This window comes from Pongo pygmaeus, chromosome 10 (assembly GCF_028885625.2).
Source record: "Pongo pygmaeus isolate AG05252 chromosome 10, NHGRI_mPonPyg2-v2.0_pri, whole genome shotgun sequence".
NCBI classification, from domain to species: Eukaryota; Metazoa; Chordata; class Mammalia; order Primates; family Hominidae; genus Pongo; species Pongo pygmaeus.
Window position 1 is genome coordinate 87,900,941 of NC_072383.2, and position 144,179 is coordinate 88,045,119.

The 144,179-nt window shown below is 36.8% G+C and overlaps 1 protein-coding gene and 1 long non-coding RNA gene across 7 annotated transcripts; one reads left to right on the forward strand and one right to left on the reverse strand.

Moving 5' to 3' along the window:
- Positions 1-5,923: 5,923 nt before the first annotated feature.
- ATP2B1 (ATPase plasma membrane Ca2+ transporting 1) lies at positions 5,924-93,734 on the reverse strand. 6 transcript variants are annotated; one of them, XM_054444727.2, is made up of 22 exons: positions 93,713-93,731; positions 73,242-73,670; positions 60,212-60,409; positions 53,012-53,266; positions 52,777-52,902; positions 48,492-48,632; positions 45,681-45,719; positions 44,354-44,515; positions 42,095-42,309; positions 39,457-39,699; positions 37,901-38,142; positions 34,713-34,950; positions 29,076-29,255; positions 28,304-28,391; positions 27,821-27,927; positions 22,058-22,249; positions 21,615-21,828; positions 20,946-21,157; positions 19,221-19,328; positions 16,984-17,166; positions 16,525-16,611; positions 5,924-9,166 (listed from the first exon to the last, which is right to left on the reverse strand). In XM_054444727.2, exons 2-22 carry the CDS (start codon positions 73,447-73,449, stop codon positions 8,855-8,857), a joined length of 3,750 nt encoding a protein of 1,249 aa, XP_054300702.1. In that variant the 5' UTR covers positions 73,450-73,670; positions 93,713-93,731; the 3' UTR covers positions 5,924-8,854. The 6 variants fall into 6 exon arrangements, with proteins under 6 accessions (XP_054300702.1, XP_063502618.1, XP_063502619.1 ...); XM_063646548.1 differs by having other exon boundaries at positions 16,460-16,611; XM_063646549.1 differs by lacking the exon at positions 19,221-19,328 and having other exon boundaries at positions 16,458-16,611; positions 93,713-93,734.
- Positions 93,735-135,323: 41,589 nt separating this feature from the next.
- LOC129010479 (uncharacterized) lies at positions 135,324-143,885 on the forward strand. The gene is made up of 3 exons (XR_008493007.2): positions 135,324-135,627; positions 138,128-138,211; positions 139,609-143,885. It is a non-coding gene; the product is annotated as an uncharacterized LOC129010479 (long non-coding RNA).
- Positions 143,886-144,179: the final 294 nt, after the last annotated feature.

Genomic DNA, 144,179 nt, shown 5'->3' on the forward strand with positions numbered 1-144,179 from the left:
CTATAATCCTAGCACTTTGGAAGGCCAAGGTGGGTGGATCACGAGGTCAGGAGATCGAGACCATTCTGGCTAACACGGTGAAACCCCGTCTCTAGTAAAAATACAAAAAATTACCCGGGTGTGGTGGCAGGAGCCTGTAGTCCCAGCTACTCAGGAAGCTGAGGCAGGAGAATGGCGTGAACCCGGGAGGCGGAGCTTGCAGTGAGCCAAGATCGTGCCACTGCACTCCAGCCTGGGTGACAGAGTGAGACTCCGTCTCAAAAAAAAAAAAAAAAAAAAAAAGAAAGAAATCCTTTTATTTTGCTTTCATAAGACAAACTAGTTTATTTTAAATTTGTTCATAATTTGTTTTTTCTAAAAAAATGAGATAAAGACGTTTTCAACCTGGTATAAGTAAACTTCCACCAAAAGTTCAGGTTTTTAATAACAGTAAATGAAAACAAAAACAAAAAAACAAAAAAACTAAGCTTGGCTGGGCATAGCAGCTCACTTGTAATCCCAGACTTCAGAAGGCTGAGATGAGAGGATTGTTTGAGGCCAGGAGTTTGAGAACAGCCTAGGCAACATAGTGAGACTCCCTCTCTACAAAAAGTTAAAAAAAAAAAAAGGCTGGGTGTGGTGGCATGCACCTGTAGTCCTACCTACTCAGGAGGCTGAGGCAGGAGGATCACATGAGCTTAGAAGTTCGAGGCAGCAGTGAGCTAGGACTGTAACCTGTCTCTAAAAAGAAGAACAAAAACCTAAGTTTAATATACTCACCTGTATACTTTCTCTTTTATGCTCATTAACTTCTTGCATTTCATTATTGTGGTTCTCAATGCTTCCCTCTGTTTTACTCAGTAGTTCCCAAAGTGTGGCTGCATATTAGAATCATTTGGGAATTAAATTTTAAGTGTCAGTGCTCCCTCAAGCCACATCATAAACTACAATGCCTGAGCTGGGAGCCTGGCACCAGTATGTTTTAAAGTTCTCCCAAGTGATGCCAATGTACAGCAAAGTTTGGGAAGTAATGATCTATCCCATGGTTTATTATGGGAATAAAGATATGACTGGGAACAGAAAGAGCAATTAAAACTTGGTAATGGTCTCAAACCATCAGAGCAGCTCTAGTGTTCAGCTAAATGATAAATAATAAAAAACTGTGTGACTGGATCACTAGCACCCTCATTTATTTACCACCCAGAGGAAAGCAAGCTGCTTCTTTTTAGAAGGGAAAATTGACTAAAAACAGAAAAAATGGAAATGGATGCAAACACTATTATTCTAATGAGATGAATCTCCTGGATAACCTTCATAATGCATGGGTATTTATGACCCAGTTGGGACTTAAGGGTCTTTTTCAACTCTGAAATTTTTTATTTAAGCCAAATTTCTTAGAGGAGGCAGGAACAGTTCTTCACAGGTTTCAGTTGCTCAGTCAATAGGCTTACCTTATACTGTGCTTTATAATTGTTAAAAGCACTTTCACATTTTCAAGTTCATCTGAACTTCTAAAGCAGGGCAGAAATCGCAATACTCATATTCCTGTTGAGGAAACTGAGGGCTCAAGATATTAGAAGTTGGTATAAGAGTTGGAACCATTTAGAACCCAGTCCTGGTGAACTGCTAGGAAAAAATACTGCCTCTTCACACACCTCAGAGATTCACTCTTTGAGCCTCAACACCCTCTCCCAGAGGTGATTTTCCTTTGGGGGGGGTGGGGAAAAGCACCTTCTTTTACACATCTGTTGTGTTGAGGAAGGAGAGGCAGGGTGGTGCAAGCATTGTGAAGAGATACAAGTACAAAAGGGGCCTCGAGGAATTTACAGGGGCAGGAAAAACATGTGAACATATAATGTGCTCATAGCAATGGAAAAAGAGAGGGAAGTGACAACTATGTGAGATTAGAGTTGTTAAGGAGCAAATGAAGAGCCATTCATAGCTTCTTGGAGGTATTTGCTCGAGTTGGCCACCTCGCTCCTGCTGTGACTGACCTACATGGTTTTGCTTTCTTTAGGTTATGTTACCTTGGTATCTAAACCTGAGCCACCTTCAACTTCATACCTGCTTTCAGTTTTAGTGTATCTGTCTTGCTGGCGAGCAAAATGTATACTCACATCCTGGTTTTCCTCACTGATGCTCAAACTAGCTTTTGTCTCTTATTCTTTTCAGGAACATTCCTCATTGCATTTATTCCAAACCTTCCCATGTCCCTCAAGGCCAGGATTCAGGACTCTAGAATGCACCTTTTCCATTCTGTTAACCAAACCTACAGTTTTTCCACATTTCAGCAGACATCTGCCTCCTCTTGTCATTTTGTTTCTGACTTTAGGTCCCAAAGAGCAGGATTTTACATCTATATTAAACTATTGTTTTAGTCATCTCATCACATATCAGTTTGACTCCTGATTTTGTCATCTAGTTTACTCTCAACTCTTCCCAGCTTAATGCTGCCCAAGACAGTGACAAGCTTTCCTTCTACTTCCTTATTGAAACAACTGTTTCACAGAAAATCTGAAAGACATGAACAAGATCTGCAAACAATGCTTTGAAACCACTACCAGACTGATATTTAATCCAATCATTCTGCCAATTAAGAGGTCACCTAATTAAATGTTCTTGCATTCTACACATAAGTAGCTAACAAATCCAAAAGTAGATGATGCCTTGAAATGCCATCAACTAGGTTTCCTGTTTTGCTACAAATATTTCATCTATGCTTTCAAGTACTCTTTCTTTTCTATTCTCTCTACTTTTGCTGTTATTATCCTAGTCTATTCCCTCTGTACCCCAGGCCTGTACAACTCAATGTTTTAACTGTTCTGATTACATCTCTACCCTCAGTCTCTTGAATCACCAATCCATCCAACACACCCAAAACCTTCCCAAATCACCACTTTGCCCACCTCCCCTCCATGACAATGTTTTAAGATACTTTTTCTTAACAAAGATATTTTAAGATTATAAAAATCGGCACCTAATTTTTACAGACCAAGGGGAACCATTTACAAAGCAAATAACATTAATATAAAATGGTATCAAGACAATAGTTTAAAAATGGCAACAACTTTCTTATTTTAAAAACGGATCATTTAAAATCCAATGTGCAATAGGACTAAATATTACAGCATTAAGCATTTTCATTGGCCGGGCGCGGTGGCTCACGCCTGTAATCCCAGTATTTTGGGAGGCCGAGGTGGGCGGAGAGGTCAGGAGATCGAGACCATTCTGGCCAACATGGTGAAACCCTGTCTCTACTAAAATACAAAAAATTAGCCGGGCATGGTGGTGTGCACCTGTAGTCCCAGCTACTTGGGAAACTGAGGTAGGGGAATCACTTGAACCCAGGAGGAGGAGATTGCAGTGAGCTGAGATCACGCCACCACACTCCAGCCTGGTGACAGTGAGACACCATCTCAAAAAAAAAATTTTCATCAAGGAAAATACTGTTTAAGGACAAAATAATTCTTCACAAAATAAAAAGTTAATTGAAAGTAAAACACCCTATTCTTTAGTCTCACAAGCTTCAAAACCAAAAAATGCACAGATGCAGAGTGTCTCCCTAATATTGTATTTATTTTCATTCCAAACTCTCTAGGAAACAAAGCAACAGGTTAAATTATTGGGCCATCTATAAGACTTTGAATAAACACACCCATCTTAAAAGCACTAAATAATGAAATTCTCTATTCAAAATATGCTATTAAAAGCACCATTCTACCGAGTTTATCCTTGACTCTTTGGCTAGAGGAGGTCTGATCATGAGGAAAGCTTGGATTATACATCTTAATAGGTGATTCTGCCTCAGTCTTTTGAGCTATCCCAGGAAGGCTGTGAAGATTCTTGATCCTCTCAGAAGCATGTGATACCAGAGAAGTGCAATAATGGAAACGCTTAAGTTAATCAGAAATTTTTAACTGTTCAAAAATTTGGGCCCTGATTCAGGTTAACAAGATGCTAGTCAGGCAGAGATTTTTAACTGTTCATATTTGGGCCCTGATTCAGGTTAACAAGATGCTACTCCTGCAGTAAAGACCAGTGGCTACTGGTTTGGCCTCTTGAAATGGTCTGCCTCAAGTGTGAATCCCAGCTCTACTACCTAGCCATGTGACCTAGAGCAAGTTACCTGAACTCTTTAAGCCTATTTCCCTGCTGTAAAATGGCAGAATGTTTACCAGGTTGCTTACATAATGCATGTAAAGTGCTTAGTATATACCCAGTACTCCGTAAATACTAATTTATGTTGTGACATGTCCCTTTTAATAATAGCTAACGAAAGTATCAGTGCTTATAATTAATGATCTGAAAACGTTATTTGGAAAAAATGAATCCTTAATCCTAGGGATTCCCTGCACTGAACCCAAACCCAGACTATGTGTTACTGATTTGGGAACCTGTTTTCCTAGGATGTAGTGGTGGTTAAGGAAGTTGTGCCGGAGACTGATTATGTATAAGCACATACGTACATTTTCTTAACTTTGATTCCCTACTTTGGAACAATTATTATACTGTTCAACAACAATACCTTGAACTAACAGAATACAGATTTAACATGTCTAATACTTTAGTAGGAAAAATGTTAAACAGTTCTTAGATGTAAAGCATAAAAGCAAACTCAATGGTGAGTTTAAGGGGTAAAGCTATCAATTGGTTGAAAAAGAAACTATTTGCATAAAGGCAATTTCCTTTTTTTCTCTGAGACAGGGTCTCACTCTTTCCCAGGCTAGAGTGCAGTGGTGTGATCACAGCTCACTGAAGCCTTGAACTCGGGTTCAAGAGATCCTCTCACCTCAGCCACTCTGGTATCTACGACTACCTGCAGGTACCACCACTAGATAATTTTTTATTTTTATTTTTGTTGAGATGGGGATCTAGCTTTGTTGCTCAGGATGGTCTCAAATGATTGTCCAGCCTTGGCCTCCCCAAGTGCTGGGATTACAGGCATGAGCAACAATGCCTGGTCTGGTAATTTCCTTTGTGACACATACTGATGAGAAAAGTACAGTAACACAACTATCAACTTCCTGACCACATGTAACAGTCTTTATGGTATAAAAACACTTATTCTAAAAGAAAGATTATTTCTCAGATTTTTAGTGAGGTGGTATAATTATGCTATTAAGAATATCTTTTATTTTGGTCTACAAATGAGTGTTAACAGACTAATTAAAAAAGATAAAAGTTGATGGGGGTTTGAGCATAAGAGTCTTAGAGTAGCACAGGTTAAAGAAAGAAGGCAGCTGCAATAAGACACAATCTTAAAGGCGTGGAGAAGGAACAATGTCAACATGCAAAGGCTTAAAACTCCCCTTTCTTTCTCAGCTAATTTTTACAAAGAGAACTTAATTCAAAATTCAATTCTAATACATAATATATATATAAAACCTAATCTGACAAAATGGAAAATATCTTTCATGTCACAAATATGGTACTTAAGTATACTCAATAATTTACTAGTGATTTATACTAACTGAAAAATATGGTATTCATCATCATTTAAAGTTTACTCAGTATTTCAACAAAGTTGCTAGTTTATATTAATAACTTATTATAAAAAACAACTATGGGTAATTTTATTAATTTTTACCATAGAGTTCAGATAACTGGTATTGACAAGTATGGATAATGAAATAAAATTAAGCTCTAACAGCTAATGTGAAAAACTAATCTGTACTAAAACCAGCAGATTACATTCCCATAGATTGCAGAAATGATCTATTGTGCTATAAGGGTTGAGGACAGTGGGTTGGAGAGTAGGGACAATGTACCCACTCTCATCTTAGAGGCAAGACCATGCATATTATTAGAAGAGTGATTCACTGTAACACAACCATAACATTTCAAGTACATTATAGAATTTTCAATTAGATTTCTAAAATTTCAAGTAGAAAAAATTCCAAAATATTTTCAAATCAATATCAATATCCAGAAAGTTCAGTCCCCATTCAGAAACAGATAAACAGTATATTTATTAAATGAGTTAAGACAAATAAACTTTACAAATAGACAAATAATAAAAGGCTCAGTGGCTAAAATAGATGGTAAGCATCATTGAAAGAAATCAACACCATCACGGTATCTCAGTTGGCTTACACGTGTAAAAAGAAATTTTCAAAGAGCAATTTCACAGAAATGAAGCCAGTTTTTTTCTTATAAACAAATCACCAATTCTTGGTTCAAAACTGACATCTGTTATGAAAATTACCATATCACATATTTGTAAGATGACAAGGAGTAACTCATCTTCAAAGTGCAAGTAAGTCTATTTACAACCACAAAAAAGGCAATGATGAGGAGAAAAGGATTTTTAAAAAATATACAAAGATTAAAAACATTTGGGATGCAAAATTAAACAATTTTTTGGTTAGAGGATAAAAGAGAAAAAGTGATTGAATTACAGATTTCAGCTATACATACTATATAATGGGATCCAAGATCTTTAACAGCTTGCTTGCATTTTTTTCTACTTACATAATGCTCTGGAAATTTCTGGTAGAAATTACAGTGTCTCAAAGAGAGAAATACACACTAAGCATGTCTTGCTACTACTTCATGGATGTCATAAGACCCGTTTATGGATTAGAGTTGGTGTAGAAAGCCATTGCCTTGAGTTGAAAAATGAATACTGTAAAAGCTCAATACAAATCCTCCAAAGCACATGCACTTCTAAATCTTTTGGTAATTACATTCATATTTAAGCATAACCAAAATAAAAAAGAAAACTGAAAACATGTCCCTTTTCTCTATTCCCTATGCCTTATAGGCTCTCCAGTTGATAGGGTCAATTTTTAGAGTTGAAAGGGTTCTTCAAGATAGTCCACCACCCTTATTTAGGGTAAATGATTTTCCCAAGATCATGCAGCACATTAATGGCAAAACCAAGACTAGAAACCAGGTCTTGACTCCTAGTCTAATATGCTTTCCAGCATATCATGCTACCTCTTTTTTACAGTATGATTCACTATAAATACCTGATGAATAAATGTACAATTAAGAATGCTGACAGAGCCAATGTGTTTCTAAGACCTGCAGAGGATTACTGCAAAGATTTGATGGTGAGAAAAAGATTTCCCCCACCCACCAAAAATATCAAGCACCATCAACTAAATGTTTCTTTGCTTGGTCAGCACTCTCAGTTATAGTAGCAGTCCTCGTAAACTTTATGTCAGCCTGAGGATTGTGTATCTGGTGAAATCTGGGCCCTAACACATGCCCGTTTCTAAACGGTAAAGACAGAGGCAAAAAAGGGAAGAAGGTAGACAAAGGAAAGAAAAAGAGAGCTAAAGAATCCAATTGGCTTAGAGGTGGGCATTCTAGCATATGGTTAATTATTGCATCTAAATATATCATTTTAGAACCTTTTCATGTAATCTCATTTTACCTAATCTGTTATTTGGCCACTTAAGAATTAAAATAAATTTATCAAAGACAATGGTGGTCATTGTTATTATGTTTTTTACCTGTGAGACTATTTTAGAGAAACTAAATTAAATGAAGAGTACGTCAAATGGCAAAATTGTGTTAATTTTCTTAATCTGATTCTATTAAATTACCAGCAAGGAATTAAAGCGGTACTTCATGGGGCTGTTACCATCTTGAAATGTATTCCAATTGTGGTCAAAGAGAACAGACTGATGCACTGTATATGCAGAATTGAGTAAAGAAGCCGAAATGTCTTTTAAAAAAACATTGCCATGAATTTATTTAATAAAAGGGCATATTTATTTATGTTTACAAACAAGTTTCAAAAACAAAAGGAAAACATGTATGCTTCTACTTATTAACCTTTTTCAAAATGCCAACAGCCCTCATGCTGTGTGAAGGTCTCTAAAGATTAGAAAAATCAATACAGTTCACTCACAGTTCACCAAGACATCACTAAACTAACATGTTTAGACAAAAACAAAAAGGACTAAGGTTCTCTTGTAGTTTGATAGTCTGATTTAATTTGATTTGCCTGAAATAACAAAAGCATTTCAAGCATCTTTCATTATGTAGTTGATGTCCTGCATTAAACAATCTACTAAATTCTGAACAAAAGGTTATTAGCAAGTTTTCAAAAATTTTAAAAATTAAACAGTTGCTTCAAAACCATTAAGTAGTAAATGTATTTAAGAAACTAATTAGGACAGATGTCATAACTTCATTAGAACACCACTGCTCATGTTTTTTTGTTTTGTTTTGTTTTTTTCGTTTTTTTAAACAAAGCATTAGTGTTATCTATTTGGCTATTAGTATTAGCAATTTATCTACAATATTTAACAAGGTAAATTGTAGGCAAAAATTTAGTACAGTTTCAATAGAAACACCCCTTTTTTTTTTCCTGAAAATACAGCAGTATTTGAAGGACTAATTTTTCTCTGCATCAGTTATAAGGAAGCTTCCCATCTATGAACAGGAACAAAAAAAGTATCTACAAACCTTGTAAACAGATCTGTATCATTTATAAACATAAATAATCCAAATTATTAACAGCCAACAGCAGAAATTAAACTGTCAATTCAACGATCCAGGGCTCTTTGTCTTGCCCAGTTTTACTCCTCCCTCTCTCCCATCCAGGACTGAGATAAACTAAAGCTCTGCTAATACACTGTTCAGGACCATGCTTGGGTACTACTGATGATCCACGGGTCACTTACGCTGAGTTACTGTTTATCTGTCAGTTCATTTCTCCCACCCCCCAAAAAGCACCCTCAGTCTGGCAGAAAGCTTTGCTTTTTTTTTTTTTAAAAAAATAAATCTACATTCGTACAAGTGTGTCTTCTGTTGAAGTCCAAAGACAAGAATACTAGCTTGTCCATCACAATATGTGAAAAGACCCAGTTTCAATTTGTTTCTTTACAATGCAGCTAGTGTGTTAACATTCAGCTTACAATCAGAGTGATGTTTCCAAACTATGTAGTGGGCTTCCTGGGGATGAAGAGGTAGCAGACTTGTTCATTTCTATTGTAAGGTGAATTCCACTGTCAACAGCATTGTTATTTTTGTTGGGAGAGGGCGGAGGACTGGAGTTACGTTTTGTAGGAGCATCATCTTCAGCATCAGTGTCATCAATAAGGGGGATATGAGGCTCTGAATCTTCTATCCTAAACTCAGGATGTGTCATAAAGTTGTGAATCGAACTTCTTGATTCCGGTTTTTCTAACCCTTCATATAAAGAACTACGAAATGCATTCACCACTCGAATCTGTAAATATCAGAAAACACAGAAATATGTCAGTACACTATTAACGACTTAAAAATGGTTCATTTATGAGTCTGAATCCACAAACAGCTAGGTATGAGTGAATCATATTTGCATGTAATGCAGTGGAACTTGCAATACACTGTAAAAAAATGAATATTTTAGTAAGACACTACAGAACAACAAAACCACATACTCTAAGAATTAAGAGGTAAAGAATTCAAAGTAATATTAAGAAAATCTCATTGTCATTGGCTAAAAATTTAATAGCCATTTTATAGGATTTTTTCCCTAAAAGAACAAATCAAACACAAAACAAAACAAAAACTTAACCATACACAAGCTTAGCTGATTTTTTAAATTAAAAAGAATGTATTTTGAAAACAACTCAAATAAGTTAAACAAAATCAAGCACAAAGGGTTACTATTTATCATGCTAGGAATTAGGGTGTCACCAACCATGAAAAAGCCAAGCAAATATAAGCTGAATGCCACAATGAACTAACATCTACCCCACTACTCCCTTAATTAAAAACAAAGAACAAAACCCAAATAAATGTCTATAAAATGCCATTAAACAGCTATAAATATTTGAGTATATGCCATTTGTCTATTATTTGTCTATAAAGTGTTAGTGTTTTTCTCTGCAACAGATTAAAACTTAAATCAATTACTACAGTTATCTGGAAAGAATAGATCAAAAACAAAAACAAATCCTCTGGGATTCTTCTGTGAAAAATTTCCCAAGAAGACACAAAGTGTTAAAAGTTTTCTAGTATTTTCACCCCTAAACAGATAGCTCAACAATTCAACTTCCTCTCAGTCTGCTGTATAAATGAAAAAGATTAATGGGCAATCAAACTTAAAAACATCAGTGCACACACTGACATTAAGTGCTATTAACTCAAGCGTCATTCAGATTTAGGAAAAAAAAAAGGACAAAATCCAACTAGTTGAGCATTTACTATGTATCAATTCAAATACAGTGTTTGCTTTTGCTTTGATTCTAATAAACCCTGTTTAGTAATAAAGACATCATTTACTCATTGTTAAAAGAAGTAAATAACACTTTGACATTCTAGAAAAAAGATGCGGTCACCAAATTCATCTCGTAAGACGGCAATAATGAATAAATTAATACATTTCTTCAAATGAACATGTGAATGCATTTAAAAAAATGTAATGTAGAGTTTAGGGCCATGCACCCACATCTCACCTTCAAGTTGTCTTTCCTTATTTACCAAGCCCTATTTGTAAGCTGCTTTAGTCCATATTCACTTAGCCCTTTATATAGAGAGTACAGCATAGTCAACTGAGAAATACAAAAGCAAAATGTCTGGGTGTAAATTCCAGCTCTGCCACTTACTACCTGAGGAACCTCGGTCAAACAGGTTTCTTCAACTATAAAATGGGAAATAGCAATGGTACTTGCCTTACGGGGTTGTTGTGGGAGATTAAATTCGTTAGCACACTACAAACTTAAAACAGTGTTAGGTCACAAGTATCGAGGCCACTTTAGTGTGCATATTGAACTTTAATGTGCATATAAATTAGTTGGGGATCTTGTTAAAATGCAGATTCTGATTCAGCAGGGGCCTGAAGTCCTGCATTCTAACAACCTCCAAGGTGATGCTAAAGCTGCTGGTCCATGATCCACACTTGGAGCAGCAAGCATCTATTCTATGTCTTGCAACTTTACCATCTTTTATAATTCTATTCTATTTGATTGCTTGTACTTTAGTTCCTTAATTTGACTGATGAATAGCAGCAAATATTTTTCAACTTCTTTTATTGCTCTTGTTCCTCTTCTCCTTTACTAAGATGTAAAGTGTTCTACATATGGAATGTAAACAATGTTTGCTAAATATAACGTTATAGTAATTCATTCAGTGTTTTATTGTGAAGTCTTAAAATTCACATTTTATACATGTGAACATTCAGCAAGTATCCTGACTGTCCTAATAACAAACTGTAAAGCTTAAAATGCAAAAAGATAACTTCCTAAAAAAACTTTGTTGGTATCAGCAGCCCGTAGGCACGGAGGAGAATACAAATTAGAGGATCAGCCAGCAAACTTGATGGGTGATGAGAACTGTTCAAGACAACCCTGAAGATGTTGCTTATTTGATAAGGTTGCTGGTGCTGCTGCTACTGAAGACAGAACAACAGTTAAGCTTTCTGTGTATGTGTGTGTTTTCCGTCTGTTTTTCTTTGTAATCAGTCTGGGTATAAAAGTGAGCAGTGAAGAATTGGGGGAAATAAATCTACTTTTTAAACATGTTAAATATGGAAAATATCTAGAGCTCAGAAGAAAAGTGTAAACTTAAGTTAGAGATTTGAGAGTTAGTGAAGCTCTAAGAGGGGCAGAGTATAAAGGTGAGGGCAACAAGTATATGTGCACACACATTCACACACATACACCGGTGGCAGGCAAAGTCAGATTAAATCCCTTCTTAGCAAAACTTCAATTCTGCGAAGACTTTTCCTACCTGAAAGAATCTGTTGAACAATATTAGAGAATTTTCTTTTCTAACCACTTCATAAATAATAAAACTGAGTAACAGAGAGGATGGGTGGCTGACTTGTTAAGGAACTCCTAATTAGTGCTAAAGAGTCTTAAAACCTACGTTTCTGGGCTCCCAATTCCAGGTTCCTTGGAAGTCAAGAGAAGACAAAAACATACGAACACTTACTTTATCCCTAACCTCACTTGAATAAAACATTCCATAAGATTAAGGTTAATGCTTCCTTTGTCTGACACATCTATTTAAGCCACATGACTGGTTAGTTTCAGCATGTTACTAGGCCAGCTCAGCAATGCTCGAAAGCAATTCAATTTTCAAAGAACAGTTCTTGAGATACATACAATAAAGCTCAGATTAACCAGGAATCATTGAACCAGAGTTGTTTTACTTTCACTTATAAAGAACATAAGAAAGCACTCTTGATCTAAGGCATGACACTGAGCTGGCTCACACCTGCTCCGATCTTTATTACTTTCTGTATGTAAAATTCTCACAGTACAGTAACTGTGAGGAAAATAATAATTTTGTGCACAATACTTTAGGTAGGAAGGAAACTATATTAATAATAATTCAATTGAAGTAGAAATATAAGTAAACTTAATTACAGGCTTTTGAAAATCCAAGCCTATTTATTTTATCCAGTTTTAAAATTCAATTCCTATTTATTATCTATTTAAACCTACTCTGGAGCATACTTATACCCCTTGAAATTATCAGAATTAAGAAAAATTCAGTAATTCCTTTGTCAAAAATATTCTGTAAAAGTAAACTGTTCAACAGAGGGAAAAAAAAAACCCAAAAATACTACAGGAAGCATATATGGTAAACAAAAAAACTGAAGTGATTATCATAATCATGAATTTTAAGAAACTGAAAATGATTATCAAGGTAAACAATATATGAAATATAACAAATCCATACAAGATCATGTACCTACAAAACCAATTTTTCTAAATACCATCCTAACTTTTGATAGCAGAAAATAACATTGTTTTCTGCCTAAAATGTTGCACAGAAGAGAGAGCTCTAAAATACTAATCACAAGCCAATAAATCTTAACTTCTACAACAAATTGCCCACTTCTGAAATTTGTTTTCATTACTACTTTTTTCTATGTGCACTAACTTAAAGAATTGCAATGGTACAGTAAAAGATACTTTGCAACTAGAAACAAAATTCTAGATTGCTTTCCAAAGTTGGGTACTTGCATATTAAATTTTCTCAAAAGGAGACCCACTTGTGTAATGTTCTTATCTATCTGGAACAGGGGTTAGTGAACTTTTTCTGTGAAGTGCCAGACAGTAAAGTATTTTAGGTTTTGTGAATTATACAGTCTGTCATAATTATACAACTCTGCCCTTATAGTGAAAAATCTGCCACAGGTAATACTTAAATGAATGGGCAATGCTGCATTCCAATAACAACTTATTTCCAAAAATAGACAACAGGCTAGATTTGGCCCATAAGCTGTAGTTTGCTGATCCTTCACCTAGAAAACCAAATTTTCTCTCAATTTCTCATTTCCAGGAATGTGTCTTTATTTATTCAGGAAAAAAAAAATCTACTAATGGTAAAAACTGATGTTAGAATGATATACTTTATAAATAGAAGAAAACTACAGAATGTTTTCTCTAGAGACCTGTAAGAGTGCAGATCTGACTAATAAATGAAGGGAAAAAGGTCTCTTCAGAGGTGTTTGAGTCTAGCATTTGACAAAGTCGAAATGGATTATTTCTTCTAATTTAGCTAAGCAAGGTCACCCAATAAGGGTTAAAGAAATCTGACACCCATGGGTAGTTCTAAAACTATTCCATATTAGGGCAGAAACACAGTGATAAAATGAAATCTTTCATTAAATATATTAACATAATTCTGTATTTTGGCTGATGTTCTGTACCACCTAAGACAATGCTCCACCAACAAGGTTGAAAGACGTTTATGGTAACAGCAACATAATTACTGCAACTCTTGGTGTATAATGACAACTGTATTAACGAGATATGATTTAGTCCCTGGATAACTCCAAGAACATAGGACATAGAATAAAGAAGTAAACATCTCAAACCTTGATAAAGCAACAACTACAAACCTTCCTTTGCCACTCTCTTAAGTGCACCTTTACTTCCCTGAAGTATCTGCTCCCCTAGCCACATGGGCCCAGAAACTCAGAGGTTTCATATGTAACTGTGCATCAGAAAAAAAGAGCCTGGGGTGGAAAAAAAGATGCCCGGGTGCAGAGGTGTGTGCATATATGTGTCTGCCTGCCTGTCTTAAAACAGTTTATGATTGCTTTGATATTTAATATAAAGCTTGGAACACAATCAGACTGAGAAATATAATAAGTATAGTATACCTAAAGCCATCTGATATCCCTCCAAATGAAAAAAACAATTACTTAAAATATTGGTAAATAAAAACGAATAGGATACACATTACCCATGAGATAAACTTGTCAAAAAAGTTTAATATGAAGCTAATCAATAGGAATCAGACAAATCTGGAAGGTAGAACCCTTCATAAGACAATTCACCTGGATTTTTCATAAGTCAATGTCATAAAAAATAAAGGCAGGGAATGAATACAGGTTGGAGACTAGACTCATAACACACATACTGTCAATAATTATTTCTTGGATTAAAAAAGCTATAAAGGAAATTTTGGGGGCAACCAGAGAAATCTGAATACTAACTGTCTGTTAGATAATACGGTATCAATGTTAAATTTCTTGGATAATAAAGTATGATTATATACAGGAATTCTTAGGTGCATGCTGAAGTATTTAGGGATAAAACACCATGGTATCTGCCATTTTCAAACGGCTCAGAAAAAAAGTTATATTAATATACAGATAAAGTAGTGTCATAAAATATTAAGTGGTAAATCCAGGTGAAAGATTTTCATGTATTAATGTTTCAACTTGTCTGCAGGTTTGAATTTTTCAAATTTAAAATTTTGAGGGAAGGGGGTCTATCAGGATAAAGTCTTAGTTTGGCTCCTTCTTGTGGGGTATAAACAGATGCTTACTTTCCATTTCAGCTTCCCTTAGTTTATTACTCTTTCAGTACCAGACTATTATCAATCCCTTAGTTTATTCCTCTTTTAGTACCAGATTATAATCACTGAGGCCTCATTTGGTGAATTCTATCAAGGGTCATCTTGGGAGTCACCTCCTTCAGGCAATTTTTCTTGACTTTCCAGGGTAGGCTAAGGACCCTGTTAAGACAGTTTGTGTTTTACTACCATGTAGAAATTTCCAACTATTTGTTTTTGTCCTTTACTAGGCTGCAGGTTCTGGAGGTTCCAGCATAGTTCTGACATATGGTAGGCCTTCCATAAAGGCTTGTGGAACATTTACCATCTAGGGCTAGGTGGTAAGGAGCTCTAGAGAGAGAGGCATAGTTTGAAATCCATAGATACAGGGAGGAAGAGGCATTTTTATTGTATCAGGCGTAAGGCCAGGCAATTTATGGTTACCATTTTATTCAGGTAGGTAATTTTTAAAAGGAAGAGTTCTAGCTGTCCCTCTATGTAAATTTAATATCTTAATGTTAGAGAGTCACTTGGAACACTTTGCTTTACATCATGCGGCCTCTGCTTATTAGCCATAGAGAAGTTATTTAAACTCTAAGGCAGTTTTCACACCTGTAAAACAGGGACAGTTCTTACTGTGCCTGTTTCACCACATTTTAAAAAATATCAAATGAAAATATACTTAAGTAAATAGGCAACAAACAGGCATTAAGTGGAAAGTCTGCACTGTTTTCTCCCTTAATTCATCCTCTCTGCAGCTTCTCAAGGTTCCTCTAGTCCTTCGCTGGCTGGAGACCAAATGGAAAAGATAGGTCTCTGTCTACTTCAAGGCTAACCTTAGGTATTTCCGTAAATTTTGGGGTTTACATCTTTAATGCCTCCAATATACTGAGAACGCACCATGAATTCTCAGTAAGATTTATAGCTTATAAGGCTTTTAGAAAGTTTGCTATTTACTAAAAACCTGAAAGAAAACGTTATTTTAGTCAATTATTGAAAATTACAACATTTGTTGGTTCAACAATTAATCAATAGTATACTTTTCCTACTTCTGAAACTTAACAGTATGATGCAATTTTTAACTAAATTGACTATACAAATGGAAAAAAAAACCACCCCAAACCATAAATACCACAGAAACTTTTTAAATTTACACAGTGATTTCCCCTGAAACCACCCCACAATCAAGCAAAAAAAAAAAAAAAAAAAAAATTCAAAGCAAGGCAAAGTTCAGGTTAAGAAGGCAAGCAACTGGCTATACATACTGAAAACTTGTCTTCAGGCTACTAACTTACTTTCCAAATTGGACAAAAGTCAAAATGCTAAGTTTATTCTTAGCTTTGAAAATGCAATTTCCTGGTTCTGTTAGATGAGTTTCAAATCACATGCTTTTAGGAAACATGCAATATAAACATGTTTAAAGGCATATACCCAAAAATTTATAGTAGTTTCACAAGTTCTAAGCTACAATTTTATTCCCCATATTAACTATCAGAGTTAGCACAGAGACAAGCTCACAGATTGCATCTAATCTTTGGTTGCAATTGTTCCACCTGTTATCTAGCCCTCTAAGAAATAAAACAACAACGACAACACTTTGAGGTCTCAATCCACTTTACGAAAAGAAAGCTTTATGAAAAAGCCTGAACAATGAATTCAAACATTAAGGAGAAAATGAGAAACGTTAGGTGTGTGAAGTAGGAAATGTTAATTTCATGCACTTAGGAACACACACTCACACCCCACAGTAGTAGAAGCAGTAGAAGAGGAAAACACTACATGTGTAGGGGTAGAAATATTTGTTACATCATGATGCTGGCTGGCGATGGAGGGTTGTCGCCTTAGAGCCCCCTGAATGGAACTTCCACTCTGGAAAGCATTCACTACATCCATCTGCAAGGAATCAGAGATTGTGACAGCTTGCTCAGCAAGAGAGAGAGAGAACAAGAGAAAGGACCATTCCATCTATCAACATATAAAAAGAAAAAGGCACTTTTTACACAGCACATAGGCAAGAATAGCATTTTGAGATGAAGTAGGGGGTGGGGGAGCTAGGAAAAAAGGAGCTTGGGGCATATAGACACATTCTTTCATAATCAGTTAAAAGTCTCACTCATTCCAGGCACCAGTATTACTTTTCAAGAAAATACAATTTGTGGGTTGGGAAGGCTAGAGAGGAAGTTTAAGGAGCACACTCGAACCTCCTCCCCAGGTCAAAAAGCCCTGGCTCCCATCATCTCTCCTACCTCTCTACCAGGCCCATACCTGTGTTTGGATTCTGTTCAGACCTCTAAACCACAAGATTTGGCCACGCCGCAACTCCCTTTCAGCGTGATCAATCTCTTCAACATCCTCTGCTAATTCCTCCTCAGGTATTTCTTCCTTTTGTGTTCCATGACCAGCTTCTTTGAGGAATTTTAAACGGCTAGTTGGAATTGTTGAAATAAGCTACAACACAGGGGAATGAACTTAGAAATAAATCATATCAAGTAAAGGTAAGCTGATCAACTGTAATACTAAAGGTATTAAAAGTGGTGAGAGTATCCGACTATCTTTACCAATGAAGTAATGGGATCCTGTTGATTAGTCTTTCTCTCCCAGAGCAAAATACATTCTTCTCTTAGCTACACAAAAGATTTGAGTTTGAAGGATAAAAAGTTTTCCTAAATGAAAATTAACCTGATTACATTTTTCATATTTTCATCAGGACATTCAAGACAGTACATTGTAAAACCATGCTCTGATATATGTATTTACTTAAAAAGTCCTATTTATTTCGAATACAATGAAAATGGCAGGTGGTCTTACTAGACGCAAAACATGTTTACATTTCATTAATGCTGTCAGAGTTCAATGAGAAGAAAATGTATAAAATTTTTTAAAAAATCATTAAGGTTACATTGAAAATAGTTTTGTTACATTTTTTTTTTAAATGCAACAGTTTAAAATTAGATTAGTACTGATTGATGACGCCAAACGAAAACAGATGTCCTAGAAAACACAAAGGATACAAGAAACACCAATACACATATATTAGCTTATGTGTTAACATCCATTCTCTAAGGCAGCAGTTGGGTTTATCAGGGAGAAACAAGCATGTAGTCAGCTATAGAATTCTGCTTGGAGAACTTCTAGTACACCCACCTCATTTCACCACAGTGAAATAGGCTTCAAGGCACATAAAGTGACTTGTTCATGGAGTGACTAGGAACCTAGGTCTCCCGACCACCAAAGGCAGTGCTTGTTCTACCATGGTACATTTAGTATGGGTCTTACTTAAAAGATGATCTGTATTAATGAGGTACTCAAAATAGATAAGAAAAGAAACCTCAGAATCTAGAAACATAGTTAAGAAAAAGAAGAGATAGAAAGATGTAAAGACTGGGCTAAATTTAAGGAAAACCTGAAAGTCTGGTTTCACTGATTTGCAGAATGACAATAAATTAGCTCATGCAAATTATATGCCATAATATATATTAACCTTCATCTATGAAAATGGTAGTATAGATTTTCTATAACTTAGTTTTATAGTAATGGGCTTAAAATGAACAATGCATAAATCACTGTCACATTTAAAAAATAATGACATGTATTTGCAAGTAAGCTGCCTACAGTAAATATGAGGTGTATCTCTTATTTCAGGCACTTTATTTTATATATACACTGTTAAAGCTATTCAATTCAAATCTAAAACATCATTTTGTGACCCCTTTTTCCAGGTGACATTATTTTTATAAAAACATTCTCTAAGGTCAGTTTTTCCTATGCTGCATACTGGATTAAATTACAGAACAAAATGACAACGGTTTTTTTTTTTTTTTTTTTTTTTTTTTTTTTAGATGAAGTCTCGCTCTTCTCTCCCTGGCTGGAGTGCAATGGCGCGATCTTGGCTCACTGCAACCTCCGCCTCCTGGGTTCAAGCAATTCTCCTGCCTCAGCCTCCCAAGTAGCTGGGATTACAGGCGCCTGCCACCATGCCCAGCTAATTTTTATACTTTTAGTAGAGACGGGGTTTCACCATGTTGGCCAGGCTGGTCTCAAACTCCTTACCTCAGGTGATCCACCCGCCTCGGCCTCCCAAAGTGCTGGGATTACAGGCGTGAGCCACCATACCCGGCCATGTATTTTTTACATTGTTGTAAAAAATTTTTTTCTGAAAATGTAAAAATAGGTTATAGAGTAAAAGATACAGATATTAGCATCCTAACCAGTTATAAATACATCATTTTTAACAACTGCTACAAAACTTCTTCTAAAAAACAAGTTAAAAAAACTACATAAAAAGTTAGGATAGTATTTTATAGTACAGGCATAATCATAATGAACAAGTGACATACTGGAACTAATACAACATTAAAAAAACTTATCTTTGAATGCCCTCTCTTTACTCACCACATTAACGATTTAGAATCAAGTAATGAAACTGTTAAAGAAAATACATACTAGAAATTAAAAAAAAAAAAATCACTTTAGGTTTAAACAAAAACTGATGAAATTTTTACCTGGCCCCAGAGTAATGTTCCCATTCCTAGGAATATTGACCATAGCCACTGTTCTATTGAAAGTTCTGAACAACTGAAAGGTTTTCCACCAAACTGCACAATTATTATCTGGAGGAATAATCAAGAGTAAATTTACTTAAATCTTAAATTTAAAAATTCATATACTTAAAAAAAATCAAATTTATGTCCTCTAAAACAAGATGAACAACCACTATTCTGATGAATTGTATTATATTAGTCACAACTGAAAATAAGACAACTGAAATAGACCTTTCCTCTTTCCCCTCCAGTCCACTTTCCCTCTTAAAAAAAAAAAAAAAAGACAACTGAAATAAAGTAAAATCTCTGCCCAATGTTTTTAATGCATGCGTATTTCATGTTTAAATTACGCTTACTAAAAAGTGAAATTCTTATGACCAAGAATAATAATTTTATACTGTTTCCAATATAACCCCAAGCAACTACATTCCCCTATATTTAGTACAATTCTTCAAATAATTTATGCCTTTCTCAAAATATAGTACTCTTTTGTAGAAAAGACTGTACGTTACTGGAAAAATACGCAATATTAAAAAAATTCCACATAGCTGTTTATTTCTAGTTAACATTTAGACATACTAAGATAAATACAAACAGACTGTAAGAGAAGAAAGGCAACTTGGAAAGTTCTATGAAATATGGGCTAACTCAGGTGAGGTGATCCCAGATTTGCTCTCCTTTATGAAAAGAGTGAGGTCTGATGATGAATATAAATTCATAATACAGTGCTTATGTTTTGCTTCTTATTCTAAAAGGCCTAAAATAGTGTGCACGGAAATATTAAGAATTAACTGGGGTTGGGTGTGGTGACTCATACCTGTAATTCTAGCACTTTTGGAGGCTGAGGTGAGAGGATTGCTTGAGCCCAGGAATTCAAGACCAGCCTAGGCAACACAGCAAGACCCCGTCTTAATTAAAAAATAAATAATTTTTTTTAAAAAGAATCAATTAACAACATTCACCCTCCTGTGAGTCTGACAGGCCTTTGATATGGCAGTTAAGTAGTTCCCAAATATTAAAATCAAAAATAATTTTGGTAGTTAACATTTTAAAACCTTAAAGTTACAATTCCTTTTTTTTTAGCTCTACTTTATTCAAATTCAAGTGATTTTTACTTCTCGGTTCCCCTATTTTTTAAGTTAATTTGTGCACTTGTACAGATAGATTTCCAATTGCTTTCTTAGTAGCCCAATTAGAATACAACTGATTTGACAACCAGATCTGGATTTTAGTAGAGATATAAAACTGAAGTAATTTTCTTTTATAAATCAAGAAAATAATGAGCATGAAAAGAGTTCAATATGTATTTGTACAAGTGATCTTAATTTTTTTTTAAATTTAAACCTGATCTTTTTTTTGGTATAATGTGGGATGTAAAAAGAATACTAAAATGCTGGGAAACAATTAATTGATTGGCTGACTTTGTTTCCTAAGAAATAATATCTTTCACTTTACAGTTGGAAGAAATAAAACTGTTTGTCTAGTTGGTTGTGGCATTTACTTCTAAGAACAGGAGATTCAGTTCCCATATTCTTTAACATATACCTTAAATCACCATGATATTATATATGTCACCAAGGCAATAGTTCCACACATGTTCCACACAAGTGATTGCTAGAACAAGGTGTTTACCTAATGTCTCCCATTTAACAGGCAAATTTGAAACTATCTTTTCCAGTTACCCACCTGTACCACAAAAGTGCCTAAAACAATTGTGCAGAAGATGGCATTGTTAAAGATTCCTTCAAATACATTTCTTTCACCATGAATTTTCCGGGCATTTATTTCGTTGAAAAGTTGCATCAGCACAAAGGTATTAAAAACAATAGTATAATGTTCTGAAGGAGGAGCATGCAAAGGAGCATTTCTTCCACTATCAATGTCAAAAAACTTTTCTCCTGAAAGAATGAAAAATGACTATTTTGTAATTATCATACCAAATAAGATTTCAAGGAGGTATACAAATTAAAACTTAGCTAGACCTTTTATTTGATCTGAAATGGCAGCATGGAAGGAGCTAGAGAAACCTGGGATTATCTAGTACAACTCTTTTGTTTTATAGGCAAGGAAACAGAAGCTCCCAAAACTATGGTGATAATCTCAGGATCACATATCTAAATTAGTGGAGAGCCAGGATAAGACATCAGGACTGTTTATTCTCCTGTTTATTCTACTATCTAGCTTATTGTCTCCCCAAATTTACTAAGCACTCACTGATTAAGAAGAAATTAAAGATAAATGGGAAGTCAGGAATAGAATTTAGGCTCTTGAAAATGTGTAACATTATAACATCTTGAATGATTAGCTTGGAAAAGAAACAATTAACTGAAGCTTTATTAGACACTGAATTCTTACCAGCAAATAAGAGTGTAAAGACTACTACAAGTTGATAGAATGCATGACCCAAAATATTCTTCATCATTGTACGTGAGATGAGAGGCTTATTTCTACCATAAGGTTTCCGAAGCAAGAGAGACTCAGTGGGTGGTTCCGTTGCCAGAGCCAGGGAAGCGAGTGTATCCATTATGAGGTTTACCCACAGCATCTGCACAGCCTTAAGCGGTGAGTCCTAGAAAAGATATGTTTCCTAATAGACATTCACAACTACTCAGGGGCTCAGCAATTCTCAGGAAGCCTTTAGGGTTTAAAAACTTGAGAAACAGAACAGGATTATATTTTTATATTAACTAACCTAAAATATTAAGCTTCAGCTTAAATATTAAGTATTTTTTAAAAGGCATTTAATATACTTTTTAAATTTAAAGTAAACAAGTTTTGATAGACAAGTCATCACCTACTTGAGTAATGCAGGCGCCCGTAAAAGCAACAATCACTGCCACTACATTAACAGTAAGTTGGAACTGAAGGAATTTTGAGATGCTGTCATAGACATTTCGTCCCCACATAACTGCTTTAACAATGCTTGTAAAGTTGTCATCTGTGAGAATAATATCGGATGCTTCTTTAGCTACATCAGTTCCAGCAATACCCTGTTAAAAAAAATTTTGTGAATTAGACTAAATGTTTTAAGTATAACTTTCAAATAGTCAAAAAATACACACTTAATAAACAAAAAGTTTACCATTATACCTAATAAATATTACTTAAATTTACATTAAAAGAAGGTAACAGAGTTATTCCAAGATATTACTAGGAAAGACATTCTGGTTTAGCAGAAATCAAACAAAGAATGAAGTATTAAAAATAAGGTTCAAGTTGGGTTAAAAATGGAGGAATGAACAAAGACATTACCCAAGTTCCTTCCAAAAGCCACACAAAAAGGTATCTATTAATAAAAAGCAAACAAACTCTATGAAGACAGTTAGAGGAAAAGGAGATTCTACCAAAAAAAAAAAAAAAAAACCCACAAAACCTTACAGGCTAGAAAGCAGATAGCCAAATGGTAAGTAACTCAGCAGACACAAGAAAGCTGAATCCTAATCCAAGTGTAGAGAAAGTAGAAGTAGCTCCCCCTTTCCCCCCGACAACAGAACCCCCGTCAGCTCCGGACTTGGCAGATTTACGTGGCACTGGAAGTAGGGGTGAAGCTAGGAATAAAAAAAGGAAGATCTCTTGAAAGTCTACTGAAGACGCATTTAGAAGCTTCAAACTAATAACAATGTCATCAACAGGAGAATGGGGTAATTAATAAATTGTGGATTAATAAAATGAGTGAATTACAACTATATTAACATAAATGATCTCACAAACACAATGCTGAATAAAGAAGATGAACTCAACACATAATGTATGACTCTTCCGTACAAAGTTCAAAAACAGGCAAAAGGAATAATCTTCAGGATACTGGTTATCTTTGCAGATAGACAAGGCAGTAATCAGAAGGGAGTAGGATTCACTAAAAAATTATCAAAAAGCTTATCCTCATGAACCTTGCCACGAGCCGAAAGCGTTCCCCAAATTCATGTGTTGGAAACGTAATCTCCAATCAACCAAGTGCAGACATAGAAACTCAGAGGTGATATCATGATGAAGGCTCTGCCCTCATGTATGGATTAATATCATTATTTTGGGAGTGATTTCATTATCAAGAGTGACATCGTTATAAAGGTGAGTTTGACCCCCTCTTGCTTTTGTGCTCACGTGTGGTGTTCTCATGCCCTTCTCCCATGACATGACACAGCATGAAGGCCCTCACCAGATGCTGGCACCCTGGCTCTTGGATTTACTCACTTCCAGAACCTCAAGTCAAATAAACTTTTATTGTTCATGAATTATTAAGTCTTAGATATTCTGTTATCGCAATACAAAATGGACTAAGACAAACCCTTTCTCAGCAAGCAGATGGAGAAGATGACTCCACCAGATAAGGGAATAAACCAAAGAAGATGATGCCACCGAATTCATGAAGTACAAGATCCAACACAAAGGAGAGATAAAGAAAATCCTCAGGTATGGAGACCAAGAAGACAGCTGTGCAGCAAGGCTAGCAAACAGCGAGTGCAGATTAAAGCACGTTGAAAGATGTTGAGAGACCTATCTCTTAGAAACTAAAACTGGTAAGAGTGCTAAAGGTCTCTGATGTATGCAACAGAGAATTTGGGGATGAATTAGTTAAGTACATAGAAAAACTAAGCCAAAAAAATTCAAACAAACCAAATAAAAATTAAAAGAAAGCAAGTAAAAGACAACAAATTATAGGGAACATAAAAAGCTGTGTAAGGAAGGAAAAGTAATTACAGTAGACCACACAGATCAGGTTGAAACAGCATTTGCAGTCACAGTAAGGACTGAATATTGATCAAATCTAAATTATGATATAACTCTGCTGGCAGATGATGGGATAGGTAGTGAGCATGAAGGTATATGGGGTGAATGTGGTCTATATGCTTGTGAAAGCATTAAGTCTTCATCTTCATTAATGAAAGTCAGTAGTTAAAGCCTTATATTAAAAAAATCAAAAAGCACCAGAATCATGTGATTTAGAGAGATAAAGGTACATAACTAAGGAAAAGCAGCAGCTAAAACAGTTTCCTTTGGGAGCCAAAAATTTGGTATGTGGCAGGGAACTTGCTTTTAAGTCTTATAGAACTACCTGACCTTTTAAATGCTACGCATACATTGTTTTGATAAACACGAAGTTCAGATGAAACCTTTCTCAAAATACTCAATGAAAAAACAATCTTATTTTAGAATCTTAGTCTCCAGCTCCCAATGTGAATATTTTACTTTTAATGTCCCACTTTTTTTTTTTTTTTGAGACAGAGTCTCGCTCTATTGCCCAGGCTGGAGTGCAGTGGCGCGATCTCAGCTCACTGCAAGCTCTGCCTTCTGGGTTCATGCCATTCTCCTGCCTCAGCCTCCGGAGTAGCTGAGATTACAGGCACACATCACCACACCCACTATTTTGTATTTTTAGTAGAGACAGGGTTTTACCATGTTGGCGAGACTGGTCTCGAACTCCTGACCTCAAGAGATCCACCCACCTCGGCCTCCCAAAGTGCTGGGATTACAGGTGTGAGCCACCGTGCCTGGCCAATATCCCATATATTAAACACACTTAAACTCAATGGGATTTCTTGATTCTCATCATACCCATATTATACAAATGCAAATCTCACCATTCCCTTGCTCAAAATCCTTAAAATTTCTAAAAGTAACTCTATGGTGTTAATTGGTATTCAAATAAAAACTAGTTCTATGATGAAACAAGTCTGGAAAACTTTCAATCACAAAAGGTTAAACTGCTTTTTAAAAATTAGCTTCTAGGAGTCATATGATATCACATAGTGAGTCTCTAAACTTACTTCATCAGAAATAGGCTTGGCAAATGTTCATCTACAGGATAAGAGAAAAAATATTCCTTATCATGGCATTCAAGGCCTTTTTAATGTGGCCCCCTGTGAATTCTTCTAGCTTCGTATCTCATTACAGCACCGCAACCTCTTCTAGTTAGATTGAACAACTTGTACATAATTCACTGATGAATGAGGGCCTCTTGGTTCCTCTCCTTCCCTCAGCTGAACTGGCACCTCTTCCAGAAAACCTTTCCCAGTCTCTACAGGCAGAGTCAAGGACTTCTGCCTGAGACACCTGTCACTGTCCTGTGATTATTTCCATGTGCTGTGAATTTTTAGGAGACAGCAACTCTTCACTTCTAATGTTCCTGGACTGGAATACTGGACACAGTCTCAATACTTGGAGTCCCGCATTAATCCAAATAAAGTTTAAAATAAAAGTATTTTAATTACCTTAGGTTATACTACCATAGATGTATCTGATTATTGGATTACACCATGAGATTCAGTCTTTGATGATAGCAGTATCTCCATACATGGTTAACTAATTTTTGGCAAGAATAATATCATGTGACAAGGATTCTCTCCTTTGACCAAAACTTGCTATGTAGATAATTGTTATACTGTATTATTTAGGGAATCATGACAAGAAAAAGTCTGCGCATGTTCACTACAGATGCAACCATCCATATTTTTGTCCCGAATATTTTCGATCCACAGTTGCTTGATTCTGCGGATGCAGAATCCATGGATACAAAGGGTCAAACACACAAGCAGAACACACACTTTATCTATAGATCAACAAATCAAGAAAGTATGCTCTAAAATGCTATATCTGCCTGAAAAACAGGAGATACATTTAGAAAGAAATTATCAACAGCGATTTCTTGTAACTAAAAAAAACCTCTAAGACAATACGTTTGTCTTTAAGTTTTAACTGTACAAATGCAAAACCAAAGTAAATTCAAGCTTAAACAAGAGTAGTTTCAAGTCCAAGCTACCAAGCACTTACAGTTTCTCTCTGTTTTTAAACTAAATTTATTTATTTATTTGAGACAGTCTCGCTCTGTCACCTAGGCTGGAGTGCAGTGGTGCCATCTTGGCTCACTGCAGCCTGCGCCTCCTGGGTTCAAGTGATTCTCATGCCTCAGCCTTCCAAATAGTTGGGATTACAGGCACGACCACCACACCCAGCTAATTTTTGTATTTTTTTTTTTTTTTTCAAGTAGAGATGGGGTTTTGCCATGTTGGCCATGCTGTTCTTGAACACCTGACCTTATGTGATCCGCCCGCCTCAGCCTCCCAAAGTGCTGGGATTACAGGTGTAAGCCATCATGGCCAGCCTGTTTTTGAACTAAATTTAGACTTTTGATGTTATCATTAAAAAAAAAAAAAAAAAAAAAAAGTGGTACAACTGGGCCTAAAACTGTGAAGAGCTTAAAAAACACTAACCAACCAGCCATTGTATTGTGTATTTGTTTGATTATATTTACCTGTATTTATTTAAAGCCCATCGTATCTGTCTTACATTCAAGTTTTGGAAAGAAAGCTTTTTTTATTTTAAAATTCATTTTACATAACTGCCTTTCTGGTCAGCTGTCAGAATGTAAATAGCAATAAGAATCCTGCTAAATGCTCAAGAGCAGCAGTGAGTGATCCTATGTTCCTAAAGGGAATGAGCCTGTTTGCCTAGAGCAAAAGGAAGAGCACTTAATTATTCCATAGACCTCTTCAGCTATGCTTCACATGTCTTCAGAAGCTCCTACCAATGCAGCTGCCAACCATTTAAATTTGGGATGGGGTAGGGCGGGGGATCTTTGGATTCACTGCTTTTGATTGAGGGAAATTTACCCATAGTTTCCTTTCCTCATCTCTCTCACTCCTGTTGAAAGGCTGCCACCATGGTAGATCTTCTAAATTTCCATTTTAGCAGCAAAATATCAGGGGGACAAATTATGCAAATAAACATTTGTACACAAAAACAATCTCTCATCTGAAAACCTTAGGGCCAGATTGTGATTTGGAATTCAGTCTCTCATAGTTTGGAAAGATAATGAGACACATAACCTTATATCTCAATTTTCCCAAAAGAGCTTAGCACCCCATAAAAATCACATTAAAATCTCCACAATGGCTATGAATATTCACACTAAGTAGGACAAATAACAGCCTCACATCAGTTCAGAACAAATTTTGCAATCAAATGAGTCTGCTGCAAAATTTAGGTTAAAAATTTCAGTTTCCTGATAGTTCTAGATTTGAGAATTGTGATTATGAACCAGTATTTTCCAAAAATAAAATGAAACTCAAAGAAAATAAAATACTTAAATTGAGGACTTTGGGGAAAACAAGTAGGTAGGATTTTTTCAATCAAAAAAGATTATATATAAAATGATGGTATTCAATTACTTTTTAAATAACTGAAGAGTAACTGAGTAGATGAATGGAAGAGTTTCAATTATATTTTTAATTTAAATACAAACAAATGTTCTAAGCCTGTGTCCTGCGTAAAAGGGTTATTAAAAGCTTCAGGTAAGTTGACAGACATTAAAAAATTAACAGAATACAAAGCCAACATACAATATTATTAAATTGTTCAAAAGAAACAATCTAGTCAGATTTCATGACATCAAATAAAGCTAATGCATAAACGAATTAGACTTATAAACCAATTTAGGCATATTAATTATCCTTCAAACTAATCTTGAGGGACAGTGTTTAAAATCCATAGTAATTTAGTCAACAAACAAACAAACAAACCAGTCAGTAAATTACATTTGGATATTTGAATGAGTAAATTCTTACCATTGCAAATCCAACATCTGCTTTCTTTAGTGCTGGGCCATCATTTGTACCATCACCAGTCACAGCTACAACCTGGCGTTGGTCTGAGACAGTGCTGTCAATTATACCTTAAATACAAGCAAATATTTGTGTTATAAAAACATTACTCTTTAATAAGATGATTCTGAAGAATATCCTGACTAGTCGGTTTTATAGACTGAAGGTTAAAAATAAATAAACAAACATAAAAATGGAAATTGCTTAGATGTTGGGTGAGAACCTACTTCAGAAACTATGGGTATATTCAGACCAATATCCTGTTTTAAACACTTAAGATAATCACTTAAGAACACAATTTACCTAAGGTATCAAAGGAAATGTATTTAGATTTTATTAAAACAGATGATATCCATGACTCAATCTAATAATCAGTTATTACTATTTTGGGAAGCAGAACACATTTCTGTATTAAGAAATTGTGAAATAACTGAAAAATCTACTTACCTTTAACCAGTGTATGCTTATCAGTAGGAGATGATCTTGCAAGTACTCGAAGCTTTGGCCAAATCTTGTCTATCCTCTCTTGCTCAATCTATAAGTGTTTATCAAAGTTAAAATATGCCCAAACATAGTTTCTTAAATCCTAATGAGCTATCTGGCATATTTATCAGTAGCTCTCAAAGTGTGGTCCACAGAACAATCAGAAACTCCTGGGAACTTGTTAGAAACGTGAATTCTTGGGCATGGACCCAGATATCTTAGCGAACACTGTGGGGCAGGCCCAGCAATCTGTGTTTTAATAATCTTGCTAGGTGACTTTGATGCATACTCAAGTTTAAAAGCCACTGTTTTTTATATATCATTATAAGACCAAATTTAAAAAATCCCCCTACTGCCTATGAAAATAGAACTTCCTTAATTTAGCATAAGAAGTTCAGAGAGTTTGGGGTCCCCTAAAATATGCTCCATATCAGCCTTTCCAACCCATCTCCCATTACTCCCTTATACATACTGTACTTCTGAAATTGGCCTAGATTCACTGCCACTACTTTCATATAGCATTCATAGCAAGAAATGCTTATTCCCTTTAGTACCAATTTATTAACTTCTCTCTTTTATCCCTTAGAACACTAGAATTTTGCTTCCTAAGGTATAGACTGCATTTATTTCATGCATGGTGCCTAACATAGTGCATATTCAATATGTGTTTGTTGAATTAATTTCCTAATATATTAAACATCTGTCAACCAAAAACAAAATAATAATAAATCTTTACCTCTCCTTTTTCATTTCGTATTCTTCTGTTAAAATCTTTACCTTCTAGGCACAGAAAATCTTCCCCAGGATGTAAAATACCACATTTGGTAGCAATGGCCCGAGCAGTATTAATATTATCACCAGTGACCATCCGCACAGTAATTCCAGCCCTCTGACACTTTTTAATTGCATCTGGCACCTGGTTTACATTAAAAAAAAAAAAAAATTACAAAGTTAATTTGGTATTTTTAGAGGGAAAAATATTTCACTGCACACAACTGCATTACTTTATAGTCCCTCAAATGATGACAATGATACAATGACTTAATAATGATTGATTTCATTTCCAATACTCAACATTTCTTGCACTATTTTCAATAATCTCTTTCCAATTCCACTGCCAGACTTAGCTCAGGCTTCGTTTTCAGTTGTCATCTACTAATTTGTTTGCAGTATTTATTTACAGAAGGCTTTTTAAAGCACCCTTTCCCCCAGCAACCATTAAGCAATTCTTTTCTGGTTGGCTTTCTACCCTTCTGGTTTTACTACCCAGATTACACTAGTAAAATGTTGGTATTCTTTCGTTTAGGGTTAAGGGTGGCTCACAATCCATATCTTTTAAGTGTTACCTTACCTACTCCCATACCTTCAATTTCCATCTAATTCCATCATATTCTAATGACTTTAGAATCCACATCCTGCCCCTACCTCACTGTAAGAGGAGTCATAGTTCCACCTGAAAAGTGGGTATCGATTCAGGTGTCTAAAAGTGAAACCATGCTTCCTTTACCTATCTAGCAGAAACCTAAGAGTCACCTGTACCTCTTCTTTCAGCTCTCTTATCCTACATCCTTAGAAGCCAGTTAAGTCCTGTGGATTCTACTTCAAACTTGCCCTGCATCATGTCTCTGTTGCTTGTTGCCCAACCTACTGCAGAGGCTTTTTAATTGGTACCCTGCCTTTAAGTTTGTTCCTCCTTTAAAACATATGATATACTTGATGGTAGAGTTTTTTATTTTATTTTTTAAACAGAAATACACTTTCTTAAAATATATGATGATTCCTCAGCTGTTACACACAAACCACAAAGTTCTCAGTATAACAGAATCACTGTTTGTGCCTGTGCTACTACAGTTCCTTTCACCTAGAAAATCTTTTCCTGCTTTTCTATAACCAGAAAATCCACATGGATCCTACTGGAGCAGGGGTTGCAAATTAAAATGCCTACAGGATCATGGAGGTAACATACATAAAGAAAATATGCTGAAAATGACAAACCCCCGAGACAAATGCCTAATGAAAGAGCTATTTAGCTCTAGCCTATTTCTGCCATGATGGAATGAGAGCCCAATGTTAACAGAACCTGTAACTGCAAAAGAAAGAAACACAGATTTGTGCGTAATCTCTTCATACTTAAATGTTTCTAACTCCCCCTGCCCAACAAAGATAACCTGACTGAAGGCTAACTTTGGACTGCAGCCTAGCTGTTTGTGAAGTCTATCCTAAATCCAGTGTAAATCTAACTTATCTGGAGCTTTCTTGGTCTACCTAGACAAAACTGCACCTTCATCTTATATATATATACCTCTATTACAGGTCATTAAGTCATACTATAGTTATTGTTTACCTGAATCTTCAATGAGCTTCTTGAAGGTAGGACCTTTACCTTATCTTTGCATCACCAATACCTAGTATACCTTTTGTTCATTTAACAAATAAGCACCAGGCATGTAACTGGAGCTAAGTATTTACTGAACTGCTGAATTAAATATCTTTGGGATAATAGCAAGGTACATTTTCTAAGGGGTGTACATTCCAGACAAGGTACTTTTTTTTTTTTAAAGATGGATCTCACTCCATCACCCAGGATAAAGTACAGGGGTACAATGTTGATTCACTGCAAACTCTGCCTCCCAGGCTCAAGTGATCCTCCCACCTCAGCCTCCTGAGTAGCTGGGATCACAGGTACACACCACCATGCACAGCTAATTTTTTGTATTTTTGGTAGAGATGGGGTTTCACCATGTTGCCCAGGCTGGTCTTGAACTCCTGAGCTCAGGCGATCTGTCTGCCTCAGCCTCCCAAAGTAATGGGATTATAGGTATGAGCCACCATGCCCGGCCCAGGGTACCATGTTTTAAAACATGTATGCAATGTAATTAATTGTAATTTAAATACATATTTATCTATAAGTTTTAAGATTTACATCATAAAAGTTATTTCCCTCTACCCAGTCAACTCTTAGTGATTCAAATCATTGGAGGGGAACATCACGTGCATTTACTCAAACTAATATTTAGTGAATGCCAGGCACTGTGCTTAGGTCCTAGTGCCAGAGTGATGAGCAAAAGGACAGGGCCTGCTTAGATTATTTTTTCAAAAAAATCAGTATTTGACACTAAAAACACTTGTCTGTTTTATAAATGTATATATCTCCTGTTATCTCATTTGAGATAAAATCTATCTTAAATTTTTATATCTAAGCAGTCCTTGATTAGGTAGTATCCCAGGATCATCTGGACAGGGAAACAATAAGTAAAAGGGAGAAATTGGTCTCAGGTTAAAACTATGTGGCAAATAATACATAAGGAAGGCACACTAACATTTATTAACTGCCTACTAATCATCAGATGCTTTCAGCTTAAAACTCACAAACTATCTCTACTTTTACATATAAGAAACTAAAGCAAGGCCAAGAACTTATACATATGTAATAAAAACTGGATTTGTTCTAGACATCTAATTATTCAAGAATCCCTCCACCAGAACTGCACTGTACAAAATAAACTCAGAGAAAACTGTTTCATATTACATCGTCTCAATTTAGTATGTAAATACCCATCTCATTTTGTGATACTGAAAAACAAGTGCCATTTACATGCTTTAAAAAAGATAAAACTCTCCATCAACTGCAATGCCAAGAGCATGATAACAGACTGATTTGTCTTCCAAAGAATGAAAGTTGCAGATACCCTGATTTCATGTTAAAGTTTAAACCGTAAGTCAATGTAGAGAACTTTGAAAAGCCAGGCACCGTGGTGCATGCCTGTAATTACAGCTATTCAGGAGGCTGAGGTGGGAGGCTGCTTGAGGCCAGGAGTTTGAGGCTGCAGTGCACCATGATCTCCTGCCTGTGAAAAGCCACTGTGTTCCAGCCTGGGCAACATAGGAAGACTCCTTCCTTAAAAAAAACAAAAACAAGACAAAATAAAAAAACAACCTTTGAATGATTCTCCTGTGACCACATGGCAAACATTACCCACCTGGCTATTTTATAAGCATTTGAAATTACAAAACCCCAAACCAAATTTATCTTAATCTCTCAACAGGCTGCTGTTTCTGGTTCTCTTATTACATTGGTAACCCTCTATCATCCACCAAGTTATACAAGTTACAGACTGGTTCTCTAACTTGTATAGAGATGGTTAGCGACCATCTCCTTTATAAGACTTCTAATTGTGACAACCTCTTAGTCATAAAAGCCTTCTTCCCTAGCTACACACTTTCTCTAAATATCTTTAGTTTCATCAGTGATTTCTTCAGACTAGACCACTTTCAGGCTCTGAGGTCCAAATGCTTGACATACATTTGGATGTCTCAGACACCTCAACAATGTCAAAAACGGTATATCCAAACCCAACATATTACTTCCTACTGGTTCTATCTCCACTTACTTTGAAATCATTCCTTTCTTTCCATCTCCTATGCCACAACTGTGGGCCAAGCCATGATCATCTCTTGCCTGGGATCACTGCAATAATCTCATTAGCTTCCCTGCTTCTACTCTTCTTCATCTCTAATTCCTGTCTTATACGTACCCAAAATAGTATTTTAACAACATAAATCATGTCACTTCCCAGCCTGAATTTCAGAAAATTCAGAGCCCTCATAGCCCAGTAAGGCCAGAGATCATCTCGTCTCCCCTTTCTTCTTTACATTTATAGCCACACTGGCCTCTTTTCCACCTTTAAAATAGCTAAATACTTTTCTCACTTTCACTTGCATTTCTCGTTTTGCTTGGAATGCTCTTCTTGCAGCTATTTACATGGCAGACCCACTATGAACCATCAAATTGCATCTCAAATGCCACATCCTCAGAAATTCTTAACGCAGTCTCTCTCCATTACTTTATTTCATTACACTGTGCATATCTTATATAGCCCTTCTGCACTTGTAATTGTCTTCTTTAATGTCATCCCCCCGATATGCCACCCTGCCACCCAGAATATCTTAAGGCCTGTGAGAACAGGGACCAAGTCTTATTCTTCCCAGAATTCATTTTTCACTTGACACGGTGTCCGTGTATCTATCATTCCACCTACTTAGCTGTCTTCTTCCTCTAGAATATAAATCTCAAGCCTATTCTGGTCACTGCAGTACTTCCAGTTCCTAGAAGAGTGCTACACATTAGGTTTTGAATCAATTAGCTGATAAAGTCACTGAACAAAAGTGGTTTTCTGTTAGTGCTTTTATTTATGTTGCTTCTTTGCTCAGAATATACCTAACTGCTCACTCTCTTTCTTGGTTTAGATAATACTTCCTCCTTCTTTAAGAATCAGATCAGGTAATTAACTTGTAGGAAGTCTTACCTGACCCCTCCAGTGTTCAATATAGCACGGTAGTCTTTTAAGCACATGTGTTTTAGACAAAGCTGGTATTTTAACACACTAGGTCTATGCTCTACACATTCTCAATTTTTAAAAATGTATTTTTAAACATGTCTAACACTCTATACATTCTTGATTTTTAAAAATCTGCCAAATAAGAGTAATAATATGCATACCTCATAAAGGTAGACATTTAAAAAAATTACTTGTAAAACACGTGGCTTAAGTATATGGCACACAGTGAGAACTCAATAAAAAGATGCTATTAGGCTAGGTTGGGAACTCGTGTTCTCTGCTCATATAACACGCTCTGTATATATCCAGCAAGGTACTAACATCCTGGGTTGCAATAATCACGTGTTTGGTTCGTCCCACATAAGACAGTAACTTCTTTGAGGCCGGTGATCAGATCTCAAAACTCTTAAGTCTCTAGTACCTTAGGATAGTGCCTGGCACACAGTAGTTGTTCAACAAACTTAAAAAAGGCGAAAAACCAAATAGCAAAAAAAAATTAAAGAGGGAAATCAGTCCAGAGCTGCACGCCATCCAATATGACAACTACTAGCAAGATATTTTAATTTGAATTAAATAAAATTTTAAAATCCTGTCTTTCAGTTGCACTAGCCACTGAAAACTAGAAGTCAGTAATCACACATAGCTAGTGGCTACTGTACTGAACAATATACAGAACATTCCTATTATCACAGAAAGCTCTACTAGACAATGCTAGTCTAGAGACAGTGAAAACAAATAATGGCACCTATTATTTAATTTAAGATGAATAATAACTGAAAATTCTACCCACTTCAAGGCACTGTGCTAGGTTATGGTGCTATGAACACATAGGATCCCAAAGAGAGGCTGTCTTTAAAAACCATAAAAGCTAGCATATGCACTGTAGGTACCATTATTTCATTTATCTTGGGTTCACACAGGAAAAAAAAAATAACAAACACCAAGAATTTTACTAGAAAACTGGTTACAATTAAGGCCTAGGTCCTCTATAGTTATAAGATTCTGCACATGCAGAACACAGAATGTTTCACCACCTCAGGTCTCACAGGATCTTCAATCCCCACAACAGCAATGCATGTAAGGCCGGTGACAATATCATTTTCATTATCCCACTCTGGTTCTGGTTCTCCTGCTGGAAAATCTCTGAATGCAAGACATATGGTTCTCAAGCCTTCTGATGCCATCGGTTCAATCACAGTTTTTACAATATCATCACGGTCCCTTGGTCTGAACACTTTTGCCTCACCATTAGCACTCAAGATTTTGAAACACCTAAAAGGAAATGTTGAATCCAAACATCAATAATTTAAAAAAATAATGGTTAATGCCATTTAAGTGAACTGGCAGGCCTAGAAATCATGGGGTCTGATATCTGGAATTTAGAGAATTACATATAATTCATTTTTATAGACTTAAATTCACTTTTCACCCTCCCCTTTACAAAACAGAACCAATATGTATGGTTCTCATTTGATAGTTCTGCATTTATCAGTTACTCTAGAACTTCTCTAAACCTTCTCTTTTGGAAATGCAGTGCTTTCAAACTTTCATAAAGAATCCCTGGGTGGCAAAGGAGAATAAACTATATACTTCACCATTTGGTACAGAATCAGACATTAGTTTGAAATAATACCAAAATCACGAATGTTTTCTTCTTTTAAGGTAAAAAGCCAAGTGTAGTCAACCCCTTACCTGAGATGTTGTTTCATCACCTACATTGTTTTAACCATGAAAGAAAAAAAATAACTTATTGTTAAAATAAGCATTCTATCAGAATGAGAGTTAATGCCAAAATAGTTATTTTCAGTGACACTACTACCTCTTCTTTCATTACTTAATGAATAAAAATCATACTATATACCTATTTAAAGTTTGTTTTACATAATGCCTCTCTATACTCCTCTCCCTTGATGATGCCATCTCTTCCTGCTTCTAGGGAGGTAATTCCCAAATCCACATCTTCCGTTTTGTTTTTCAAAGCTTTCCATCACTGCTGAAAAATTCTACCCAGATGTTTTATCAGTACCTAAACCTTAATGGATGAAAGACTGGAAGCTGCCTCTTCACTGCCCATGTAATGTGCATCAACATTACCCTAATCATTTTGATGTAAGTCTAAAATTTCACCTTAATACTTATTTTTCCTGATCATCTCTCTACTATTAGCTCCTAAGTCCTATACATTTCTCCTCTGAACAGCCTCCTCAATGTGTCCACTCCTTTTTATTTCTCCTGCTACTACTTTCTTCTGGTTCTTACTTCAAGCTACAAAGCTACAGCTATTGTAATAGCAATAGCCTTTTAACTGATATCTGTCTCTACTTGTTTTTTTTTTTTTTTTCCTCTAACCCACCTTGTTCCCTGATGCAAGAATTATCTTTAATCACAGCTTTGATGATTCTACTACTTGAAGAAAAAAATACTTCATTTGCGTTACCTGGCTTACTTCAATTTTAACTGCTCAGCCCAACATTTAAAAAGTCTCCACAACAAAATGCAAATATTACTGTGGGAACACTTGCTGTATGTTTACTGTCCACCAGGCTTCATGCTAGACAGTTGGTATGCATTATTTCATTTAAGTGCCACAGAGTTGGTGGTCATCACCCCCTTTCTCAGACGAGGAAAATGGAAGTAAGGGAAGAATCTGCCCCATATCCAGAAGCTAGTTAGTTGCAGAGAAAGAGTCAATGCCTGATCAGTTTTAACTAAAAAAAATTCTCTCCTAAACCATCTATCTACTACCCAGCAAGCCAGGGATGAAACAGATTTCTAACCTTTTCAGTGAAATCAGGTAACTGAGTGTACTGTGGCAAGAGGAAAGCTGTATATGGCCTGTGTGCCACAAAAGTCCATCACTATTCAGCTGAACTATATAACCAGATATTCCCCTCCCCAATATGACCTGCATATTCCCATCTCCCTTCCTCTGCTGTGGTTTCCCCACCTCGAAGTTCTCATTTCATACCAAAATCTATCTTAAATGCCACATCCCTACAGTGTGATCTCTCACCCAAAAACTTTGTGCCAATTTATTATATGCTGCCTTCAGTTATTTATTTATATATTTGTCTCTTAAATTAATTGTAAAGTGTTCATTAATACTGGCTTATAATCCACATGTAAGCAAATTAAAAGTATATTTTAAACATTTACTTTAATATTTTAAATATTATAATTTCAAATGAGTTCCAATTTTCCCAACTTGCTCTTAACCAGTATTTTTTTTTTAACCAGTTCTCTACTTCTTTAATGAAATTAAAGAAACCAAAATAATTTCACCACCTTTAATAACAAATAAACATCAGGGGAATTACATGTGAACATGTAATAACAAAATTAAAGCTACTGGTCTGTAAAAGGACAGTAAGAAAAATTAGTATTCAAAATGACAGGAAATATTTAAATATGACACTGCAGCAGCACAAATATGATAAATCTCATTTTGATATAAATGGGGAATTTCCAAGATCCAGCTTTTATGCTTTGCTATTCTAAAAATTACTTCATAATTCTCTTATCACATTCAGAGTCCAGTAACCACAATGAGCGCTGAAGATCTAAACTTGAGGCCAGGTACGGTGACTCACGTCTGTAATCCCAGCACTTTGGGAGGCCGACACAGGCAGATTACTTGAGGTCAGGAGTTCAAGACCAGCCTGGCCAACATGGTGAAACCCTGACTCTACTAAAAATACAAAAATTAGCCAGGCTTGGTGGCAGGTGCCTGTAATCCCAGTTACTTGGGAGGCTGAGGCAGGAGAATCCCTTGAACCCAGGGGAGGAGGGTGAAGTGAGCTGAGATCGTGCCACTGCACTCCAGCCTGGGTGATACAGGGAAATTCCATCTTAAACAAAAAAAAAAAAGAAAGACATAAACTTGATTTTCTTCCCAGGAGGCTTTTCAAGATTCTACATATTAAATAACAAGTAAATCGACTTCTAAAAATAAACATCAAAGTATACTTCATTAAACATACCAGATTGAATGTAATGGGCTTATTTTCCCTATAGCAAAATACTAAGAAATAAGAGAAGCTAGAGTGTGAAAATGGCAGAATAGCAGGGGCAAATATCTGGATACCATAAAATATGCTAAAAAGCTCTGAGGTCCTATCAAATGCCTGATGTTCACAAAAAGACAACAACAATAACAACACAGTAGATACTCCATAAAGCAACTATAGTGAGCAATTTATTCATCCAAGCATTTTACTCTTACTTTTTCAGAATTATCTCAGATGCACCCTTGCTGAATATTCGATAACTTCCATCTGAATTTTTCAGGACAGTACTCATGGACTTCCTAACAGAATTGAAGGTGTAGACTTTGTACAATGCTTCTTCTGGTATTTCATTTCTAACATCCTGATAATCCCGTTTTAAATCCAAAAGAAGTCCCAACAAGGCACATTCAGTTTTATTACCAACGTGACGAGGTAATCCACCCTCTTTCTCTGGTGGCTATAAGAGAAAAAGGTTTAGTAGCTAGTATCTCATTTCTCTAAGAACATTTAATTTATAATGTAAAACAGAATGCGACATTCTAAAATAAAATTACAGAGCAATTGTCTAATATCAACATTTTAAAGAAGGATATAGAAAAGTAAGGTAGAAAGGAGCCTGGGGTGAGAATGACATGGATTCTAATCTCAGTCCTGCCAGTTACTAGCTACGTGAAATGTGACAATTACCCAACTGCTGTGGTCCTTGGCTTCAGCATCTGTAAAATAGGAGCACTTATGACCCCAAAATTAAGTGATATAAGATGTATAAAGTTTATAGTTGGTTCCTAATACAGAGTGGAACTTAATTTTAATTTCCTTTTCCTGTTTTCACTTAACTTTTATACTAAATCATTCAAAATTAAATCTACTTTACCAATTTTTATGGCTTAAAAGTACAAGCATTAAAATACTGTTCTCTTAAATGCAGTGAGAAGCTTCATTTCCTTCATAGTGCCTTCAGAAATACCACTTTACATAATTATCACAATGGTATTAAGGGCAGATGTGATCATCTTTACTCAGTAATTAAAGAAGGTAGCTCAGACTTTCAGCTAGTAAAAGGCAAAGCTAGATCTAGAACCAAGATCCCATAACTTTCCAATGCAATCATCCAATTCATGTATGTTTTCCCTAATGAACAGCTTGCAATATTATTTTTGTTAATGATTTTCATCCATAAATCACTAGAAGAGATTAAGTAAAACATAACATCGCATGCTTTCTGTTATAAATAAGATTTTTAAAACTTGTAAAGTTCAAAATTTTTTATTATATGGTGGCACAAGTCTAGAATTACTTTACTGCATTAGTTCTAAAAAGGTCTAAGGACCACCTTTTAGGTAGGAACTACTGAGAAACCAAACAGAGCACATGGCAACCATATATAAAACATGTTATTTTAAGTTGAAATCGGCTTCAAAATTTTCTCTAAGTTGAGAGCTAACCTCCTATAGTAACAGTTTGATCTTTCTCAAAAATGAGCTTAAAAGAATTTAAAATTAAATACATGCTCTGGTTATAAGGCTGGAGAGTTTCTGAACACAGGAAATTCAAAATGTAGGAGAAAAATGTAAGCAAATAATGTTTATGTTGATCAGCAGACCTCACTCATAACACAAATTTAAAAACCGTTATATAAATAAATATATGCCTTTTAAAAACTTAACACAGTTCAGTTTACATACAGTAATGATGGATCTGAAGACTTACATATAGTCTGATCATTACAGATTTAAAAATTAATTTTCATAAATTATTTCAAAAACCTTACCAATATTTTTGATGTATAAGCACAATTCACAGAAATTCCTGTTACAAGATAGGACAAAATATTTGGTGGAATAGCTTCTGGTTCAGGAACCTTTTTATAATGTTTTTCATTTATGTAAGCTTGAACGACTGTCATTCTGTTCATTGTCAAAGTTCCTGTTTTATCTGAACAAATAGCTGTAGCATTTCCCATGGTTTCACAAGCATCCAGATGCCTTACTAAGTTATTATCTTTCATCATTTTCTACAGTGACAAAAAAAAAAAAACTAGTTAAGCTGCATATAAAACCAATCACCTCATTACATTAAAATGATTATAAATTGTTTTAAAATTAGAACTAAAACTCCCAGCTTTCTATAAATACAATGTATAAAGTACCAATGTAATACTAAAATTTTTTTTAGCATATTTGACCTATTAAAATAAGCTAAACACAGTACTAGAGCTTTCTGGGGTTTCAATCATTTTATTGCTGCATAACATAACCTAGTGAATCAATTCAGGTGCCTACATCCGTACACAAATAACACTGAATATATGTCTCCAATGGTTTTTGCAAAATGTCCTCACATTACAAGAGCAATGACAATCTGTACTGTTAAGTACAGTGGTACTTATAGTAGTATAAGAGTATATTAAAGGATTAAGCCTCCTTATTAAGTGGAAAACAAAAGATTCTTACATCAGCGCCAAGGAAAAATTAGCCTTTAGCAGCTAAAATAAAGAGCTTGTGGGTATGTAGTTGCTTGATTTTTTTTTATTATTAACTCTGATAAGAGTTAACATATCAAAACTAGAATGAGTCATTTTTTAGCTATTCTATATGCTGGCAGACTTGGCATTTTCATCCTTAGCATCAAACTGTGTCTCACTTCTTTCTCTCATTTACAACAGAAAAGATCATTTCTAAAAAACCAACAGTTTTCACAGCAGTCTCACGGGGCATTTAAGTTAAAATACCTTATAATTAGTTCTCAGCACTTAATGTGGAATGGGTTAAAAACTACATGGAGTTATTTTACAAAGTGTTTTTTGTGATGACTAATATGCAAGACACTTCAAAAAAACTGGTTCCTTGAAAAAATATGTGAAAAACGGATGTGTATTTCCTAAATTACTTGTGATTTACATATTAAAGATTAGAAAAATGAAGTTCTGCAGTAAAGAAACCATGTTCAGTTTTGTGAAACACTAACAGAGAATCCATAAAGACTATACCTCTGTGAAAAGAACAGTAATTGGTAACATTAGAGCTAGATAAACATCTAATAAAGGCTTAAAAAAGTAGTTAACTTGTTCTTCTTAATTTTCTATTCAAAAAACATAAGTCAATCCTACCAGTATCTTTCTAATCAATTGAAAAATTAGTATCATTAATGACTACTCAAAATGAACTAATGACAGTTCGGTAAAATGACTGTCCTATGTGTCCAAAACTTGTATTTACCTCAAATATTTCAAATTACTTTAAAATATCAAAAAAGGACAAATAGATGATTATACTATATCTTATCACTTTGATACATTTACCAATTTATTTTTGAAACGAAAGTTGTTAAATGCCTGAAAAGAAAATAAACTCAAACAGTAAGCATAAAACATTCTTATCAAGACAGGTCTAATAATGAAGAGTGCAAAGGTAGAAATGATGACTAATTAATTAATATTGCTCACTGTCAGCAGTGTTTCTTAAAGAGAACTAGTAATTAACATTTGAAAATTTACAAAAGCAGCAGTCTTCGTTTGGTTATAATTTTACCTGCAAGATCATTTTGAAAAACAGAAAGTTCAAAATTGTCCAAGCTACATCTTTTTTTTTTTTTTTAAGTCCAATCCACCTTTTCCGTAAGATAGAAAATTGATAAAAATAAATTAATAATCTTCAAAAGGATTATTACTTTAAGGTAAACAGCAGTAAGCAAAGCCATCAAAGCTCATTTCTTAGCATTCTACTTGGAAAACAAGAAGGACTGAGCTACTGTAAATCAAGTGGTCAGAGGAAGGTGACATTTGAAGAGACCTGAATAAAGAAAGAGAGCAGGTTACTCAAAGGAAGGAAGAAGTGGGCCCTGAAGTAAGAATACAGTTGAGATGTTTGAAAATCATCAGGAAGGCTGGTGAGGTTGGGCCAAAGGAGAAGGGAATTGAGCACTGAGAGGTAAGCAAAGGCCAGATTGGCAGGGCCCTGCAGGCCATGGTAAGGAGTTTGCATTTTACTCTAATTGTCACGAGAACTGACTGAAAGGTTTTACACATGGAAATCATAATTTTTAACTTTTTTTTAATTTTTAGAAACATTAGCCTAACACGTTCACCTTAATTTTACAGATGGGAAAGAGGAGGTGACGTGACTTGACAATATAACTATCACGTAGAGAAAATCATGCTAGAACTTTGCCCAGCAGAGTCATGCTTAGTACTGTGTCAAGGCTGCCCTATATAGAATGCACAGGTCTCCTACAGAGATATTCAACTGCTGAGAGATACAGGGCATCAATGACAACATTTCTAGAGAAAATAGTGTACATTTATGAAAGTCCTCACTTTCAGAAACAGAAAAGGAGTAACTAGATGGGCATTTTCTATACTAGCTAAGGCTTTAAACATAACAACGTCTACTGAACTATTTTCTACTTACTTTGACTGAATAAGCCAGTGAGATCGTGACTGCAAGTGGAAGACCTTCTGGCACTGCGACCACTAAAACTGTAACTCCAATAATGAAGAACTTCACAAAGTATTGTATATAAATTGGTGTGCACTCAGCAAGCCATGGTCTTTTCTGAACCCAGAAGGTGTCAATGACAAAATATAATACTAGAATGATAACTGTGATGGCAGACATCAACAGACCTTTCAGAATAGAAATGAAAGAAAAATGTGATTATTAAATTTCCAGACACTAACCATTGCCAGATATATATTAAACACTGTAAAGAGTTATAACTTGCTTGATAGTATTGAATTTCTCTGAGAAATTACTTCTTTCTTGCACCTTATAACTTGACATTGTCAGATTTAATTTTTTGCTTCCAAGTACAGTCTTGTCCCCAGGAGAACTGGGAGAAAAACACTTAGGATTCTTTCTTAGACTTAATTATATCTTTGGCCTTGTACTGAAACTAAGACAAAATAATACGCAATGATAAGGAAGTATCCAAAGCTTAGAATAAACTGGTGCTTTACATGTTCAAGAGGCAAGCTCCCTAATGCTTAAAGAGAAACTGGTAAAAATCTGATCAACGGGGAGACCTAGAATTAAATACTCAACCCATGTTTTAAAAAAATAACATTATAATAAATAAAATTATATAACACGAAGTATTATTTCTTCAATTTTTTTGCTCTATCCTTACTGTTTCATTAACTTAGTAAACCAAGAGTTAACCATGTATCTTGTGGGATACTCTGCTCTTTGACATGTGTATTAAAAAATAGGGCAGCTGGCTGGGCGCAGTGGCTCACGCCTGTAATCCCAGCACTTTGGGAAGTCGAGGTGGGTGAATCACTTGAGGTCAGGAATTCGAGACCAGCCAGACAAACATGGTGAAATCCCATCTCTACTAAAAATACAAAAATTAGCTGGGCATGGTGGTGCATGCCTATAATACCAGCCACTCAGGCTGAGGCAGGAGAATCGCCTGAACCCAGGAGGCAGAGGTTGCAGTGAGCCGAGATAACACTACTGCACTCCAGCCTGGGTGACAGAGCAAGACTCTGTCTCCCACCCTCAACACCCCCCACCCAAATAAAAAGAGGCAGCTGGGCGCAGTGGCTCACGCCTGTAATCCCAGCACTTTGGGAAGCTGAGGTGGGAGGATCACCTGAGCCTAGGCATTTGAGACCAGCCTGGCCAACACGGCGAAACCCCGTCTCTACTAAAAATACAAAAATCAGCCGGGTGTAGTGGCGTGCATCTGTAGTCCCAGCTATTTAGGGGGTGGAGGCAGGAGGATAACCTGAGCCTTGGGATGTCGAGGGTTCAGTGAGCTGTGATCATGCCACTGTATTCCAGCCTGGGTGACAGAGTGAGACCCTGTCTCAAAAAAAAAAAAAAAAAAAAAAAAAAAAAAAAGGTATAAGTCCGCATATCTGGTTCTAACATCCCAATCTAATGTCTACTAAGTGGATTTACCACCTAAAATCCACCTTTTCCCCCAACACTACATCAGTCAGCATTACCACTTGGCTGTATATTACAAAGAGCAAATATTTGCTATTAGATAATAAGTGTACTGAGGACAGAAGCAAAAACGTCACTTTTTCCATCATACTCCTAGAGAGCCAGTAAAATGATGCAATTTAAGCAATTTTAATAATATGTGCTTATTTATCCACACAGTGTTCTTCCAAAAAGATGCTAGTGCTGGAGGTCATGCTGTTTCTAACCTCAGAGCTCTGCTTTTTCCCTTAAAGAATGGCTGTATTAACAGGTATTTTCTAGTGATGGCAGTAATACAGTAACTTCAGCCGCGCTACAATGACTCCATTCAGTGCAGAACTTTAACATTAGAGACATAACTAAAAATTCTCATAACCAGTAAAAAGATGAGCAAAATGTGTGATGAAATTTTATTAAAATATAATTAGTTCATCTTTACTGAATAACCTCACAGGTTGCCTTTTCTCCACTTCATGCAGAAATTCAGAGATGAGTGCATAGGCTTGTAACTGGACAGACTTAGGCACTAATCCCAACCCGACCACTTATTAGCAAATTATAAGTACCTATAGTAACTCGAAGGGCCTGGTGCATTGTAGCTAGAAGTGAAAATATTTCAAACTCCCCTTCTATTCACAAAGCAACAATTTCCAGCCTTAGATGTGTCAAAAGACAATTTTTAAGCAGAAAGCATATTTAAAAATAAAACACTTTATTTTCTTCTCTATATCATACCTGCTTTGCCAATCTGAACAGCCAGTTTTGTAAGTTTCCCTTGTAAAACAGATTTTTCCTTTTTTGGCAAATTTGCTTTCTTTTTATCTTTTTCATCACCATCTCCACCTTCTTCACTCTTCAATGGCTGCATTTCCATGGCTGCACCATCCTGGGCTTTTGCTACGTTTAAGAGCAAATAGAACTTCACTATACTTTAAAGGCACATATCACTATTAACATTTTAAAGAAATTTTAAAAATCAGTTTCTTACAGAAACCAGTAAAGGTATAAGCATTCAGCTTTGTGAGTGAGTGAGTGTGTGTGTGTGTGTGTGTGTGTGTGTGTGTGTGTGTGTGTGTGTGTGTGTGTGTGTGTGTGTGTGTGTGTGTGTGTGTGTGTGTGTGTGTGTGTGTCTACACAGAGAAAATATGACAATAGTGACGTTAGGTTGTGAAACTTTGTACCATATTTGAAAATGTTGTGCTAGGTAATGAGGATGAGGCATACAGGGTCCTTAAACTGAGAACTAAAGAATACTAAATTTCTTTTCCTGTGTCTTATGTTAGGTAACATCTAAACAACATAAATCCCTCCCCTATAATTTATGACCATAATGTAAAGATTATGTATAACCATATGCATATAAAAATATGCATATATGACTCTTAAATAAATGCAGTAACATTTATGCTACATATTTTGTTTCTTATGCATTTTTGCTACTAACTATATAATAGCCAGTGTTCAAATACTTGAAATACTTAAGTTGAAAGTTAATCTACATAAATTTACCCTAATCCGAAAATCTAAAATACCCCAAAATCTGAAACTTTTTGAGCACTGAGATGACACAAGTGGAAAATTCCACACCTGACCTCCTGTGATGGGGAATAGTCAAAACTCTGTTTCATGCACAAAATTATTAAAAATATTGCACAAAATTAACATCAGGCAATGTGTAGAAGGTGTATATAGCAATGTATAAATAAATTTCATGTTTGGAGTTGGGTCTCATCCCCAAGGTATCTCATTATGTACATGCAAATATTCCAAAATCAAAAAAAAAAAAAAAAAAAAAAAAAAAAAATCTGAAATCTGAAACACCTCTGGTCCCAAGCATTTCGGATAAGGGATACTCAACCTGTACCACAAATCATACTTAAAATCTTATTAACATTGTAGTGACAACATGACTAAGACACCGGCAGGAAGAAAGGTTAACCCAAGCTAACATATATTGTTGATTTTCCCTGCCACGTGTATCTTACTTTTGAATAAATATGGTATACAGTAGATTTTTGGATATAATGAAAACAAGCTCACTGTACTTTTGTCCTAAATTTACCTTTATTGCGATTCTCAATAGCTCCATCTTGTTTCTTATCTGTAGGAACAAAATGGGAATTAAAGCTTTCCAAAAGAAATGAATACAGCCATGCTAAATTATGTGGAAGTAGTTCACATTTCTATAACAGTTGTTACACAATGGTGTGTGTGTCTACAGATTAGAAAACATTTGACTTGTGATGACCTGCTGGGTCAATCACTCCCTAAGTCTTACCTATGGGAGAATACCACAAAATAATTTAGGGTGTCTATATTTATTTTTCCATAAGACTTCACTATTTTATAAGCTGTAATAAACCTAAATATGATACAAAAGGTTTTAAAACTAAATATAAATATAACCCCAAGAAAGCAGAAAAGGGCAGAGGTGGAGAGGGAGGAGGAAGGGCAGGGGTGGAGAGGGAGGAGGAAGGGATGTTATAAAAAGACAACGGGCAGCCAGGTGTGGTGGCTCATGCCTGTAATCCCAGCACTTTGGGAGGCCAAGGTGGGTGGATCAGCTGAGGTCGGGAGTTCAAGACCAGCCTGGCCAACATGGTGAAACCCCATCTCTACTAAAAATAAAAAATTAGCCGGGTGTGGTGGCATGCACCTGTAGTCCCAGCTAGTCAGGAGGCTGAGGCGGGAGAGTTGCTTGAACCCGGAAGGCTGAGGTTGCAGTGAGCCAAGATCACGCCATTGCAATCCAGCCTGGGGGATAGAGTGAGACTCCATCTCAAAAAAAAAAAAAAAAAAAAAGACAGCTGGCACACAGGAGAGTGAGGACAAAAATTGTACGTACAAAAGATAGGAGAGGCAACTTTGTAAAACTAGAATACGAATGTATAGAATAAGCCAGTAAGACTACCAGGTAAGGTAGCTCTCCAAATCAGCTTATATTTGGAAAACACAGAAAGATGAGTATATCTGAAGCAATAAAGTAACGAAGGAAGGGACAGGCCTATTGTCTGGAGTAGGCACTACAATATTAAAAATGCCAAAGAGCAGCAGAACCATTCATCCTATATTCTTCTAGCTTCTTTATCGAGGAGAACTATCTTCAAACGGAAAACATGGAACAAACATGGTCAAGAAGGAATAGAAGCTCAAGACTGATGAGGAGATAGTAAGATAATACCTAGCTACTTTTAATGAGCTCAAGTTTGGAGAGACCAGAAGGCCACAGTCCAGGCCACTGAGGGAACTGAGACAGATTACCCCGGACTGCTTCTGAGTAATCGCTAACGCAGTCAAGGGAATGGGAGAAGGGCTGGAGGTCCACAGAAGAAAAAATGTTGCCCTGTTCTCTTAAAACAAAAACAACAACAAAAAAAGGGAGTCAACAAATTAGATGTTAATTTCTGGAGAATGTTCTAGACTAGATTAATAAAACCAGTGTATAAGACTCAGGGGGAAAAGGAGCTTACTGAAAAAGAGACTGTGGAATAAAGTGAGGATGCAAACTTCCCTTCAGCGTTCAATGACTTTCAACTCCTGTGGATTAGGATGGAGCACAGCATAAAAGGGTAGACTCTTGAGCCAGAGAAGAGGGTGTGACCTGCCACTTACTAGCACTTCGATCTAGAGCAAATTACATAATCTCCATAAGCCTCAGTTTACTCATCAGTAAAAAAATAATAATAGTCTTTACTTTGTACAGCTGTGAGGATTAATGAGATAGTGCATGTAAAATACTCAATAAATGGAATCATTATTGTGCTGGTTTTCAAGCTGCGTTCTACTCAGCCTTAAGAAACCTATGGAAGCACACTGAGAACTGCTTCAAGGAGGACACAGATAAAAAACCTAGAATGGGGGGCTTGCCACCTGGACCTGCATCCAGAATTTTTCACATACATTTTTGTTTTGAAATAGAGATTTTATAGCTAACGGCAAAACCCAAAGAACAAAACAAACCACTCAAATATTAAAAACACTGCTGTAGTTATAGCAAACCAGGATTTTAGCCAGGCAGTTATTTTAGAATGTTTCAAAATATTCATGTGAGAAACAACAATATGGGTTTACTATCCTAAATAACATAAATCTAAGTGGCTAAACCACCGTAAAATGTTGTCAACCTAAAGGGAAAAGACTCCAGAGGGGTAATCCTGAGTGTGGAGGAAGGGTGGTACAGCAGACACTTAGAAGCAGGGTGGGGAGGGCTTTTTAAAAGTGGCATGCCCCTAACTAGGAGATTCTGAGATGTCTCTTGTGTATAACAGTTTCTTGTAAGATCCTTGTGGATAAATGGTATGTATGATTATCAAGTTTGCTGATAAAAGAACACTTGGAGGGACAGTAGATACAATGGATCAACATTTTAAAAAGATTTTGATATCTAATGATGGGCTGAATATAACAAGAGAAATGTAAGGTGTGAAAGTGAAGTCCTAGTCTTGTGTTCAAAAACCAAGCACATTAAGTATAGTAGAATAGAAATGTGAATAGTTGAAGAAGATTAAACGAAAGCTCAGTGAAACCAAAATATAATATGGCTGATAAAGAAAGCTACTGCTAAAGTAGCAGAAAAAATCCACCATGAGAGTTCAATTCATTTTGCTGATCAGATGACAGGGGAGATTCTACACCCAGAGAATAAATGCAAGAATGCCAATGGAAGTATTCAAATAGATGCTGAATTTCTCTGGCCATGGTAAAGGGGACTGATGTATTCTCTAAAGGCCCATGCTATTAAGTCTAAAAGAAAAATTTTCTTTTAACTTTTTGTAGAATTTTTCATACCAGAATCTCTTGAAAGAAGGTACTAGTTCTTACAAATTATTTGCCCTATTTCCAAATACCAATTATAGAAAATTGTTATTCTTACTTTTCTTTTCCTTTTTCTTCTCATCTTTCTTCTCTTCCTCTTCACCTCCAGCTCCAAGTAAGGTAAAGATAATTCCAGTTTGAGAATTTACACCTACAGCTGTAACTACCATTCTTCCAGAGCCTTCCATTACATGAGTACCTATAACCAAAAACATTGTTTGTTTTTAAAAATACTAATAGATTTCCTTGCTACCATCAAATTTCAAACTTCAGTAATATTGTTTTTAACAGCCTCAACATTTAGGAATATATATATATATATATATATATATATATATATATTTTTTTTTTTTTTAAGACAGGGTCTTGGTCTGTCACCCAGGCTGGAGTGCAATGGTGTGAACATGGCTTACTACAGCCTGGATCTCCTGGGCTGAAGTAACCCTCCTGAGTAGCTGGGACCACAGGTACATGCCACTACACTCTGCTAATTTTTTAAAAAAAACTTTGTAGAGACAAGGTCTCACTATATTGCTCAGGCTGGTCTCAAACTCCTGGGCTCAAGCAATCCTCCTGTCTTGGCCACTCAAAGTGTTGGGATTACAGATGTGAGCCACCATGTCTGGATCAATAAAATAAATTTAGTAAGACATTAAATAAAACTTATTTCTTGTGCTTAAGGTTTTAACTCTAATCAGTCATATCCAAGTTCAAAGTTCAATCTACTACTCACTTACCATGTAATATTAGGTAAACTGTAACAACTCAGTTCCCCGCCTGTACACTTCATAGAAATATGAGATTTACATTTCTCATATAAACCTATAAATGTAAAGTGCTTCGCATACTGCCTAGAATTTGTAGGGGTTCAATGAATGCTCATTAATTGTAACCTAAGGTATGAGGGACATTTCTCTGAGAAGAACACTGCTTATAAAGAAACAACATATGTATCAATGACAACCAATGTCACATTTCCCACACCCAACCTCATAACCTCTACCTAACACAAGCTTTCATTCCAGCCCGCCTTCATAACTGCAATAGCCCCCTACCTAGTCTCTGTGTCTTCCCAGTTCATCCTGAAATCCGTTTTAATCTTCCTAAAATGTGATTTCATCATATACTTCTCATGGCTCAAAAATTTCTAATTCTTCGTTGCCTACTGGATTGAGTTCAAAGTCCTCACCTTGAGACTGACCCAATCTTACAAACTTACTCATCCGCTACTCTAACATAAAATTTCATTACAGAAAACTAGGAATCAGAGATGGGAACATGGATTAAATTCTATGTCCCTCAAAACAATTTTGCAAGTTGGCAGGCATTACTATTCTCATTTTCTAGAAACTTGCCCAAGGTTATACAACTTTTTTTTTTTTTTGTAGAGACAGGGTATGTGTTGCCCAGGCTGGTCTCAATAATTGTCTCCCATCTTAGCCCCCAAAGTGCTGGAATTACAGGTGCGAGTCACCGTGCTCGGCCTGAAGGTTATACAACTATTAAATGTAAGGCAAAGATTCAGTCCAGCTCTGTCAGAGGACAAAGAGTATATTCTTCTTTAGTTATAATGCTGATAAGTTTGCTTACGGTTCTCCAACTTGTACATCCACATCTCTATATCTTTCCTTATTCACTAAAAGGCTTCTAATCCATCTATTCTAATCTTTTTGTTAGTTTTAAGCAGGCTTTAAAGCAACTTTTTTTTTTTTTACACTAAAGTCTTCTTTACAGTTATCATTGATTTGTATTTTGTTTCCTCGTTTACAATCTTCTGGAGCATAGTGAACGTAGCATCTACCATAATCTTATGAACCAAGTTGATGCTCAAGGATTATTTGCTAAGTATGCTCATAAAATATATGCACTTACTAAAGTATTTAAGAATCTATATTTGGCTATTAATTACTGAGTAACTTATCCAATATTGTTTTTTAGGCCTTTGCTTTCTTGCTTTAAAAATCCATATTGATTATTTCACTAGTTATTAGCTTCTTTGCCAGTGAAAGTGCAGAGAAAACAAGAAATATAATTCAAGATAGTGAAACAGTAAGTAGATAATTTATTTCTTTTAACAATTCTGGTTTTCTCCAGACTCCAATTTTTTAGGTTCTATTTTGCCTTACCACAGGTAATCAGATGTTGGCAGTGAATGTGCTCAGGCAAAGTAAACAGTTTTAAGTCTTGGTCATATCCCTACCACTAACTGAATACTGCTTTTAAAAATCTAAACTTAAGAAGCCAAGAACAGCAGTCAGAGATGGCATCATGAGAGTAAATTTAAAAATAAATGCATGTAATGTTTTTTAGTACGTTTTTGGAATAGGGAAATAAATGCAGAAAAACTTTCCCACCCATACTGCGATAAGGGACTCTACAAAGTTATTTCAGTCTTTTCCTAAATGTGGAAAATTTATAGAGTTCTCCTGGTATACTTGGTGTGTCAGGAACTCGAGTCTACATAAAGCTTACCAGCCATCTCTGTTAAAACAGAAACGACCAAAGTTCAGTTAAAGGAAATCAACCTGAAGAGCTAAGCACTAGGTAAATAAGTGAGATGTACATAAAAGTCCATGCAGTATACATAGCAAACAGGAGACTATCTTAGTTTGTTACACATTGTGGTCTGGTTAATCTGTGATGGTAAGGTATGATTAGATAGCTTCCCTCTCCTTTGGAAAGGTTATAGATTTTATTTGGTTAACATTAACTACAGTTCCTAAGAAGCATGGCAAGGTAAGCAGAATGAGTTAACACATTATACTTAAATACATTATATTTATATATCCAAGCTCTTTCTGGCTATTTGGTATAAATGACAAACACACCGATACAAAGAAAAATTCAAACAGGGTGTGAATGTTCTTTTTTCTTTTTTTTTTTTAAATTTTATTATTATTTTAAGTTTTAGGGTACATGTGCACAATGTGTAGGTTTGTTACATATGTATACATGTGCCATGTTGGTGTGCTGCACCCATTAACTCGTCAGGTATATCTCCTAATGTTCTAAGTGGCACAGGATACTGAAGGTATACACATCTCAAGATTTTTTTTTTTTTGATGAAACATTAAGTCTATATTAGAATTGGAACTTTTATCCTATTTATAATGGTGTTTATAAATGTAATTACTCTGATTTTTTTATAATAAGATTTTCTGGCCAATATAAATGTGTCTGGTTTTTTGCAATAAGCTAATTTTGGCATGCATTTATAAATCTTAAAAAGTTATGGTTAAACTTAGGTTTTGCTCTAAAGTTGTGATTCTAACTTAACTGACCCTTGCTGATATCACAGGTTTGACTCTGGTTTCAGCAGCAATCATCTGACAATGTATAAAATGTTGGCAATCTATCAACACCTAACAATGACAGAAGACTATATGTAGAAGGCTACCTTCAGCTTTCCCAAAACTCTAGTATAAATTCAATCTAACAAGTACAGTTCTGACAGACAATTTCATAAATTCCACACGGAATACTGGGAAAATAAGAATAGGAACCTTAGAACCTAAAAGTTAGAAGAACTAATATGACTTGGGGGTCAATTTGTGATACTATAGCTTTCTCTCATTCAGTGTTTTGGAAGCGAACTTGTAATTTTTCCCACCACCCCTTCCATTTCATATTCATTTAGTTCAACTTAGTTCAAGCTATCACAATGAGGTTACTACTAGAGCCTCCCAAGCTGTCACCCTCCATTTCAAACAGTATCCTCACCTATCCTTCCCTTCTCCAATCCCAGAACATATCTTAACCATTTGCAAATTCAATTCTGACTAGATGGAGGTGTGACTGCTAGACCTACTCTTGGTTAGTCATATAATACTAAATAGTTTATATCTCAAGCTCATTCTTCAGCAATTAAAAGAGTTGGATTAGGTAAACTTTAAGGATCTTACCAGTTCTTAAGAAAAAACAACCTGTCCTTTGTAGAGCATCACAGAGAATTCATTAATTTGCTTTAAACATATATTCATCCTTTAATTTTATACTTCAATAGGCATTAAAAATAGTCATGATACAGCATAACAGACCAACTCAAGAGATATCATTAGGCCTATATTTCAGTTTTATCATTACACTAGCATGAATGCTGAATCTCAAATCTCTTGATTTTTTGGACTCTGGTCCCTCATTTGTTAAATATAGGTCTGCATTCAAAGATTTCTAATGTTTTTGTCAGCTTACCCAAAAAAGTCTCCAAGGATTACAACGGTAGAAGGTAGCATAAAATACAGATTCCTCTTTATATTATTGACTCTTAGGAAAATGGTGTTTGCTGACAATGGTACATAGTTGCAAAAGAGGAAAGTGTTCAAAGATATAAATGAAATTTTTACCTGATAGAAGTAAGGGATCCTTATCTAAAGACTTCTTAACATGATCTGATTCACCAGTCAATGAGCTTTCATCAATTTTAAGATCGTTGCCTTGAATAAGTATGCCATCAGCTGGAAGAAGATCACCTAAAATAAAAAGCATGATATACTAAATAAAAAGCATGATATACTAAACTATAAACAAGATTACAGTAATTTTATGTTTAGTGTCAGATGTATTGCTCTTTTTACTTACCATATTTCACTTGAGCAATATCTCCAACAGTAATGTCAGCTACAGGTATCTGAATGACCTGACCACCCCTGATGACAGTGAACTTCTGTTCTTGTTCAATTCGGCTCTGCAAACCTCTAAACTGTTTTTCCTTACTCCAGTCATTGAAAGCTGTTACTAACACCACACACACTACAGACAAGAGGATTGCAGCTCCTTCAATCCAACCAGTTTCACCTTCACCTTCTTCCTCCCCAACAGAAACTTCTCCACAAACTATTTGGAAAGAAAGAAAATGCTTATCAAAAGGATTCTGAATTGATGACAACATACATATAGTACGTCTAAATCATATTTTTGTGTTAATTATGTTTATCAATTTTACTTATAGCAATAAATACTTTATTAAATTCAAAGCATTCCATAAGAACTCTATGTCACTTTCAAGTTCCCTGCTTCTGTAATTCTCAATCTCAGGAGAGGGAGGCAGTCTAGGTAGGGTACTAGTTAAGAGTAAGGACACTGAAGGAGATGAAATATCAGTCCTAAGGCAAGTTACTTAATTTTTGAGACTTGGTTTCTTCATCGCCAAATTATGATACCACCAGCTATTCCAGAGTTATGTGAGGATTAAATGTGAGGATACTGGTAAAGTAGGTACAGCAGTGGCTAAGGCTTTCTTCACACTCAACCAAGGGCTAACCATATTAATTATTACATATGATAGACAAGATATACATGAAAAGTTGGTATTATGTGAAACCCATGAATCATGCTTATTTACTGTCATTTTTACCGAAATGTGATCAAAGCTTGGCTTTTATAACATGAGAAGTTAAGCAAACTGCCACTTGTTATTCCAACCATTTGAGCACATGCTAGGTGCCAGACACTATTTTAGGAGCTAGAAATACAGTAGTGAGTAAGACACACAAGCTCCCTCTCCTCATGGAATCCATACTCAGACTGGGGACGGTGTATGAAGAATTCAGATAATAATACACAAATAATTAATTTCACATATCGACAAGCGCCATGAAGAAAAACACAGTGATGTGCTATTAAATGAAGAAAGAGGGATAACTGAGGTTCAGTGAGCAGAGAAGGCCCCTTTGAGGTATGCATGACATTTGAGCTACAAACCAAATGTTGGTAGAGAACCAGCCATATAAATCTAAGAAAAAAAAAAATCCAGGGAGAGATTAAAGTCAGTACAAATGGCAGAATAGAGATCAGAGAAGGATGCGGGGTGGGAGGTGGGGAGGGGGGAGAGAATGAGCCAAAACTCTATAGTCAATAATGGTGAAGAATAACAGAACAGTGCTTTTTGACTTCAGGCTGTAATCTAGTTGTGAGTCCAAAATCAATTCAGTGGCTCATGACCAGCATTCTGAAAAATGAAACAAAACAAAATAGAAAGGACATGTATATAGTAAGGATAAGTATTATTTCCTGAAACGTTGATTACTTATAAATTCACATGAAGGAATACAGGCTTCTGGGTTGCTATGTGAAGTTATTTCTTTTTGAATTGAATTGAAATGTCTGAAAGCCATTGGTTCTCTTAAATAGACAAAGCAGGAGGATTATTCAGAAGAAAAGAATAAGTAAATAAATGACACTAGAAATGACTAAAGCGGGTTCTAGCATGGTGAGCACAGACTGAAGAAAAAATCTGAGGTGTGAGGGTGCTCACTAAAAAGCCATCTGGGAGGGAAGACAGGGAATGAAGTAAGATCAATTGGGGATGAAATGAAAGACTTGATATGAACAGTTACAAAAAATATCCTGAGAACCACCAGCAGGATTCAACTGTGAGGTACAAGCAGGATAATCCAACAGAACCCCCTCCAACCCAAATACCAGAATTTCTATTTTAATTATTTTCAAGCTCAAGAAATCACCATATGTCAATGTGTATAATAACCAGTTAAAGTGATTTTATGATTTACATTCTGTTTAACAGTCAAGGCTGTAAGAATGACTCTCCCCGCTCCATTCCTCCCTCTAGCCAGAAGACAGGAGATTAACTCTGAATTAGAGAAACTCTGGACTCAGGATCAGATGATAGAACACCATGCTGACCACTTTCGCCAACTTGGAAACACAGCTAACATATTATCCAAGTGAAGCATTTTACTGGGTTTTGACGTCATTTATTACACAAAAAATGCAATACTTTCTAACAGCATATAAAAACAACAGATTGACATCAGACAATGGAATTTACCAGTCATATTTTAACAAATACCTTTGCATAACTGGTGGGTAGGTATCATGAAAATGAGTATGATTTAGTAACTACACTTTTCCCACTTGGATTTATATAATGTTGTGTTTCTTTTAGCTGTAAGACATTAAAGCCAACTTCTGAAATTAATCAAACTTAGTCCTAAATCAGGTTAACAATAATGTTTTATGGCTACAAGAAGAAAGCAAACATTAAATTTTAATTGTTGTTATTATTATTTTTTTGAGACAGAGTCTCACTTTGTTGCTCAGGCTGGAGTGCAGTGGTGCCAATGTGGCTCACTGCAGCCTCAACCGACTGGGCTCAAACAATCTTCCTACCTCAGCCTCCCAAGTAGCTTAGACCACAAGGCGCATGCCACCACGCCCAGCTCATTTTAAAAATTTTCTGTAGAGATGGGATCTCGCCACATTGCCCAGATTGGCTTCAAACTCCTGGCCTCAAGCAATCCTCCCACCTCAGCCTCCCAAAGTGCTGGGATTACAGGCATGAGCCACTGTGCCCAGCTTTACCTTTTACTTTCAATTTCTATTTTTTCTATAAGCTGAAAATATACAAATTATATATAGTTATAAATATAATTAATAAATGCATCATTTGGAGGTATGTGCTCATTTTTTTCCTGATAGAGTAAATAACCAAAAAAGTTTAAAGACCAACGCAACAGAGAAGGAGGGGAAAGAATTACAGACAATTATACAATTTTCAGCTCTGAATCTGACATGGATATCCATCACTAAACTACTTAATATTTCAAAAGAGAACTTGAAACAAATTAATGACATATTCCATTTCATATATAGTTCTACTCTACATCATACAGATAAGACCAAAATAATCTTGAAATAGATAGTACAAAATATAAATCCCTTCCTACTGACAATGATTACAAATTTTTAGAGAAGTTATAGGGGAAAAAGCATCAAAGTTACAAAATGACTATAGCTTACAGTTATATATATGTATAAATATATAAAAAATTTTAACAATGTTTTCAGTAAAGTCCAAGCTCAAATATAATAATAAAAACCTGTATTATCAAAGGTGTTCTCTTGTAAATATATTCAACTGAGAGACACGCACAATCTAAATTCAGTCAATACTCTCTACCACAAGGCAAATATTCCATTTTAAAACCTCCTAGTTGAGTTATTCATTGGGTGATGTATCTAGTTTGTACATTAACAGTACAGAGAAGTGGTTCTCAAAGTGCTGTCGTGAAACCTGAGGGGGATTCCTATTTTCATAATTTGAAGACATAATTATTGGTCTCATATTTCATTAATGTATAACATAATTTTCCAAAGATTACATTGCATGTGATAATGTGACATAATAAATACAGAAGCAGATAGGAGAACCGAGCTATCTTCAATTAAGCCGGGCATTAAAGAGATATGACACCACTCTTTACATTATTTCATTTAAAAATTCATTATTGGGGGAACACTTTTCATCAAAATGCTATCTATGTGAATATACAATAGATTATTATTTAAAAATGCACTGATACATATTTTGTCCAGCTTTACTGCAGTATGATTGATAAAACTGCATATATTTAGGGTATACAACAAAATATTTGATATACGTATACTCTGTGAAAAGATTACCACAATCAGTTAACATATCCATCACCTCATATAGTTACTTTTGTGGTGAGAACACATTAATATTCAAAAATTTTTCCATTTTAATTTAGAATATATTAAATATTTATAGGAATAATTCACATAATCAAAAGCTCTTTGGAGTCCTCAATACTTGAAGAGTTTAAAGAGGTCTTGAGACCAAAAAGTTTGAGAACTCCTGTTAAGTGCAGACACCAGTAACTATAGATTTATTTATGGTTTGGGCTGTAGCATATATTTTCACATCAAGTAATATTAGTAAGACATTTTGATCATTTAGATTTCTATGACTGTAGATTTACAAATAGATTCCTTTTAAGCAAGTTACCACACCTCAGTGTTGAGATGTAACGAGACAAAAAGATACATGTAGTGTACTAATAAATGATTTTAAAAAATGCAAGGCTGGGCATGGTGGCTCACGCCTGTAATTTGAGCACTCTGGGAGGCCGAGGTGGGCAGATCACCTGAGGTCAGGGGTTTGAGACCAGCCAGGCCAACATGGTGAAACCCCGTGTCTACTAAAAATACAAAAATTAGCCAGGCATGGTGGTGCATGCCTATAGTCCCAGCTACTCAGGAGGCTGAGGCAGCAGAATCGCTTGACCCTTGGAGGTGGAGGTTGCAGTGAGCCGAGATAGCGCCACTGCACTCCAGCCTGGGCGACAGAGCAAGACTCTGTCTCAATATATATATAGTCTCTCTATATATATTTTATATATATATCTGTCTCAATATACATATTTTATTTTATATATACAATAAAAATAAAAAATAAAAAATGCAAATACTAAATAACTTTTCACCATGGAGCAAAAAAATCTTTATATGTTTCATTAAGAACTTCTAGTGAACTCTGACTCTTTTAAAAGGGCCTTACAACACCGACAGCTCTAGATTATCTTCTCAGTTGGATTTTAATACCTGTATCTCCTTTATCAAATTTAGGAAAGGACCTGTCACTACATCTTATAAAGGAAGCAGTTTGAATTCCAAAAAGATTTGTCCTGGACCTTGCTGGTAATAAACTCCACTTCCTGAAAGTATTTTTTCTTTTGTTTTCTAAGAAAACTAAGATGTTCGAAGTAAAAAGCTTTTATTAATCTGCTAACTCAATTCTAGAAAACCAATACCCAATATTTGATAGTGACAGCTAGATAGGTGGAAAACTGACAAAAATTCAGCTGTATGTTGCTTAAGATGATATGACTCTTTTCAGATAAACACATATATCTATGCACCATCATACATTTACATATATTAGTGCTCATAGACACACAGACACACGGATACATATTTAAAATCTTAAAAGATATATACATAAAAGGGTATAGCAGGAATCTCTAAGAAGTGGGATTTCCAGTGAATATTATTTCCTTTGGACTGTCTTCGCCCACCCCCATTATTTTTTTTTAAACAATAAAATAGGTACTACTTATTTAGTAAAAATAAATAAAAGTTTAAAAAATAATTTAGCTCAACAGTGACAAGAATATCGTCTAAGCCTCTCCTTATCTATAGTGATTTTCAACCAGAGGCAACTTTGCCCCCTATGGGACACACAGCAAAATCTGGAGACGTTTTTGGTTGCCTCACTGGGGGTGGGGTGCAGGATGAATACAGCGACAAAGAATTTTGTCGCTCAAAATGTCAGTCGTGCTGCTTCTAAGAAACCTTAATCTATACTAATCTCAGATAAACTGGTTTATGCTGTGTCCAAATTTCTTTAAAGAGAAAGAATACAGTCTTACGTGAGCCTAGGTACATCTTACAAATAATTACATAATTATTGATAGAGTTTGGATGTTTGTCCCCTCCAAATCTCATGCTGAAATATGATCCCTAGTGTTGAAAGCAGGCCCTAAGGGGAGGTGTTTGGATCACGGGGGTGGATCCCTCATTAATGGCTTGGTGCCCTCCCCATGGCGACTAGTTCACACAAGAGCTGGTCCTTGAAAAAGCCTGGCCCCTCCAGGCCACCTCTTGCTCCCTCTCTCTCCATGTGTTCTGCCTGCTCCTGCTTTGCCTTCTGCCATGACTGTAAGCTTTCTGAGGCCCTCACCAGAAGCAGATGTTGGCACCACGTTTCCTGTACGGCCTGCAGAATCTTTTCTTAAGAGTTAGCCAGTCTCAGGTATTCTTATATAGCAATGCAAATAGACTAACATAATTACCTTACCCAACTTTTAGAGTTAGCAAGTATCTCTTCACAACTCGAAAGGGTATAGGAATGAAGCTCTCACAAAAATATTTTGGTGAATCAGCCTTTTGATACATAAAATACTACTGGTTTGTTTTATATTATAGCTACTTAAATATAGTAACCAAAATGCATGCTAGATTTCCTACCAGTTACAGAATCTACCAGCAGAACTATTAATTTTAAACAAATTTTTTAAAAGGCAGAAAGAGAAATTTAAAAGAGAAAGGGAAAGATAGGAGAAAAAAACATTTGTAGCTACAAGTTAAAGCAAATCTACCACGCTATAATGTATTTCTCTATTGGTTAGGATACTCTGCACAGGTTGAGTATCCCTTTTCTGAAATGCTTGGGGCCAAAAATGTTTTAATTTTTTCAGATTTGGGAATATGTGCACATAGATAAAATCAGGTATCTTGGGGATGGGACCCAAGTCTAAACACCAATTTATGTTTCATATACACCTTATACACATAGCCTAAAAGTAATTTTATACAATATTTAAAAAATAATCTTGTATATGAGACAAAATTTGTGGTAAGTACTTATGTGTGGAATTTTTCCACTTGTGGCATCATGTCGCCACTCAAAAATTTTGAATTTCAAAGCATTTCGGATTTTCATATTAGGGATGTTCAACCTATAGTATAATGGCAAGGAAATTTTCCATAATGGCAAGGAAATTATCCAAATGGTGTATATAAGCAAAACACTTTAAGAACTTGACAAGTAATGAATTTGGGAAGAGAACAGAATTTTGCTTTCATAATGACATTTTCCAAAAAAAACCAAAAATTAAAAACTGAAATTGTTTCATAGTATAGTGTTCTAAAAAAACTTAAAAACTGTGATAGCAAAGACCATGTCATATACATGGCATAGGTCTGTGCCAGACACATAGTAAGCATATATGGATAGGTTATTTAACCTCTGTGCCTCACGGTAAAAGGGAGGTAACACAATCTAATTCACAGGGTTACTGTGAAAGTTATCTGAGATAATATATTTAAAGTACTTAGAACAGTGCCTAGCACATAGCAAACATCAATAAATGCTGGCCAGCTATTATTATTGTGCATTAACTAAATGAATTAGCTGAACTAGCATCAGACATGTCTTTTTTCCCCCCATTTACTTACGTGCATTATCCCCTTCTGGAGGCTGATAAAAAGAAAGGCCCAATGATACTATGGCTGCAATTTCTAATATAATTAAAGTGACATCTTGTAATGCTTCCCATACTAATTGAAGAAAGGTTTTTGGCTTTTTAGGAGGTATAAAATTCTTTCCAAACACTGCTTCTCTTCTTTCTAAATCTGCAGGGTTTCCACTTAAACCTAATAAAGAGAAACAAATTTCAGTGAACAGTTTTACTTCTTACAAATGAAAATATATAGTTTTATTCAAAATACCTTAACTCATCACTCTAGATTATAATTCCTAAGACCCTACCAAAATGTTTACTTTCATGCTTTAAGTGTACAGAATTTAAATCACTGAAAAACATGTGCAGGTCTTTAAAAGAACACTTTAAGTAGATAAGTTAGGACTGGACTAAGAATTTTCACTTTCCCAACTGCTTAGTTTTTTGTTTTTTATTTTGCTTATTTGTTTTTTTGAGACAGAGTCTTGCTCTGTCACCCAGGCTGGTGTGCAGTGGCACAATCTCGGCTCACTGCAACCTCTGCCTCCCAGGTTCAAGCGATTCTCCTACCTCAGCTTCTTGAGTAGCTGGGACTATAGGTGCATGCCACCACACCTGGCTAATTTTTGTATTTTTAGTAGTGACAGGGTTTCACCATGTTGGCCAGGCTGGTCTCGAACTCCTGACCTAAGGTGATGCACCTGCCTCAGCCTCCCAAAGTGCTGGGATTACAAATGTGAGCCACCATGTCCGGCCAGAACTGCTTATTTCTGATCGTACTATCTTATACCATCTTGTAGACGTTAGCAATCAGAACTGTTATGACAGTCTGATGGTTTTCATATTGGAGTTAAACATTTCCCTGACCTTAGGATATTGTCCCCACAAAACTGGGAAGTTTATATATAAAGATACACACACACACACACACACACACACACATATATATACACACACACACATATATATACATACATATATATTTGGTTTAGTTATATAAATATAGATACAGATTTGGTTTAGTTATTGCACCCTGGACAACTGTGAAAGTCTGATTTTTTACTCTTATTTGCTGAGTAACAGTGAAAAGTTAATCTATCACAAGCTCTAAAAGCTTCTCTACTAAAATGTCTCTGTTATACTTCGATTGATAAAAGATTCACAAGTCACATAACAGGATACTTAGGATGATCTTTCTTAGAAGTAATAGGTGGTGCTATTGAATGTACCTACTGTCACTTAAGGTAAAAGGTATACTGTAGGAGGTATACTGTAGGATGTAACATTTATTGTCTGGAGTATGGAATTAGAAAGATATGAGGAGGTTAAGACAGAGCTAGTTGGATGAACATCCATTTTGCCATTCCTTCACCCTACCAAGTAAGTCTTTAACCTTGTTGATCCTGTCAAACCCAGATATATCCCAATTAGTTAATGCAAAGTGTGTACACATGTACATTATTGTAGGAGTGTAACAGTACAGACAGCAGTGACAAATCATATTTTTCCTTAGTCTGTTTAAGAATGCTAGAGAAGCCAGGCACAGTGGCTCACGCCTATAATCCCAACACTTTGGGAGGCCGAGGCGGGCAGATCACCTGAGGTCGGGAGTTCGAGACCAGCCTGCCCAACATGGCGAAATCCCGTCTCTACTAAAAACACAAAAATTAACCGGGTATGGTGGTGAGTTCCTGTAATCCCAGCTACTCAGGAGGCTGAGGCATGAAAATCACTTGAACCCAGGAGGCCAAGGTTGCAGTGAGCCAAGATCACACCACTGAACTCCAGCCTGGGGGACAGAGCAAGACTCTGTTTCCGAAAAGAAAGAAAGAAAGAAAGAAAAAGAATGCTAGAGAAGAAGGCAGAGATAACCAGGATAATATCACTTTTGGCTTCTCATATTAAACCTAACGTCAATTTGTTTTTTTGGCAAGAGCCTATTCCAAGAGAACATCAAAGGAGGAAGACAGGAAAACAGTAGATTACTGTAAGGCTCTCAGCTTTAAGTGCTTTAACTATTAATCTCACTGCTCAGGCAGGCAAAGAGTAGAAGAGGGAACATAAATACATTATTAGAATAAATAATGAGAAATGAACATATAGCTTTAAAGTAATTATTTACTTCATTGAATGATTAAACAAGATTCAAAGATTTCAGAAAATGATCTCACTAGCAGCTATAACAGGGTCCATACTGGGCAATACAGAAAGTATTTTAGATTTCTCAGTTGAAAAATAAAAATAATAAAAAAAAAAGACTTATCAGTTGAAAGCTTCCAAAGAGCTTTAATCTTTAAGACAGAGTCAATGGAAAGCAAGGCAGCAATGGACTGCAGTAATAAGGATGAGATTAGTCTATGGGTAGGTTTGTCTTGTCTTGTGTTTGAATGCTCTTACTAGCAAAAAAAAAAAAAAAAATGGAGATAATGGTTATATCAGCCTAACACACTGTATAAAGACTACCATTAATTGCATACATATGACATACCTGTAACACCTGATAATTATCACCACTAAAAAATAATTGGCCAAATCTTAACTTATACTGGTTATAACAGGGACCAATATTTTATGTTACCACTGAAAAGAACAGCCACAGAGCTAAAGATAGCTTTAAAACGTATCTTGGAGAGAATATGGGAAGTAAAGGTCTTAAATGCTATTATAATTCCTCTAAACTACCAACACACACAAAAGCACACACCTAGGACACGATACCAATAAAACTATCTGGTATAGAAGTAGAAGACCTAGGTTCCAGTTCACCTACTGAAATCTTGTGCAAGTCACTTAACTCTTTGGGGGTCAAGGGAGGGCACTAGTATCAGTTGGCCAAACTTACAAGGTTGTTTTGAAGAACCAAAAGAGAAGTTATACACAGTTCATAAATCATAAACAGGGCAACTCTTAAGTTAAATAAGTGGAACACAAATTATAAACTGACTGAACACTATAGTTATTAATTCAATTTTGGGGACAATTAATTTCTATTAATAATAAACTTACACAATCTAAATATAATAAAATGAACAGTTTTGTAGCAATAGTCTGTTTCCCAATAGATATTTACTAAATGTTTACTACTTCTAAGGACTGTTCTACATGCTGAGGAGTCAGTGCGAACAAGAACATTCAATAAGTTTATACGATCCTGGAGGTAGGCAGTAGGTAATTAAAATAACTACAGACAAGTACAATGAAGACAATAAAAAAGGGCCACTAGAACTCTCTTAGTGGGCTACATGAGCCTTTCTAAGGAGCTAACATTTGGCTTCAGTCTGAACTTCCAGGGGTCAAGGGTGAGAAGACTTTGGAGCAGAACATTCCCAGCAGCCCAAAAGCAAATACAAAGGCCCAGAGATCAAAACAAGATTAGAAGATTTACTAGCCAGAAGCAAAGCCACTGTAGCTAAAACCCAGTGACCCTGGAGGAAAGAAGAGAGGGTCAAAATGGAAAAAGTGGCCAAAGGTAAGAACATGGGGGCTAGGGAGAGGAGAATGACATTCTCACCTTAAAGTGCAATGAAAACCATTAAAGCAGAGTAGTAGTAACTAACCTGCATTTTAGAAAAATCACATAAATTGCTATCTGAAGGAAAATTGAAGAGAGCAAGAGTGAAGGAAAATTGAAGAGAGCAAGAGTGAAGGAAAAAGACCAGTTGGGAGGTTGCTGCTTATAAAGTATAGATGATGGTACTTGAATTTGGGTTTTAGAAGTGGAGGCAGAAGGGGTTAAGTGGATTTGCCAGGTATTTTGGAAGGAGATCAGACAACCTACTTAAGGACTGGATGTAGGATGAAAGGGAAAGAATGTTTTTGTTTTTGTTTTTGTTTGCGAGGGGGAGGGGTCTTCAAGCACTTAAGTGGGTGGATGGTAGTCACATTCCAAGACAGGCAATTTTGAGAATTGAAGAATTAGGAGGAAAGGGGAGGGAGGAGTTAATGGTTCTGTTTCATAGATTTAAACAAAGCAAGTGGAGGTGTCTAGTAGACAGCTGGCTATCCATATTCAGAACTCAAGGAGAAGTCTGAGCCAGAGTCATCAATATACAGATGATTCTGGAGCCACAAGCCCAATGAGAGCTCTCAGAAAGTTAAAGTAGACAAGAAAGGCAAGAAAGGAGCTAGGCTGAGGATACAGCTTTGGAGCACCCAACACTGATGTTCAAATAGGGCAAGAGGAACCCAAGGCACCTAAGAAGAAACAGCCAGTGAGGGAGGCAAGGAAGGCAGGGGAGGGGGGAACAAAACAAAACATGTTCAGGTAGTACTACAGAAGCCCAGAGACGAAAAGAGGTTTTAAAAAGATGATGTGGCTGACTATGACAAATGATGTTAAAAGGATGAGTAACAGACCAGAGAATGGAACACTTTCTTTCACTAGATAGAAGCTGATGACCTTGTAAGGAATATTCCAGTGCAATGGTGTGGAAGAAAGTCTGATTAGAAAAGAGCTGAACGGAGAGTGGGAATGAGCAAGTGGCAACAGTAAGCATAGCTAACTTTTTCCAAGAGTGTGATCCAGTGGGCAAAAATAAATCAGTGAAGATGAGTTCAAATGGGTTTTATTTGCATTTTGTTTTTTAAAAGTAGGTGACAGACATTAAGACAAGTGACTTAATGACAATGATCAAGTGGAGAAGACAACACTGATGATACAGGAGACGAAGGGTAATACCACAGGTAAGCCTTCGAAGAGGCCAGAGGCCATGGAATTCACGGCTGCAATATTTGCCTAATGCAGATGCAGGAAGAGGCTTCTACTGTAAGGAGGGAGAAAGTAAAATATGAGATATAGCTAAGCTGGTGGAACTGGCAAAGAAATTACTGGTCCTAGTTCTAAAAATATAAATTATGATATCAAATCACTAGGAATAACTTATAAGAAAATATAATGAGAACTCTTCTGCCTAATTGGCTCAGTTAACTGTAGTGTAGTGGCAATGAGGCCAAGGTCATGCATGGAATTGATCTTCTTATTGCCCAGTTAGCTTCACAAAGAGAAAATACAACCAAAACACATCAAAAGTAGCCTCAGAATTACATGCTTTTGGGGTCTGACTCCATCATTGTTTAGAGTAATAAAAGTCTATATTTGATCTATGAGTAGATAATAGCTCAGAAGTACTGTCTTTATATTTGAAAAGAACATACTATGAAATAAAATGTCATTTATATCAAGACCTTAATGTTTTACAAGAAAATGTAGCATCCCAATTGCAGGGACTAATAAAATTATGTCCCAATTTAGGAAATAAAGTGGGGGGATTACTGGAATGCTGGATGTAGATTTAACCGACAATCACAGCTAACACACAGCACATACTACAGTCTTATCAAATTCTGTACTAGAAATTTTGTATTTGTGTATATATCATATGTATATGTGTGTCTTTATGTGTTTATATTACATGTACATGTATGTATGTCTGTGATATGGTAAGGATGTTTATCCCTTCCAAATCTCATGTTGAAATGTGATTCCAAATGTTGGAGGTGGGGCCTAGTGGGGTAATTGGATCATGGGGGCGAATCCTTCATGAATGGTTCAGCATCATCCCCTTGGTAATAAGAGAGTTCTTGCTCAGTAGGTTCATGCCAGATCTGGTTAAGAGTCTGGGAACTCCTCCTCCTCTCACTCTCGCTCTCATCATGTAATGTGCCTGCTCCTGCTTCACCTTCTGCCATGAGTAAAAGCACTCTGAGACATCCCTAGAAGCCCGGCAGATGCTAGTGCCATGCTACCTGTATAGCCCGCAGAATTGTGAGCCCATTAAATCTCTTTTCTTTATAAATTACCCAGTCTCAAGTATTTCTTTATAACAACACAAAAATGAACACACACAGAAAACTGGTACTGAGGTGTGGGGCACTGCTATAAAGATACCTTAAAAAGTGGAAGCAGCTTTGTAGCTGGGTAACAGGCAGAGGCTGGAAGAGTTTGGAGGGCTTAGAAGAAGACAGGGAGATGAGGGAAAGTCTGGAAACTTCTTAAAGACTGCTTAAATGGTTCTGACCAAAATGCTGATAGAGACATAAACACTGAAGTCCAAGCTGACAAGTTCTCAGATGGAAATGAGAAACTTATTGGGAACTGGAACAAGGGTCACCCTTGTTATGCCTTAGCAAAGAACTTGGCTGTACTGTGTCCATGCCTGAGGGATCTGTGGAAGTTTGAACTTAAGATTAATGACCTAGGGTATCTAGCACAAGATGTTTCTCAGCAGCAAAACATTCAAGAACTGGCATGGCTGATTCTAACAGCCTACTATTAGCAGGAGCAAAGGAATGACCTGAAGTTGGAACTTATAATTAAAGGCAAAGCAGAGGGTAAAGTCTGGAAAATGTACAGCCTGGCCCTGTGGTAGAGAAGGAAAACAAGTGGGCTGTGGTGCAATCACTTTCTAGAGAGATTAGCATGACTAAAAGAGAGCTGAGTGCTAATAGATAAGGCAATGAGAAAAAGGCCTCAAAGGCATTTCAGAGATCTTTGGGACAGCCCCTTCCATCACAGGTCCAGCAGCCTAGGCAGAAAGAATGCTTTCAAGGGCTAGGTCCAGGGTGCAGCTGTCCCGCTCAGCTTCAGGACACTGTTCCCTGCATCCTGGCTGCTCTGGCTCCAGCCTCGGCTCAAAGGGGCCCAGGAACAGCTTGGGCCACAGCTTTGGAGGGTGCAAGCCATAAGCCTTGGCAGTTCCTATGTGGTATTAAATTTGCAGATACTCAGAATGCAAGTGTGGAGGAGGCTTGGCAGTTTTCCCCTAGATTTCAAAGGAAATATCAGAAAGCCTTGGTGCCACAAGAGAAGCCTGCCTAGGGGCAGAGCCCCCATAGTAAAACTCCACTAGGGCAGTGCCAAGGGGAATTGTAGGGTTGGAGCCCCCAGAAAGTCCCCCCACTAGGGCACTGCTTAGTGGAGCTGTGGGAAGGGGGCCATTGTTTTCTAGATCCTAGAACGGTAGAGCCACTGGCAGTTTGCATCCTAAGCCTAGAAAAGCCCCACTCACTCAACTACAACCTAAGAGTAGCCACAGGGGCTGCATCTACCTTATAAAGCCGCAGAGGTGGAGCTGCCCAAGGCCTTGGGACTTCACCCTTTGTATCAGTGTGCCCTAGATGCTGAATATGCAGTCAAAGAAGATTGTTTTGGAACTTCAATGACTGTCCTGCTGGGTTTCAGCCTTGTGTGGTCTACTACTCCTTTCTTTTGGCTGATTTTTCCCTTTTGAAATGGGAAGGTAAACCCAATGCCTGTACCACGATTGCATCTTGGAGTAAATAGCTTGTTTTTGATCTCACAGGCTCATAAATGGAAGGAACTCATCTCCAGATGAGATTTTGGACTTCGAATTTTTGAATTAATACTGGAGTTAGTTAAAACTTTGGGACACTATTGAGAAAGCATGATTGTATTTTGAAATGTGAGAAAGACATGAGATTTGGGGGGGCCAGGGGTGGAATAATATGGTTTGGATGTCTGTTCCCTCCAAATTTCATGTTGAAATGTGATTTAAAATGTTGGAGGTGGGGTCTAGTGGGAGGTGATTAGATCATGGGGGCAAATTTCTCATGGACAGTTTAGCACCATCCCCTTGGTGATAAGTGAGTTCTTGCTCAGTTAGTTCACATGAGATCTGGCTGTTTAAAAGAGTCTGGGACCTCCCCCTTGTTTCTCTTGCTCCCTCTCTCACCATATGATGTGCCTGCTTCCACTTTACCTTCTGCCATGAGTAAAAGCTCCCTGAGGACTCACCAGAAGCCAAGTAGATGGTGATGCCATGCTTCCTGTACAGCCTTGCAGAACCAGGAGGCCAATTAAACCTCTTTTCTTTATAAATTACCCTGCCTCAGGTATTTCTTTATACCAGTGCGCAAATGGACTAACACAGTCTGTATCATGGTGGACCTATAGCAGCAGCCAAACTGACTTTTCTAAGTGAGGGACACAGGAAAATGTGCAGACCAAGAAAGTACATAAAAATTTATGTTTATGTTCATTCTTCTTGGGAAACAATCTAATAATATTCTCATGATTTTCTCAATTTCAAAAGAGGAGGCGATCCCTTCCCTAACTGCAAATTTAAGAGACACTGTTCTAAAGTCAAACTTAAACATTCTTTCCCAAATGCCTACTATGTCACTGTGTACTAGGCATACAAAGGGAAATGACTCAGGATGCCTTTCCCTACCACTTGCCCTCAAAGAGCTCATAGTTTGGTGGGGGAGACTGACAAGCAACCAGTTAAACACTGTGGGTTGTGTGTGTTTTGGGCTTTCAAACCTAAAGCTCAGGAGAAAATCCTGGACCTAATTTCAGCAACCACCACTTAAAAGCTTAGTGTCTCATTTGCTTTCTTGCCCTTTACAAGTCCATGAAGCCATGCCTCTTACAGAATACCACCTGGCACCTGCCTTTAATTTTTATGAATTCATTTATAAAAATGAATTCCTTTTTTAATGTAGAACTCTGAATAACAAACATGATCCTAGGGCTGGAGGCCTGTATACCAGAAACCCTATTATCAAAAAGTCTACCATCTAGTATAAAATAAAACATAGATAACACAGGACCACAATGAGATGAAAGATATACCAAAAGCTAGTGTAAAAATATAACGATCAAGGAATGTGATTCAGAATATGAATAAGAAAGTCAATGCAGGAAAACAACAAAGATACAGAAGAAAAAAAAAACTGTGAAGGTAATTTTATGCAGTTAGGATGTTATAAGCAGGTTATTTTGGTATAAAAGTGCATTATTCTTGGATTCTGAGGACTGTAAGACAGATGCTTTCTCTAACAGAGCCAAAAATATGAAGTTATAAGCCTCAATTCCAGTTCACCTTGAAATTTACAGTTCCAATTTCTTTAAGAGCTAGGATGGTTAATCAGAACCACTGGGAAGTTTTTAATATGAAAACTACATCTGGTCAAAACACTTCCTATTGACCAGTATGCATGATATTCTTCAAAACATATTGTTAGAAAACAAGTGATAAACGGGCAAGACAAACAGGAATCACATAAATACAATTTCTTGAATAGGGCACTCTTTTTGTTCTTGAGACAGGGTCTCACTCTTGTGGGATCACACAGGGATCACTGCAGCCCTGACTGAGGCGATCCTCCCACACTCAAGCGATCCTCCCACCTCAGCCTCCTGAGTAGCTGGGACCACAGGCATGTGCCACCACTCCTGGCTCATTTTTTTTTTTTTAATGTGGCCCAGGCTGGTCTCAAATTACTGGGTCCAAATGATCCTCCCACCTCAGCCTCCCAAAATGCTAGGATTACAGGTGTGAGCCACCATACCTGGCCAGGATATGTTTTTTAAATAAAGAACAAATTGATAAGCAGAACCTTAAACCAAAATTTTTTTCACCATGTAATTCCAAAAATTTTTTTCCCTATCAAAAATTACTATTGAGAAGAGGGAACACAGCTACCTCTTTCTTCATACTGCAACTCTTTTACAAGCTATGTGAACTGAACTTTTGTAACAGGTAACATACAATGCAGTGTAAAGCATGGTCTCTGAAGCCAGAATAAGACTGGAGCCAGAGTGAGACTCTAGGTAAACTGCTTAACTTTTTTGTCCTGAGGGTTCTTTGGTTGTAAAATAGGATAAACTTGTTAAAATATTAACTTATTTTAATATTTTCAAGTGCTAATAGCCAATATGGCACAAAAAGTGTTATCCATCATAAGGACAGCCTATCATTTTTGTGGTTTTGCTTAAGAAATGTCTTGGGTTGCTCCTCCATACTTGACAGAAATCCAGTATTGACACCCCCAATATTTCTGATTTCCCTTCTCCACTCATTTTTTTTAAACATGTATTGCCAGCACACTACACATTTCATCTAGTTGTCTTGTGAACTGTCTCCCCATGTGAACATGCGAAAATTAGGCAGAGATATTTGTTTTATTCATGGATGTATATCCAGGGCCTAGAAAAATGCCTACTGCATGGCAGATACTAATAAATACTACAAAATTTCAGCAATTCTAAGATGCACATATTCTTACATAAAGTCTCTAAAATTGTGATGATTTAATTATACACCTACAACTGTCTTCCAGTAACTGCCAGGCCCCACCACCTTTTTTAGGGGAAGTATATTTATTGATTCATTCATTGACATATACTTTCTTAAGACTTTAAGTCTGAAGAAAGTATATGTCAATGAATGAATCAATAAATGAATGAACTAAAGGGACAGTAAGACAACTTCAGTTTTACCTAATTGAAATTCATGTACTTTGAAGAATCATTTTAATTCTCACTTTCCCTGACTATAAACAGGGTATTCTAACAAAAGAGTACTTGCTGTCTAGTTCATTTCCTTGGACATACAAACTCCTAATTGGTTACTCCTGGTCATGTTTCATTTATTACCATTTGTATGCTTGATCAGTGACAAAATGCTTCTGAGTGAATTATTTCCACTAAGTTAAACTAAAACTACGAATATTCCTTTGGAAATAACATTCTTGTAAAGGCTGCTGCTGTGTTTTTTTTTATTTTTGAGACAGGGTCTCCCTCTGTTAAGGCTGGGGTGCAGTGGTGCAATCATAGCTCACTGCAGCCTCAAACTCCTGGGCTCATATGATCCTCCTGCCTCAGCCTCCTGAATAGCAGAGACGCATGTGCCACCACAGTGGTTAATCTTTTTATTTGCAGAGATGGGGTTTTGCTATATTGCCTAGGCTGGTCCTGAACTCCTAGGTTCAAGAAAACCTCCTGCCTTGGCCTTTCAAAGTGTTGGGATTACAGGTGCGAGCCACTGCACTGCTGTTTTCATTTGTATTTTCACTGTAAATATAAGTATAATGCTTAAAATGGCTTGCTTCACATTCTTTTTAAAATATTTCAAAAAAACAAATTGTGTATATATAAACAGTGAGGACAACAGTTTATACAAATTTTAGCAAATATTAAATTCACAATAGGAAGAACATGAGCAAAAACTTTCTACTAATTAAAGAGGGGATAATGTATGAATTTATCTAATAGCCCAAAGCAGCAACAATTCACATAGAATTTTGAGTGCTAAGTGGATATTTCTAGAGATTATCCATAGCTTCCAACATACTGTCAAAAGGGTACATAACTATCCCCTTCTCAAATTTTAAAAACCACTGTACTAGAGGCAAAATTTTCAGTTAACTTCACTAATTAAACCAATTTAAAAGGCACTGCTCCAAATAATACTGTGAAAGAAACTGTAGTGCAAACTAATGAGAAATCATGTCTATAAAAATGAGAAGCCATTCTCATTCTCAAACGGTGGGGTATTCAGTTATCAGAAGACAAGAACTTTGATTAATAGAGAAATGCAAGGACCTGGTTAGGGGAAGTACAGTTGAGTGAAGATTTGAAACTAAAGTTCAATATTGTTTTTATGAAGAAACTATGTTGTTATATTGAGGGCTCCTTAATGTTAGTGTCCCCTATCAACTTGACGATGATAAAACAATAAGATTTTTTAATGGTTAAGCTGAATTAATAGATCTACCAGCTGAGAATAGCATACTAATGTACAAATCTCTAAGATGCTATATAACATCTCAAAGTCGGTTTGCATAATGAACAAGCTTCAAATTTTGTCAAATTACTGTCTATTCAAGTCCATGAGAACTGTTCCTGATCCTCTTAGTTATACCTTAGATATGCAATACCATTTTAATGTATTAATAGTTGGGATCAATCTTGTAGTAATCAAACCCAACTACATTAAAATGGTGTAGCATATCTAAGGTGTAACTAAGAAGCTGGTGTTTCTAGTGGTTCCAATTTGAAAAGATCCAGAAAACCTTGAAGAGTTAATAGGTCTTGCAGGAAAAGAACATATTCCAAATAGTCTAGAGAAGCCCTGTTGGGACATGTGTGAATACTGCCTCTGGCTTCCTCAAGATCATGCTACTTCAGAGAAATCAAAGTAACTACCTATCATTAAAATAATTAACAATTCACAATGAATTACATAGGTTACAAAGGTTTTAAAGAATTTTTAAATATAATTTAAAGTTATTTAATTTTGGAAAAGACTTTTTGCTATTACATTATATATTATCTAAGCAACAGCATGGCACAAATGTTTCAGGAAAAATATTAAGAAAAATACTTTTGCTTAATTTCTCTAGAATTGGCTTTGGAATATATACTAATATACTTTAAAATTTTACATTAATAATTTCTCATCCTTAATAAAGTAAATTGTAATCCCCATTCATCCTCGTATGTGTCCCTTCCCAACCCTGCCTTTACAATTTGGAAATGCTTTCCTGAAACGTCCTAACTTTTATTTTATGTTTAATCTGATTAATTTATAAAAGGCAATCTTCTGAAATCATTTCAAAGACCATAATGCCAGAAAGTTATAATGAATTTTCCTTTTTGATTCTCAAAAAGAAAACCTGCCACAAATACAAATTTATGAAACCAAAGGCTTCTGTGAACACAGGGATATTCAACATAATTCAAAGACTAAAAACTAGTTTCATTAAAGGAAATGTCTGTTAGGTGAAAAACTAACTTCCATCTCATCTATTTCATTTGCTTTAGGAACTCCTGAGCTAATTATTAAAGGTTAGGTTAAGCCTCGTATGCTAAACCAACTCAATCAACTACTGAGAGTGACAACTATTTTAAGCCACCCAGCAAAATGAAGGATAGTGATCCGAGAGTTTATTTCCACCAAATCCCTGGGAGGCATCCAAGCCTGGCTTCATCCTCTATAGCTCAAAGGGAAGACAATCTTTTTATCATAAACAGGCAGCAGTAGTATGTATAATGGAACAAAATATTTCATCCTGCCCATCTAAAACATATAAATTAATTTGCAACATTTATGTGTTAATATAAAAATACTTTAACTGTATTAATCTGATAACTCATTTTTAATGTCACTATAATTATGTCATAATCATACAATCGCCAAGATAATATAAGCATGCTTATTTATAAGCCAAATATATAGAACTCTTTGCAAAGAACCAAAAACAAGCATAATAAAACTCACCTTCATTGGGAGACGTTTTCAATTTGGTGCAAATTCCATAGACGTCTCCATAGCTTTCCTGTATTTTTCGTAATGCATCTGTGGACCTGAGCTCCATGAGAGCCCGCAGCTCTGCGAGCGTAATTCCAAAGTCTCCATCATGATTAGCTTCCTTCAAAGAGTTTTTCACACCACTGTAAGCAACTGAGTTGTTTGCCATGTCGCCCATTACAAGTATAATATATCAGAAGGAAAATGTTTCCCAAAAGAATTTAATTTTCACTTGATGTATTTCCAAGATGAAAATCTTTTAAATATGAAAATCTTTCTTAAACCAAACACTCATTGTATGACTTTGTAAAGCAGCATCAGCAGCAACATTTCCCAGAGAAGTATCTTGACCTTTGGCCCATGACTAGTTTCTTCATATCAATCATGAGATATACACATCTGTAAGAAGAAAATATTTAAAAGTTAATAAAATCTATCTTAAGAGTATTATGCACGTAAGCATATTTTCTAAATGTCATCAGGTAGCTAAAGTACATTATTTAATAATATAAATATTTTTGAACTCCAGTCTTGTGCTTTTAAAGTGTTTTGCATGATAAAAGATCAAAGTACAACTTTTAAATAAAATTGTATATCAAAAGACATTAGATTACATTATTAAATAAAACTGCACTTCACATGACTGAATTTTATGATCCACTCAGTATTACTGTTATTGTTCCAAGCACTATGCTAGTTGTTTTAAATTCATTCTCTCACTTAATCATTACAATTTAATCCCATGAGGTGTTACTCCTCCTTCTTCTACCGATAAGAGCAGACTTCAAGAAAGTGAGTTTTCTGCCCAGCTAATGGCTGAAATGTCTGAGGTGGACTGTCCCCAAGCCCAAGTTCCTTTTAACATTATACTTGGATCTCTCTCTCCAAGCCTTTCATATGGAATAGCCCCTGAAAGGACAAAAAGCATAACAGATCCTTTAATATTATTTCCTGTAATTCTCATTGGCCACTCTGTGACTCTGCCATCTTTTGGCTGTCAAAAACTATACTCTATATGATTTGTCACATGTTACCACCTCAGGTCTTCCTTTGACCCCCTATCTAAAGAAATTCTCTACTCTTTTGTTGTCCTTGCCCAGTCTTCTTATTACCTGAATTTATCTTGTTCATTTGTTTGTATGTTATTTTTTTCCCTCCATCTACAGTATTAGTTCTGAGGGCAGAGTTTGCCCATTACTATATCTTGAGAACCTAGAACTGTACCAGACACATGGTAGACATTCAGTAAAAGTTTGAGGAATGAATACATGCATTAATTTCTTCATCATACTTTCAAGTCCTCCTATTATACTAATCTGCCTAAAGATAAGCTCTGTTCTCCATACAATCACCTCAAAGTTAACATGCCCAACAATGGACTCATCTCATTCACTCATTAAACAGCTCTGCCACCACCATTAATCTTATCACCTCGGCTAGGAATCTTAAACCATCTTTGATTCCATCCTTTCCAGCTTCAGTCAGTTACTAAGTTAATTCTACCTTTGAAAAGTCTCTTCTGTATATAACCCCTTTTCTTCTTGATCTTCAAGTTCCTCTATGCAAATTATAACCATTAACCCCTTGGTTCTTCCTCATTCTAATGTCTCACACATACAATGCCCTAAGCATTTTGCTGCAACATTTAGTTTTTGAAATAGGCATCATGCCACTAAATCTAAACCTACAAAATGAAAATGCACTCCCACTACTCATGACTGTCTGGCTCCATTTTACAGATTCAACGTCTTCCCACCTCAAGCAATCTACCTGCACTCCAAAACATTTTTAAAATGTTTGATGATTAGAACTAGAAAAGATTAGAATGGCAAATGCAATAAATCTTCAGTTATGAAAATTGCTATGAAGATGTCTGTAAATCATGGTGTATGGTCCTCATACTTCAGCATATATCAGAATCACCCAGAGAATCGGTTAGACTGCTGGGCCCCACACCTCAAGCATCTTTAGATTCAGGTAGATTAAGGTGGGGCTCAATAATCTGCATTTCTAATAATTTTTGGGGTGATGCTGATGCTATCAGTCTCAGGAGCACACTTGTGAGAACGACTGAACTGGAGACTGGGCTAAAAACTTAGAATTCATATGAGTGAGTTGAGGATGGCTGGGTGAGAAAAGTTTGCTTGCCTTAGGTTAAACTTGCAAAGATGTGATAGTTACAGATTCTGCAAGACATTTTCTTGCATTGCCTCCTTCCTCCCACTTCATAAATCCTTATGCTTGTCTAATTATTACCAATTTTACTCATCTCCTAGGCAAAGTGGGTTCCCTCCTACGTACACATCAATTATTATAATAATCCAACTTGAAAAACTGGAGAGGGTGGTTATTTGATAATCTCCTTAAGTTTCTATATCCAGAATTTGTTGGCCTGAACATCACACTAACCTTAAAATAGATTATTATTTAACAAATAAAATAATTAAGATAAGTCTGTGTGTTGAGGGCATGTTTGTTCATCTGTCCTCTGGTTTCCACAAAGAGGAATTTTCCTCAACAACTCCTGGCCTGCTATCCCATCAATCACCATGGACGTGAAATGACCTGCCTGATAGATTTTCCTAGAGAAACTAGACATATGTAGCTTCTTCACCTCTGCCTTCTTTGGGGAGTCAGATAACTGTAGGACTCATGTATCCTGGTTTGAATTTTTAGGGGCAGACCCCAAGGTTTAAAAGCCTACTGGAGTAGAGGTAAATAATTGCTTAGTTCTGGGTTCAATACTAGAGCCTTGTTGCCACACAAAAACCAAGTCATCCATTTCAGCTTTTATCAGTAATAAAACTGTTTTTTTTTATTCCTATGTGCCAATCTGTCTTTTCACAGAACTCAAACAGGAGAAAAGAATGTTATTCATTGAATGCCTTTAAATTCCTCAACAATAAGGATACATAATACAGCTAAGACTGGAACCTATTATCCACTATACAGCCTCCACGTTAGGTCTTCACATTTAATAGGTCAAAATGGACATTTTTGTAGGTCACAAAATCGTGAAATAATACCAAATGTACCAATTTATACGATAAATCAGAACTGAAGGAGCACTGTTGTATTTGCTATTTGCCGTCTCAGCATCCCTTTCCCTGTCTTTCAGCAACAGCCTCACTTTTCATTTAGGAATCTGTGCTTCCCCAACGCTCAACAGAATCTGAGCAGAGTTCTATCCCCATTCCCAGACATCCCCAGCAGCCATTCTGATCATCAGTTCTGGAATGTGCATGTAACCCAACAAGAGCCAATGGGTGGTAACAAGACTTCTGCTGTGACTCTGGGGCAAATGCTTGTTTATACTAATTGAACTTAAATCTGAGAGACACATGAAGAGCTACTGTGGTCATCTGGTACCACAAGGGGAAAGCCTCTGAAAATGGATCCAATGGAGAGCATGTGGAGGCGGGAGAGAGAGAGAGAAAAAGAGAGAGAGAGAAAGAGAGAGAGAGAGAGAGCTAGCATGTGCCTGTCAATCCTGGACATCGATTGAGCCCCTGGGTCAATCAGTGACTGAAGTTTGTCCTATCACTGATCTTTTCCGTAATCTGTCAATGAATGCCCTTCAGGGGTTGAGTTTTCTATTACTTTGCAAGCCACAGAGCTTTGATAAACACATGACTATTAATCATGCTCAATTCCCCCACTGTTTAAAGAAAAGGAAGCCCAGACAAAAGCACCAAATGCAAATGAGCCACTTTCCCAAAGTGGAGCTATTTGAATTACCAATCACCTACAAATTATACAGCAGGTTGTTGTCTATTTCTAGATCTTCTATAGCTCCTTTTACTATTTTCTTCTTTACCTACTCTTCCATTCATCTAACTGGCTGGTTGACAAAAATACTAAGGACAATAAAAAAGTTTTGCTTTTCACTTGTTAGCTACAACATGACAATCAAGTTGAGACACAGGCTATTTGGGACTGATATACAACAGAAAGCAGAATATCTATTTTCCTTCTCTTTGTTCCCCAATAGAATTTTATCTTCTATTTGAAAAGTCTAAGAAAAAAATGTTAAGTGCAAGCTGAGGCCCAAGAAGAGGAAGATTTTAAAGAAAGCACATGTAGGCCTCCTGGCTTACAAAATTTATCCCAGAATAAATGTTGTCTCTGAACAAACCACTGTTGATAGTCTTTGAGGTATTACAAAACACACACACACACACACACACACACACACACACACACATAGCTGAAGACTGGAGTTGGGCAAAAGTGGTTACAATATTCAAAAAGAACAATAAGGTGGATTTTTACTGACATATAATCTTTACTGTGAATGGGCAGGGCCTTAGAAAAAGACAAAAGGATGATTATATCCTAGTAGTTAGTAGAGCTCATAAAGAGGTTGGTTAATAATACAATTTCAATTCCTTCTTTCCTAAGGTTACTTTACAGGTCAAGGAAAAGTTGTGTGAAAGTTATCCAGACTTGGTCAGGCACAGTGGCTCATGCCTGTAATCCCAGCACTTTGGGAGGCCGAGGCGGGCGGATCACAAGGTCAGGAGATCAAGACCATCCTGGCTAACACGGTGAAACCCTGTCTCTACTAAAAAATACAAAAAATCAGTCGGGTCTGGTGGCGGGCGCCTGTAGTCCCATCTACTCGGGAGGCTGAGGCAGGAGAATGGTGTGAACCCAGGAGGCAGAGCTTGCAGTGAGCTGAGATCGCGCCACTGCACTGCAGCCTGGGGACAAAGCGAGACTCAAAAAAAAAAAAAAGAAAAGAAAAGTTATCCAGACTCAACAATAAAAAATCAAATCAATTATTAGAAAAACTAAATAAATATAAGAAAATAGCAAAGTAAATTAACAGGTAAGATATGGAGTGCTAAAAATGATTATTAATATTGTACGTCAGCATGAGATTTTTGCAGGCAAGACAGAAATATATGCTAATACAACTAAATATATTAGATAGAAAAGGACCAATCTAGAAAGAGGTGTTTTCTTAATGCATTGTTGGGTTCCTAATACCTGAATGATTCGAAATTTTTGTTAGAAATTTGAAGACCTAGAAGTTGTATTTATCCAATCTATAAGCAACTCAAAGCTAGGTAAAAATCGGCAATACATTACATGACAGAATTGGGATCTGGACAAACGGGAATGAGAGGTTAAATTTAATTGGTATAAAAGTATGGCCTCTTACATTTAATTCTCAAAACATAACTGTACAAATATGGCATATAAGAAATGCAATAGCATATATGCAAAGACAAAAGTTCAGTTTACTCAAAGCTAAAAAATGCATTAATTTGGTGTTAATTAGCATGACTGATGTAAGTGCCTTCCCTCACTCCCAAAGCATGTGTGTTCTCAGGCAGTAGGGACAGGAACCTAATATCTAACAAAGGGAGGTAACAGACCTATTTTACTTTGCCTTGGACATACACACCTATTATGTAACAGGTTCATCTGTAAAATAAAGATACAAAAACAGTACACATCTTATTAAATGTGTAAATACATGTAAAACACTTTGAACTTACCTTGACACACAGTAAATGACAAATACATTTTAGCTATTTTTACTGTTTTTTAAGAATATTTGCAGATACATTCTGCAGAGAATAGCCTTCTCTCACCCCAGATGAGGAAGACCTCAAACCATTTCAGATATGGAAGGTTTAATAAGATTTTTAAAACTAGAGGAAAAGAGAATCAGTATATGATTTGATATACTGAAATAATTTAAATGTTAAGTCAAATTTTGATTTATTAGTTTTGCTACATGTCTCAGTAAAATTTTTAAATCCAAAACTAGTATTTACAAAGGGTCTTAATCCATGACTCGTTCTATATGAACACAAATTATTGATTTAGGGTTTTTAAAAAAATCTTCTAAAGATAAAGACACTTTATTTTCATTCATTTAATGAGAATACAAAGTTTTAAGTTTCAAATTTTTAGTTCTTTGGTGTTTAGAAGTCAATGTGTACCACCTCATAAATTAATATCAACTTTGATATAACTGTACACAATTAGAGTTTATTCCCCGGACCCAAATACACTAACATGATACATTAATCAGAGTAATTACTGATTTTTTGGAGTGATTAAGCAAGTATTACTTTTTATAAAAGTTACTGAATCAAAATCAAAATAAAACACTATTTTAAAAAGACTTTTCTGTTAAATTATGGTTACAAAGCAAAGAATTCTAGAATTTAACAGCAAAAGTGATGTTGGAGATCAAATCCAATAGTTCATTTTATGGCCATTAAAACCAAACACTCATAATTGTCTACTTCCAAAATGGATAAAGATACTTATAAAATAAAGCAAGCATTAAACACTCACAAAATCATTAAAAATGAGAGTAAATAGCTGAAATTTAAATCGCAGGATAAACAATATGCAAGTTTTAAGGAGGCTACTACTATCAGGGAAATAACTGGCACTGTACTTTAAAACTGGTACTAACACCCTGACCATTAGATGCACCATTTGACTGACAAAGAACTAAAAAATAATTTTTGACTACGGGCTTTCAAAAAAGAACTCAAGAGATCTCCATTTTCATTGTGTGTTTTTTTCTTTGTGTGTGTTTTCTTCTTTAACATAAAATCAATTCCACTTCCTTTGCACACAGACATAGTTACACCAAGAGCGAAAGCTAGCCTACACAGCTGTTTCTCACTGTGGTTGCTATTGGCATTTTATTGACAGTGACAGCTACCTCATGAGTTTAAAAATCCAGCCCTACCCCACCCAGTCCTCCTAGATATCAGCAGTGATTCTCAATCAGTGTGGACAATCTGAAACTTAGCACTGCAAATGTCCTATAGAAGGTTTGGATAGTATACTACATAACTGAGCCTAAATTTATGGCCCATTACACCGAAAAGTTATTTAAAGGCAAAAAACCATGCTTTTTCCATCTTTGAGCTCCATATCTTATCAAGAGAGCCTATGATCTTTTTTTTTTTTTTTTTTAACACGAGACTGGAGTTTTATTATTACTCAGTCTTCCAAAAAGACTATGATCTTTCAACCCTCTTATATAGTCACTTTCTGCAGAAAGACAATAACCTTTTACCCGATTCACACCCTAAAAATTTGAAGTCTTTCAACCATGATAATTTACTGTAAACTTAAATATAAGTGCTTGCATGTAATATCTCACTCTCATGGTGAAAAGAGCAGATGGTCTATTATTATACATATCAAACAGACACTATAAGAATGGTAAAGAGTTTATTCTACAAAGTTTTGGTACATTCAAATTATTTCATTAAAATGCTTTAAAGAAATCAAGGAATGACTCAAATTTAAATTTACTCTTAAGTCACATTTTTCACTTTTTAAGGGGCTTAAAGAAAACATACACGCTCACATAAAAGATTAAACCTATACTGCTTGTTTAGAAAAGTAATTTATATTAGATGAGTAAAGAATAACATATAAACAAGAGTAAATTCACCAAACAGGATTTTAGTTTTATAGAGGTGATAAAGCAGAAAATAAGCATTATCTAAAATGCCTGATTTATTTTAGATAAAGGATTCCTAAATACCATCACTGTGTCTGTGTTGACTAAAATTAGTCCTACTCCTCTAAGTAACTTACTTATCTAGTAGACTCTTCCAGAGGCAGAGACTAAGTACAGTACTTTAAAGGCAAGTTACAGCTGCTGTCAGTTATAAACTTGGCATAAACACTTTAGCAAATCTCTCAGGGTGGGAAACAACTAGATTAGAATAAGGAAGGCATTAATTTGTTCTTCTATTATAGCCTTTATCACACAGCTGCAATGATTTGTTTACCTCTCTGTCTTTCCCAAGGAACTGTAACTCATGGGAGAATCTGTGCCATTCCTTTTTAACCCCAGCACTGTCTGGAACATAGTAGGTACTCTTGAACCATAAGCTAAAATAAATTTGAAAAACAGATTTTACAATGGAAGCAACCACAATTTAAACAGCAGAGCTAAACAAAACTTCGTAACACTTTGTTTAAAAGAATATGTTAGGTGTTAGATGAGTTAAGAGAAAGTCACAGCATTCAAGGAGTTTTCAAACCATCTTGGTATGCCAGATATATTATAGCTTTCTTTTAAATCCTTTTAGATATATTATAGCTTTCCTTTAAATCCTTTTAGACAACAGAGTAAGTTAAAGGATATTTCAGATTTTAAAATGAATTACACGCCTGCTACATGGCAATGTTTTTTAACCAGGGTCTTAGATTCTTGAGGGTATGCAAAGAAATAATACTGAATTATAATATTTCATACAGCCTGAAAGAAACAATACATTTATTTGAAAAATAATTTGTTAGGGTTACCCATGCTAAATAAAAATCTGCCAAATCAACATGGTAATAAAGTTGGCAAGTAGGTCTAAATAATAATGAAAACAATCTTACCTAGTAAATACCATTTGGTTAAAAAAACACTTAACTCCACATCTAACTATCAACTGCTCCAAAATTTGCTGTTTCTACACTATCTCCCACTCATAAATCAACCTATTACAGTCTAGCTTCCTCTTTTATGCTGCGTTGAAACTACTCTTCCAGGTGACCACTGACCCCTTGTGTTCTTAAATCTAATGGACACATTTAGCCCTAATCTAACCTACCAGCAACCTTTGCTACTGTTAACCACTCCCTGACTATTGAAATGTTCTTCTGCCTTCATTTCTCTGATGTCTGACTCTTATTCCCACTACACTGTCATCTCTAGCTGCTTGTTTTCACTTTCCATTGTTTGTTCCTTTTTTCGAAGTCAAAGCAGTCTGTAGGGAGGGGTTGGATGGCACAGCAGCCTTTATAATTGCTTTCATCTGTTTTTAGTCAGAGGAAACGAGATTCGTTTATTGATAATAATAAAAATTTATTTGTGTGTGCATTTACAGGGCCTATTTATTTTGTTTCTCTCATATTTCTGAATTCCACAATTCAATTAAAATGATGAAACCACACTGTAACAGTCTGGCTCAGTGAAAGTGTAAAAAAAAAAAAAAAAAAACCACCCAGGTTTTCTTATCCTAAAGGCCCAAGCACAGCTCCTGTTTCCCACAGCCTTTAGTCTATAAAGAAATATGCCAGCCCAAAGCAGAATAGGTGACTCGCCTCCCTCCCTGGGGCTGTTAGATAACTATTTTGGCTTTTGATTGCTGTCATTTTCAGTACAGATTATTCATTCATGCCAACGAAGTACTTAAGCACAGTATATGATAAAATTTTAATGTGAATGATCTCAAACACAGGTATCTTGACTACAGAAATTTTTGGTCTATGGTCAAGTCAGTTGGTATCATCTTATCCCAAACATTTATGATACCTGTCTCTCTGGAGGTTGGTCTAATTTTGCAAGGTTATACTTACAAAACCAAAAACAATCCCTCTGAATTTACCAAAACCAGAACAAACTTAAAAGTTAACACACTAGCGATTAGTGGTTCTTAAACTTCAGCATGCATCAGAATCACCTCAATCACCTGTGAAAACACAGATTACTGAGCCTCACTCAGTTGATCAAACACTTCATGAGACCGTCTAACAACTTCTCAGATAACAGTGATGCTAATCCTACTGGTCTGGAGAGCCACTACTGACAGAAAGTGTAGCCTCAACCTTGACTAGGGAACAAACTGCTGGATTGTCACCTTGATCCAAAAGTTTCCTCAAACAAATATAAGCAAATTACTCATGGTTCTTTATTATGCTATTCTTTTTTTTTTTTTTTTTGAGACAGAGTCTCGCTCTGTCGCCAGGCTGGAGTGCAGTGCACTCGGCTCACTGCAACCTCCGCCTCCTTGGTTCAAGCGATTCTCGTGCCTCAGCTGGGATTACAGGCATGCACCACCATATCCAGCTAATTTTTGTATTTTTAGTAGAGATGGGGTTTCACCATGTTGGTCAGGATAGTCTCGATCTCCTGACTTCGTGATCCGCCCGCCTCGGCCTCCCAAAGTGCTGGGAGTACAGGCGTGAGCCACCACACCAGGCCTATTATGCTATTCTTGATGCGCATGGATAACTGAAAGCAGACTACTTCCTAAAAATATTACTTGTTTTTTTTGTGTTTTGATTTTTAGTACCAAGTATACTGATATTTTTCCATTTAAGCCTTATAATACACAAATATACATAAACACTGCAAATAATTTCTTTTATTCAAAAAATGTGGAGACTCATATTGATACATTCTGAACATATGTTAAATTACTTTAAACACCTAAAAAATATTAAATTTTTAAAAGTTTAACAGAGAACTTTAGGTACCTACTTTCTTTTGCTCTCCCACAAAATAAACTACTTTGTTTTCTCCTATTCTATTGTTCTATTTAGGCATTTTAGAAACCTTTCATCTTCACAGTAAGTTTCCTAGTAAAATAAGCTTTTGAAAAGCTCAAAAAATAAAGTTAATTTTATACAATCCTGTGCAGTTTACCAAATATAAGAACATACTATATCTCCAGTTAAATATGAGAACCAAATGTTCTATCATTTTCCAGTCTCACTGGTGTTGAAATTTTCAGCTATAGTCAGAGAAGAGATTTCTAAATTAAAACCGTGTTTTTCCTTCTGTTCAGGAGCTAGAAGGCAACATGAACACTTGAATGTCACACCAGCTGCTCTGTCGGCCTACTCAGTTCTTAAGAGCTTCTATCCTGTCAATTCACAAGAACCTACACTTACATGCTTAAGGAAACAGGATGCTCATTATGTCACTGAAAGAGCTCACAAAAATAAAGCTGGCAATATTGAGGGAGGCATAACTCTTATCTGTAAATTTAACATGAGCTTTCTGTTTTCTTAATTAAAAACTCTAGATTTCAATAAGATTTATTCCAGTTCTTCACCAACTGAATAAAGAACTAAGGAAAGAAGGCACTTTCCCATTTCTTTATCTCTTTTTATTTATATAGTTTCATAGTTGATGATCTTTTGCAATTTCCAGCTGTGATTATTAAAGAACAGTTCAGTAAATCAATACTCACTTTTGCAAAACATTTAAATAATCTGGTTGGAAAATAAGGTAAATTCTATTTTAAGAGGATATCAGACAAGAATTTATTTATGGTTAACTCACCAAAGTGCAAAGAATATGGGCAACAGGGATGTGTTGAACTGTAGCCCACTCCATCACAACATGTTGATGATCCTTCAAACTCTCTGATTTCACACACTCCTGACCTTCATTCTAAGACTTTGATCTGTATTCTCTACCTGCTATTCAAGCGGAGGGCCACAAGTTAAACTTATCATCCCTTGGAATTGTTCTATTTTCAAAATTTCCTCTCCAGTGAACAACTTATCTCACTTTATTTCTCTTCACTTCTACTGAATCTTGTGTATACATTCTGACCTTCAAGCTCAAAGGTAGTCAAGATCCTTTCTGATCAACACTTGCCTCCCTAAAAATGCCTACTTCTCAATGGTCAATGACTCCAGTTTTGCTCTTATGTCTCACTTGCTCTTTATCCTCCTACCACCCATCTGGTTCATTAGCTACCCCTGAATAGACATACCATCTGGCTGAGTAATGTTGGTAAAAGTTTAAAAACTGAGTTCTTAGTTCCATCAGAATTTTTTCTCAGTCATATATGATCCACGGACACATCTCTATAACTTCCTGTCATGTTCCTCTTTCAATTCCAAGACTTTCTTAAATTACTCCAGCTCTTTCCAGGGTCCTCAAGTCTGCTCCAAGACCTTGCTTCCTTGATTGCCACTGCAAGCTACCACCACTTCCATCCCCTTTCTCTTGGTTTCCTCAGACTAGCCAATATTCAGATACATTCTACAACATAAAAGACCATTTTTCTCTACCCACCTCCCCTCCACAAAAAACAAACAAACAAAAAAACCAAAAAACATGTCTCTCCTGGATTTTGATAACCCATCAGGCTATTCTTTTTTTTCCTCCTCCTTTTATCCCACTTCTTAAAAATATCTATTCACAATGCTTCTTCCTAATGGCCCACTCTCACCTTGACCCTGACAAACTGAATCCATTCTTCTGTCCACACACTACTAAGATGGCTCTCTATGAAGAGCCATCTTCTATTAATGCTTCTATTAGCCATCATCTATTAATGATCTCAGGGTTTTTATCAGTCCTCATCCTCCTCTTAATTCTGTGTCACTTGACAGTACTGTTCCCTCCTGTCCATTGTATCATTTACTTATTCTCACAGGTCTCTAACCCATCCTCCTCTGCTCACATTCACCCCCTTTTAAAATCTTTACCACATCTTAAATGAGGGTATTACCCAGGGATCTATCCACAGGCCTCTTGGCAACTCATACCATATTATGGCCTACATCTACCACCTTAATCAAGTGCCAGGCCATGTTCTGTTAACAGACATTTCTATTTGAGTATCTTGCTGTACTTCAAATGCAATCACCAATATTAAACTTATCACTGTCCCCCAACACCTGTTGTTGTTCTCCAAAGTTCTTACCAGTCCCAAAGGTATCTGAGTAAACTCTATGTCCAAGGCTCTGTCTTCAAGGAGTTTACAGTCTAAATGAGGGAGAAAGACAAGCATACTAGAAAGTAAAATTAAGTGTTGTACACTGCTAAAAGAAATCATAGATGATACAAACAAATGGAAAAACATTCCATGCTCATGGATTAGAAGAATCAGTATCGTTAAAATGGCCATACTGCTGAAAGCAAACTACAGATTCAGTGCTATTTCTATCAAACTACCAAGGCCATTTTTCACAGAATTAGAAAAAATCATTCTAAAATTCATATGGAACCAAAAAAAGAACCTGAATAGCCAAAACAAGCAAACAATTAAGTGCTGCAGAGAACATCACAAAAGATACAATGAACACAAAGTGTTAGCCAGGTACGTGACTTCAAGAAGAGCTTCACTGTCTAGGATACATCTAAATTGAGGCAGAGTAGTGCACAGCTGGGGAAGGGGCTAAAAACTGCAGTGTGAATGATAGTTTAATATAGCTGAACACAGGAAAACAAGAAGGCAACACAGAAAAAAGCTGCTACCATGATAAAAACACATTACCTATTTGTACCTCCAGAGGTTTTCTTAAAACTTCATCTTCTCAAATACAACTTAAGCTTCCTGAGGGCAGAGCAGTAGCCACAACTCATGTTCTTTTATAGCCCCTACAGAGGCTAACAGATTGCTTCATTGTTTATCAGAATTAAATTTACATTGCAAAAGATTAATGCTATTAAAATCCTCAAGCTCTCCTAACAGAAAACTAAAATAAGATAACCAGCACACACATAAAAAAGAAATGTAACCAAAACTCTGGGTTATTTTTGGACTGAGGGAGAAAAAACATACAGTTTTCAAAAGCTCCTGACTTCCTAATTCTTTCTCGTAACTTTTTAATATAGGCAATTGAAATTATTTTATAAGCCTAAAGAGAGATTTGCACCATCTTTTGAGAAGATGTTTCCATTCTTACCAACTGCAAAAGGTAAAATGAATGAACCAGGGAGATAATAAGGAGGGATTACTTTCAAGATGGTGATGGAAGCTGCACAGCATCTAGCCTATAAACATTTCCCCTCTCACGAGGTTTTCAACAGATCATACATGTAGTAGATCAACAGAGGAGGTACTGATACTGACAGCTTCAGTATGGGTGTCATGTCCCAAATCAGCATCCCTTCTCTCATCCATTTGTTCCAATATAGTTCTTAGATTTCCCATCTCCTTTTTTCTCTCTTTGGACAAGTTCCAAGTAATAGTCTCCTACTGTCATACTAAAGAGTTTTCCCTAATGAAAGCTAGTCGATTCCCTTTGCCTTTCTATTAACTTCTTCAAGGAACAATTAAAATGCTCCTTCTACTCTAACTCCATGGCATGGAATTAAAATATGTATCTATGCTTCTACCATCTTTTTGAGCTTCTATAACACACTCAGTATGTACTGCATTTTCTTGTGTACATAGCTTTCCTCCTGATTAAACCGTAAGCTGACGGCAGGATGGTCTTGTTCATTTCTGTATCTCCCAGTGACCACTCCAACAACAGTACCTTGCCCACAGAAACTGCTCAACACAGGGTAACTTAACTGAACTGGAGAACGTGGCAATGATATTGAAGACAAACAGATGTCCTTTAGCAAGGCCCATCTCAGGTGCCAGCAAAAAAGACTGTCAATCCCAAAGAAGCAAAGATTTTTTTCAGCACTCAAGAGGATGCCTGACCTGACACTAAATCATAACTAGGATGATGACAGGTCCACAGCTTCTTAGATTTCCTCCCAGCACTTTCTCATACTAGCTGAGTGACCCTGAACAATTTACGTAGTGCTTCAGCTTCCTCGTTTGTAGAATATGGATATCACCCCCATCTCATAATTTTTGAGGAGATTAAATGAATTACCATATGAAGTATCTTAGAATCATCCCAATGTCTTAGAGCTAGGGCCTGACACTTAATAATAAACAGTCATGAACTGTATAGTGTATATTATTAAGTATAATAACTATGGTAATAATCAATAGTAATATTTTTAATTTGTTTCTAATAAACTCTCCTATTTTGCTTACATTACATAATGCTTAAGTTAGCTTGGTGATATAGAAGGCACACTATATATTTATTAAATAAACAAAAATAATCAGTTTAGTATATGAATGTGATGTCCTTATATATGACATCAAATAGTATTTAAGAATTAAAAAGCAAGGGGGATGTATTACGTATCTACAATTTTATAACTGCTGATCTCCAAACCAGAATGGTCGACTTTAAGAAGAAAAGGAGAGTGACACACCAGTGGGAGAAAAAAGTTTTCTTCTCACAATTAAAATCAGATGATTAACTGTTTAAGATTCTTAGAGATTTAAAAATAATGACTAGGAAACTAAATACCAAATTGGAAAACTCTTTGTGACACAATATTCGGGGGAAAGCACAGAAATGTATCTACCCAAAGATAGATATAATCATGTAGAACTGACATAATGTAAATGGACAAGAATCAGAAACAGGAGGGGAAAAGGAGCTAATCTGTCAGAGGAGCAATCCAACAGATTCTTTTCTAAATAATAATAAAAATAATAAATACATTTAACAATAAATAAAAAATAAATACAGATTATTTCCTAAATGCAATGGATGTTATGTGCACAAAATAAAACCGAAGTTTTTTTTTTTTTTCAATTGTTACGCATTCTTACTTTTTGTAATTGTTGTTGTTTTGGTTTGTTGTTTTCAACTTTTATTTTAGATTCAGTGAGTACATGTGCAGGGTTATTACCTGGGTATACTGCCAGATGCTGAGGTTTGGAGTATGAAAGATCCCGTCGTGCAAGTATTGAACAGAGTATCCAACAGGCATTCTGACTTTGATCTATCAGCATTACACTGAAATTCTACTATAACAGAAGAAATCTGCCAATCCTGGTACTAATCCACAATATCCTTACCAAAGCTGTGAAGGTTTTAAAATTAATGCTTATGTCCTAGGACATCATAAACAGAATGTATACTGAGCAGCAAACTTTGGCTTAACAATCAAAAAAATTAATAATAAATGCAAAACGTAAACTATCAGTTAAGGAAGTACAAGTAATCATTCGCCTGGTTAATGCTGGTCTGAGCTAAATGTAAAGAGAAAAGGAAAAATGATACACTACACAAAAGACACATGCCCACATACAACAGAAGAACCTTCTTGGAACCTGATCACAGGGAAAGAAGTATAACAGTTCAGGCCTTATACATTTGAAAAAAAAAGGGGTGGGGGGGCTCAGACCTCATCAACTGACTTGGAATAGGAACTGCTAGGATCATCTGAAAGGAATTAAAATTTAAAATCATTATACATTATATCAGGTTAAACCATATGACACTGCCATTTTTGTGGATGAAAACCAGTAGAATATCAGCAATTTCACAGAGCTCAACCTAATAAAATGGATTGAGCAGAACATTCAAAATGGGCAACCTAAAAAGAGCAAAATGGAGCCCAGGACTCAAGATCTGACATTAGGTAGACTGAGTCAGTTTAACTCAATGGGAGAAAAAAAACATTTAACAGTCAGAAATGGGTTGGTCAAACATGAAAGCACAGGCAAAGGATAATCATTAGAAGAGGAAAAGAAAATCTGGCCTTTCTCATTCAAGCAGTATTTAGAAGGAAGAGTTCTCTAGGTTCACAATGAGGTTACAGTAGTATTTGTATCCTAACTGAGGGATTAAAATGTTGACTACTTACCAGAGTTAAGAGGAGGACACCTGTGCCAGACATTGTGTTTAGCAATTTACAGTATACTCTACATGGATCCTTTCACCTAATCTTCCCAATGCCCTATGCAATGTAGTATTTAATATTATTACCCCCAATTGCCGGATGAGGTAACTAACCGGTCTTTGAGAAGTTAAGAAAAGCCTGAGTCCATCACACATTCCAAACATACCGCTTGTTCTGCCTACATACTCACTAAGCAACCTCCTAATTATAACGTGGTTTCCCATGTGGTAAATCTACAGGGAAGAGAATGTGCTAGCCAAGACCTGAGAGTCTGTTTCCCAAGGCAGTTTTTTTAAAACTGTAAATTAATAGACATTCTGATTTTTATATCAAGCTCATGAACTCTGTAAATATGAACCTGAGACAAAAATTAGGTAACTGTAGAAATACTAGGCTTCAGGGTCTATAAGTTTCAGACTCTTTACTATGGTAAACTACTAAGAAATGCAATTCCTATCCTGAGAGGTCCCTTTAGAGACAGGAAGTCTCCTTTACCCCAAGAGAGGAGATACCTCAGCATCATCATTAGCAATCTCTTCCTTTTTGAAATCTCTAGAGTAGAAAGAAGCAACAACGAAACGACAAAATTCTAATTCTGACTCTGCTGTGCTAGCACTTAATCCTAAGAAAATTGCTCTATCTCCCTTGGTTTCATTTTTCTCATGTATAAAATAGAGAAACTGGCTGGTGCGGTGGCTCACGCCTGTAATCCCAGCACTTTGGGAGGCTGAGGCAGGCAGATCACCTGACACCAGGAGTTCAAGAGCAGCCTGGTCAACATGGTGAAACCCCGTCTCTATTAAAATACCCAAATTAGCTGGGCATAGTGGCAGGTTCCTGTAATCCCAGCTATACAAGAGACTGAGGTAAAAGGATTGCTTGAATCTGGGAGGGAGAGGCTGCAGTGAGCCGAGATCACGCTACTGCACTCCAGCACGGGTGACAGAAAGAGACTCCCTCTCAAAAAATAAAAAGCAAAAAATAATTTAAAAAAGGAAGATAAAGAAACACATTTCAAAGTACTACCTCTTTAACACATTACAAAACACATTACAAAGTACAAAGGTAGCAAACACATTTCAAAGTACTACCTCTGGCTTGCTGCCAAATCTAAATGAAAAACCACCCAATTTTGAATGCTTACTATATAGAGAGCACTATGCTGCCAGTTTTACATAAAGTGAATGATTAATGATGATGGTAACAATACCTAACATTTCAATAGCGTTTTTGGTTTATTGTGCTCCTATGAGACTGGTATTAATCAGCTTTCCATTTTACAATAGAGGAAACTGAAGTGAGGCAGGTTAAGAAATTTGTCCAAGTTCACACAACTATTAAGGGGCAGAGCTGGGATTCACACCCAGTCAGTGTGGTTTGCTCCTCAGCACTCTGCCTTTGCATGTATGTTATGGAGGCACGGAACCACACCTCTCTGAGACAATCATCTATTTGGAAAAGCAATGCATAGAATTAAAAACAAAAAACAGACTACCAAGTAAATGTAAAATATTGTTCCCATTACTGAAAACATTAGCCTTTACATAAAGTGTACTTGCTTGAATCAGATATTTGAACACTTAAAATTGTCACATGCTAAGATTAGCCAAAATTGAAAAGCTCTCACAGGTACTCCAGAAACTCGAGATATTATGTATTAACAAGCTGTCACCAAAATTCTTGGGAATTTTAATCCTGAAGTGTCCTGTGTTTTAGGGATCAACAATTTTCATTATCATTAATATTTAATAAAGCCCATTATGTGAAAGGCATCACATTACACTAAGGAAACACAAAGAGACTGAAAAAGGGAAAAGATTCCATCTAGCTTAGAATCCAAGAATTGTTCATTAAAAATGAACTAGAAAACCTCAATTTGTTCTAGCAATAAGCTTATACTTTTGACACGTAATGTGTAAATTTAACAGTATAGACAGAATCACGTTATATAAATGTCAACTTACGTCTTTCAGAATCAAAATATTCAAGACAAGTTAATTAATCTATTCTGATGGATGACGACCTGTATTCTGAAAGCAGAATTACTGTAGTTCCTCAATCTTTAAAAATTATTTTGCATTTTGAGAATATGTCTTATTGCTATATTAGCAATGAGCCTAAGTATGTGGTCGAACACAAGTTAGGCACTTATATATTTGTTAAATGAATAAATGGCACTGCTAGAAAAACACAGAAATATAAAATCTGCACCCTCTCCATATATATTGCTGTCATATAACTTACAATTGAAGCAATGAAGTGCTTTTACTACATTCCAAAAAAAAGTGACCACCACAACTCAAGTTCAGGACCACCAAAATATTTCACATGACTGACAAAACAGGTAAGAGAGGAGTCTTTTCTGGATTGCCCCAGACACATTTGTAATTCCAGTGATAGGTGTTCTGTTAACTTTCTGGGGAAAGATACTACTTTTACTGTAAAGTTTCCTGACAAGCCAGGAGTTATTTTTAGTATTATTATTTCAAAAACAAATAATAAAACATTCCCAGAAAATAACATTACTTAAAGAATATTTAACAAATCGATTTAGACTGGAAGAATTTCTTTTTTAAACAACTTCAGAAATTTGTCATCAAATGTTTCCTCATTGGGGGAGGGGGTTAATTATGTCTGATATGTAAAACACAAAATCCAAGCTAGGAGTTTGGGTGAGGTGGAGGTTAGGGAACGAAGTGCAGTGATGGAGAACCTACCAATCTTATAGAACCTCCCAATCTCCTCTCTCCCATTGTAGGTGCTCCTAAGAGGCTCTGGGGAGTACAGATTACAAGGTTAAAACCGAAGGTGTTCAATTTACCCTCAACAATAAATAGTTTCTGAATTTACCTTGGATGTACAGAATCATGTAAGGTATTGCAAAAGAAATTACAGACAAGGTTTACACAATTGATGGTTCCTAGAATTACTGGTGATGTATTTTGTCAGACTTTGTGCAGCATCAGATACAACTGCATATGCCTTAGAACACTCATCTTAAAGTCGTAATTGTCTAGAAAAATAAACATTTTCTCCCTCTCTCTCTACATATACATATAATATGTATATTAGGTAGAGACAGGGTCTCACTACGTTGCCCAGGCTGATCTCCACCTCCTGGTAGCTGGGATTCCCAAAAAGCTGGGATTACAGGCATAAGCTACCACACCCACCTATATTACAATTTTTAAATGAGAAGAATATTTCTACTATTGATGTTTATGTAGGTAATATCTGTTTTAACAGGATAATAAAGTAGTATGCAAAGTTTGGGGAATGTAGTCTTCCCTAAGTGAAGACACTTTTACTTAACGGAGTATAAGAATTGCAAATAGATACAGCTTATCCATTTTATAGCTGTGCCACACATATAAAACAAAACGTTCTGGCTCCACAGTCTTACAAGATAATTATCCTTCTAAATTCTCATTGTTAAAAGAATAATTCCCAAACTTATAAAGCAGACTTTTTAGTTATTATTATAGAACACAAACAAAAAAAGTGAGCCTTTTCTACACGGTGGCAAATCACATTCTTTCCTCAGAAGAAAACTCTGTAGAAACTAGTATGCATTATGGACCAAAAAATTCAGAAGTCACTCTCTCTCAAAAATAAAAACCACCACCACCACCATCACCAAACAAAGAAACAAAAACAATCACAGTGCTATTCTGAAAAGCATTTCGCAATTTTAAAGATTAACAACTACTTTGTATATGTGCAGGGATACACAAGGATCAGCAGACAGAAACTTCTTTTGTCACTGCCAAATGATACTGAATACAGACCCTGTAGGATATTAAACACCTTGTATTTTACATGGATCTAGGGTCCAGCTTTTGAGATACTCCTAGGCAGAGCCCAGCTGTTTTCAGTGATTTATCCACAGGAGTTTAATTTCAATTGTATGCTGAGAAGTGGGAGGTAGTGATTATACCTTCTCCCAAATCTTTCTAGCACGCTAATGAACATTTTAAGGAATAGTCTCCAACTGAGATTAATTTGTCCTTCAAATATTCTCCTCTTAATTCACTAATGGCAATATCTGATTCACCACACTTTAAATGGAAGAACACAAGACCAAGCTTATAATGAAACTTATGATTTACTCATTTTGCAACTGAAAATGCCACAGAACAAATGTACCCTCTCTGCATCCTCCTCTACTACCTTCAAAGGAAAACTGTACTGGAAGTAACATTATACTACTACTTACTTCCATAAAAATACAAAAACTGGTTCCTTCAGCTCTTTTCATTTGCTTATTTCTCCTGATACCAAACTTCATACCAATGTTCATTTCTTCTTAACAGTATCATAAAATCGGGTGTGACTATTCAGAATTCCACCAGTAGTAGAATACCAATTAAATTATATGTTCATCCTTTTCACTCTTTAATCAAAAACCTAAAGGAAAGCATAAAAGACAAGTTTCAAATACCATAACTAGATGTTCACAGAATGGGACACAGAAAGGAACAAATGACATTTTACAAATACTAAATCCCACCTTTAGATTTCAGGGGGTTGGGGGCATGCAGGAATTATATATACATATATACACACACACATATATACAGAATGGAGAAATCATTAAAAAAAAAAATCCAAGGGTTTCAGCTCACTACAAACTAACCTAACTAGCCCCTACTTAACAAAAGATTTTTACACACTGACTACACATCCACGAATAATGAAGATAAAATGACTGGTGACCAAAAAACTAAAGATGCGTAACATACTGCCTTTCTTTTCCCTAAAAAAAAAAAAAACCAATAACCCATACTTCAAACCATAGTGATTCCATAATAGAAATCAATCCCCTCGTGGAATACAGAAGGATTAAATGATATTTTTTGAAGTGGCCATTTGGCCTCCGTTTCATGTTTTCTTCTTGTGGGTGTAGAGAGAACCTGTCAGTGAGTGACATTCAGAGGTGCTCAATGACTAATGAGCCTGCAAACTAAGCTTTATCTGTTCTCAACACTATGCGGTTATTCATCTTATTTACTCTTCTGAAACGATCTCTTTGGCTCCTTGAGTTTTATGACTGTTTACTACTGCTGCTGGGGAAAATCAGAAGTAGTAAAGATGGTCACACACAGAGTAAGATTTCACACACTTTCTCCAACATATTTAGACAATGGGATATAGCTTCAAGACTAAGGATATGCCCTCTGGCCATGGCAAATAGGAAGCTATTTTGCGTGTGTCTTACTAACAAAAATCAAGACTTACCTTAAGAAGCAATTGAACCTGTATACACTGCCAGAAAGGCTCAATTTCAGCCATGCAAAAGTCAAAATCGTTTTGACATAAATTTTTAAAATTTAAACAAACAACTCTGGAGGGCCATTTGCAACTTATTCTCCAAGAACTTCTCATTCGCACATTTACATGCATACTAGCTGCTACTCATTGTGGTGGTCAATATGCTAGGCATCCATAGTGTTCGTAAAGTTAGGTGTTTTACAGGAATAATATAAAGTTCCTCTATTGCTGAAGCATCTAACTGGTAACAACTACATTTACATTTCCCATTTCATATTGTTACTTCCATGTTTTCTAGTTTGCACCTCTTGGTTTATACTCCAGAGTAGATCCAAAGCTACTTAAGGCATTAAAAAAAAAAAAAAAATCACTATTTCAGGCTCTCAGAAAAAGGTAAACATTACAATAACTTTTAAGCCAAGCTTTTGAAAAGAAAGGACTTTTGAAGGTGGTCTAAGGTAGAGATTGGCCAAAATCACCCACAGCCTGAGTTTGCACAGCCAAAGACTAATAATTTTTATTACTTCACATTTTAAAGGCTTAAAAATGAAGAACACACAACAAAGACAGTCTTCAAAGCCTAAAATACCTAATATCTGACCCTTTATAAAAATATTGGCCTCTCCCTGGTCTAAGGCAACCAGCTGCTAAAATTAGCTCTATATCCACATAATGGAACTAGTCTTTTAAAAAATTCACTTCATACCATTGGAATCAGTCTCCAGGACCAAGACTTAAGAATCTTGATTTTAAAAAGCTCCTGTGGAACTTCTGAGCCAGGAAGATAATGGCAGTAGCCTGATCCCAATCTCTCTTCTCCCCAAAAAGCACAATATCATAAGAAGTACAAATAAAACCATAGGTAACCTCCAGTATTAATAGCAGATGGAGTACCACAAACTTCAAATTACCTGTAAGTAGAGAAATAAATGCCAAAATCCAACAAAGCTCCCTTGGCCAATGCAAGTCTGAGGGTACATCATAGGAGAGGGGAGGCTTAAGACTCTATGACAAAAGAGAAAAGGGGACCAAAGGACATAGAGGAGTATGGACAAAATCTCCTACAGAAAAGAAAGGCCAACACACACTGACAAAATACTAAGTACTAGAATTTGATATTTCACAATATCAGCTATACAAGAGATTGAAAGGGAATAGCAGCGGAAATGGCAGGCACAATTAGGGCTTCTGGGGGAGAAGATAAACAGAGAAGGGAGGTGTCCCTTGGAGATATGGCAGTGAAGGAAAAGAAGAGAAAATTAGGGATCTTATAGAAACCAAAGAGAAAGACACATAAACTCCTGCCTCCTCTTCACCACCACCATTATCCATTAAAAAGATGTACTTCACTATTTTGACAATAGGCATTCTTAAACTAAGAACCTAGTTCACAAACTACCAAGGAATAAAAGAAAATAAAAATCAAGCCAACTCCATAGAAAAGGAACTGGAGGAAGAAAAAAGAAAACGCAAATCACATTTCAGCTGATGAACATTCTCTCTACAAAACAATTATCCCCTGCCCCATACACACTCCACGAAATGGAAGAAAACTGTAAAGCAATACTTCAAATTGAATTAAATACTCAAGCAAGTATTTGCAGATATTAACAACAGAAACAAAAATCACCTGGAACCAAAAATTCAAAAACTAAAAAGAGAGATGAACACAAATCCAGGAAGAAATACAATGACACCTGATCATTCTCAGGGAGGAAATTGAAAGAAAAAAGACAAAATTATTTTGGAAATTAAGAATTACAAAATGCTCATTGGAGAATGGATTTCGAATAGAAAATCTAGCAAGGGTCACTGAAGAAATTAAGAAAAATAAGAGAATGAAAATTAGATTTTTTAAAAAAGGAGTAAGGGTCAAGAGGTAGTAGCTGAAACAGAAAACGTGCAAGAGATCCAACACTGTATAACTGGAGTCTTTTCAGAAACAATGGAAAAGAACTAGTATTTAAAAACTATAATTCAAGAAATCTTTCCACATAGAAGAGGCAATCTAAACCAGCATAATGAAAAGGTCCACTGTATATCTGGAAAACTGGACCTAGAACAATCTACTTCAAGACATGTACTAAACTAGTTTACTTCAAAGATTAAAAAAAAAAAAAACCCCAGAGCATCAGAACAAAAAAACAAACATTACTTTAAAAAGTAAGAAAACTAGACTTCAAAAACATACAAAGAAAGATAACCGTGGAACAGCATTTTCAAGCAACTTCAGAATGTGGGAGCCGAGCTTTCCTTCAAGCATTAAGTATACAAAAAGAAAAACAAACAGTTTTGAATGTACAAGAACTCAGCAATACATTGGAGCATTCCTAAGCAATTTATTAGAGAGTAAAATTCATCCAACCAAGAGCTAATCTGGGAAGCTTTAGCAAAATGACTAATGGCAAGCATTTAATATATCTAATTGTAGGACTAAAACAAAAGTAGAACACGGTAAAAAGAAAAGAATGCATATGTTACGCACACGCTGATAACGTAGGAAAAATGCACAGATATACTGAATAAAATGACAGAAGAGAAAATCCCCCAAAAATAAGAGATTAAAGACCTCTATGAAAATAAATCTTAAAACCTAAATGAAATAATTTGTTAAGAAAATACAGCTTACCAAAACTGACCATAACAGAGATACATGAAACAGACAATGTTGCAAAGAAAAATCCCTATAATTTTTTTTTTTTTTTTTTGAGACAGAGTCTCACTCTGTCACCCAGGCTGGAGTGCAGTGGCGTGATCTCGGCTCACTGCAACCTCCGCCTCCCAGATTTCAAGCGATTCTCGTGCCTCAGCCTCCTGAGTGGCTGGGATTACAGACGTGTACCACCACGCCCAGCAAGTTTCTTATGAAGCAAATAAAACACTGACATCTAAACCTAATAAAGTAAGAGAAAATTTAGATCAACATTACTTACAAAAATTGATGCTAATATTTTAGTTAGGATTTCTGCAAATAGTCTCCAAACGGCATGAAGAAAAAATATACCATGATCAAGTGGAATTTATACCAGGAATATATAGTCCAATATTAGAAAATCTGGTAAACAGAAATAAATGAGTACTTTACATTATAAATTATATCCACCTCAGTCCTAAAGTCAATTATCTTAATTAATGGGGAAAACTAGAGGCATTTAATATAGAAGGCAAAGGATGCCTGCTAGTTCCACTACTATTTAACATCATTCTAAAGATATCAGTAAAGAATTAGACAAAACAAAACAACTAGAAACATAAGAATTAGGACGGAAAAATGATCTCTACAGATGACATAATAGTAGACCTTGAATATCACGGACTGAGAGCCAATGAAAATTAATTCAATGAAACAACTAAGTATAAAAATTAAAACATACATAAAATAGCCTTTATATACACAACTAATAACCAATTACAAAATATAACAGAAAACTCCACCACAATAGCAACCAAAAAAGATTAAAGACACTTAAGAATAAATTTAACAAGAAATGTTCAAAATCTATATAAAGAAAACTGTAAAAACACCTGAAATATAACATGGTAGACTTAAACAAAGAGAGACATTCTTTGTCATGATTAGGACTTCTCTAAGTCAATTTGTAAATTTAATGCAAGCCTAATAAAAACAACAAGCTTTTTTCCTGAAACTAAACAAGCTGGTGTTTATAGGGAAAACGAAACATGCAAAAATAGCCAAGAAACCACAGCGAAGAATAAAGATGATGGAAATATTAGCTCTCCCAGATACTAAAATACACTGTAAAGTCCCTATGAATAAAACAGTATGGCACTGATAGATAAAAAGACCAATGGACTGAAATAGAAAGTCCAGAAACAGATCTAACTACATACAGAAATAAATATATGACAATGGTAGTAGCTTAAATCATTTGTGAGGGAGAGGAAGCAATAATGGACTTTTCCATAAACTGTGTTGGGACTACTGAACAGTCATTCAAAGATAAAATTAGATCAATTTCTTATACCATCATAAGAATAAATTCCAAATGGAACAAAGCAATGAAACTACACAAGAATTAGAATAAAACATAGGTGAACCACCCTGTAATCGGAGTATAGGGTAAGGTTTAACTGTGACTTAAAAATCAGAGGCATCAAATAAGCATGATAAATTTGACCACAAAATTAAACTTCTGCATGGCAAAACACAACATAAGCAAAGATGAGACAGAAGTAACAAATTTGGAGAAAATATTAGCAACATCACAGAAAAAGGGCTACTTTCCCTAACATATAAAATAAATGTTTTAGTTGAGGGAAAAAAGAATCAAATCTCCTAAAGAAGAATGATTGAAAGCCATAGACAATTCACCAAAATATAAAAATAGCCCTTAAAAAAATAAGAAAAGATGTTCAACTTCACTCAAAAAAGAAATGCAAATTAAAACTATGCTGAAAATATCATCTCTCATCATTCACATTAATGAAAGTTCAAAAGCTGGAAAATACTGTTTGGCAAGGTTTGGAGGAAACAATCAATTCACCAGCAACGTACGTAAAATGTCATACGGCAATTTTAAAACTTAGTCACAATTTTTCTTTTACACAGCCATGTGGAGAGGTGTAGTCTATGTCCCTACACTTGAATCTGGGCAGACTTAGTACTGCTTTGGCCAAAAGAATATCACAGAAGCAACATTATGGGACTTGAAGCCAGGTCAGCTTCTGTCTGACTGTCTTGTTATGCCCACTCTTCGGATATGCCCTATCAGAAGTCAGGCTCCCAATTCCGTAAAGAAGCGTAAGCTACAAAGAGAGGCCATGTGTACATGTCTGGTTGACAGTCTAAACTGAGCCCAATATCAGCAGTCATTCCAGCCTAGGCACCAGATATGAATGAAGAAATCAACATATAATTCTAGCCCATAACTATTCTGTCCAGCCCCCGGTCATTTCAGACTTTCTAGTGAAAGTTCCAGACAGTGTAGAGGAGAGAACAAGTCACCCCGATGTCCCCAACCCAAATTTCTGACTGAGGATCCCGGAGCATAATAAAACAACTGTTTTACACAATTAAGTTTGGGGTGGTCTGTTATGTAGTAACGGATTGCTAGAGAAGGGAATCTGACAATAGCTAATAAAACTATATATTAATTTACCCTTCATTCCAGCAATCTCAATTCCAGGAATCCACTTCGAAGATAAACCTTAGCACTATGAAAATACAAATGAACCAAGTTTTTCATTGCAGCATTATTAATAAATTCAAAATGCTGGAAACTACTTGAACATCCTAACGTTTGGAATATGAAGAATGGCCAAATACCATGCAGCTATAAAAAAGAATGAAGACAATGTCTTCAAGTCAATATGGTGGAATTTCCAAGATATATCCATTGGGGGGAAAAAAAGCAAAGTACAAAACACATGCTACTTTCTGTGTAAGAAAGAAGAAATAAGAAAACATACATGTCTATTTTTGGAAAAGAAACACAGAAATAATAAATCAAAAAACATGAAAATTGGTTACTTACAAAAAGAGCAGGGATGGGAAAGTAGAAAAGGAAAGGACTGACTGTACATTTTTTGTGTAGGCAGTTCTGAACTTTTAGAAGCACATTAACGTTCTACATATTCAAAATGTAAAATTGAAACAAACTGGGTTGGGGCAGAGGGCCAAGAATTAAATGTGCTAACACTGGGAGCTACCATTCTCGCTATGGAAGAATAAAGACAAAAATGGGATGAGGGGAAGGCAAGGAAGAACCCTGTAAACTGGACTGGAATTGGAGCTATCAGTATGAACTCATGTTTCATATATATTTATACACAGCTACACACACATATACACACAACATATACATGCCTATCCACTTCTTAAAACACAAGAACCTCTGAAGGATTAGGGAAACAGTGGTCATTCAGACTTCATAACAAATTAGGACTGTTTCAGCACTCAGCTAAAATCAGCCACACCAAGAAAAGAGTAATTTTTAAATGAAAAAAAGTGAGTTATTTTAGAGCAGGTATTACAGAGCTTTATGTTTACTGTCTAAAACTTAATCTTTTCCTTTTGGTCCATTTGAGATTGGACAGGGGAGAGAAACTTGGCTTCTCTCCCTCTTGCCTATTAACCCATATTAATCTAAACAGGACCCCCATGTCTCATTTTACTAATATGAGCGATTTCATTTCCTTTTAGAATTTCCTTGACCATTGTTTACAGTTGTAGTTCTACAGAAAAATTCATTTCAATTTCTAAATCAACGAAAGAGAACTTTTGGAGCACAATCCAATTTTAGTAACTGCCTATACTTTAAACTCAAAAAGTTTGTTGAAATTAAGTAAACTCTAAATTCCAAGCTTCAGGCACCAGTCTACCTAATTTGTATTTCTCAATGTAGCCTCCTCCATTACCATATTTTATTGTGAGAATCATTCATAGATGCAATTTAGCAGGATGATCAAGAGAGTGCCTCACCAAGAGTGGGACATTTGACCAAAAATCTAAATGAGGTGATAAGTAGTCTGGGAATTAAGTTCCTTAATAATAAAGCCTGGAGTCATTTTTCCTCTTGTAACAGACAACAGAAGTGCTTGCTTTTAACCTCCAATCAAAGTATCTCTTCAACTCACTGAATTGGGAAACGTAACTATGGGTAAACGAAATCAATGTTTCACCAACATGCCCACTATGTCTTCTATCTCCCACTGCAATCCCTCTGGTCACTACCCTCCCTCCCTCATCCTCAGGACAGTTTCCCTCATTTCAGGGGCTTTCTTCAACAACTTCTTTCAATCCAAACAGTAAATACGAAATCAGTGACTCTCAAAGTATGGTCCCCAGACTAGCAGTATCAGCATCACCATGGAGCTTGGCAGAAACGCAAATTCTCAGACCCACTCCAGACCTCTTAAGTCAGAAACTCTGGGGGTGTGGCCTCACCAAGCCTTCCAGGTGATTCCAGTGCATGCTAAAGTTTGAGAACCATGTTTTAGTTGACTAAAATTACATTTTAGTGTGAATTTCTTTGCTTTCTCTATTATGGACTGGATTGTGTCCCCCTAAAATTCCTATGTTAAAGCCTTAAATTCCAATGTGACCATATTTAGCAATAAGGTCTTAAGAGGTAAGCATTAAAAGAGGTCTTATGGGTGGGACCCTAATCCAATAGAACTGGTGTCCTTAAGAAGAGATACCAGCGAAAAGGCCATATGAGGACACAGCAAGAAGAAGGCCATCAGCAAGCCAAGGAGAGAGGCCTCAGGAGAAAACTTACCTTGCTGACACCTTGATCTTGGAATTCCAACCTCCAGAACTATGAGAAAATAAATTTCTGTTGTTTAAGTCACCTCGTCTGTGGCATTCTGTTACAGAGCCCTAGCAGACTAACCGATCCACTTTTGCTTCGGACATTACTTAATTTTAATATACTTTTTATCTCCAGGTATGGAATGAAAACACTACCATTTTTAAAGAAAGAAAATTTTCTAAAATTTCCTTCAGCATGTGTTCTTCAAGGCAATCTTTCACCATTTTTAGATGATGGATTATTTTATACCCTAATCCCTTGAAAAGATAAACCAAAAGTATATCCAGCTTAAGCTGTTAGAAATGTATTTCCAAGTACTAAATAACGCAGTTTCAATATCTACAATCCATTGTAATTAGACTTACTCTTTACCCTAAGCAAAGACCAGACCCCCTTCTCAAATTCCTTTCCTCTCTTCTCCCCTACTACAAGAATGCCAGATACTGATATGCTTTTGCATACACTCACTTTTATTTTACTTTGTAGTTATAATTTTTAAAACCATAACTGTATTTTGCCTTTTATCCAATGTAACAGAACATATCATTAAACCTTCCAAAATAATTTCCCAAGGAAATTTTAGCAAAATTTGTTTTACAGTGAGTATACTCTTAAGAAATACTACTGTAATAAATGAATGTTATGGCCAACTAATTATACTGATAAACAACCTAACTGGTCTAAGAGCACTCTCTGGACAAAGGCCATTTCCATGTTTCACTATGCCTACATCGGTGCACGGCATATTTATGTTCATTCTCAACATGAAATTACATGATTCATGTATATGGTCTATATACATGCACAGATGCACATAAATTTATATTAAAGTGACAATAAGTGTTATTACAGCGGCCACATACACATTAAGAGAAAACTGAGTATTAGTCCAGATAAAAATATATATAGATCCTGTCTCTATCATATATCTATAATTCCTTTAATATAATACTCCTTCTGGGGTTACTAATACAGTTGACCCTCTCTATCTGTGGGTTCCGTATCCAACCAACCACGAATAGAAAATATTTGGGGGAAAAAAAAACGATGTATCTGAGCATTTACAGACATGTTTTTCTTGTCGTTATTCCCTGAACAATACAGCATAACAACTATTTACACAGCATTTAATTGTTAGGTATTATAAGCAATCTAGAGATGATTTAAAGTACAGCCATGCACTGCATAACGTTTTGGTCAACAAGGACAAACCACAGATTTGATAATGGTCCCATAAGATTATAATACCAATTTTTACTGTACCTTTTTTATGTTTAGATACACAAACATTTACTGTCGTGTTACACTGCCTACAATATTTAGTACAGTAACATGCTATATGGGTTTGCAGCCTAGAAGCAACAGGCTATGCCACATAGCTTAGGGGCTGCAGTAGGCTATACCATCTAGGTTTGTGTAGTACACTGTGTGACATTTGCACAGTAACGAAATGGCAACACATTTCTGTATATGGGAGGATGTGCGTAGGTTACATGCAAACATATTTTACTTGAGGTACTTGAACATCTGTGGGTTTTGCTATCTAGGTGGGTGGAGGTGGGGTGGTCCTGGAATCAATCCCCCATGGAAACTGAGGGACAACTGTACTTTCAACTTATTAGGCAGTAAGGCCAAGAAAGTGGTCAAATCACCTAGTGTCTTTCTCACTACAAGAAACATTAAGTTTTATTCCATACACTCTATTTACTAAGAGAGAAAGATACTAATATTTTGGGATTAAATTCAACATGGGATTAAAATAAATGCTGCTTAAACAGCAATGTTAGTATTTTACAACTTATAATAATACTTACTTTTTAAAGTTTAAATCAAACAAAATATATTTCATATATTTATTTAGGAACCATTAAAACATATCCAAGAATTCACTGGACTGTGAATTAGGAGGCAAAACTCATACAGTATGTGCAATATCACCTTTTCCATCAGTTTAGTTATATGTAGAATACTAAATCAGATAGTTATTTAAAAACAAAAACAAAAGTAAACTAAAACAAAGAACATGTAAGAGCACTCTCCTCCAGGTGAGGAGAGGAAAATCAAGACCACAGTGCTGACAAATCCAGAGCTCCTATGTAAGCACCCAAAGGCACTCACTTTCTTATAAATTAGACATCATTCCACACCAAGGCTCTCAGCACGCAGGACTCTAACCCAAGGAGAAGATATGGCCTTCAGCCAAGGTCAGATTTTTGTCTGTTCACTGTGCCAGGTGATGAATTTACAGCACTTTATTTCATGTAACTGTTGAGGTCTCATCAATGTTACTCTTCATTACTGAGGATAACTGAGTGAACTATAAATAAAGCAGCAGTTCAAACTATTCACTGCACAAATGTTTTAGGTTATAAAATATCTGGAGACCCACATAATTTTTTTCACAACTATTATAAACTGCTGAATAGGGGAGTGAGCTCCAGGGATCAGAAGTCAGACTTCTAGCTCTGGACTGTACATTTTAATGAAACTACTTTATCCTAAGTCTTGCTCATTTAGCACTAACTATGATAAATAAATGGATAGACAATAAATTTCAATTTATATAGGACAGAGACTACCTGCTTTGGCCAATATTATCCCCAAAATCCAGCCTAGTATCTGAAACTATAGGTGGCACTACATACAGCAGGCACTCAAATTCTTTGCTGAATGAATACTACTTTTGTCACAGTTTAGGAAAGCTAAACACTGAACAGTGGAACAGGCACTAAGGTGGGAGTCAGATCTAGGCTTTCATCCTTACTGTAGGATCTTGGGGCAGGTTGCTGTGTACCTGGGACTCAGTTTTCTCATCTGTTAAAGAAAGGGTTGGACCAGGTTTTGAAAGCACTTTTCTAGCTCTAAAATTCTTTGTCTACCTGCCAAATCCTCCTTATGTCTCCCAGTCAAAGTATAAAATATTGGTTTTGCCATCCATAAGCTTAGGGCTAATCATATCTTTTGCTTATAGGTTCCTTTACCAAAAAATACACAGGAAGAAGCCTTAACCTTAGTTGTTATTTAGATTCATTATCAAATTCTCTTTGATAGTTCAGAACCTTAGTTCACCACATTCATTGACTTCAGTGAATCTAAAAACCATCTATTCTGATTGGCAATAAACAGATGCTCTTTAGATGTTGTTTTCGATGCTAGCACTCTTTTTAAAACTTACGTACAGTATGTATTTCAGCTTCTCTTGTCAGGTCCTAACAGGGCTACAAAATAAAATACAAGCCACCCAGTTAAATTTAAATTTCAGATAATCAACAAATAATTTTTTAATCCCATGTATGTCCTATACAATACTTAGGACACTCATACTAAAAAAAAATTAATTCACTGGCAATCTGGTCCTGATTTCCTAGTGTCATAAATTAACAGTTTCCAAAGAAATGTAATTTTACAATGCAGGTAAACACGAAATAAAATTTAAACTTTCTTTGATTCAGAAGGAAATTGGGTCTTCCAGCAGCTGAGTATAAACTCACTCTGTCTCCCAACCTACCACACTTACAAAACATTGGAAATGAACTGTAAAATGGCGTTTCCATCTGGCCTGCCTTTCTGGCCCCAGACAAATGCACTCAGAGGCACATCATGCCTCTGAGAGGGAATTTAAAAACATTAAATTCCCAATTTGCAGCTCTGGGGCTGCCTTATTCCACATCTGGCCCATATTTAATATGGTTTTTTACTCCTTATCTATTTGTTAATTTGCTATATATTTGTAGACTTCTATTTGTCTATTTTAAACACACATATTATAAACTAGTAAGGGAGATACCTTTTGTATCCTCACCTTCATCTCCTATCCTTCCTCATATACATAGTACACACAAAGTCATGTATACAGAAGTTTAGCAAACATTTTCTGAATATCAAAAGTTTAGCAAATGTTTTCTAAATATTAAATGTCATTGTAGAATACTGTAAATACAGAAATTTTAATGGTCTGAATTGAATTCCTACTAATCCTAACACAAACCTAGAATTCAACTTTTGAATAAATTCCTATCAATTGCTTTACTTTTCTATAGTTTAGGCATAAAACGTACAGAAACCCCAGTTATGAACTTTCTGTATGCTAGGATTCTTTGTGGTGAGCTTTTACTGAATAGCTAAGATACTCTAAACCCTGTCCTATATGCTGCTTACTATGTGGTATGACTATAAAGCAATAAGAGATATTTCAAAATAAATACCAGAACATATATAGCCTAATAAATGTTTATTTTTCTACCAAGAATTAACTTAAATCATTCTAATAATGCTGCCATTGCTTAAAACATTTGCTCTCCTTTTTTGAAATTTCCTTTATACTCTGGGATACTTTTTAAAGAAAATATCCTCAATGACAGCAAATCTTTTTTTCTTTTGGAAGATTTATCATTAAGAGTAATTCTGTATAAAAGTCTTATTAATAAAGTGGGTAGCTCACACATTGTAAGTATAGGGACATTGGTAAAAATTGTATCACAAATATTGTTGTTTATCAGAGGCAAGGCAATAAAGTGTCTTGCAATACAGGATCCCCTGAATCAACTCAGAATGTCAACAACTTAAGTCCAAAGAACTTGCTCATTCTTGTGAGTTGAATTAAACAGTTTTGCTTTAAAAAAAAAAAAAAAAGAATAAACACGTATTTTACCATTTATTACTTACCACTTACTAATTTTGACATGAACGCTTTCTAAGATCTTGATTATTGTGTTTTTCTACTACAGACCTTAACTATTTTCCCCTGCTATCACTGGAAATACCACATTTAATCAACAATTACTATTTTCTCCTAAAACTTCTGGTAGTATAAATTCTCCCTTTAAAATCAGGATAATATCAAATCTTCACTGCTTGTCACTTTAAGTGTGTGGCACAATATTCCCACAACCTAAGGAGAACTGGATTTAAATCTGGCTTTTTTGCAGTCAATATTTAGAATCAATAAGAATAAACCAAATCCCTAGCCTCTTGTACATTTTCCATCAATCTTTGGGTAAATTAGGCAAGCACTTTAAGAATCACCCAAGAACATTTTAATTCCAAAAAGGAAAAACAATCTAGCTCTTGACATTATTTCAAACTTCTAGTAACATGTGAGAGGCTCAACTGTGTACAGCAGAAAGAGCAGTGGACTAGAGTTAGACAGCTGGGCCCACATGCCTTTCTGCCATTCAGCATTTGGGCATGTAAACTGACTCATTTCTCTGTCTATAGGGAAAAAAATCATCATCCTATTGAGAGGGCTATTATATGGATTAAATGATACCGACTGTTACATGCAACATGCTTCTGATACAATCGGTCCTCTTCTAACTAAAAAAGAAAATCAGATTCTTTATCCTTATGACCTCAAATATTAAAGCCTATAAGCCAACTCCATTTTCTTTAAGGAAAGCAATGGTCTGAAGCCTGTGACTGTTATTAGTATAATATTCAAACTCTTCTCCATGTCAAAAACACTTATTTATTCACCAGAATTGGGTTATATTTGCCATAAGCTAAAACTTATCATTATAAAGACAAACCTTTATTAAATATTTTACATAAAAATCTTCTGTCAATGTACCACATAATTTATCCTAGACAATTTGTAAAAGTCAAACATACTTAACCAGGAAGTGATCACTCAGGATTATTACTCAGTTTGTTTAAGACTTATAATACATGTCACATACTATGCTAGGTCCCAACAAAGAACTCAGTCTATCTAGGGAGACAGATTTGCAAACAGATAAACTTAAGAGCTATATTTCTGACTCAAATAATCATTCTTTCCACTTCCCAGCATTCTTAGCCCACAAAACAGGAAATTCCACCCCTTTTTCCACATTGAGTCTATGGGAATTTGAATCCCTAATTTGTTTAAAATATCTCTTAGAAGCCTATAATTAAGAAGTAACACTGAAACCAAAAGCTAGCTTATACACAGATTGCCTGTCACAAGTCAGGCAAAGCAATTAAAGAATTTGCCAACTCAGAAAATCACAGAATTTTCAAACTAAGAAAGGACGGTGTTTCCTTTTCATGCATTAGTACTCAGGGTCACTATTACATTAAGGACAAAAATAAAAATTAAAAACACAAAGACAATTAAAAAGCTGGGATTAACCAGTAGGAAATTCTAATGAAACCTATACACTTTAAGTTTCAAAGTTACAGGTCAATGACATAGCTGCTAAAGAGGTTAAGATCATAGAACATAGGTTAAAAAAAAAAGCAACATGCTACCATGATGTTATTCTTAATCAATGGCCAAAATGATTTAGTTGACTTAAAACTCAGGCTAAGACTCAAATTTTTCTATATTGAAGAAAGTGTACTATGCCTAGACGACAGCAGATCCTTGAATAATATTTCGTTTAACATGGTTTCATTACGACATTGATGAGAAAAAACAAAATCGATTCCAGGCTGGGACGACTGTGTGGAATCTTCACCTTCTCCCTACATCTGCATGGGTTTTCTCCAGGTATTCTGGTTTTCTCCCACATACTAAAGATGTGCTTCAGGGAGAGGCTCTGGCCACTCATGACCCTGAACTGGAATCAGCAGATCAGAGAAATGAATTAATAATTACAAATTATTGTCAAATAAAAATACTAAAGTATACAATAATCATACAAATGCTCTATAATAAATGATGTGGTATGAGAGCAATCTGCAAGCTTGCTGTTTTTATGATTGTTTTTGAACTTTGTGTGGTAGGAGGTGCTCCTTACAATTTTCACTTAGCAAACATTTATTCTTTGATTTAACCCACTACCTACCATGACCACTGTCACTCACTGATTCACCAAAAATTGGGTTGTCTTATTTTATTAATCTTTCTTAAATGTATGTATGGAATTACACTTATTTCAATGTTTAATATCAGATAATTGGTAATGTTCTTGTGACCAGAAACATGCCATAAGAAACTTAACTCTTGTTTATATCGACTAGTCTATGGTAAAACTGGTTTCGTTACACGTCATTTCACTTAATGTCGCAGTGTCCAAGAACCTATCGACTACACTGAGGATGTACTGTATGCTTCTGTCAGTAAAGTATTTCTGAATGTATACTTAATTTTTCATTTTACTCCCTACAACTAGTATTAAAGCCAATAATTTATTTTCTGTTATTTCAGAATTAAGTAAATACTGAATATGAAGTGATGGCAACACAGAAAAGGAAATGACTGTGCCTAGGGAAGCTGCAGCAATGCCTTATCAAAGAACTGACCTTTAAAGTGAGTCTTGAATGAAGAGTCCTATTTTGTAATATTTAGGCAAGGGGAGTATGATTTACAAAGGCATACACAATGAAAAGATTGGGCATGTCTTTAATACAGGAAGAACTCCTGCTATGATACGAAGTAACCATTGTGACAGCAGGAATGGAGCAGTATAGAGGGCTCAGAGTTTAACTGGACACATTCATTAATTAAGTACTAACTTAATGAATAATCTAAATGATAAGCACCTAACTTTCTGGACAGGACAGAAGAACTTCATGAAGGAGCTTCATAATGAGTCCTAAAAAAATGACTAGTTTGGATGAGGACATTCCAGATAGGAAGAGCAGCACACAGCCATTGCTTTTTAACCAAATTGTCCATGCCTATTAAGTTTTGTGAATTCTTATTTTTTACTTTAAAAACCTTCTTTTCCACCACTAAAATGTAAATTTTCAATTAGTTCCTATGATACTTGTGCTTGATTCTAAATAGTCTTTCTAGTTTCTGAAATTTGCTCTCTTTCATCTGCAGTGTGCTGGCAAACCAGTTATCAAAATGTATTTAAAATATGAATAAATACAGCAAGTAAACCCCTAAAGTGGAGTAAGGTGCTGAGAGTCTTGATTCATGAACTTCTGGCAGCTTAGAGGGCTTTTCTGCCAATTTCCTGGTTCTCTACTTTGTTTTACATGGTTCAGGAAACTGGATAAATAATAGCCTTAGGCTGGGAGAAAAATTATCCTACACTTTTTTCCATTCTTCTTCTATTTCTGCTTTCTCTCTGATTCTTCCCCATTCCAGTAGCATTCCAGATAGCAATTAGTCCACTGAGTTACATTCCAGGACAAGAAGACTGGTTTCCACTGACCTTAAAATTAGAGGAATGTCATGGTACAATTAATTTGATACATTTCATCCTTTTATACCCATAACTGTTCTAAGTAATTAAGAATTACTTGAGTAGCCAAAAGAAACACTTGCATGAATGTTCAAATACATATATAGACAGATGTGCATCTACTAACTAGATATAAAAAAGTTATATTCAACTACATAATCTGTCCTATTCTCTCTCCCTCTCATATCCCTCTTACAACTGTCACCTTAATTTTAAAAAATCCCCAATGCCACTATAATCTATGACTTTTAATGACAACCTCAAACTCCTTCTGTACATGTGCAGATCTAGATTAAACCATAATCTCTCAACATCCCCCAAACCACTCAAAGTTTCCTCCTTTCAACTCCCTAGAGTATCTGCTTATGGGGGGGGTTACCTGGTATCAAATACATTGAAGGGCCATGGCCAAAGAATCTGCTCAAAAGCGCTTTCCCTCCACTCGGGAATAAGGCCTTCAACCAACACAGTTCCCACTTGTGGAAACATTTAATTTAAATCTAGGGCCACAGGTATACTTCAGGGAGGGAGACAGGAGGAGCAAGTCCGACATTATGAAAAACTGATAGCCTGGCTTGCTACCTAGGCTGTGTGCAGAAGTACAAACAGAGCTCAGCACAACTTAGAAAACCCTCCAAATGTAATTGTGACAGAAGGCCAGATATCACCATCAAGAATTCTAAGAACTGGCCAGGCGCAGTGGCTCACGCCTGTAATCCCAGCACTTTGGGAGGCCGAGGAAGGGGGATTGCTTGAGCCCAGGAGTTTGAGACCAGCCTGGGCAACATGGCAAAATCCTATCTCTACAGAAAGTACAAAAACTAGCCAAGCATGGTGGCACACGCCTATAGTCCCAGCTACCTGGGAGGCTAAGGTGAGAGGATCACCTAAGCCCATAGAGATCGAGTCTGCAGTGAGCCATGATCGTGCCATTGCACTCCAGCCTGGGCAACAAGAGCGAGATGCTGTTTCAAGAAAAAAAAAAAAGAAAAGAATTATAAGAATAGAATACAATGGTAGCAAAACTACTGAAGTTTGAAGGTTTGACAGCAGATTCTAGAACGCTTTTCTTTACTTGTATAAGAATAGCTGGAAACAATATACCCCTATTCATTATAGAAGAGATCACAGACCAGGAATGGGACATGTGCACACACTTAGACTGGTTCTGGAAGCATACAGCACCTGATGAATCACTGCACAAAAAAGGAAACCAAGAAGGAACACCAGACACTGAGCAAGGCTGACTTAAAGCTCTGCATAACAGTCTCTCCTCTCAGCAGGTCACAGTTGTTACTGTCTACCATAGCAATCATATAAATATTTTTTAAAAGAAATATTTATCTCAAATCTGAAATTTTCTACTTGAAATGAGAATTAAAAAAAAGAAAAAAAGTCATATACAATGCCACAGAAAGAGCCTGCCAAGACACCTTTAAATTTCCCTAAAGTTTTACCTCGTTTACAATACTGAAACTTAACTTTTTTGGACTAACTCTTTAGCTGTAGTTGTATTTCAGTTTAGATGTCAAACTTTTGAAGTTTTCTCCTCTATTAAAAAAAAAACAAGATGGATACATTAATCTGTTAAGCAACATTTTACAAAAACATCTACTCACTGGCATTTTTAAATAATAATACCCATTTCCATCGGCTGCTTCTTAGTATTCTATTTAGTAAAGTCTATCCTGCTCTTTAGAAGCAGGGATAGTAAAATTTTTGTTTCACAAAAAATTAAATTTATATAACATAGTTATAAGAAAATATTTCCAATCTTTGTGTCATTTACCTGACATATCATTCAGCTCAAAGTTAAAAGAAACAGTATCTGTGATAAATTCTCACCCCAAGCACACTACAGTTTCTATAAGATGCAGAAGTCCAGTGTCAGTGGATTCAAGCTCAAGACCAGACACAACAGGCTCATTCAAGAATCATTAACAACCTCAAAGGTATAGACAGGGCATTGGCCAAGGGTGAGTGATAGAAAGATGAACAGTCCCTGCTCCCAAACTGAACATGTCACGGAAGTGTCAAACATGTGAACAACAAAATATGAATTCTTAAAAGTGCTATGGAAATTTGGAAAAGTAAGGCAGAGACCTGGAAATGAGTGGGACATACTATAGACACAGCAAGAAAAGACAGACTCCCCAAAATCTGACCAGGCTCAGAGAAAGGAGACTGGAAGAAAATTTTAGTCGTAAGATCACAAACTACCAAAATCCTTTAAATACAGTAATTACAGAGAAACAATCATAAATGAAGACTAACATCTGCAAATAAAGATGCTCACTGGAAGATTACTTAACAGGAAAGAACTAAAATCAAAACATCCAATAACAAGGGACTAGCCATAGGATAGAACATTATGAAAATGATGTTAATGAAAAAATTTAATGACATGAGAAAATAATACAAAGTTTCTAAAAAGCACATATTTATACCTACATTATCTGAAGGATGTTAATAGGTAAGTTTTTCAAAAGATAAAAACTATTAAAGTGTTAAAACTAGCTATTTCTCAGATGGAGGATTATGAGTGATTTGTTTCACTTTACATTGTCCTATTTTCCAAATATTATATAGTGTTACATTTCTAATTAGTAAAAAGGTTATGTAAGTCACTGTATTTTAGAGTATTCATAGCCCTTTAAAACTATTCATAGCCCTTTTCATCTCTTTCTATAGAGAATATCTCATCCATATATTACACAGAACCCACTCATTTAAATGGGTTAATATGTGTAAATTGCTTTGAACAGTACCAGCAGGTAGAAGGCAGCTACACAGGTGTTCATTTTATTCAATAATCTTACATTCCCTTTAGTCAAAGTAACTAGTGTGTTTTGGAGCTAGTCTATTTTTCATGGCATGTTAACAAAAGAACATTAGTTTTTTCTTTTTTTCACTCTCTAAATTCTAACATCTCTTAAGAAATGACTGCTGTTTTCCCGAGATTCTACTTCCTTCGAAAAAAAAAAAGCAAGAAGTAATTCAAATATCAAGTTCCTTAATAGGAAGACAGAAATTTAATGAGTGGAATGGAATTTGGCCTTATCCAGATGAAGAAACAGAAATCATACACCGGACTCTTATCAGGGAGTGGGCTATATGTAATTATTTGGAAAAAATGTCTTTATATGTCTTTATGAGCTTGGGGTATGGCGGGTCAGAATCCCCGGGGAAGACTCAAGAAACCAAATAAGGCAACCAATTGTTCTATATAATAAAGGAATGAGGAATCTGGATTTGCAAAGTAGAGGATGACTGCAGGGAGAAATTAAAGAAGGGGACTCTTGAGTTATCCATAGACTGTCTTCACTAAAGAAATGTTCCTTCATGTCCACATTGCTCACTTCTGCTTTTGTAAAAATGGATTATTTTACCCGAAGTAAAATTGAGTTGTGTATCTAAATTGCACAAGACTGTACAAAGACATAGGAGATGAATGACAGATGACAAATCTGGGTTATCGACACATTTAAACTTATTTCATACATGTATTCATTTTCAGTTTTGACAAACTTATACATGCATAAAGTCTGTTTAGGAAAACAGATCCAAAAGGCTTTTTTTTTTTTTTTTTTTTTTTAAATATTAGCAGTCCTCTTAGTTCCCTCCCACCCCCACCCTTTTTTTAAATATCAGCAGTCCTCTTAGTTCCCCATCCCATTTTCTACTCTGAAGCGACTAGGAACAGTACCCTCAAATCCTTCATCTCTACAAATAATGCTTACAAAGCTACTGCTTGCTTTTTCAGTTACAGGCTTCATATATCTTTCCCCCACCCGCCGAGATGGGGTGTCGCTCTGTTGCCCAGGCTGGAGTGCAGTGGCACGATCTCGGCTCACTACCTCTGCCTCCTGGGCTCAAACAATTCTCCTGCCTCAGCCTCTAGTAGCGGGGATTACAGGCCCATGCCACTACGCCCGGCTAATTTTTGTATTTTTAGTAAAGACGGGTTTCACCATTTTGGCCAGGCTGGTCTCGAACTCCTGACCTCAAGTGATCCACTCATATCTTTTATCACCATTCTTCTTCCCATCCCCAGCATAAACACAAATGCTTCCCAAAGTACTTTTATCAAGAACATATTCAAGAACATATAAAGAAATTACAGCTCAATAATAGGAAGAGACTATACATTACTGGAACCAAAATGTCCATCAACAGGCGAACAGACAAATTGTGGTGTATCTATACCGTGAATCCTCATCAGCAATAACAAGAACTATTAATATACACAACATGGATGAACCTCAATTATGGTGAGTGAATGTCAGACCAAAAAAGAACACATACTGTATGATTCCACGCACATAAAATTCCAGAAAAGTCAAATTATTCTATAGCGACAGAAAGCAGATCAGGGGCTGCCTGAGGAAAGGAGGAGCTGGGGTAGGGGAAGGGAAGGAAGATAAGGAGGCACAAAAAATTTAGGGGAATGATTACCTGACTGTGGTGGCGACTGTGAAAATATATACATGCCTCAGAACTCAAGTTTTTCACTTTAAGTGTACAAGTTTATTCTATGCCAATTATATCTTAGTAAGACTATAACAAATTTGTTTAATTATGAGAAAAAAAGGACACAAATAAGCTAAATAGAAGTTCTGGATTCAATATGGGTTTCACAGTAGCGTGAGCTGACTGGGACATTTTCTTTGGAAACACAGACACAGCCAATGTCCAATTCTTGAGGTCTTTTACCTTGAGCTGGTCAGGTTAGATAAGATAAGACACTCCTATTCCGGCCAGAATTCTGAAAGCTGGATGAGGGAGGAAGACTGGTGATCTTAACATAAACAGGTAAACACTCGGTTTTGAGTGTGGTACCCTGGTTTTCAACTGTGTTCCCAGTGTGCATAGCCTTCTCCAGAAAGCAAGCTTCCAGTCTTCTGCAAAGATGAAGGAAAAGAGACCACAGAGTATAAAGAGAGGGAAAGATATCTGGGTGTCAAATTCCTAAAATTTCAACCAGTTCTCCCGTTTTGCCCCCCTGTCCCCTCTTCACCAGGGGTACCATATTTTCCCAGCTCTGAGCTCTCAGGGAATTCTATAAACTGACTTGTTTCTGGGCTTTTCTATTACTTAAGAGTTCAGCTTTTTAAGTCTACTAAGTCGACTCCTTCTAAAATTTTGGTGTGGGTTTCTCTTCTCCCTTGTGGAATTATGGCTTTTTTAAAAAAAGAATTCCCTTATTCTCATTTTAGTATATGTTTGGCAAGGAGCAGAGTTAAATGCTAGTAATATGCCACTTGTTTAACTGAAATCTTAGATAATTTAGCTTTTCAATAAATATTTATCTTCATAAATCAAACACAGCGTATCACAGATGAAACGTCAAAATGATGACAAAGTAGTTAAAAGACAAAATTGGAAGGCAAACCTAACAGAATAAAGAAATAAATGGTTGAAAGTTTGGAGGGAGGGGGTAACCTGTTTTTGCTATACAAATTTTAAAAGCCAAATTTCCAAGAGAGAAAAATCAAAACCCCCTGACTTTGTACTTTTTGAGGAGTTAAAGAAACCAAGTGATTTATTCAAGACAAGTGGGCTTTTTAGTGGTGAAGATAAATTTCACATTTAAATCTGGTGAGTCCTTAACATATCACAGAGTAAAAACCAAAACCAAAGGAGACACAGGCTCTGAGAAAGGTGGGTATTTCTAGCAAAAGAAATGCTGTCAGCAGGAGAGCCGGAGGTGATCAAATTCCAGCATTAAATTATGTACATAAAAACAGTAGTGCTTAGGCTCAAAGGCAGGGTCATCTATTTTTTGAGACAGACACAGTCTCCCTCTGTCGCCCAGGCTGTAGTGCTGCGGCACAATCTCAGTTCACTGCAACCTCTACCTCCCAGAATCAAGCGATCCTCCTATTTCAGCCTCCCAAGTAACTAGGACTACAGGTACACGACACCACGCCTGGCTCACTTTTTTTTTTTTAGTAGAGATGACGTTTTGTCATGTTGCCCAGGCTGGTCTCAGACTCCTGTGGTCAAGCAATCCTCCTGCCTCAGCCTCCCAAAGTGGTAGGAGCCACTGCACTCGGCCAAAGACAGGGTAACATAAACTTTACCCTAAATCCACTGTGCATGCAGAAAGGGGTTGACTGACGGATCCTTGTTTTTCTGAGACTCAACATGCAGACAGTTTGATGCTAGAGGAGCTCCCTTTCCTAGGCTTTGTCATGTTTCTTTCCCATTCACTGACTGACCTTCCTTGCTTTCAGCCCTCTATTTGCACTGGTACCCTTTAACTCAGTAGTTCTCCGCTATGGTATTAGTTGTCAGGAGTGTCCATACTTAAGTACCTTAAGTTCATGAGTCACTTTCTAAGCAAACAGAAGAGTAGTTATAGCACTTACTTGCTTTTGAGCACGAATAGAGAAGAAAAGGACAGAAGTATAGCAAAGAAATTAAAAATCTCTTAGTATTAGAGGTATTAAAAAAATCTAGATATCAGCAAGGGAGCATGGAGTATATGCCAGTATCATCCATGAGTGTCCCAGTAGAAAAACAACTTACTAATCTAACCAATTTCACTTTTGCTGATTCCATTCATCTCTACCTTCAGATTTCTTTTTACTTTCTTCACTACCAAAACCACTCCTGTGCTACTCTTTGACCAACAATTTTATTATGATTATTATTGCAACATCAATTGAAGCAGGAGCAAGTCTTAGAACTCCTTCCACAATACCTTACCAACAATTAGACCTACAAAATTTAAAAGGTTGGGAGAATACTCAATAGCAGTGCACCTGTAAGGTCTCAGCTGTGCTAATCATAGGAAAATGAATAATTTCTGGAGAACAACTCTTATTTTTTCAAGCATTTTTAAATATAACAGCTTACATACTAAAGCTATATAAATCTTTAGTTACTTAAATGTTTAAAATTACTACTCTATGTATCACTCAGGCATTCAATAAAAATGATAAAGTCAAATACAGGCTTTCCTTCTTGACTTCTTGGCAGCTGGAAGAATAATCCACTGCTATACTCTAACACAGACCATATACCTACTCTTCTTCCTGATGCCTAGTGATTCTGTAGCAGGTCATGAGCTAACAGCTTGTTCTCAGTTCATGGAACGGCAGCAATGATATGACCCTCAGTCTTTGGTCTGTCTAAATGTGCCCATTCTTCAAAACTCAGCATTACTCCACCCTTTCCCATCATCTCTCTTTGATTTTCTTGTCTGAAGTCCTCTGGGTTGTACACTTCCCATTTATTATCCCTTTGTCTTAGTAATTTATTTGGAGATAACATAGAAGAACTGAGATAAGATATAGGGTTCTATATGATGATATATAGAACTTTATCCAGCAAATGTTCAGGTACTATTTTTTTGGCATATTGGTTTAGGATTTAGACATTGTGTAGCTTCTGTTAAGGTAAAGCAGAGAAGGTTAAGGAAATTTTTCTGGGAGATTTTTAAAACCTTTTTACCTTTGGAATTTTAACCTTATTCAGATGGGTTCATAAGACAATGTTTTATTTCTGGAAGATAGCTACATACATTTCACAGGATGTTACTAGGACAGTAGAATTTTGCTTCTCTACAGGCAGGATTTTTCTACTTCTGAATTTCAATGTGGCAGTTAATTTAGTTTTTTTGTTTAGTAAACAGGTTCTTTGCTGTGTCACCCAGGCAGCCTCGAACTCCTGGCCTCAAGCGAACCTCCTGCCTCAGCCTCCCAAAGTGCTAGAACTTATAGGCATCAAGCACAGCATCTAGCCCCTAAGGGTCCTAACAGGTGAGAGGAAAAACACATACACATTCACAACAAAAGGATGAGGGACCACCAGACTCTAAGACCGTCACACAGTGGACAGTCAGCAATACTACAGTATGCAACACAGCTCTCAACTCCAGGAAACACAATTCATTTTGTGTTGTATGTGAACAGCACCCCCTGGAGTTGTGCAAAGCAGTGATCCTGGTACACAAAGTTAACAAGGTGAGATGTTCCACTAAAGGGAGTTTTGTGAAATGAGAGGACAAAACACTAAATACATTTAGATTCAGCCCTTATTAGCACATTGAAGTACCAGAGAAGTTCCAAACCGCATAAACCAGCATATTCTGGAGTTTGGTTGTGCCTCTTTCCCCCAGGAAATCCCTATTAATATTTTTTGGAACCAGCATTCTAAAACACAATTTAGAAAACACTGAGCTACTTTATAAAAGGCCTTGAGTCAAGTTGTGTTTTGATAAAGAGAAAAATAAAAAAACAATGAAAGTTTTAATGAAGAAACTGTGGTTTAAAATAGGTTACTGAAAGACAAAAGAAAATTCTGGCACAAATATGAAAGGTAGACTAAACCAGCAGATCTGAGAGTTTTGAGAGTACAAGATTATTATTTAAAATCCTCCTGAGGGAGAACTCACTCACAGGGTTAATATAATGAATAAAAGATCCACACTGCTAATAAAAAAGCATTTAAAAAGCATCTTGCAAGTTAAACAGTCAAATCTTTAAGACCTATTTTTTCAGAAAACATAAATTTGACTCCTAAATTTATCAGGTCTGTACAGTAGTCATGCCAGTTTACAGTTAGGCAGTGTAATCTCAGATTTCACAGTGTAAGCAAGCATTGGTCCATTCAAAACTACCTTTATTTGTTCCCTCAGAGGCCCAGGTGACAGTAGTATTAATACAAAAGCAGGTACCCCATATTTTAAGAAACCATATTGTTGGAAGTCACTGTACTTAGAAATACCAAATATTCTTATAACTAAAAACACCACATACTATTTGGAATAGCTGACACTGTCCTAGGAAAAATTTAATAGAAAATGGCTTTCAAAAATATGGCAAAAAAAAAAAAAGAAAAATGTGCCCACAGTTTATTTGGACCTCTCTGCCAAAAATATTTATTAATTTAGATTACCATAAGCATTAGTAAATTACAAGCTATGATTCCTAAATATACCTTAAGGTGTAGCCAACAAGACCAAGTTTTGGAACAAACAAAAACAGGTTCCCAACAGTCTTGAGATGAACCTGCTTTGAAATTAATTTTATTATAAAATATATTTTAAATGCACATACAGGCCATTTGCTATATTGTTATAAATGAAGCAAAAAACAGCTGCATTTCAAAACTGGTCTTAAAGAGGAAAATTATTAAAGGCAGGTTATTCACGTGGTATGTGGTATTAGATAAAATAGTTCCAAAAGTCAGAGTAGATTGGTGAACTACACAAACTGTTACTTAACATTTAAGTGAAACAGCAGTAACTTCTGTTTTAATGCATAAAATAGTAAATTATCAATTAGTATGCTATCACTAATTTTCATGGAAGATCTACTTGCTGTTTTTGAAAGAGCAACTGCTTGTTAACTAAAATTAAAGAGAGCTATCTATTCACTAACTTATGTCCTTTTAGTCTGAAGGAATATCCAATCTTCTAACAAAGAGCTAGACTAAAGGATAAACACACACTACTGTAAGGATACAGCATGCATTATTTTTATGAATATAAACCCTGGTGTCCAAGTCATTTGAAAATGGCAGACATTAAGACATGAAAATAAAAGAATATTCTCTAAGAGTTTACAGTGTTTAATAAGTAACTTAAATAACCACAGATGGATCTTCTGAAAGACTGGGCATACATAGATAACAGAAATATTTTCAATTTATCAGTTCTAGGATTGTCACAAAAACCACCGACATCAACAAATCAAACTTTGCTACTGATTTAGATATCTCTACCATGTAACTTTAACTTAGTTATAAATGCAATGTCAATGTTTCTCAAAATGCAGACTACTCTAGCATTTGGCCCCACCTCAAATCTGCTGAATCAAAATTCCAGGGGCAATGCCAAGGAATCTGCACTTTCAGTAACTCCCCCAGGTGATTCTTCATGCACATTAATGCTGGAGAACCACACCTTTCTTGCGAGATTTATAACCAGGTTTTGGATTTCAGGAACTAAAACCTCCTCATTTGGAACCTTTTAAACTAAATTTCATTACACAACAAATCAGTATTTCAAAGAGATTTAGGTAATAAACATGTTATAGTATAAAAACAAGTACATAAAAAGTTACAGCAGAAATTTAAAGAAGAAACTTTTAGTATAGCACATTTTATTTTTATTTAAGATTTAAGAACCCCTAGGCCAACAGTTCTTTGAAATCAAAATTCTTAACTTAAAAAAAATCCACAATATTAAAAATATAGTATTTCAGATACGTTCACATTCACTCAGCTGTTAAGTAAATCAAAACATAAACTGTTTGTATTACACCAAATATAAGTAATGATTAAATTTATAAAGCTCAACCCAAACAAACTCATTCATATTTCTCTATTAAATTTACTCTGATCAAAACTGATTTTCTATACACAACTTTCATAAACTTACATAAACGTGTATAATGAGAAGAGCAATAAGCAAAATCTAGAAGCCACCTAAAGTCCGGTTTGGGCTAAAAAAGCTGCTAGCTATGTGACCTTAGGGCCTAGACAAATCACTTTACCTACCAGGGAAAAAAAAAAAAAAAAAAGGTACAACTGTCTACCTTACTCACCATACAGGATTATTGTGAGAATCAAATGAGGTCATATGTAAATACATTCTGAAAACTGTAAAGTAGTTAATAATAATGCCTGTGATTTCTGAAGACGGCAAAATTTGAGAGACACTATCTTTGGGTACCTGCTGTAAAATACACAAACTATCACCAGAAAAATTAAAATGTATATGCCACTAAAGAATCAATGAAGAACATAAAAACTGACCATTCAGATTTAATTAGATATTGGACACTATTGAGTATACAGTATTCTGAAAATTACAAATACAAAAATTTGATTCGATTGCCTGTCCTATGTCCCCATTTATAACAGAACCATTTCTTGTGTTAAGATATAAATGAAATTTGATGGACCACGAGATTGGTAATTGTCAAAACTGGCCAGTAAGTATATCATTCTCTCTACTTTCTCATGTTTGATAATTTCTATAATAAAAAATTTTAACAAGACAACAATATATGTGGTATGTATAGATAACATTTCTAAAAGCTAAAAAGTGAATTTTTTAAAGTTATTTATCTTTATGAAAATTATTCCCATAACCATTGTATGTTATCTTCCTTGCAATGTCACCTCAGATTCCACCTAGTCCAAAATAAGCTACTATTAGTACCTTTATTACATATCATGACAGCTACTAGAAAATAATTATTCCCTTCCAACTGGTCAATACTCTTGCCCGAGATGCAAAAACTTAAATCTTTGTTTCTGCTTTCTGATCCTCAGTCCGTTTATTGTTTTTTGCTCATTCATTACAAAATTCCAGAATAAAAAAGTGAAAATATCAATTTTACTGTATTCATGTGTAAAATGTAAGGGAAAAAAACCAAATATTATTTTGGTCAGTATTACAGAAGACCAATAGTTGTAAGTGGCCGTTCCTTTTAAAACTCATTTCCCATGGTAAGAGACTGTTTCATCTGAAATGAAGTTAACATGTCCGTCAGACAAAGGAAATTAGTAAATCTCACTCTAAAATCAAGGATTCTATCAAAGTATATATAACAACATATAATTACTCTACATGCATCAATCTAATAGCTCAAATAATGTCCTTTATCCTGGGGCCATATTCCATAGTTAGACAGAGAACACATAGCAGTAAGGGGATAAAACACCTTTCATCTCAGAGTTTTTGGCTAATTTTAGTTTAATAAAGACTTACCTACAGCTCAATAGCCAATGCTTTACATTGTCTATAGAGAAACTGCAAGTGTTGAATGAAACCTTAAATGCAGACAGAAGGGCAGTAATATTTTGTGGTTTGTAAGTAAGACTATATGTAATAATATCCACATCTTAATTCATTACTTGGGAACTAAATCCCTTTTCTCATGTTACATCAAAAAAGGAGCCTGTGCCTAAAGAGACAGTGTTCCTTATACTTATGATTTGGGAAGGAAGGGAAAGGAAAGAAATCTCAGCTGTCACTACAGTATCTGTTTTCTAAGTATTAAAATCTCCATTTATTTTTACACGAGATGCACCTGAGAGGAGCCACGTATACAAACCACTTTTTCTAATATGGTCTTTACTAAACTTTGAATATAAGTACACCTGCTCGAAGTGTTCATCTATATTATTTAAGAACAAGCAACTGTAAAACAGTAAAATCACAAAAGGTAAGTTGTTGGAAGACAACAAAAAAGAATTACTATATCTGATCCTGCGTGTTTATTTTAGAATCTGTTAATAGGCCTACAACTAAAAAAATAAAAATAAAATTGTAAAGCCACTGTCATACTGGTAGGTACCTTTATTTGGTGGCAATGGCTAGTTCAAACCACCTATTAAAAGCAGCTATTGCTTTCCTTCTTTTACCAAGAAGATCCAGACCATCAATATTATTATAAACACAAATCAAAACTAGTTTCTCATCTCATCTCAGAATGCTAAAATCCCAAGCTTCAATTAAAAAAATATGATTTCACATACAATTGCAGAAATTTCTCTCAAAAGAGAAATGAGAGAATACAGAAAAATGAAGACAATTCCCCCTTACACGTCAAAATGGGGATGCCAATAATGACAGCTGCGATAAAAATCAAGAAGGCGTACCCCGAATTTTCACCATTTTAATAAAAGAAAATCACGAAATTTTAAATTAAAGGTGGCGCTCTGTCCTCAACTCACCCGAATGTGACTCACTTTTGCAGACTATATGGTAGGAAACAACAGTTACTTTTCAAAGATCTTTGCAGTTACACTCAAGCCAAAATCAGGACAGAGATCCACCCTTAATTACAGCAATTTAGCTGTCTTATCTAAAGCAAGGTAAAAACTAAAACTTCCTCATGAAATCATAGCTAAATAAGCCCATTTCATATACTAGCTATCAAAGGTTCCCAATTAAAAAAAATGTTTCTGTTTACTTCAAATTTGAACTCACCAGGAGGATAAAGAAAAAGAGAGGGGGAGGAGGAGGACCCAAATGAAAGGCACAAGTACAAAAAGCAGATTCTCCTCCAATCCCTCTTAATTCCCCCAATCCACCCCTGCCACACACAAGGACAGGGAGTCTCGGGAAGGCTGGCAATCGGGGCAAGTGGTGAAGGCCCTCCATTCACTCACGTGGGCCACCATCCAAAGGGTTACACACCCTCTGCCAGATGAGCGCCTCATACAAACCAGGCCCTTACAAGTACTTCTTATTATAAAATACACCCACGCAGAACAAGAGCCTTATTTTAAAATAAGACTGTCCTCAGGTGGGGGAGGTTAAACACAACAAAGGCTTCCATGTTGACAGGCAGACAAGTTCAGATATATGCATATACCTACACACGTATGAAAAAAATCTATGTAGCTAATTTATCACGAACAGCAATCGATACTAACAGAAGCCATTAGATTATTAATAAACCAAGAAAAGTAGCGGGCACAGAAGCGAAAGGTGGCTGTCTGCAGCGCTCTAACCCAAGAAAAAGGTAAATATCAGCCTGTCGAGGAGGGTCGAGCCCTCCAAGTACCTGCAGACCCCTTTAGCCCACCTGGACGCCCTGCCCTCCCCTCCGCGCCAAGCAGCGCACAGGGTGCGAGCACTCCCAGCGCTGCGAGTCCCGCAGAAAACTGGTGAATGAAATGCGCACAGAGACCAACCTGGCTGGTGACCGCGGCGCAGAACCAGGGGTCGCTAACCAGCTTAGCCACAGGATTCTCCCGCAGGATGGGATAAAGAGAGCACAGCCCCCACCTCACACCCCTGCCACTGGAACGCGGTCCTCCTACAGACTCCTTCCCCAAAAAGGGAGGTGGGGGCGCAGGCTTTTTTCTCTTAAACTAAGTGAATAAACACGAATCGGAAACAAATGTGAACATCCTGGGGGGCCAGACGGAAGGCGTGAGGAGAAAGACCAGGCGGCTCTCCAACTCCCGAGGAATCACCGTCCTGACACGCCAACAATCAACCACCAGGGCCAGGGGCCGACTAGGGGCCCCCGCTCCCCTCCCGCAGTGCGTATGGGGGGCCGAGGCCAAGGATTAGAGGTGTGACCCTCCCGGGGCGCGGGGAGAGGGAGTGCCGGGCACGGTGCCCTCAAGGTCACCACGCGCTGTGGCGGGGGCTACCGGTGGCGGGATGGGCTGTGGCGCGGCCGAGGCGGCTCCGTGAAGCCGAAGACCTGCGAGTGTAGACCAGAAGCCCCAACGAGCCCCATCCCTCGGGCCCGGAGCAGCGACTCCCAGACTGACCCGGCGCTGAGGTGCACGGCGAGAAGCCCGCTCACCTTTACAATCTCCCGGCAAAAGGCAACCTGCGAGGGGCCCCGACCGCCCCCGTCAGCTTCTCCCGAATCCGGCGCAACCCGCAGCGCAACCAGCTGTCAGGACCCTCGCCGCGACGCCCGACCTCCGTGCTCCGCCCGGCCTCCCCCGCAGGTGACCTACCCCGCCGCCCCCGCCGCGGGCGGGCGGCGGCCGCCACTCACCTCGTCCGGCAGTGGGAACCATTTTCCGAGGGGGAAGGAAAGGCAGGCTGCGGGAGGGTCGCGGGGCGGTGAGGGGCAGCGGGAAACGCAGAGGATGGGGGCTCCGTCCTCAGCGCGTCCGCAGCCGGCTCGAAGGGCTCGGGGCGCCACGCGGAGGTGCAGCTGCACCTCGGGGATGGGGCGGCCAAGGAGCCGAGAGGCTCGGCGTCCACCAGCCGGGGCTCCCTACTCACGCTGCACTGCGAGGAGGCGGCGGCGGCGGCGGCAGCGAAGGAGGAGGAGGCGGCGCCCGGCCGTCCCCGCCCAGAGCCCGGCAGCCACCGAGTGGCCGCCCGCGTCCCCGCAGGACCCGCCTCCTCGGCTCCGCAGAGCCGCACACAGGGCGCGCCGCGCTCGCTCGGCACGGGCAGCTCAGCCGGCCTCACGCCGCCGTCCGCAACAGCAGCCGCGGGCGGGGTGCAGCCACCTCCGTGAGCGCCGCAGCCCGCCCCGCTCGGGGCGGGGCCCGCGGGCACCGGAGAGCAGATGGCCGAGCACGAGGGGGCTGCGCGCAGCTCCGGGCAGGGACCCCGTCTGCACCGGGTGGCCTGCAAGATTGCCGCGGTAGGCAGGGGGAGGAGAACGCTCACCCGTTCCGGTCTGGCGCTCCCTTCTCTCCACACCCACACGCCTCCCGCTCCACGCTGGCGGCGCAGCTGCTCCCGCTGCCACAGCCGCCGAAGCTCGAGCCGCCGCCGCTGCCGCCTTGGCTGAGCGCGGTCACGTGACGCGATCCCCGGGGAGCCTGGGGGCGGGCGGGTGCGCGCGCGCGCGCGCGCGCGCGGAGGAACCGCGGCTCGGACCGGGACTGGGAACTGAGCGGCACTGGGAGGGCGTTTAAGGGGAGGACCCGGCGAGCGCGCCCTCGGCTGGCGAGCGCGCGCCCGGCTATTAGAACTTGCCGCGCGGTCGGGAAAGGGTGGCCGGAGTGAGGGGCGGAGGTGGGGACTTGCGCCTCCGCACGCCCCTCCCTCTCTTCCTTCCCCTGAGCGCCTCGGCTGGCCGCTGCCCCCGCCCCCTTCAGCGCGCCCCTTCCCTCCTGCCGCAGCCTGCGATTGGCTGAGAGGCTCTGACGTCCGTGTTTCCATGACGTGTTGGTGCAGGAGGGAGCGGCGGGGGAGGAGGGGGTGGCTCAGGCGCGCGGGGAGGTGACTCCGTCAGTCACAGCTGCTGTTTCGGCGCGGGGCTGGGCCGCTGCCGCGACGTGTGGAGGCAGGAGAGCGATGATTGCCGCAGGAGAAGTGCGGGCGCCCTTCACCTGGGGCCCCTCCCGAACCGCCCCCGGGCCCATGCCCCTCCAGGGCCCAGGAGCGAGCCAGCGGGAGGGCGAGGGCGAGCGCTCCTGGCGAGGACAGATTAAGGCGAACCCCCAGTCAGCGGACATTTGAGCGGCTCCTCGCCGCGTCTCTGCCCCCACTCCAAACCGGACTCGACGCCTGTCCCGGGCCGTGACGCACGCACCGGACGACAAAAGTGCTTCTCGGCTCGCTCCCTCTTTGGGGAAGAGAGCTCACTCCCCATGCGGGTACGGGGCACCCCATCTCTGTTCCTGCCGGTCGGGTCCGCAAACACCGGGGATCCCGGCTGCGGCGCCCAAAGGGTTAACGCAGGCGTTCGGCCAGTGCAAACCGGCCTCGCAGGATCCGCGCTTAAAATCCGGGTGTTTTCATTTTGGGTTTGTTTCTTCTACTCTGCCAAGCTGGTGGCTCTCTTTTAATTCTCTTGTAACATCTCAACCCTGCACCCATCTTTCCTGAGGGGAAAAGGAAACGGGATAACTTGCGGTATTTCGATGCTCAAAGGTAACCGGCGGCTCTGCTCCAACCTTCAAGAGATTTTGCAAGTTGAAAAAAAAAAAAACCCATCCTTCGTAACATCTACTTAAAAAAAAAAGCAAGTTTTCCTTCTTGTACACACATATACACAGTAAAGATGTGTATCTTACCTAAGATACCGCGCTTCATCTTCATCTAACCTTTATTTGAACTCACCGTCGCCACTGGCCCAGAGACCTTGTCAGTGTTATTTTCAGTATCAGTTAATCAGAACAAAAAGATAAGTTCTGCAATCTTCTTTCTCTTAATTCCAGAACTGGAAAATTAATATTTGTATAGCCTCCTCAAAAGCATACAGGCAATAGGAAGTATGGTATTATGTTCACGATCTGATGATAGCATTTGTTTTAAAATATTTTAAAAGATTAGACACAAAATGTGTAAAAGACGTTTAAAAGTGAATAAATATAAATCAATGCTGTTGCAAATAACTTTTTTTTATCAGTTTATGTATCTCACTAGGCTAGACGTTACCAGCCTTCTGAGCTGTGCCCTTGATGTGTAAGATGAACGAACATTGGACAGAATGATAGCATTTTTCCTCTCTTTAATCACTGATGGAGAATTGGTTAATGTGGCACAATAAATAGCCCTTCCTGACACTATTTCAAATCTTGTTAACAAAAGAATAACCTAAATTTCACCTAATAAATTTCAATATTATTTCCCCCTAAAATATCTTTCAAAACGACTCAGAGACATTTAAGAATCACTAGCTTTTTTCCAACTTTTCCTCCAAGGAAGTCACAATACAATGTTGAATTATGTATTCTACTTTAATCAAGAATTTGACATTAAAGTAATATGTGAATCATTGCTATAGTACACTAGCAAAATGGGTAATAGATTAAACTAGAATCTGTTCACTTTGTGGGTTTGTTCCAGTTCCAGATTATAAAATGAATGCTCTTAAAGTGTTGTGGTCATGAAACAATTATTGAGCATCTTTATTTAAGAACACGATTCAATTAAATTTTCATTTATATCGATAAATCTATAAATGAAACATACGGAATATATATTCATGTATATCCGTAAATGAAAACTTGTGTGTGTGTATGCCAGAACATATTTGTATGCATTTCAATGAAATGTGAGTCATATGCAATGACAAACTTTTACTGTCATAGTCAAGAAAATTGTACTGTAGTTTGGTTTTTATATTTTTATTCTTCAAATAGGAAATAAAGGGTGAAAGCAATATAGAAATAACTGTTCACATTGCGTTAAGAAATTCAATTTTTTTCTCCCACAGGCTTAGTACTAAAGCATCCGTCATACATATTTTTCAGTGTAAAAATCAAGAAAATATTGCATTGCTTACTGTTTCCTTGAAAAAATTGAACTATCTGAAATCAAAGATGCCACTGTATGTAACAGTATTCTCTTAATCTTAGACCTAACTTATCCCATGCGTTTAACTGATCTAGAGATGTATCTATGCATAAGGAACAATATAATAATACAATTTACTGGGGAAATAATATTTTAAAGTTCTTTTAATATGCTTAGCTACAATGCAAAACTTATAAAAGTATTTAAATCCAGTCAGGTGCGGCGGCTCATGTCTGTAATCCCAGCACTTTGGGAGACTGAGGTGGGCAGATCACGAGGTTCAGAGATTGAGACCATCCTGGCCAACATGGTGAAACCCCGTCTCTACTAAAAATACGAAAATTAGCTGGGCGTGGTGGCACATGCCTGTAATCCCAGCTGCTCAGGAGGCTGAGGCAGGAGAATCGCTTTAACCAGGGAGTCCAAGGTTGCAGGGAGCCGAGATCGCACCACTGCACTCCAGCCTGGCGACAGAGTGAGTCTCAGTCTCTAAAACAAAACGAAACAAAACAAAACAAAAAAGTATTTAAACCCCATGACAAGTTACTATTTGGGATGTTAACATTGAAGAGTGGCTGCAGATTCAAAATAATACATTTGGTATTTTTAAGGTATGCTCTTTTTCATAGAGTAAATCTAAACAACAGATATTTGCTGAAAAGTTGATCGATTCAAGAGATATAACATGACAGTTTTCTAAAATCCTCAATGTAATTAAGTGTAAAGAGAAACAAAGAACTTTATTCTGTCACATGCATCTAGCAATAGGACAAAATAAAGACATATCAACTGCAGTGTATTTTAAAAAACATATTCTTTCCCCGTAAACACATTTTACATATGTGAATGTGTCAGTCCTGATCATTACAGAATCCTAAAGAAGACTGATGAGTACAGGGAGGCAGAGAAGGAGGATATTAAATTCTTAATTTAAAATAGCTGTATATGTTCTCAAATTTCTATTAACCTGAATCACCAGAGAGAGGTGTCAAGAGAAAGATTACTTAGCTGAAACCCACAGAGAACTGTTATCTATTAGTAACAAATTAATTACATTTGCTGAATTAAATGGAGTATAATTATATGTAAGCCTAAAATAATTTTCAAGTCACATAATGGAAAATTTTTATAGGTGAAAAATGCAATCGTTAGATGTCATTTGACAGGAATTATTAGTGCCTACATACAATGTACTCTTCTAGGTATAACACCTTTTTTTTAACCCCAAGTGTTCTAACCCACATAGTATGGTCCTAAATCTAAATTCCAGAGAAGCAAAAAAGGCATAGCTCATACCTAAATGTTGAAGAAGTTTTTCTAAGGAGGATTTGGACTTGATTTGTGCTGAAAGAGATATAGAATTTAAATTAATGCAAAAGATCCGCAGTAGTAATGCCAGGAAACGTACCTGGGAACTAATAAGTTTACCACATTTATTTTTCTATCCTTTAATATTTCAAGAAACGCGTTTACTACCTTTGATATCCCTCACCTCCCGAAGTGGAACTCGTTAATCTTCTCACTAATAATGGTGACTTATGATGTTTCATAATCATCAATAATGGTGAGTTATGATACAGGGTGATGAGGTTTGGGTGAGATATTTATATAAAGTTCTTAACATAGTGCTTGATGTATAGTATATGTTCAATAAATGTCATAATTATCATTCATAAACATTCTCTACTCTTTATTACCAAGAAGATATACCAACAGCAGCAAATGTTACTCATTTTTACTTTTTTGGTGTATTAGGCCATTCTTGTGTTGCTGTAAGGAAGTTTCTGAGGCTGGATAATTTAAAAAGAAGAGATTTAATTGGCTGACAGTTCAGCTTGTACAAGCATGGCACTGGAATATGCTCAGCTTCTGGGGAGGCCTCAGGGAGCTTTTACTCATGGTGGAAGGTGAAGCAGGAGCAAGCACATCACATGGCCAGAGCAGGAGGAAGGAGAGAGGTGCTACACACCTTTAAACAACCAGATCTCTTGAGTACACACTATTCGGAGGACAGCACCAACCTATGAGGGATCTGCCCCCATGATCCAATCATGTCCCACAGGCCCCACCCCCAACACTGGAGATTACAATTCAACATGAGATTTCGAGGGGACAGTATTCAAACTATATCATTCCACCCTGACCCTTCAAATCTCATGGTCTTCTGGCACTGCAAACTATATTCATCTGTTGCCAATAGTCCACCAAAGTCTTGACTTATTCCAGCATGAACTCAATTAAAAGTCCCAAGTCCAAAAGCTCATCTGGAGATGAGTTCCTTCCACCTATAAGCCTGTAAAATCAAAGCAAGTTATTTCCTTTCAAGATAAAGTGGGGGTATAGGCATTGGGTAAACACTCCCATTTGTAAAGGGAGAAACCAGCCATAAGAATGGGGCTACAGGACCCACACAATGAAATCTAACAGGGCCATCATTAAATCTTAAAGCTTCAAAACAATTCCTTTGATCCCATGTCCTGCATTTAGGGCATACTGGCACAAGGGTTGGGCTCTCAAAGCACTGGGCAACTCCACCCCTGTGGCTTTGCAGGGTTCAATCACCATGGCTGTTCTCACGAGTTGGAATTGAGTGCTTGTGACTTTTCCAGGTGCAGGGTGCAAGCTGACAGTGGATCTACCATTCTGGGGTCTGGAGGATGATGGCCACCTTCCCATAGCTATACTAGATAGTTCCCCAGTGGGTACTCTGTGTGGGGAGTCAGATCCCACATTTCCCCTTGGCACTGCCCCAGTAGACGGTCTCTTTGAGGGCTCTGCCCCTGTGTCAGGCTTCTTCCTGGGCACGCAAGCTTTCTCATACATCCTCTAAAATCTAGGTGGAGGCTGCCAAGCCTCCTTCACTCTTTCACTCTGTGTACCAACAGACTTAACACCACATGGAAGCTGCCAAGGCTTATGGTGGAAGGCTTACACCCTTTGAAGCAGTGGTCTGAGCTCTCTCTGGGTTCCTTTGAGCCAAGGCTGGAGCTGGAGCAGCCAGGATGCAGGGAGCAGTGTTCCAAGGCTGCACAACGCAGCAAAGTCCTGGATCTGGCCCATAAAACCATTCTTTCTTCCTAGACCTCTGGGCCTGTGATGGGAGGGGTTCCCTCGAAGATCTTTGAAATGCTTTGAGGCCTTTTTCCAATTGTCTTGGCTATTAGCACTTGGCTCCCTTTTAATCATGCTAATAACTCTAGCAAGTGGTTGCTCCCCAGCCTCCTTGAATTCCTCTCCTGATAATGCTTTTTCTTTGCCACATAGCTAGGCTGCAAATTTTCTAAACTTTTATGCTCTGCTTCCCCTTTCAATATAACTTCCAACTTTAAGTCATTTATTTGCTCTTACACCCAAGGATAGGCTGTTAGAAGCAACCAAATAATTTCTTGAATGCTTTACTGCTTAGAAATTTCTTCCACCAAATACCCTAAGTCATTACTTTTTAGTTCAAACTTCCACATACTAGGACATGAACAGAATTCAGCCAAGTTCTTTGCTAAGGCATAATATGGATGACCTTTGCTCCATTTCCCAATAATTTCTCATTTGCATCTGAGACCTAGTCAGCCTGCACTTCACTGTTCATATCACCGTCAGAATCATAACCATTTAACCAGTCTCTAAGAAGTTCCAAACTTTCCCTCATCTTCCTATCTTCTTCTGAGCTCTCCAAACTCTTCCAACCTCTGCCTATTACCCTATTCCAAAGGCACTTCCACATTTTCAGGTATCTCTATAACAATGCCCTACTTCTCAGTACCAATTTTCTGTGTTAGCTTGTTCTTGCTTTGCTTTGAAGGCCTACCAAAGACTGGGTAATTTATAAAGAAAAGAGGTTTAATTGGCTCACAAGTCTGCAGGCTGTACAGGAAGTAAAGCACCAGTATCTGCTCAGCTTCTGGGGAGGCCTCAGCGAGCTTTTATTCATGGCAGAAGGTGAGGCAGGAGCAGATATGTCATATGACAAGAGCAGGAGTGAGAAGCAGAGGAGGTGTCACACACATTTAAACAACCAGATCTCATGAGTATTTACTACTGCGAGGACAGCACCAAGCCATGGAGATCTGCCCCCATGACCCAATTACTTCCCACCAGGCCACAACTCCAATGTCAGGAATTACAATTCAACATGAGATTTGGAGGGGACAACATGCAAACTGTGTCATTTGGTCAAGTACACTATTATCTTAGAGTTATTATTATTTTTTGCATCCTGTGAGACAGACACTATTTGTGACACTTTTAAAGTGCACCAAATTTAGTCACTGATCATCACTTAATTTGACTAAATAAAGTCTAAGCCTCTTCCTAGCAAATAAAATCTTAATCTGAATCAGTAAGACATGCTTTTGGCTGCAGGTAACCAAGAGCTAAACTAGTAGTGGCTTTAATGAATAGCAGTTTATTATTCTTAAAATTATGATATGGTTGATTCAGCTGTTAAACATAGCCATCGAGGATCCAGGCTCAACCATCCCTATTATATGATATCAATAAGAACATCAACAGGATTTTCTCACATTTGTGGTTTTCTAATGCTTATACTTTTATACAATTTTTCATTGTTGCCCATTTTTCTTCAAAACTCCACTTTTGAGGGTACACAAAAGAATTACCTTTATGAGTCTACCGATGCAGATTCCTGGGTCCCACTCCCAGAGCTTCTGATGGAGTCTGGACTAGAGCCAGCAGATCTGCATTTTTGACAGTCCCTTTAGCTGATTCTGATGCACCACATTGTCTGTATCCTTCCTCTGTTATAAGATAGGAAAACGAAATGTCTTTTTAGGAGGCATTGGCAGTAAGAGGATGGTTTATCTATTCATTTATACAAAGAAACTTATTAATCACTTACTACATGCTGATATGGTTTGGCTGTGTCCCCACCCAAATCTCATCTTGAATTGTAGTTTCCATAATCCCCACATGTTGTGGGAGGGACCTGGTGGGAGGTAATTGAATCATGGGGGCAGTTTCCCCTATGCTATTCTCTTGATAGTGAGTAAGTTTTCATGAGAGCTGATGGTTTTATAAGGGGCTTCCCACTTTGCTCGGTTCTCATTTTTCTCTACCTGCCACCACGTGAAGAAGGACGTGTTTGCTTGCCTTTCTGCCATGATCATAAGTATCCTGAAGCCTTCCCAGCCATGCTGAACTGTGAGTCAATTAGATCTCTTTTCTTTATAAATTACCCAGTCTCGTGTATGTCTTTATTAGCAGCGTGATAATGGACTAATACACAAGCCATGCCTAACTGAAACTGGCATATAATGGACACTTGAAATAAAGATTTGTCCCAAATGAATGAACAAACAAATGAGCTATCACCTTCCTGATGATGAATTCTAAATTTATACCCACAGCCTTGTTCCTTTATTCTGATGACCTGACAAACTTCTTCCAGGGTCAATTCTTTTTGTCTTTCAGATAGGAACAATGGAATGAAGCCAATTCACCAATCATCAAAAGAAAGTCACTGAAAACCAATTTGTTGACCTACGTATTGTTGGTGTCAGAGGAAAAGGGGTCAAGAGAAGAAAGCTGGAAAGTGCTGGCGAGTGAGTGGAGAGTTAAAAGGAAGGTAAGATCTAGAACATATAGAGACAATTCACCATGAATAGAAAAGGGAACATCTCTTTCTCTGAGGCAGAAAAAAGGCAAAAAAAAAAAAAAATGTGAAGAAAGAGTAAAATTTGAAGTTTCAGGGGTGGATGACATAGGCACATAAATGTCAGTCTTAATATTCCTTATATAATTGTTGCTTATGATCATTAACCAGAATTGAATGAGGCTAAGGACTGAAATGAGCAGATTAAAGAAACTGAAGGATGAGTAAAGGATAAAGAAAATGTTATCCAAGGCCCAGGTAAATAAATAGAGTACAATTTTATAGCAATATAGGTTTACATGATATTCTCTGGTGGCTCAAACTTGGGGCTCCCATTATAGTTACAGCTATTAAGAGTTCAGGATATTCTGGTGCAGAGGGATGGAGCTGGGCACTGATTACCAGGTTGTATTACCAGACTGCTTATGAAGTCTTCTCAGGCTTCCGTAATAAAATACCATAGACTTGGTGGCTAAAACAACAGGCATTTATTTTCTCACAGTTCTGGAGGCTGGATGTCCAAGATTATGGTGTCATCAGCATTGCTTTCTGGTGAGGTCTCTTTACCTGGCTTGCAAATGGCCATCTTCTGCCCTGTCCTCACATGGCCTTTCCTTGGTGCAAGTGCATGGAGAGGTATCTCTTCCTCTTCTTATAAAGATGCCAGTTCTTTCAGATTAAAGACCCACTCTCGTGATGTCATTTAACCTTAATTACTGCCCTAAAGGCCCTATCTCCAAACAGTCACTTTGGATATTAGGGCTTCAACATACACATTTTTGGAGGACAAAATTCAGTTCATAATGCAGACTCATTTGGTTAGCATTTTTCAAAATTCACATAACAAGGTCCTTCAGATCCACTGGATTAGATTTCCTGTATTATGCAACCCCACTCCTCAAATGTTTGTTTATGTGTGTATGTGTGTGGTGTTATGTGTATGAATGCTGGGACAAATATATGAAACAATGTTAATATACAACTGAGTACAAGAAATACATTTCTTAGTGCTAGAGATAGAGAACTCAAAGGTAGAGTGAGTACACAATAAGCAGATATTAAGCCCAGGGGATTATCATACTCAGAAATAAGTCAGAAATGTGTAAGCATGGAGTTTTAAAGATAGGAGATGTGGCTGGATCTGAGTGAGGCAAGGAGCTGAAATTGAACCCTCATGTGCTATGGTCTGAATATTTATGTTGTCCCAAAATTCATATGTTGAAATCCTGACCACTAAGGTGATAGGATGAGGAGGTGGAACCTTTTAGGAGATAAGGCAGAGCTCAGACAAATGGAATTAGTACCCTTTTAAAATATAGTAGACCCAAGGAAATTATTCTGCCCCTTCTACCACGTAAGGACACAGCTATAAGGCACTATCTGTGATATCTGGAAGTGAGACCTCACCAGACACTAAAACTGCCTCCACCTGGATCTTTCACTTCCCAGCCTCCAGAACTGTGAGAAGTAAGTTTCTATTGTTTATAAGCTACCCAGTCTATGGTACTTTGTTGTAGGAGCCCAAATGGACCATGAGACCACATAAAGCCAGAATCCTGCTTTATAGCCAGTGGTATGCTGGTACTACTTCCTACCAACTTACCTAGCTCAGGAAGTGTCACAAAAGCATCAGGGAATCTCGTCTTCTTCCCAAGACTTTGGGAAAGAGGTACCAAAAACAAAAGACATAAAATAAATCTACCCTAGTTACATCACTGAGAAACTTCATGACACTAAAAGACAAAGAGAAGTCTTAGCAGCAACCAGACAGGATAAAACAAACAAAAACAATTTAGCATGACAGCCACCTTTGTATTGGCAATTGTAGATAGGCCAAGAGAAAAAGGAATAACATCTTTAAAGTTCTTAGGGAAATAACTGATATGGTTTGGCTGTGTCCCCACTCAAATCTTGCATTGTAACTCCCACAATTCCCACATGTCCTGGGAGGAACCCTGTGGGAGGTAATTGAATCATGGGGGTGGGTCTTTCCTGTACTGTTCTTGTGATAGTGAATGGGTCTCATGAGATCTGATGGTTTTAAAAAACAGGAGTTTCTCTGCAAAAGCCCTCTCTTTGAGTGCCGCCATCCACATAAGATTAACTTGCTCTTCCTTGCCTTCCACCGTGATTGTGAGGCCTCCCCAGCCATGTGGAACTGTAAGTCCAATAAACCTCTTTGTTTTATAAACTGCCCAGTCTTGGGTATGTCTTTATCAGCAGCATGAAAATGGATTAATACAATAACTCTCCCAGAATGTATATTGAGGTAAAATATCATAGGAATGAAGATGAATTTAACATTTTCAGAAAAACACTAAGAACATACTTCTCACAAACCAAAAGAGCAGAGTTCCCATCCCAGCACTTTGGGAGGCCGAGGTGGGTGGATCACCTGAGGTCAGGAGTTTGAGACCAGCCTGCCCAACATGGCGAAATCTCATCTCTACTAAAAATACAAAAAATCAGCCGGGCGTAGTGGCGCATGCCTGTAATCCCAGCTACTTGGGAGGCTGAGGCAGGAGAATCACGTGAACCTGGGAGGTAGAGGTTGCAGTGAGCCAAGATCATACCACTGCACTCCAGCCTGGGAGACGAGTGAAATTCCATCTCAAAAAAAAAAGCAGAGTTCCCAAGACAGTCGCTCCTTTTCATAAACATTTGAAGTTTCTGTGTACCCTGTTGGATGTCTGCATAGGCACAGATGTGTTAACATATCTGTTTTTAACTTAGGAGAGTAAAGAGAAATGGAGAGGGGAGCCAGAGTGAGAGGAAGAGTGGAAGGAGAGTCATCTTTTTGTCCCCACCATGTGGCTTGGCATAGATGCTTAAGTTTCCTTGTAAGACAGCTTGGAATGAAGCTGCCAGCCAGGTGAGAGCACCTATCAGAAGACTACAGGGTGCAGCTCCAGAGAAGAGAGTTAGAATGAGGAACAAGAGGTTGGTAAGAAGCCTATCTCATATGATAGAAGACAGCAGTAGAAGGCCTTGCTGAGCTCTTCCAGAAACTCCCACATAGACCCACACAAAAGTCAGTGTTTGGTTGCCTGCCACATTAAAAGTATTGACAGCCAGAGGGGATTTCGATAGAGCCTAGCCAAGCAAAGGGACTGCCATTTCTTCACCCTCCGTGCCCTCAACACTGGAAGAGCCACAGCTTCCAGAAGGGAAAGGGGAGAGGAGTAAAAGTGCAGATACTGAGTGAGCACTCTCCAGCCCTCAATACACACAGACAGTGATGGGGGAGAGAACTTTTTACTCAGATAGAGATTTAAGATTTTAACAGTAGTAGACTAAAATTTCATTGATAGGCAGTAGAAGGCTTTGCTGGCCTCTTCTAAAAACTCCCAGAAGAGTTCAAAGGTCCCAGAAAGTTAAAGGCTCTGCTTCAGATGTTGTTGAGGAACAGGTGTGGAGTATTCATTGGATCATGGTTGAAATCAGTTGTTCAAGAAAAATACCTCATTGAGCTGAGCTTGAGGCCCTAACCAAATGGGTAGGCAAATGAAATCAGAGTAGGAATAAGCACATGAGTGAATTGGAAGACATGAAGCAATTACAGATCACAGATACATGAAACGCAGCTTAGGTAGCTTTCCAGAAAGAGGGCTGATGTGACAGGTAAGGACGTACTTGAGGTAGAGACAGGGCGGGAGAATGAATTTTAAAATTGTATATATAAAACTGCTGAATGATTAACACCATGAAAACCTGGCAATGAGCTATGTCTGGTCAGATGCACCTTCCTATTTCTACTCTCAAGACCTACAAATGCTGATTTCTTCATGACATTTCTTTATGGTAATGATGGAGAAACTTCTGGAGACAGCTTGTCACAGAATTAAGTTGTCCAACTTACTCTCCCCATCGGGCTATTGTGAATTTCCTGGTTCCCGACCACCTGCCAGGTTCTGACCATTTACTTCCTTTCCTCTTTTGGAGCCCATATCCTCCAGGTCCACATTGTTTGCCCTGAACTCCAATAACTACTCTCTTATTCTTCTTGCTTGCCCAATTGCTGGCCCAATGATTAGATTTACTTCTCACATCTATTTATACTCACTTCTGCTTACTTGTTGCTTAGTTTCAGACCTCACTGGCTCGTCTTGAACTTTATTTATGCCTGTTTCTGAAAAAAGAAAAAGTCCTGATGACTGATTCCCTTACCTTGTCAAAATTCTCAACTCTGCTGAATTTCTGGCTTTTCCAGTTCCAAATTCTAGCCAATTTGTAATGCTTGGCTATCCTTAATCACAATCACAGCATTAAGAGTTAACTGTATTTTTCTATTATCAGTTTCATTTCTTATTTTATTCAACTAATTTGTTTTTTAAAAAGTACACATTTCTCAAATGCCTTGTTTCAATGTAAGCTATAGAAAGTCACCCTACTGTCAAACACAAAGTTTACCAAGCAAAATTGCTTTTCCCAATACAGTCTTGTTTATAGGACTTCAAGAACACTTCTACCTAAATAATCTATCACAAAGAATGAAGATTTAATCATTTTGATTTGGTCATAATAAGTTCTCTTTGGGCTGTTACTGATATAAATACATACCTTCTGTATTTGTGTTAATGTTTTGGAGGATGGCCCTAGTCTAACTAAAAATTATGTTTTTAGTTCTTTGATTTTCTCACATATATTTTTTTTTTTTCAGACACAATCGGGGCTTACTGCAACCTCCACCTCCCAGGTTCAAGTGATCCTCCTGCCTCAGCCTCTCAAGTAGCTGGGACTACAGGTGCACACCTCCTTGCCCAGCTAATTTTTGTATTTTTAGTAGGGACAGGGTTTCACCATGTTGGCCAGGATGGTCTCCATCTCTTGACCTCATGATCCACCTGCCTCAGCCTCCCAAAGTGCTGGGATTACAGGCGTGAGCCACCGTGCCCAACCTATATATTGTTTTAATGCTTGTTTTGCATACATGTTTACATTTAAATTTTGCATCACTTTCCAACAGTGATATAAATTCTCATTCTCCTTAATCATTCCTTTTTGTGTCTCTAACAATGAAGTGTTGGGCACTTAATATCCTCATATTTTTCTTAGTTCTGTGTCTTAGACATTTCTCCCAGATTTTTAGAACCTTTTCCATTACTATTATAAATAGAAAAATACTAAGACGCCTCCCTCATTTAACTCTTTTGTTTTTAATCTCCAAGAATTCAAATGGTAAAACTAGGTATATTATATAAATGTGTATATATTCTTTGTGTTTGTTTTTTTTCGCATTGGACATTTATCATTAAGTTTTTAAATATTAGGTATAGATAATTATCTGTATGTATGTATGTGTGTTTTTTTATAATTCAAACAATACAGATATATATAGTGTAAAAAGTGAAAGATCCCTGTAATCATACCCCAGCATAACCAGGGTAAAAAGTTGTTATTTTTCCAGAGTGGTTCTTGCTGTGGGGACATACAAGGAAATAGAGGATACAGCATAGAGTGTCTGGACTTAGGGAACATATACATCTAGTGGTGCTGACAAGTCATGAAACAGCAAGAGAAAGAAGTCCAAAGAAAAACATAAAGATGTGACAGTGTAATACATGCTGTATCAATTCATGCTGAAGGAATTCAAGTTAATTGGAAAGAATATTATGAGAAAGATGAATCTGAAACTTAGCTTTGAGAAGGAGGCAACATTATGTTAGAAAGAGCCTGAGCTTTGATGTAAGGATTCCAACTCCATTTCTGAAATTTATCAGCTGTGTGATCTTGGGCAAGTTCCTTAACTGCTCTGATTTTTTTAGTTCCTGTCTGTATAAAATGAGGATAACCTTCTAAGGTTCTTGTGAGGTTGAAATTAATGTAGTTTTTCATGATAGATACTCAGTAAATAGGTGTTTAAATTCATTATTTACCCACATAATCTGCCACATTTGATATTGCCTTAATATTCTCTAGTGTGTATAAAAATAATATAATGTATTGAAAAATGTAGAAAACATAGTTATAATTTATACAGCCTCAAAGGGAATTTTTAAATTTTATCAATATTCATCATTTAAAAGGAGATTTAAAAAATTTAAAGAATTTTGAAATAGTAAAGAAATTGAGATTTAGGCTCTATCAATGTGACATATATTAGTGAAACTAATAAGTCAGATAACGTTTTTTATCTTACAGGATCCTTCAATGTCTAGAAGATTGCCACAATTTGTTATGTTAGGGTCAAATCAATGACTATACAGGCACAGCAAGAAAACTAACAAGTGTTTCTGAGTAATGATTATGGTCTTCCCTGAAAACAAAGACAAGCAATTCTTTAAGAAAGCTTAAAACGGCCATTGAACTCTGAACCAGAGCCCAAATAATGAATATCAAGCTACCTCCTCAACAAGAAATGTTATCCCAGCAGTGCAGCTGTGAGCTAATTAAACAGCCCAGATCATTGTGCTAAACTTTAGTACTGCATTTACAGAATTAATTCAGAGGACATCTTATTAAACTCTGGGGTTTATCAGAAGAAGGCAGCCTCTTTTTTTTGAGCAGCATTTAAAAAATTAACATACTGGATAAGCTGCTTATTATAGATGGAGCCTATGACATCCTTCAAGTACATGCAAAAACTAAGCAATGAATTTCTAAGCAAAATAATGAAGCTATTGCACTCTGAGACCAAAATGTAAAAATAGTACCTTAGATATCCTGAGAGCACTTTCAAAAAAAATTATATTCTATATGGTTATTTCTAAAGTCCTGAAAGACATACTGATGATGACTAATATGCTGGAATCTAGCATATATATATATGTGTGTGTGTGTGTGAGAGAGAGAGAGACAGAGAGAGAGAGAGAGAGAAATATGTAGCAATTCTATATTTAATTAACTTGGAAATCAGTAATAACTGGCATGTGTAAGACAAGAATATTTTAAATTATTGTGAAGTATAATACTTTCCCTCTTAATTAGTCTTAATAAAACTTGGGCTTTAAAATTTATATCTAGAAATCTAAATCATAAACAAAATTCCTACTTTATTGTAAATGCTGATGGCTGTCATTATTTAAGTTATTATGCATGGGCAGTAATGGTAGGAATCAGATATGGAGACATTTATGACTGGAAACTTTGTGGAGGGCATAAAATATGTTACATTATTTTAAGTTTGTTGATGTAGTGGACTCAAGAAGATAAAACAAATCAGTGAATTCTTTACAATCCTAGTCACTCATCTTTAAAACAGGGAGAGCAACACTTATCTTACATTATTTTCAGTACTGCAACAAAATAAGATAGCGGTTTTTGAATAGTTCAATAATTCTAACACTTGTAAAGTAACGGATAAAAATAAGAGAGTCCTGAAATAAAGCAGCATACCTACAACCATCTGATCTTTGACAAAGTAGACAAAAACAAGCAGCAGAGAAAAGATTCCCTATTCAATAAATGATGCTGGCAACACAAAAAGAAAACTTAAGGCCAATATCCTTGATGAATATCAATGCAAAAATCCTCATCAAAATACTGGCAAACTAAATCCAGCAGCACATCAAAAAGTGTATCTACCACAATCAAGTAGGCCTTATTTCTGAGATGCAAGTTTGGTTCAACATATGCAAATCAATAAATGTGATTCATCACATAAGCATAAGACAAAAGCCACATGATCACCTCAATAGATGCTGAAAAGCTTTTGATAAAATTCAGCACCCATTTATGTTAAAAACTCTCAATAAACTATGTATTGAAGGAACATACCTGAAAATAAAAAGAACCATCTATGACAAACCCACATCTAACATCATACTGGATGGGCAAAAGCTGGAAATGTTCCCTTGAAAACTGGCACAAGACAAGGATGCCCTCTCTCACCACTCCTATTCAACAGTGTTGAAAGTCCTGGCCAGAGCAATCAGTCAAGAGAAAGAAGTAAATGGCATCCAAAAAGGAAAAGAAGTCACAACTATCTTTATTTTCAGGTGACATAATTCTGTATCTAGAAAACTCCATAGTCTCAGCTCAAAAGCTACTTAAGCTGATAAACAACTTCAGTGAAATCTCAGGATAAAAATCAATGTACAAAAATCACTAGCATTCCTATACACCAACAACAGTCAAGCTGAAAGCCAAATCAGGAACACAATCTTATTCACAATTGTCACAAAAAGAATAAAATACCTAGGAATCCAGCTAACAGGGAGGTGAAAGATCTCTGCAAGGAGAATTAGAAAACATTGCTCAAAGATATCAGAGATGACACAGACAAATGGAAAAATATTCCATACTCATGGATGGGAAGAATGCGTATTATTAAAATGGCCATACTGCCCAAAGCAATTTATAGATTCAGCTATTACTATCAAACTACTAATGATAGTCTTCACAGAACTAGAAAAAAACTATTTTAGAATTCATATGGAACCAAAATAGAGCCCAAATAGCAAAGGCAATTCTAAGCAGAAGGAAGAAAACTGGAAGCATTATGCTACCCAACTTCAAACTATACCACAGAGCTTCAGGAACCAAAACAGCATGGTACAGATACAAAAACAGGCTCCCAGACAAATGAAACAGAATAGAGAGCCCAGACAGAAGGCTGCACACTTACCACCCATCTAATCTTTGACAACACTGACAAAAACGGCAATGGGGAAAAGACTCAGGACTCCTTATTCAATAAAGGGTACTGGGAGAACTGGCTAGCTATATGCAGAAGATTGAAACTGGACCCCTTCCTTACATCATATACAAAGACCAATGCAAGATGGATTAAAGACTTAAATGTAAAACCCCAAACTACAAAATCCCTGGAGGACAACCTGGGCAATACCATTCTGGACATAGGAAATGGCAAAGATTTCATGATGAAGACTTCCAAAGCAGTTGTGAAAATTGATAAATGGGATCTAATTGAACTAAAGAGCTTCTGCACAGCAAAAGAAACTATCAACAAAGTAAAGAGTCGACCTATAGCATGGGAGAAAATATTTGCAAACTACGCATCTGACAAAGATCTAATATCCAGCATCTATAAAGAACTTAAACTTACAAGAAAAAAACAAACATCTCCATTAAAAAGTGGGCAAAGGACTTAAACAGACACTTTCCAAAAGACATACATGCAGCCAACAATCATATTTTAAAAAGCTGAACATCATGGATCATTCGAGAAATGCAAATCAATCTATGGCCATACCACCCTGAACTCAACCAATCTCGTCTGATCTCGGAAGCTAAGCAGGATCAGGCCTGGTTAGTACTTGGATGGGAGAAATGCCAATCAAAACCACAATGAGATACCATCTCACACCAGTCAGAATGGCTACATTAAAAAGTCACAAAATAACATGCTAGTGAGATTATGGAGCAAAACGAATGCTTATACACTGTTGGTGAGAGTGTAAGTTGGTTCAATTATTGTGGAAAACAGTGTGATGATTACTCAAAGACCTAAAAACAGAACTACCATTCAACCTAGCAATCCCATTACTGGATATATACCCAAAGGAATACATATTATTCTACCATAAGGACACATTCTTGTGTATGTTCATTGCAGCATGATTCACAACAGCAAAGACATGGAATCAACTTAAATGCCATCAATAGTTGACTGGATAAAGACAATGTGGTACATATACACTATGGAATACTATCAAACCACAAAAAAAGAATGAGATCATGTCATTTGACAGAACATGGATGGAGCTGGAGGCCATTATTCTTAGCAAACTAATGCAGAAACAGAAAACCAAATATTGCATGTTCTTATTTATAAGTAGAAGCCAAATGATGAGAGCACATGGACACACAGAGGAAAACAACAGACACTGGGGCCTACTGGAGGGTGGAGAGTGGGAGAAGGGAAAGGATCAGAAAAAATAACTCATGGGTACTAGGCTTAATACTTGGGTGACAAAATAATCTGTACAACAAACCCCCGTGACATGAGTTTACCTATGTAACAAACATGCACCTGTACCCCTGAACTTAAAATAAAAGTTAAAAAATAAAAACAACAAACCAGCAAAACAAACATTATACTAAAAATAATTTAAAAATGGTGCTGGGATAACAGGCTAGCCACATGCAGAAGATTGAAACTGGATCCCTTCCTTACACTATGTACAAAAATCAACTCAAGATGGATTAAAGACTTAAATGTAAAAACCTAAAACTGTAAAATCTCTAAAAGATAACCTGAGAAATATATTTCTGGGCACAGGCCCTGGCAAAGATTTCATGAAAAAGACACCAAAAGCAATTGCAACAAAAACAAAAATTGACAAATGGGACCTAATTAAACTAAAGAGCTTCTGTGCAGCAAAAGAAACTATCAATAGAGTAAACTGACAACCTATAGAATGGGAGAGAATATTTGCAAACTATGAATCCAACAATGGTCTAATATCCAGCATCTATAAGGAACTTAAGCAAATTAACAAGCAAAAAATGAAAAACCAAATTAAAAAGTGGGCAAAGTACATTGGCAGACATTTTTCGAAAGATGTACATGTGACCAGCAAACATAGGAAAAAAAGCTCATCATTAATCAATAGAGAAATGCAAATAAAAACCACCATGAGATACCTCTCTCATCAGTTAGAATGGTATTGCTAAAAAGTAAAAAAATAACAGATGCTAGCAAAGTTGAGGAGAAAGGGGGACGTTTGTACACTGTTGGTGGGAGTGTAAATTAGTTTAGCCATTGTGGAAAGCAGTTCGGTGATTTCTCAAAGAACATAAATCAGAAC

What these genes read in the sequence shown, in the direction of transcription:
- ATP2B1 (XM_054444727.2), bottom strand. Translation starts at nt 73,449, where the DNA reads ATGGGCGACATGGCAAACAACTCAGTTGCTTACAGTGGTGTGAAAAAC. An exon ending in GAAGAAAAAGGAAAAGAAAA is followed by an intron (nt 45,720 to 48,491) that starts GTAAGAATAACA and finishes TTGTTCCTACAG; the next exon opens with ATAAGAAACAAGATGGAGCT. An exon ending in TCGCCAGCCAGCATCATGAT is followed by an intron (nt 9,167 to 16,524) that starts GTAACAAATATT and finishes TGATATTTACAG; the next exon opens with ATTCGAGTGGTGAATGCATT.